Source organism: Lynx rufus, unplaced genomic scaffold (genome assembly GCF_022079265.1).
Source record: "Lynx rufus isolate CCGP_SWC_20201006 ecotype Redwood Valley unplaced genomic scaffold, mLynRuf1.p SCAF_2, whole genome shotgun sequence".
Classification (NCBI taxonomy): Eukaryota; Metazoa; Chordata; class Mammalia; order Carnivora; family Felidae; genus Lynx; species Lynx rufus.
In genome coordinates this window covers 140195963-140340141 of record NW_025814834.1, presented here as the reverse complement: position 1 = coordinate 140340141, position 144179 = coordinate 140195963, and the positions used below count along the sequence as shown (strand labels likewise).

At 35.2% G+C, this 144179-nt stretch overlaps 1 protein-coding gene across 1 annotated transcript; it reads left to right on the top strand.

Moving 5' to 3' along the window:
- Window positions 1-30848: 30848 nt before the first annotated feature.
- PTBP2 (polypyrimidine tract binding protein 2) lies at window positions 30849-113546 on the top strand. The gene is made up of 14 exons (XM_047082845.1): window positions 30849-30923; window positions 32622-32652; window positions 59277-59352; window positions 74839-75011; window positions 75870-76013; window positions 81616-81780; window positions 81873-81983; window positions 87743-87938; window positions 102644-102783; window positions 104253-104286; window positions 104704-104796; window positions 111481-111697; window positions 111798-111875; window positions 112051-113546. The coding sequence occupies exons 1-14, from the start codon at window positions 30916-30918 to the stop codon at window positions 112181-112183; spliced, it is 1599 nt and encodes a 532-aa protein (XP_046938801.1). The 5' UTR covers window positions 30849-30915; the 3' UTR covers window positions 112184-113546.
- Window positions 113547-144179: the final 30633 nt, after the last annotated feature.

Genomic DNA, 144179 nt, shown 5'->3' with positions numbered 1-144179 from the left:
GTAAAATATATTTGTCTGTTAATTTTGAATATTCCAAATGATATTGCTATTTTACAAAGCAATGTGAGCATTTTGTATCACATGCATCACGTGTCAAAATTGATGTCAGTTTCTGGTTACACTAAGCCTAGAAATCCCAATAGATAGCTCTTTTGTGTACCAGAACAATTTAATGCATAATCTAGATGTACAAAGGTAAGCTGGAAGCCTAGTCTGCAGTGGAGGTCAAGGCCTATATTAAATGGTTGGGTGAGGGGCGCCTGGGTGGCGCAGTCGGTTAAGCGTCCGACTTCAGCCAGGTCACGATCTCGCGGCCCGTGAGTTCGAGCCCCGCGTCGGGCTCTGGGCTGACAGCTCAGAGCCTGGAGCCTGTTTCTGATTCTGTGTCTCCCTCTCTCTCTGCCCCTCCCCCGTTCATGCTCTGTCTCTCTCTGTCCCAAAAATAAATAAAAAAACGTTGAAAAAAAAAATTAAAAAAAAAATAAATAAATAAATGGTTGGGTGAAAATACCTACTCCTGTTTTGGTCCTTTTAGTTACTGGTCCCAGCAGTTGCTGGAAAAGAGGAAATAAGAGCCTACTTGGTGGCATATACCAAGTTACTTATATTGATGTCATGGGGCATTACATATGGTGTAATACTTGACACATAGTAACCGTAATAAATATTTGTTGAATTTATAAGTAAATGACTAAACAGCCAAGTCACAAAAGCACATCTCCTGGTACCAATGACAGAATATTAGGCTTTCAGGACAATGTATCTGACCCAATATATCTGCAATTTTTCTCTTTAGGGGTCATAGTAATCTAAAAAATTAGCTTTATAACAGGTAGTTGAGGAGAAGCTGAGAAAAGATCTCATCAAAGATTACACTGAATATAAAAGCTAGAAATTAAGTTGAGCCACATATAATAAGCATCTTCTTGCTTTCTTTTCAAACCAAAAGGAATAATTCTAGAAAAAATATTTGTGTTTTCCTTATTTTAATTAGATCTATGTATCTAACAACCTTAAGTCAAGGCCTTTACATGTCTTATGTTGAAATAAATTGTATTGTGGTCAGTGTGGACCAGAATTTTCTTTCTCTTGCCAAACTTAACTGTTGGATATATTATTGGTAGTATTTTATTTTCGTTATTTTTAGCGTTTCACTTGGAGGAATCTAAAAATGCACATATCACTGAAAAGACAGTTTTTCTATTTCTGAAATAATTCCTCCTTAAAGAATGTTCCTGGCTTAAAGAAAATTCGGAAAAGGTTTTCTCTTTGAAAAAACTCATACGATTGAAGAGATTTCACCTTCAAAGAGTTTTACTCCAGAGGGAGCCCCCTTTGAGAATTTTAAGCATTGCATGGGAAATGTATTCTTTGAAGATTTTCATGTTAAAAAACAGTTGCATGACTTGGGTATCCTCTTTGAAGTTTTTTTTAAAAACAATATTGAAAGGATTTCCCCCTTTGAATGTTTTCATGTTACTAAGTACTGCTTTTCTGAAAAATGTTACTCTCTACTCAAGTGGTTTGCTTCTCTTTTCATTTTCCCCCATTATTACCATACATTTTATTATTTGATCTAATAGGAGAGATAGAAGATGCTACCTTACCAGGACTCCTCCTATATATGATAAAACTAGAATTGGATTTCCCAGTCTCACCCTGCATCAGATCAGAATCAGAAGTACTATAAAAGATTACTACCCCATATAAAGAACCAACGCAGAAATGTGACCTCATATAGGAGGTTTTATAAGAATTGGTGATGTCTGGATGAATTACTCAAGAACATTATAAATTAGTTATTGGTAATAGAGAACACATCAATGAATAATCTCTTCATAAAATCCCTAAATCATATACAGCTAAAGAAGAGACAAAGATCTTTTGGGGTAGATCAAATGAGGCATATTATCATGACCAATATCAGGTTTCCCTCATTTGACTAACTGCCAATGAGACTCTACTATGTCCTAGGTGCCAAAGAGGACACGGAATAAATAAGACATCAACGTCACTCTAAAGTTTACAGTCTTACAAGAAGGCATAAAATGCACAAAAATAACTATAACCTCAGGTCTTGTGTTAATAAGTGTATCAATACTAGAAAGCTCTTATCAGAGTTTAGAGAAAGGAAAGGCTATTTGTGATTAGAGGGATAACAGTCTTCATATAGGAAGGGACATTTCAGATAAGCATTAAAGCAATGTTTTCAATTGAAGAATAGTAACCCATAATTGGGTCAAGACTCAATCTGATGGGATAACACTAGCATTTTCTTTTAATGAAACAGAATGGGAGAGAACAGAATACAGAACAATAGAAAAGAAATTTTATACCACTCAAAGTAAGGGAAAATGTGCTTTCTTGAAAATTGTATTGCATTTTATTTTTAAGTACATGTATGTGCCTGTATTAGTTGTGACGTAAAATACATTTCTTACAGTGAGTCTCAGTAAGATAAAGGAAAACAAACAAAAACCACTTGAGAGCCACTCACTACGTTAAAAGATGGGAAAGATTTCAAGGAGGAAAATGAGCTAGGATACATTTTTGGCAGAAGTCAAAAGACATGTAAATGTACATATTAAAGTACAAAGTAGCTCAATATCTGGAAGATAGAATTCACAAGAAGAGTGAAATAAGGTGGGAAAAGTAATACGTGGTAAGGAAAGGAGTGACTTTTGGAGGAATTTGAACTCTAAGCCAAAGACCTCAGGTATTGTTCTAAAGTAGAGGGGAGCTACTGAAGACTTTCGGACAGGAAGTAACAGTATCAGAGTACATAGTAGGAAGATTAACCCATCAGTGATAGATTGCGGGAAGTAGAAATTATAAGTGGGAGAGATATTAGTGGTACATTGCAATAATGACCGAAGGAGAGTGGTGTTTGTTATTTCTTTTTTTTTTTTAATTTTTTTTTTTTCAACGTTTATTTATTTTTGCGACAGAGAGAGACAGAGCATGAACGGGGGAGGGGCAGAGAGAGAGGGAGACACAGAATCGGAAACAGGCTCCAGGCTCTGAGCCATCAGCCCAGAGCCCGACGCGGGGCTCGAACTCACGGACCGCGAGATCGTGACCTGGCTGAAGTCGGACGCTCAACCGACTGCGCCACCCAGGCGCCCCTGTTATTTCAAAAATAAGAAATATATATATAAATCTAAAAAAAGGGTAAAACATCATTACTATAGTCTCGAATAGAGATGTATTATTCTTATAAGGAAATAAGTTTTAAAAAAATCTTTCCCTTTAATTGTGTTCTTTCAAATAAGAAGAATAAAAAGTTACAATATGATGTGACACTGTACCAACACTACATATAAATTACCAGCAAACTACTACAAAACTGGCAATGAATTCATAGGCCTTTTCCTGTTTTCTTATTTTTAGCCTTAGGCTTTCCTTTTCCTAATCATTTAGAAATTATAACTCATAGACTTCTTTTTATTTTATTTTAATGTTTATTTTTCAGAGACAGCGAGCATAGGTGGGGGAGAGGCGGAGAGAGAGGGAGACAGAGGATCCAAAGTGGGCTCTGTGTTGACAGCAGAGAGCCAGATATGGGACTGAAATTCACAAACCTCGTGATCATGACCTGAGCTGAAGTAGGACACTTAACCAATTGAGCCACCCATGCTCCCCTCAGAGACTTCTTTTAAAGTTATATCACTGTTATATTTAGTAATTTGTACATAGAGGTAGAATTCATATTGTTAATATGTCTAAGAATTACCATAACTCGAGAACACCCCTCAAAGGCCAGAATCATATATTATGCTTCGTTAGATTTCAGCACAAAGCACAATGTCTGATGCATAGTAGATAATTTTGCTATATTTGATAAAGAAAACTACAGAAATCCCAGTGAAATTTGGATTTCAGATAAACAATGAACTTTTTTGGTATAAACATGCCACATTTCAAATAAGCAACAAGTAACTTTTTGAGTAGGCCCCAAACATTGTATTACATGGTACATATTTACATGTTCATTGTTTTTATGAAATCTAAATTTCATATTTTATCTGGCAACCCTAATAGATGTTCACTAATGTTAAAGGAATGACTGAATGCTTGTATGTGGTCTTTTTTATTGTGATACAATGTATGTAACATAAAATGTATCATTTTAACCACTTTTAAATGTAGGATTCAGTGGCATTTAGTACATTCCCATTGTTGTGCAAATATTACCACAATCCATCACCAGACTTGTTCACCATCCCAAACTGAACCTCTGTACCCATTAAACAATAACTCCCCATTACCCCATCCCTCAGTTTCTGGTAATCACTATTCCACTTTCTGTCTCTATGAATTTGTCTATTCTAGATCACTCACATAAGTGGAATTATGCAATATTTATCTTTGGTGTCTGGCTTATTTCACTTAGCATAATGTTTTCAAGGTTCACCTATGTTGTATTATGTATTAGAATTTCCTTCCTTTTTAAGGCTGAATATATGCGTTTTTATTAGAGCATCTTCTTAGGATGCTGGCATAAAGATCACCCTGTAATGCTCATACAGCCTTTCAAGCTTTGCCCCAATTCCAGCACTTTGAGAGCCAGAATTGTGATTCTTCCTAGTGCCTATTTCAAGTCAACAGCTTTCCATTCCCAGGAAGAACACAAAGTGGGGTCAGAGGTCAACACCACCTGTAACAGAATCATTCAACAAACTCATTCCCTTCTTCTGTCCCTTAGTGTTGCTGCCTTCAGCAATCATACCTTCTCCCTTTTCTGGACTCTGTAGCTTATCATCCCAATCCTTCCAGACCAGCCACCATTCTAGCTCAGCTGAATTTCCTGATTGTCTAGCCATAGATCCCTAACAACCTTCTTCCCAACTGCTACTCTGTACTGGGGGTGATAGCCCATTACAATATGTTCAGTAAACAGTTTTAGTGAATATTTGCTAGCATAAGTTGAGTTCTTTTTTATTATTTTGAAAAATTTACAATCACTGACACATTGTTGGCCATTTTAAATGATGTTTGGTGACTATACATTTAATTCCATGGTAAAACTTTTAAAAATCTTTGAATTTATGTTTATATAACAATATTTTGATACAGCTGAGATTTGCTTAATTTTCAGCTCCATTAAAGCAATTTTGTACCATTCTTCATATACATGAGATGGTTGCTAGGGAACTATTCAATGTAAATATCAAGTAATTCACGTTTGTGCTTCAAAGGGCAAAGAGCTAAATTTGAGAGATCAGAGGGAGATAATAGTGGGGTTTTTTTTTCCCACTTGAAAAAGTAGAGAGATATTGCAAAGTCTCTTTCTGTTCCTATGCAAGGTGAGTCAACCATGGCACCCCATGCCTTGCCTCTCATGACACTTACCACATCTTACAGTAAGGATGGCATTGTATTCCCTCTTGTTCCCTCCTCAATTCCCTAACACAAACTCAGGTCTACTGTAGGCTCTCAATAAACACTTCTTGTTTAAGTAAATAAAGGAATAAACTTGCTAGACAAATAGAGTAGCTTCTTTGGTTTTTCTCCACTTTACCAGGATTTTTCTTTCTTCTAGAAGCAACAATCAGTTATGCAGGCAATCTAGCACTGGGAAATGGATGTAACCCATCATCCTGACCCTCACACTGAGAGTGATTAGCTCAGGAACGGCATCGTGATCCAAACTTGACCAAATCACAATCAATTTTGGATTTTTGCTGTGACTCCTAGAAAAAGAGAAGCCCTCTTTCCCCTGAGTCACGAGGGGTCTCCCCATCAGTAAAGCCAACATAGAAAGAGCAGACCTGACCAAGAGAAAGACTGAGGCCTCCTGCCAAACCTTGAGTACCTGAATCCAATTCTGCCTGACCTTTTCTATCTCTGTACTTTTCACCTTCAGCAGTCAATGTATTCCCTTTCACTGTTTAAGAGTTTGAGTTTTCCGTCACTTGTGAACAAGAGTCTTGCCTGAAGTAGCAAGTTTTAAGGTAGATGGCCCATGGGGTGCCTGGGTGGCTCAGTCGGTTGAGCGGCTGACTTCGGCTTGGATCATGACCCGAACCGAACTCGCGGTCCGTGAGTTCGAGCCCCGCGTCCAGCTCTGCGCTGATGGCTCAGAGCCTGGAGGCTGCTTCCGATTCTGTCTCCCTCTCTCTCTGCCCCTCCCCCGTTCATGCTCTGTCTCTCTCTGTCTCAAAAATAAATAAACGTTAAAAAAAAAAATAAGGTAGATGGCCCACTTGAAAAACCATAATAGTTACGAGCAAGATTTCTCATTGTGGAGGTAATTTAAATAGCTCTCAAATTTAACTGTTGTTGTTGTTGTTGTTAACTGTATAGTAGACATTGTTGTTGTCCTTTTCCAAATCTATAACTCCACACTGAATTAGCCAGGCATTTTGAGTAGAATCAACCTTACTTCCTACTATGGTACTCTTAAGCACTTGAAATCCTTGTCTCACAGTGATAGTTTAAGGATAGGTGTGCGGCCTTAGTTGATCCAACCAGAGTGAAAACCAGAACTTAACACTCAATGGTTTTAGAAAGAAAAATCGCCCTTCTGAATGGATGTGGTGGGCAGCTATATGACCTGGAGTTGCTGCAGCAATTTTGCTACCATGAGGAAAGACAGCCTGAAGAGAGTCAACACATAGAGAAAGACAAAGCTGTGAAAATTAGGAAAAAGTAAAGTCTAATCTTTAATCAATATAGTCTACCTCTGGACTTTTTAGTTCATGAATGAGTATGTTCTATTTATTGTTGAAGCCAATTGAATTTAGTGTTCCAGGGTTTGGTGTTTAGTATTCTTGGGTTTGGGAATATTATGTTAAAATATCTTAATTAAACCACAATCAGTCAACAGATAAAATAAGAAAACTCACTGCAGAGTGCCTTATTTTGCTAAAATACCTCTTTTGAGGAGCCAAAAGCACCATATTTGAAAGTACCTACCAAAGATCATGGCGAGTAGGAATACAAGAAATATTGACTTAATTGCTGAGTGTTATTTTTAATACTAGCTATCATTTTAGTTATACCAGGCAATCCTAAGGATTTGACATGCACTTTTTCATTTAATTCTCACATCAAATTACAATAACCATAATGATTGGTTCAGGGTTGGACATATGACCCAAGCTATCCAGAGTGAATCTCAAAACTTTTATAGGAGATACAGAAGAGGCTTGTTTTTTCCATTGGATATGAAGTTGCAAGAATACAGGCCAGAATCATCTTCACATAATTGATGAAGGTCCTCTGTGAGAATGGGACCAACACAGAAGAAACAAAGCTAAGAGTTAAAGAAAAAGCAGATCTTAACGTAATCATTTAAAGTTCTGTGCTCAAAGTTTTCACCTATTCTGTATCATTTATCTGCTTCTGTGTGTGAAACAAACAAATAAGTTCAGTGGCTTAAAACAATAAGCATTTATATTTGCTCACAAGTCTATGCATCAACTGAGTAGCTATGTTGACCTGGTCAGGCCAGTTCATTTTGACTAGGCTTACTTATATGTATGTGGTCATCTAGGGACTGACTGGTCTATGAGAGCTTCATTTACATTCATGGTGGTGAATTGTCTGTAGGCTGGGGCTAAAGAGAACTATAATTGATCTTTCATTGTCTGACAGGAGAGTCCATGCTTGCTCACATGGCTATAACAGTGTTTTAGGGAGGGATCAGAGAGTGTATAAGGACTGTTTACTCTTTTATGAGGACCATCACTTCTGCCAAATGCTATTGGCAGGTCACAGGGAAGCCCAGATTCAAGTGGGAGGGAATAGATTCTGTGTCTTGATGGAAGTCCCATTGGAAAGAGTGTGGATGCAGGGAGGCATGAAGAATTGGTTTTTAAATAAATCTACCACATGGGCCTAAATTAAGTTCTACTCTTAGATGTCGCAGTTATGTGAAGCAATAAATTCACTTTTTTAAATGGTTTTTTTATGTTTATTCATTTTTGAGAGACAGAGAGACAGACAGAGTGTAAGCATGGGATGGGGCAGAGAGAGAGGGAGACACAAAATCTGAAGCAGGCTCCAGGTTCTGAGCCAGACAGGGGGCTTGAACCCACGAATCATGAGATCATGACCTGAGCCAAAGTCGGACGCTCAACCGACTGAGCCACCCAACAATAAATTCACTTTTTAATCAACCTTATTTAAATCTAGTTTTCTATCTCTCATATCTCTCAGTGTTTTAACTGATACAATGATTGCCTCCCCTTTGTAGTTGTATTTTGGGCTCCTCTAGAGTGAGAGTCACATACACATTTAGGTCCCTCAAAGTTACTCTTATTAGGTGCCTGAAAATTTTACTGTTTTAAGCTACTGTAGTAGAGGAAGCATCATACCAGGACTGTCCAATAGTAGCCACTAGTTATATGTGACTATTGAGCACTGAAATGTGTCTAATATATATAACAATCTTTTAATAGTATTCATTTTTTTTAGTATTCAATTTTTTTTAATTGATATTGAAATAGCCACAGGTGGCTAATGATTAGCCTTGTAGCACACATCTTGACTGATAATCTCACCTATGCCCCAGGCTGGCTGAATGACTACGAGTCAGTCATAGAAGCCTTCTAGTGTTAGATCCCTTACCTATTTGATGAAGTGATTAGACAAAGTGTTTTCTAAGCAAACTCTTAACTTTAACACGCTATGATTTTAAGTAATTCAGTAATTTCTGCTGGAAGGATGAAAAATTCTGAGAAAAGTTTGGTATTTTGTGAGGATATACAAATGGTATGAAAGATTTTTTTTCTTCTTTAAAGTAGCATTTATAGCTCTTTTTCTTGTATCAAAAGTCATATGTGAGCACTAAGGAAAACTGACAATAAAGGAAAGAGGAAAATCAAAGTCGACTGTAACTGGGATGAACATATAATTTATTGTCCAAACAGGCACTTTTGAGAGTGGAAAGGGCACTAATGACAATCACAATGGGACAAGTAGAATCAGGAACTGTCCCAGACCAACTAGGCTATATGGCCACTGTGTACATAACCCACAATGTGCCTTAATAGAAACTAACAGCATAACATGCGGCTAACACAATGTGTCCAGGTGTATATGCTTTCTGTTACCTGTCATACTACAGGGATAGATTTTATAGTATATAAAGAAAGAAATGGGTGATATAGCTAACAGTCAATTCTTCAAAAAATAATTGTTTCCTCTGGCTAGAGCTTCAAAAGGTATTGAGCAATGATGAATTAAAGATCAGGATACCAGGAGAGTACCTCTATAAAATATTGCAGACTAAAAACAAACCCATGTCTTTTAACAGCCACTCAAACACAGGGTAGAATTTGCCTCTTCTATTACTAGAATTAGCAGTCTTTTGTGAAGATACTATTTCTTTAGTTCTAGGAAAATAGAAAAAAGATCTCTCATTTATGTGAATGATAATTTGCTTACAAAATAAGATAGTTTTAACTATGACAATAATAATGGTGGTTTATACTTTCTCATTACAACATTGGAAATAATTTTACTTTGAAAATAAAATAGACCTTGAAAAGATCAACTACTATCAATTTTATGTAGCATTTCAACCAATAATAACTACTTTATTTTCTTTTCTTTCTGAACCTAGCTGTATCTTTATATTTAAAGTGCATTTCTGGTGGACAGTATATAGTTGGTTCTGTTTTTATCCAGAAACTGATAATATCTGTTGTTTAATTGAACTATTTAGGCCATTAATATTTAATGTTAGTATTGATAAAATTGGATTTAAATCTATCACCTTAGTTTTGTTTCTTCTTTATCCTAGCTGCTTCATTATTTCCTTTTTCTTCTCTTGCCTTCTTCTGATTTTTTTTGTTTTTTTTTTAATTTTTTATTTAAATTCCAGTTAGCTAACATACAGTGTAATACTACTTTCAGGTGTATAATGAAGTTATTCATCAATTCAGTACTACACCCAGTGCTTATCATAACAAGTGCACTCCTTAATCCCCGTCACCTATTTCACCCATCTTCACACACCTCCTCTCTGGTAACTATCAGTTTGTTCTCTATAGTTAAGAGTTTGTGTCTTGGGTTGCCTCCCTCTCTCTCTCTTTCCCCTTTGCTTTTTCTCTTGTTTCTTAAATTCCACATATGAGTGAAATCATATGGTATTTGTCTTTCTTTCACTGACTTATTTCACATAGCATAATACTCTCTAGCTTTATCCACATTGTCGCAAATGGCAAGATTTCATTCTTTTTATGGCTAGGTGATATTCCATTGCATATATATAGACCACATCTTCTTTATCTATTCATCCACCCATGGACATTTGGGCTGTTTCTGTAATTTGGCTACTATAGATAATGCTGCTATAAACATTGGGGTGCATTTATCCCTTTAAATTAGCATTTGCTTATTCTTTGGGTAAATACCTAGTAGTGAAATTGTTGAATTCTAAGGGTAGTTCTATTTTGCCTTTTTGAGGAACCTCCATACTGGTTTTCAGAGTGGCTGCACGAGTTTACATTCCCACCAACACTGCAAGAGGGTTTCCTTTACTCCACATCTTCTCCAGCCCCTGTTGTTTCTTGTATTGTTGAATTTAGCCATTCTGACAGGTGTGAGGTGATATCTCATTGTAGTTTTGATTTGTATCTCCCTGATGAAGAGTGATGTTGAGTATCTTTTCATGTATCTGTTAGCCATCTATATGTCTTCTTTAAAAAAATGTCTATTTGTGTCTTCTGCCCATTTTTTCATTGGATTGCTCGGGGTTTTGGTGTTGAGTTTTATAAGTTCTTTGTATATTTTGGATATTAACCATTTATCATGTATGTCATTTGTAAATATCTTCTCCCATAACACAGGTTACCTTTCAGTTTTCTTGCCTTCTTTTGGATTATTTTTATGATACCATTTTATCTTTTCTATGGACTTTTTGGCTATAATTCTTTGTTATATCTTTAGAGTGGTGGCTGTAGGTTTTACAATATGCATCTTTGATCACAATCTCCCTTTAAAAATTATACCATTTCTCACATAATGTAAAATGCTTACATTGTTGTTCCATTCTTCCCCTTCCACCCCACAAGTTATTGTTATCATACATTTACTTCTACATATGATATTTTTTATCATTGCAACACTGGAAAACAATCTTACTTTGAAAATAAAAGACATGAAAAGACAAATTTTATCATTTTTATATAACATTTCAACCAATATTAATGACTTTCTTTTCTTTTAACTCACCATGAGATGTTATTAATTTCTGCTTTAAGCAGTCAATTGTCTTTTGAAGAAATTTTATAATATAAAAATTTAAATATACCCACATACTTACTTTTTCTAGCACTTTTCATTCCTTTATTAAGATTTAATTGCCATCTAGATTTAATTTTCCTTTTATCTGAGAATCATTTTTTCTTGTTGTATAGATCTGCTGATATTCTCAGCTCTGTTTGTCTAAAAAAATTATTTCCTTTTCTTTAATTTTTGGAAGATATTTTCCCTGGATATTGAATTCTTAGTTTGACAATTTTTAGCCAGATTCTAGTTTGGCAATTTTTTCAAAACTTTAAAGATGTCATCACATTTCTGAATTGCAATTTTTTTCTGATGAGAAATCTGCAATTATTCTTTATTTTCTCTGGATACTTTTAAGATTTTGTCCTTATCGTTAATTTTTAGCAACTTGCGTATGATGTGGCTTTATGTGGGTTTTTGTGTGTTTATTCTGCTGTGTTTGTTGAGTTTCAGATTTGTGGTTTTATGGTTTCTATTAAATTTGGAACAAATTTTAGTCATTAATATTCCAGTCTTTCCCTCTAAATACAAACTTCAATTACACATGTTTTAGACTATTTAATATTGTACCACAGGTCACTGAAACTCTACAGTTTTTTTTTTGTCTTTTCTTCCTTTTTGTGTATCAACTGGGAGAGTTTCTATTGATTTCTATGTCTTCGAGTTCACTGATCTTTCCTTCTTCAGTGTCTAAAAACTCCATTAAGCCCAACAAATCAGGTTTTTTTTTCATCTCAAATATTGTCTTTTTCAGTGCTAAAATTTTCATGTGATTTTTCTTTATTTTAGAGAGAGGGAGCATAAGCAGGGGAGAGGGGTAGAGGGAGAGAAAAAGAAAATCTCAGTCTCCATGCTCAGCACAGAGCCCAATATGGGGCTCAATCCCACAACCCTGGGATCATGACCTGAGCTAAAATCAAGAGTTAGTTGCTCAGTCAACTGAGCCACCCAGGTGTCTCTCAGTGTAACTGTGTAACTCTTCCTTTTTTTTTTTTTTTTTTTTGGTAACTTGGGCTGGGATGATCTTTTTTTTTTTTTGAGAGAGAGAGAGTATGTGCATGTGTACACAAGCACAGGAAGTGCAGACAGAGAGATGGAGAGACAGAATCCCAAGCAGGCTCCATGCTGTCAATGCAGAGCCCAACTCAGAGCTGAAACTCATGAACCATGAGATCATGGCCTAAGCCAAAATCAAGAGTCAGACACTTAACCAACTGAGCCACCCACGTGCCCCAAGAGTATTCTTAACACTAGTGCTAGTGAGCCCTACTGTTAAGGTATGACGTTTCTGGGGTTCCTATTGAATGTCCAAGGAGTTCAACAAGGGCTCTCTACTATAGCTTATTACAACTCAACTCTCTCCCAGTCCTGTGAATCTCCTGGCCCTGTATGAGTAATGGGAATTGCTCAGCTTATAGATCCTCAATCATTTTTGACCAGCCTTATGGAGTTTAACCCTATGCATGTGTAGCTCAGTGTTCACTGGTAGACTCAAGGATAACTCTTGAAGTGTTTTGGAGCTCTTTCTCTGTTCTTCTTTCTTTCCAGTTCTCATCAGTTCAAACTGCAGGTGTTTTGCCTCTCTTAAATCTCGTATCTGTCACCTCAGCTTATTGAGAGTGTCATTTTCTGTTTTGCTTACCTTTCTCCTTACCATATTCCAGAAAGTGCCTTCAGGCACAAAGCTGGAGTGATCATAAGGTTTGCCTCATTTATTTTTTTTCTCAGTCATGCACTGCCTGTTGCCCAATATATGAAAACAGTTGTTTCTTTATATATTTTTTCAAGTTTTCTGTTTGTTGTTGTTGTTGTTGTTGTTTTTAATGGTAGGAGGGCAAGTCAGGTTCCAGTTACTCTTTAATGGCCAAGGATGCTCATGAGCCTAGCTCAGATTATTAACCGTGGTTGACCTGTCTTGACTCTTTGTTAGGGAAGTTTCTGTTTGCCCCTCCAGGTACTGCTGCTATATTAGTTGAGAACCCTGATATCACTGTACAGAAGTATGTTCAGTCTGATGTACTCCTGAAAGCTGGAGATAGAACGCTGAAAACTTAGAAAAAGAAAACATAGCATGGCCTACTTCCTGAGGCTATTATTTCTGCTGTAGCTCAAGGATCATGTCCCCAGTATAGCTGAGCCAGATGTCCAGACTGGTGAACCTTGTTGCTACCAGGGATTTACTCAGGATCTTGGCCATTATTTGTTAACCCAGAAGGTCTTAATTTCATTAACATTCTCTAAACTGTTTATGAACATTTGCATACAGTATGTATGAAATATTTCACAATACAGATTAACAGTTTTGCTAAGAGTAAGGATAAAATGTTGGAATTATGAAGTTCACATTTTGTATTTTAAATATTGTGAGGTAAACATATTCTGGTGGGCACAGTGTTACCATAAAATAAAAAGCAAGCACACAAACAAAGAAATAAAAACTTATATGCCTGGGAATGCAAGCTGGTGCAGCTACTCTGGAACACAGTATAGAGGTTCCTCAAAAAACTAAAAATAGAACTACCCTACAACCCAGCAATTGCACTACTAGGTATTTATCCAAGGGATACAGGTGTGCTGTCTTGAAGGGACACATGCACCCCAATGTTTATAGCAGCATTATCAAAAATAGCTAAAGCATGGAAAGAGCCCAAATGTCCATCGATGGATGAATGGATAAAGAAGATGTGGTATATATATACACACACACAATGGAGTACTACTCAGCAATCAAAAAGAATGAAATCTTGCCATTTGTAGCTATGTGGATGGAACTGGAGGGTATTATGCTAAGTGAAATTAGTCAAAGACAAATATCATATGACTTCATATGAAGAGTTTAAGAGACAAAACAGATGAACATAAGGGAAGGGAAAGAAAAATAATATAAAAACAGGGAGGAGGACAAAACAGAAGAGACTCCTAAATATGGAGAACAAACAGAGGGTTACTGGAGGGATTGTGGGAAGGGAGATGGGCTAAATGGGTAAAGGGCATTAAGGAATCTACCCCTGAAATCATTGTTGCACCATATGCTAACTAACTTGGATGCAAATTTTTAAAAAATTAATTAAAAAAAAGAATGAAAGTAAAAAAAAAAAAGATGCCTACCCCTAAACAAAGTTTAATGATAGAGGTGAGGGAGTAATTGATGGATCAAGGGCCCAGATGGTATAGCATCAAGGAACTGGAAGAGACACCCTTCATGCTCAAAACTAGAGGAAAGGAATACATGTGAATGGTTTATATAAATTATTTTGTAGGTGAGAGATCTGAAAATTCGGAGAATTTCTGCATAATGGCCTAAGTTTTGTCAATGAAAGTGGGCTGAAAGTGAGTGGAGAATTGGATGAGATTTGTACAGATTTGGAGTAGTAGTTGAGGGAAAGGAAGCTCAAGGGATTAGTAGGAGAAGCCAAGGATCCGGCTGCAGTTTGAAATTATGATTTTAAGGCGGCAACATCTGTAAGACTGGGAGATTTTTTGCCTAGTGGTGTCCAACCGCTCAGGTGTAGGAAAGAGAAGATGATAGTTTGAAGTTCTAATTCAGTTTTTGTTGCACTGAGTTGAGAGGGTAGGGTTTCAGAGTTTTTCTGAGTAGCAATTCAAAGCTTTCTTTAGATAATCAAAATCCACCTTTTAAAACTTCTCTCTCATCTCCTATAAGGGGGAGAGGTAAAATCAGTCCCCCAAGGGTTCTCTTGGGAAGAACAAAGTATAGTATTATTTGGAAGAATTATTTCTTGGAGTTGTGAGTGAGACCCCCAAATGTATATTGAGGCAATAAATGATGCTCACTAAAATGATATGCATGAGAGAGGGAGGAAATTTTGGTTTGCTTCAACAGAGAAGGAAAGAGTACAAAAACAAGAAGAAAGAAGGAAGGAAGAGAGAGGGGCTACTGATGTCTAACCCCAATACAATATAACAACTCCTCACGGTCATCGCTAAATATTCAGGGACATTCTCACAAAGACATAGTGGAAACTAATTTATCATGTCAACTACACAAGGGACTGAATTTCACATACAGGTTAATGCAAGATGTACAAATGCAGGAAATACAGACATAGGATCTGGAAGCAGAGTAGATCATGAGAATTTCAGTTTCTAGGACTGGACATTAGCGATCCCTGACAAGTTCACCTTCAGAGGCAGGAAAGCCCCATGATAGCTTCTAAAGGGCAGGATTCAGACTGATCCCTCTGTATCTCCTGACTGCCTATCATATGCCTTATACATACAAAGCATTCAATAGATAACTCTATTCTGAGTCATCCTCCTTAAGGATGAATGCTACCTTTTACAAGAAGAACAGAAGGAAAAGAGTGACTGGATCTCTGACCTTTCACTGCCTTCAAATAAACAACACAAAGCACAGCTCAGCACTGTCATTTTCAAATAACAAGGGCACGGCATTTTCAAACATTAGAGTACTGTGATAGCACATGTAAATTTTCCAAGAGAGACTGTATAACCAGAAACATGTGTGCATTCCAGAACTATTATACCCTTGTAACAACCCTGTGCCAAAACTGATAGGCATCTCTTCTGAAAGGTGAATGCTGGCTCTCAGTTCTCCTCTGGTCCAGAACCTTATCTGGAAAAAAATTTGTCAGGTTGGTCACTTTTGGAGATAATGCTGGATTAACCAATCATATTAAATTTGTGTTTAAGATGACAGCAAAGCTGGGGCACCACATTTTTTTTTTCAATGAAATGCTTCCAAGTATAGGAAAATGTGTTGGGCAAGGTTTAGTTTGTGTTTTGTTTTTTATTTTTTAATTTTAGATTATACTGAGAGCTGATGAGATGTGAATAGGAAAGTTTTCCTCAACCTTGTTAGGATCCCTGGCTGAGTCTGACAATTAAACTGATAAAGACAGATTAACAGAAGAAAAGCATACACATTTTATTGATATTTTACATGTACACGGGGGCCTTCACAGGAGAATGAAGACCTAAAGAAAAGACCAGAGTAGGAAGGTATTCCTTTTTGAAGAATGAAGCAATGAATTCGTGAAGAATTGGTAAGATATAGGGGTTTGGGTTCGGGTAGCAAGTGGTGAAGAAGTAACTACAAGATAAGCATAAGTTTAACAAGGTTTGTACAGATTTCTTGACCTCAAATTCCCCATCTCTGGTTATAAGAATGTCACCCTTCTTCCTTGTACAGGAAGAATATCTTTTACATGGGAGTTTCACGAGTTGTTTCAGGAAAGAAGGGTAAGGACGATGGTGGCAAGTCATCTTCCTTCTTCTGCCCTTTTCTCAAAATCCTCAGTTTAAGACATTCAAATGCCGAATTCTCATATTTTGGGATACCATGTCCTGAACCCCGTAAGATGGAAACCATACTTTTCTTAGTTTTGTTAATAATTATGTCTTCAAAAATTACACCGTAGCACTGCCTGGGTGGCTCAGTTGGTTGAGCGCCGCCTCTTAATTTCAGCTCAGGTCATGATCTCAGTTCATGGGATTGAGCCCCTTGTCGGGCTCTGTGCCGGCAGCATGGGTCCTGCTTGGGATTCTCTTCACTGCCCCCACCCCTCTGCCTTTTCCCTCACTCATGCTCTCTCTCTCAAATAAACACTTTTTTTAAAATTACACTGGAGGTGGATATTTTCAGCAGACATAATGGTGTTGCATCCTAAACAAAGAGGTACCAAACAAGTTGGAATAGTAACTAAAGAAAAAGAAATTATCCAAGTTCATTTGACAGAGATAAAGGGCAGAAAACATGTCACAATTTTGCAGTACTCATTCAGCTATCAAGTCTTAAGCAACTCAAGCTTACAGCTAACAATATGTTGACTAATAAAAATCCTTGGGGGACTGATTTAACGAATAGATAAGAATTATTCAAAGATTAATTATAATTAGCATATCAACTGTATGCAAATTAACTACTTCTGAAAGTACTTGAGGGTATTGAAGGTGCTCAGAAACAGTTGATAATCTACATTATTTTAAACATTCTGCTAACACTAATACAATTAAATTGTACTGCTCATAAGCAAGGAATTATTTTTGACAAAGATGAACTCTATTCCAATTTAACTCAATCTCAGAAGTTCTAAATCACACAAAATCGGAATATTGTGAGGAGTATTTTGAAAGGTTTTATTGTAGTTTTTAAGTTCTCTTTTTTTCCTTTTTTTTTTTTTGTTTTGTCTTTTTAGTGATATTGGGAAGGAGTTCCAGAAGATGTGGCCATACTTGACATGAGTACAAGAAAGTCCAAAGATATATTGTATAAACTATTAAAACCTATCTTAAAATATACCCTAATTGGTCACAAAGCATTCCATAGCACATATAACATCTGAATGACCAGATTGGTAGCTTCTTTTTAACTACATCCTTGTGCCCAATGGGATACAGGGAAAGATTAAAAAAAGAAAGAAAGAAAGAAGAAGAGAAAGAAAAGAAAAAGAGAAAGAAAACCACTTCCCCTGCCTACCATAAGTTCTCCAACTGGAACCCAGTAAATCAGACAGACAAAAGACAGATTAACAAGAGAAAAACAAACAGAAGTTTACTAACATGTATATTTCACATGTATCTGAGAGAAACTCAAAGGGGTGGCTAGACCTTGGGTTTATATAGCATTATAACAATGCAATAATAATTTTTTTAGAGCAGCTGCAAGACAAAGGGAAAATACCTCGAGATTCTAGGGCTCAAATCATGGGAAGACAACTATCTGGGAAACTAATGGTAGATAAAGGCTGGTTAGTAAAGTTTGTTATGTAGATTCCTCAGGTGCTGTCTCCAGGCTGATAAGGGGCTAAAGTTGTTCTTTATGTGTTCTTCCTGGGGGAGGGGGAGGAAGGGCATCTTTGTAAATTTCTGTCTTGCTTTTAGATAAATAGGAGAGCTTTTTTTCATATTTGCTTTTTTTCGATTGCCTTCAGCTCAAAATCATCCTTATGCCAAAGTGGCATGTTTTGGGTGGCAAAGTCTTCTACCCTTCAAAGGACAAGATTTTGTTTATTCCTCCCCAAACTTAACAAAACTCTCTGCATTTGAAAATGTGAGAACAAGATAACTTTTTATGAGATATAAATAAACTTTTTCTAATTAATATCAAAAGCAAGTCCATTAGCCCATTAACCAAGGTAAAATCAAGGCAATATTATCATATTATCAGGAATACTATAGGTGGGAAAATATCTTATTGGCCTATTAAAGAAGCTTCATATCAAAGATAGTTTCCAGGCTATACTAAGTGTCCTGAAAGATTAATTTTAACATAAATATCTTGAAGCTTAAGTATCCTTTATGTATTTCAATGTTAAAGAGAAACTATAAATTCTTTGTATTTGCTTTTTTCCCTTTTGAGATATCAAATGTGGCAAATAGATAACAATTTTAAGAAAGTCTTATGACTTCAAAAAGTTAAAATTTCAATGTGTACCCTAAATCTCTACCCAAGTATCTTATAAAGACCTCATGTCCTCCTCTGCTTAAAACCTTCCAACAACTCCGTGCTGCATTTCCCTTAAGGTTCAAACTCATCAGCATGTCTTACACAGACATTTGAGGATCAGGTTTCCTCTTCACTCTCCATTTCTTACACCCAAATCTTCAACACTATTATCATCTCTCTGTGTACCGGTTCTGAGCACTTTATTCTCTCTTCTGACTCCCTGATTTGCAAATGCTGTTTCTATATCAGTGATGCCTTTCCAGCCTCATCTATTGGCAACCTAACAGTTAAAGCTTCAACCACCCAGAAATCCTGATCGTGTATCTTCAACCCTCTCCAGCATACATTAAAAAGGAAAAATTGTGGTGGAGACCTCCTTTGTGCTTTACCTAGTTGTGCTGGTACTGCACTGAATTTTGGGGGTTTTTTGCACCGAATTTTAATGACTGATTTCCTCATATCTTCTCTCTACCAGAAGTCTAATTACTTGAGGCTGAAACAGTTGGATTTTTTTGTTTGCTTGTTTGTTTTCAGTAGCTTGCACAGAGATTGAAACATGGTAGTTTTTTAATAAACACACATTAGATAACTTAATTTTCAAAAATTTTGAACAGCCACAGTGAATGTATTTCTGCATCTTTATGGGTCTGGATTACCAAGCCTACAGGCTCATTCTGCTATCTTTATCTTCTTTTAAGTCTCTGCTTAAATGTCATCTTATCAGAATGGCCTTTCCTAATCTCCCTATTGAAACATATCACTCAATTCTCATCTATTACCCCTGTTCTACCCTGCCTTGCTAGTTTTCTACATAGCAGTTACCATTTTCTGAAATACACATATATATATAATTTTTTTTTCTGTCTCTCCCCCTGGAATGTAAGTTCCTTGAGAGCAGAGTCTTTGTTTTGTTCTCTACTGTATCTCTAGTCCCCAAAATCGTGTCTGAAACATAGAGAGTATAAATTTCATTCATTTAATAAATATTTATTGAGTGCCAGGTACTCTTCTAAGTGCTTAGGATACATTGGTGAACAAAGTAAGTTTTTTCCCTTGTGAGTTGCCAGCGGGAGGAAGTTGTGGGGGAAGAAAAAAAAATAAAAAATCAACATAATAAATGAGGAAAATATTTCCTAGCTTGGAAGGTGTTACGAGAAAATGAATGTAGAGTAAAAAGGATCAGGTGTGTGAAGGGGACAGTTTACTCTATTAAATAGGGTGGTCAAATAAATGTTTATGAATAAATAAATGTTTATTGAATAATACATATTTGTTCAATGAATGAATGAATATCTTATATTTCATATAGTAAGCATATTATATATATGTTTAAACTAGGATTAGTTAAGTAACTTTAGCTCACTAACAACAACATGAATGAAAACCTTTGGAATAGAAAATTACTTTGTTTGAATGGGATATTTTACCTAATGTAAGAAAAAAAGTTAAATGATTCATCCTACTCAGTTTAGGCAGCTAGAGGAGGAGCAAACTCTCCTAAATTATCAGTCCATCGCTCTTTCCATTACATCAGACTGGTTCAAATCCAAACTTTCATTTCTGAGTTGACCTACTAGCCTTACAGAAACACAGCACATCTTGTGTATGTAGGTAAAGTCAACTTGTTTTTCTGTATGTCAGTCTTCCATGCTATGAAACAGGATAAGGAAGAACAGATTTGCCATCTGGTATGCAGGCATATCACTAGAAATATAGTGTTCCTAAATGAACTTTCTTCTAACTTCCCACTCTTGCTCATTTGTCTTATATATCTATGTAATTACTTATTCATATATTCAAACATTTTTATTGAGTGCCAATTCTGGTCCAGGGACTGTGCTAAGCACTTAGGATGTAGAGACGATTGCCACTTGATTTAACAAAGTCTATCCATTAATTCATTCCATAATTGTTGACTATGTACTTTGTGTCAGGCATTGTTCTAGGTGTTGGGAGGGCAGCAAAGAACAAAAAATGCAAATTCACTGCTCTCTTGTCAGTTGCATTTTGGGAGATGAGACAAATAATAATCAACTAAACATATAGATACACAATATGTTAGGCTGTTAATTCCTAAGAAGAGAAAATGAGGAAGGAAATGGAGTGATGGGATACAGCCCCCTGTTTATTTATTTATTTATTTAGAGTTGGTATTTTAAATAGAACTCTCCAAGAAGGCCTACCTGAGCAAGACTTGAATGAAGTCTTCTGAGCAAGACTTGAATGAAATAAAGGAGAAAACCCTGTAAAGATGTAAAGAAGAGGGGCACTTGGGTGGCTCAGGTCATGATCTCACGGTTTGTGAGTTTAAGCCCTGCGTTGGGCTCTGTGCTGACAGCTCAGAGCCTGGAGCCTGCTTTAGATTCTGTCTGTCTGTCTCTGTCTCTCTCTGTCTCTCTCTCTCTGCCCCTCCCCAACTTACACTCTCTGTCTCAAAAGTAAATAAACACTAAGTTAAAAAATGTGAAGAAGAGCATTCAAGACAGAAGGCACTGCCTGAGGCTGTCTTTGGCAGTGGGTTCTAGATACAAGGCAGCCTATCTCACTGGTGTGCTAGAGCCAGCTTGAACATGCCCTCAAGAGCTAACTATGCTCACTTTTTCCATGTTTAGTCACATTTGTAGCTTGAAATCGACCTTGTGGAAGTATTTATGTCATGAAAATCAACAAACATAACAAATCAGAGTTTTTCTCCCAAAGAGACTCTGTTCCCATGCACTGAGGGAGGGGAGACTGGTAGAGGTGAAACCATTTACTTAGGGGCCAAATCTGACTTCTGTGAGATCAGTTCTCTTGGTGGAGACCTAGCCAAAAGGTTCTGGTTGTTTCTTATTTATCCCTTCCTGGACCCCAATACTTGAGGTGGGGGAGTAACCTTAGTAGTCACTGCTCCCAGTTATTGGTAAATGGCATCAATGAAAAAGCCCTTCCTCCCTACTCTTGCACTTATGTGTCACTCCCAGTTTTTTAAAATGTTTAGATAACACCTGTTTTATCATGTTCACAGTACCACCAACAGCTAAACCTGAAAGAATAAAAAAGCTAAGTAAAGGACAAGAACAGAAAATACTACCAAGTGAGTAGGGCATAATAATAGCAATAATAACGTTAAGGTACTCAAATAGAAATATACAGTGCATTTGTTAAATCCCAAAATACTCAACATAATAGAACTGTTTTCACAGTTTTTAAAGCTTTATGTCAAGTATTAACATGATAGAAATGATAGTTAGGCAACTGATACATTAAAAGAAATGTCATACAACTTGTTTTTTTCAATTAATTGACAGTGTATGCAGTTTCAATTAATAAGTAATATGTATATGTATATATGTAATATGTAATAAGAGAGAATCTTATTTTTACCCATTTTATATAAATGATAGAAGATTTAGTTTATAAATGGGGATCCTGTACAGAGATACAGTAGTTAAAAACAAAGTGTTTACTGATTATAACCCTTTGGTTGCAAGTAATAGAAACAACTTGAATGGCTTACAGAAAAGAAAGAGAAAGAAAGTGAAAAGAGTTAGTTAGACTCATGGGTGAGAACATCATTACACCTTAGGAAGAACTGGACCTAGAAACTGGAAAGCCTGATAGGCAATATAGCCTTTGTTAGTGTTGTTCTCTCTTTGTATCAGTTTCAATCTTTTATTCCTTCATGCAGACCAGTTATCTCCACTCCTAACTCACACGGTAGAATATAGTTGTCCAGTACTTCTGAGTTAGGGTGTTGCCTTTCTAATCACTTAAGAACACTGACTGAGAGTTTTTCCTCCTGTATCTAAGTTTCTAGGTGGAAGAATTTGATTGACATACTTTGCTAGGCTGCCCATTCTTGGCCTAATTAGCTATGGCCATAGGAACTGGGCTCTCGCATTACAAATATGGCTGCTGAAAGCCCATCATGTGAAGAGAGTCAAGGAATTGAGAGAGAGAGAGAGTTCATAGAGAAAGAACATGTATTTTGGGGCTAAGCAAATATTCTATAAGTGCCCCCATCAAAACACTTCATACCAAATTCAATAGTAGAAAGGGACTCAAAAAATCACCTAGTTCAATCCACTGCCCTGTGCAGTGATCTCTTACATCCTCTCTCTGATGGATACATTCAGCCTCTGCTTGAGCATATAACAGAGAGCTGACTAAAGCATGAGGCCGCTCATTCCACTGTGAGGCAGTTTTATTGTTAGAAGGCTCATTCTTGCACTGAGCTGAAATTTGCCTCTCTATAACTTTAATCCCTTCTACTTTGTGGAACAATAAATAATATGCTTAAGTCCTCTTTTTACATGACAGCCCTTCACTTATTTGAGGACGACTAACATGTTCTTCACTGGTTTTCCCCAGGGTCAACATCTCCAACTCCTTCAAACATTCTTTTTCTGATATGGATCCCCCATCCTTTGCTATTTTAATAGCTAGTTTGCTTTTGATTGTCTAAAAAAGACGTTCCTACTCTAAATGTATAAAGCAATAAAGGAATCACCCTGGCTCACATCACTGGCAAGTCTACTAGAGTCAGTCTTCAGAAACTAGGTGATCCAGCAGATCCCTTCCTCATTCATTCTTCAGCAAATGCTTGAGAAGCATCTACTCTGTGCCAGACATTTGTATTAGGTGCTTGAAATACATCAAGGCCAAAACAAACTGCCATTCTAGAGCTTATATTCCAATGAGAAGGGGAGAGATGGTAAGCAATACATATAAAAAAATAAACTACATGGTACATTAGAATGTGGTAAGTGCCTTTAATAAAAAGTAGAGCAAGGAAAAGGGGACTGAGATGATTGGAGCAGGGTGGCAGGTGGCTGTATTTAGTAGTGTGATCAGGGTGCATCTCCCTGAGATTTGAATAAAGGCTTAAAGAAGAGAGAATTGGGGGAGGCATGGGAAGTAGGCAAAAGCATTTGCAGGAAGAGCAGAGAAACAGTTTAAATGAAGGCCCTAAGGAAAGACAGTGCTTGGCATGTTCCAGGAACAGCAAAAAAGGCTAGCACATGGCAAAGAACGAGCGAAGGGGAAAGTCATCAGGATTGAAGACAGAGGACAGGGGACCAGATCATCTGGGATTATAAGTTTTTATAAGGATCATGCCTTTTACTCAGAATGAAATCATGTTCCATTTCAGGGGTCTGAGCACAAGAGTGACACGACCTTACCTACATTTAAAAAGAGTCTTCCTATCTCCTACTCAAAATAGATTGTTGGGAGGTAAAAGTTTCTTTCTGTCTTTCTGTAGGTTTTACATTTAGGTAAGTTCATTTTGTGATTATAGTGTGGTTGTTTGCAATGATCAGAGCTGCATACCTCCGCATTTGTGTCCATCAAGAGGGAGATGATGATTATTACCCTCATCAAATGATAGCAAATTTCATGCTGATAGACCCACTCCTGAACCAATCCCTGGGCTCAAAGGAATGCCATATTCTGATTGGCCTTACCTAAGAATTACCCGAAACTATCACTATGGAAGGCCAATGATTACCTTGATTGGCTTCTCCATGAAGCTGGAAATAAAGGCTCAACTACTCCACAGTAGAGAATAGAACGAACATTGAGCTGCCAACAATAATGCCCTCCAGAAATATACCGGTCTAATGATTACTGTTTTCTTAGCACTTATTCTAAGTAAACATAATCTATGGGCAAAATTTGAGTAGAATACTTTCATTCCATTAACAAATCCTAAGATCGTAATTGTTTTTGCTCGATGCTTTATGATTTCTTTAGAGGTTCTGTCATCAAACCATATATCCCCTAATGTGTAGAGTGTTTTGCAGCTGTTTATTTTTTTTTAAGGTTTATTTATTTATTTTGAGAGAGACAGAGAGAGAATGCAAGCAGGGGAGGGGCAGAGAGAGAGGGAGAGAGAGAATCCCAAGCAGGCTCTGCGTTGTAAGTGCAGAGCCGCATGTGGGGCTTGAACTCATGAACCGTGAGATCAGGACCTGAGCCGAAACTGAGAGTCGGGCACTTAACTAACTGAGCCACCCAGGCACCCCTTTAGCTGTTTCTTTTAACCTAAATATGAGACCTTACATTCCTTTCAATATCATCTTGAATGTGGGTTCTATCTTCCTGACACAGGTTATCTGTCATTTGCAAATTTGGTAAACATACTTCATTGTGAATATTAAATAAGGACAAAATCATATTCTTCTTTCTTTTCTTAAAAAGCCACTTTGTTTCTCTAATAGAAAGTGGGTGTAGGGGGTCCGGGGATCATGGACGGAGGTGACAATGCTCCAAGAGAGACATCTATTGTAAAATAATTAAGAGATTTAACCAAATCTGAACTATTTTCAGCTCTCATTTCTCGGTTTTTCATTTCCAGTGTTAAGGAGCAAATGTATTCAAACTACTTAGAAAACTTTAGAAATATTAAAAGATTTTGAAAAGGCCGATGGTTTCCATCTGTTATTTGGTTTCTTTCTTTGTGAAGTTATCAAAGAAGAATTTAGTCAGGAAGAGCTACTCATTCCAGGAATGAGCTGAAAACCTGCATTTTTATTTGCAAATCACTTGTCAGTTATCATTTATGTGGCTATTTACATAAAGCTACATGAATCATAATGCGGATTTTATAATATATTTATAACATTTCAGAGTTTACAATATTTTAAAGCAAAATGATGTTGTTTCCTTTGTATATAGCATGTTTTTTCACCTTTACTTTTCTGTGTATTTTTCTTTACTTTTCTCATTCTCTTCCCTACTTTAGTTCTTTATGCATGATCATTCTAAAAACTGCTGATCCACTCAAACTATTGTGTTCTCTTCCAAGAATAATCTCTATTATATGCACAGTATAGGAAGGACAGCCAGCTATGCTGAGCTTTTTTCAGTGAGCATGTAGATAAGCAGTCACTTTTGCTGAATACAAAAGAGGCAATGTTTGTGCAAAGACAGTCCTTTGCTCACTGCCATCTAATCCTTTCGTTTTTTAATGTAAAATGTATTTTTATCAAAGTAACACATGCACAAAGCTTAACAAGTAAATAGTTCTGGAAGATTTATCACAAAATAAACAAAACCAAAACTATACTCTTCTGTCTCACCCTTTCCTTATCCCCAAGTACCATGCCCCAGAAACAACCACTTTGAACTCTTTTCCCTGATTTTTCTGGTATTTACCTCTATGCTTCTGAACAATATACTCACTTGCTATTTTCTCACCTATCAATTCTAGACATTATCTGTTGACTTTCTACTTTGGAGTATGACAATTCATATTCCCACCACACACACACACACACACACACGCACACACATCCATACTTCTATCCTCTCATGATAGTGTTTCATAATATTAATTTTGTTAATATTCAGTGCTCGCATTGTGTGAAGACATAACTATTTTTTACAACTGATCCATAGAGTGCACTGTGACTTATTTCCTTACAACTTTTTATTTATCTGAGTTAATTTCTTACCCTATGCTTGCCAACAGCATTACAAAACTGCTCAATATAGTCAGACATTTTTGGTCTATATAAGTTCTTTGTTTTGTCTTAGAGACATCTTTCCTGGGGCCCTCTGGTCTCCTATCATATTGGAACCCAAGAACTGCTATATAGCTGTGTAGCTGTTGGCCTGAGTGTTCTTTGATCAATATCTAATTTATTTCTCCTTTCTTACACGTTGGATGTCTGGCTTCCAGGATACCATATTTTCTTTACTGATATATTCCCTCATTGGGAAATACATCTTCCAGAAGATATCAAAGAAGAAATGCATAGGGAACAAACTTTTTGACATATAAATTTAGTGTATTTAGAAGCATGTTTATTCTATTTTCACACAGATTGATAGTTTTGAAAGGAATCCTTTTTCTCAGTAGTCAGGAAGCTTTGTGCTATGTTTCCTAGGGAAGGAGATGATGGGCATTGACAGGTGAAAAAGAGTACCTGAGTACAGTTTTATCTCTAATTTCTCTTATTGTAAGTGGGGCTGAGCATTTATTTTTGTTTTTATTTTTCTGTAATATTTGTTCAGATTCTATTTGTATGCTTTACTTATTTTTTCTATTTGGCTGTTGACTTTTTTATTTGTAGTAACTCCTTATATATTAAGGAAATCAGCCCTCTTTCTTTTTTTTTATTTAAAAAAATTTTTTTTTTCAATGTTTATTTATTTTTGGGACAGAGAGAGACAGAGCATGAACGGGGGAGGGGCAGAGAGAGAGGGAGACACAGAATCGGAAACAGGCTCCAGGCTCTGAGCCATCAGCCCAGAGCCTGACACGGGGCTCGAACTCACGGACCGCGAGATCGTGACCTGGCTGAAGTCTGACGCTTAACCGACTGCCACCCAGGCGCCCCATCCCTCTTTCTTACAATAGGAATTGCTAATATTTCCCCACAAGGGCTCACTAACCTGAAAGACAATTTGATAGTATTTTTTAAAATTTAAAAATGCATTCTACCCAGGAATTTAGTTTGTAGTATAAAATGACTTAGAAACACAAATATTGATTGCAGAATTATTTGTAAATACTAAAATTGGAGGCAACCTAAATGTTCATCAATGAGATCCAGTGAAATACATCATGATTTACTCATTTGGTGGAATATTATGCAGCCATATACAAAGAAAGAGAAAGTTCTAAATGTACCAATAAGGAAAGATTTCTATGACATATTTTTAAAGTTGAAACATAAGTTGCAGAAGTGGGTACTGTAGTTATTGCTTTGAAATAAAAACAGATACTATGTATCTAATCAATTTATGCATTAGAACATTATGCAATAAACTGGTAAGATGGGTTGCTTCTGTAACACAGCAGCTGGGGAGAAGAAATAGGTGCTTTTTCTTTTTGTAACAGCTTTATTGATATATAATTTATATGATATGAAATTCACCAATATTCAGTATATAATTCAATAAATTTTAGTATATTTGGTATATGTACAACTATCACTACAATCTAGTTTCAGAACATTTCCATCAGCCTAAAAAGAAACCTATGTTAATTTACAATTATTACCCATTTTGTCTGTAGGTATTTACCCTTTCTGGGCATTTTGTATATGCTTTTATACCTTTGGAATTTACTTTATCTATTTTGAATTTATATCACCTATTCAAAGATACATATCAAAAAAATAAATGATCTAACTGATCACATTATTATTCTCTCTTCTCATAAGAAAAAACTGCTTTATGAAAACGTTAAAGGAAGCCTTTGGTACTATATGCAGATGAGAGGAGACAGGAATAAAATCAGAACATTATGAACAAGATCCTATTTCCTACTTTTATTGCATCCATATTAGACCTCGTTTTGTCTTAGCATACACTGAAATTTAGATTTAATCATTGTTCACATAAGTGTAAATCTCTGTAAAAGGTCAAAACATTTACCACTCAGAAGGGAAAGAACAAATTGTTACACTGAAAAAAGATATGGGTATGAAAATAAGACTGTACAGGCACTCACTTTTTATTGCCTTTTTTTTTTAGGAATCCATAAACACTAATATAATCTTGTCATATATTACAAAGGTTGGCCATGTGCTAATGTTGAGATTAATAATCTGTCTCATGGTTAACTCATAAAAATCATGTAAATTTAGATTTGGATGAGGTTTCAAAACTTATCTATGACATTTTCCCAGATTTATTCCACTAGATACCAGCCAATCTAATTACTTCAATGACATCTTTAACCTTTGTGAAAATCTCTATATCGATTTATTTATATGAATACTGTTGATTGTTAACAATCCAAGAGCTAAATTTGTTACCGGTTTCTTGTCGAGTGAATAACAGTTAATAAGTAAAAGAACTATGATGATAGCAGTCTTTATTGAATATTTACCATAACCCATCACTGAACTAGAGAGATACTTTACATACATTAAGGCATTTAGACCTCACAACCATCTAGGATGAAGTCCCTATTTTAAATCCCTTTTTCATTTTCAGTAATAAATCCCATATTTTCAGTAACAGAAACTTTTTCCTGGAGGAGTTAGTGAACATTCCTAATGTCACACAGCTGCTAAATGAAAGAGCTCAAATCTGAAACTAGTTTTTAATCAACATGTTTTTGTGATATACATTGTTACATTAGCCTCTTTTTGACTCCATGTTATATTTTTGTCCATTTGTCTTACTCCTTCTTATTTGACTTTGATATTTTGTCTAGTATTTTGTATGTCTTGACTTGTAAAGAACTTTAAATCTTTTCTAGAAAGTGGAGGGTTTAAATAAACAATCATATTGACTATTATTTGTTCATACTCTTGTACTTTATTAGGAGAAAAAATAGAGAAAAACGTGGTTTTGTGAATATTATAATATCTTTTGCCATTTAAGGACAAGCTTCCCCTCATGGAGACAGTTTGTCTTTGACCATGCATCAATATTGATTGAGTCAATATGGAGAATATAGAAAATTGTGCTAGAGTTCCTGTCCTTTGGGAGCTTACATATTTAATTGTTGAGGGAAAATACATGTACAACACCACAAATATATGAAAAGTGATAGGACTGATAATGGGTCCTTTATATATTGTAAGTCAATGGTGAAGGCAAAGACATTGTTGGAAATAGATTTTTTTTAAATATTTATTTATTTTTGAAGGGGAGAGAGAGAGAGAGAGAGAGAGAGACAGAACACGAGCGGGGGAAGAGCAGAGAGAGAGGGAGACACAGAATTCAAAGCAGGGTCTAGGCTCTGGGCTGTCAGCACAGACCCCAATGCGGGGCTCAAACCCACAAACCGTGAGATCATGACCCCAACGGAATCATGACCCCAACTTCACCGACTGAGCCACCCAGGCGCCCCCGAAATAGATTTTTTTAAAGGATTGCCAATCCCTGAGGTAAATAACATTTGTATACTTTTAAGAGTTCTATAGCAAAATATTTGGACAAGATGCTCTTTAAGGTCTGTCCACCTTAAAAATAGTATTATTTTATGAATTGTATAGAACGTACCGGTTAGTGCAGTGAAATACCAATCAATAAAGGAGTAACAGGGTTGCATGTAGGAGGTATAGACCCAGAGTGGGTACTGAGAGTAACTGGAGAAATACAGAGAATACTTGTCCTGTGTGTGTGTGTGTGTGTGTGTGTGTGTGTGTGTTGTAGTTCGGGGTGACGGATGGAGAAGACGGTAAGTTGCTGGCCAGAGTCACCCCACTAAGCACATTTCCCCAAAATGGATGCTTGTTCAAATTTTGTCAAGCCCCTGAAAAACATGTTAAAGGAAAGGTCCAATATACTATTAGAATTAAAATGAAGACTGTGAGATACACAGAAAAGGGAGTCAATTTGTGTGACCCATTTCAATGTTCCTTCCATCCCTAACCAATGAAGACTGAGGCACCACTCTCATCCCCACTTTCCCTTTCGAGCTCCCAAATGGTAGATCCTAACTATCGCTGCATTTTACATACCTACTCTTTATTACAAGGCTCCACCTGTGTTCTTTTCCATCCTAGGTACTGTGACTGTTTCCTGTAAGTGCTCATTATCATTAGCTGAGGTGAGAATTACATTCTCTCCCAGTTGGCAGGGAACTACAAGGGTCTGGAAGCAAAAATCTAGGTTCAGTCTGATTTGTACAAAGCAATGGTTTCATTTAGTGGGGTAAAGGTTTTGTGTGCGTTTGTGTGTGTGTGTGTGTGTGTGTGTGTGTGTTTGTTTGTTTGAGAGGATGGAGAGGGTCTGCAAATAAAAGATGGCGTAGGAGGACAGCTATAAAATGGTTTTTCCTTTGCCCAAGTAGGTCGAGGGTGGCCAAGTTGGGACCTGGTTTGGAGTTAAAAGTGGAGGCTGCTTGGTGGCAGTCGTGCAGTTCTGGGACCACCCCCGTGAGATCCAGGGCAATGGGTGTGAAGGGTTGAGAGGTGTTCCATCCACGCTGCCCAAGAAAGACATCAGGGACTTCTCAGAGGCGCGTGCAAAAAGAAGCTAGGCCGCCCTGCTCCACCGCAGCAGGCCTGGGCCCACAGGGCGGAGGGCGGAGGGCCCCAGGCGCGCGGCCGCGCGGAGGAAGAGGCGGCGGCGACGGCGCCCACTCCCCCTCGTCCCCGCGCCCCGCCGCTCGCCTCCCGCAGCCGGGCGCCGGCGCGCTCGGCTCTTTCCGCCGCCGCCGCTGCCGCGCGCTGCCCCGTGCGCTCCGACACCTTCGGCAATTTCCGTCGGGCCCTGGCCGCCATTTTCTAGCCGCTTGTGTGTCTCGCTGGCTGCGTGGCTCGGTTCTTGTGAGCGAAGCTTTGTCCGGTTCGGCAATGGACGGGTATGTAATGGGGCCGGGAAGGAAGTGTGTGAGAGGGGATTTGGACCCTCCTTCGGCCCGGTTCGGGGTCGGCCAGAAACCCTCCGGCGGCCCCTCCCAGGGCTGGGCTGCCGTTACCCAACCCCCGCCCCATCGCACACACCCCTCCCTTCGCTTCCCCCGGCGGGCTCTGGTCGAGAAAATGAGAAGAAAGCGGGCTCGTAGACTGGAGAGGCATTGGGGCGATGGCGGGGGCGACGACCCCGGAGAGGGAGCGGGCACGGACTTGGCGGCGGGGGATGGGGTGGGAACCCCAGAACGTCTGGCCCGTCCCTGCCCCCTCTAGGAGCCATTTCGATCCGTAACCTGGGACCCGAACCCTGGGTAGCCGCGCCTGTGGGAGCGAATGTTGTGGCCAAAGAGAGAGGCCTGTGTGGGGGTTGTTAGGGGATGGGAGAAAGGCGTCTGTGTGCACCCCAGCCGTCCTCCACCTGCCGGGCCTCGCCCGGCGGGCCCAGGCTGGGGGAGATGCCGGTGGCGGGAGCTCGGGGGAAAGCTAAGTGGGAGCCGCTGGGGAAGGGGGGGGGCGGGGAGGGCGTGCGGCGGCGGGAGGAAGGGGGAAGGCAGATGTCATACTCCTTTGTTTTCACTTGAGTCTGGTAGTGGGGGCGGGAGACCGAAAAAAATGCCTTTTTGTGGGGGCCTAAACGTTCAAGGCTTGGCAAAAGGGCCCAGAAATTAAATCATCTGAAAAACCCAAGTGTTTGTGGTCGGCATCAGTCACATGGGCAAAGGCCAACAGCCATGGCAGAAACAAGAGCAGATAGTCAACACAGGGCCATTTTTTTTAGCCACTTTGACCGGTTTCGGGAAAAACAAAAAGCCAGAACCGTGCTGCATCCTTGAGAGCCCTAGTGCAGATAGAATGCTGAGTGAGGTGAGGGCAAGGGCTTTGGGAAACGACCGGGACCGGGGTCTCCCTGGTACTTAATGCTCTACATCTGAAAAGACTCTTAATGATTTAATTGTTGAAAAGGAGGCACCCTTGAGGGCGAAAAGAGAGCTGTATTGGGCCCATTTGGGGGTATAAAAACGAATCATTTAAAAAGTACATCTATTAGAATCAGCGGCAGTATATGAAGAGTCCTGTAAGATATGAGTTTATTTTAATTAAGTGTTTGGAGTTTGGTGTTTTTAAAAGATATTAAGGGAAGACCATATCAAAGTGAACAAAGTCACCAAACTTAAGTTGTCCGAGAGGTTATCTAGAGATAATTTTCCACATGAAATCTAGATCTAAAGAAGTTTGCTATTTCCCCAGGTTAACATGAAAATTGACGGCAAAAGTTGGCACTGGAATTCATGTTTTCTGATTCTGTCAGGATAACTAAAGAATTGTTTTAAGTTTTAAACTATTAATCTAAGTATACTAGCTTTGTGGAAATGGCATTATAGTTTCTTGGGGTTTTGTTCTTTTTGGTATTTAATAGGTTATTAAAAAATACCAGGAGTTTAGTGATTTCATCTTAAGTTTGAAAGCAATTTTTAGAAAACTGAGTTTAAAATAGTACAAAGAATTGTCACTGACCATCTGTGTATCTGTTTTCCATTTGCATGGTTAGTGGAAGATTTATGAATGGTTAACTACCCTAAAGTTTTAGAGACCAACAGTGATCATTAAAAGAATAAGAGGTTGAAACTATTTTTTTTTCTTTACAGAATTGTCACTGAGGTTGCAGTTGGCGTCAAGGTAGGAAACAATTGTTTGCAACTAATGAAAACAGAATGGCTGAATCTACTATTAACCATCAATGGAAATTTTTAAGTTAGCTTTTGAAAGTTAGAGTTAACAAAACCCAAGTGTAAAGTGTTTCATTTAATTTTAAAAGTTGGGTTATATAATTTACAATCTAAATAGACAAAACTAAGTTTTTCTAGAAAGTCTGTGAGAACATTCTAAACTAGGTATGAATGGTGTTCAGGGAATGAAAAATGCTTTCAGACATGACTTGTGAATATAAAAATGATATCCCAATTTTCTGAGGGGAAGTTATGGTTTTAAGTGGGCAGAGAAGTGATTTGACATAAATCATATAATTTTATTAATCTAAGTGTTTTTTAACTTTTGATTATGAAGACTAAAATGTGTCAGTAGTGAGCCACATTAGAAATCAGTTATCTTGATCTTTAAAACAAGCGAAACTTGTTTCAGTAATTAGCTTCAAATTAGAGTCAGAAGTTAAGAGCTGGTTTGTCTTTCTATTAAAGGAAAATAGCTGTTATGGTACAGATCATTTGGAATCTTTCCCTCACTTTTTGGCCAGGAAAACTACTCCTTTAGACCTTAGTTCTAATACTTAGGCCTCTGATTTCCTTGAATCGTTGCACATTTTAACAGCATAATATGTTAAAATTTTTGTTTGCAAACCTGTCTGCTGTGTTTGGGCATGGTCCTTGTCTTCTGTCTTTTTAATTTTTCAAGCCTGGCACAACATACTCCAAACCTGATATACAAATACTTGTTGGATGCAGTAACATTTCCCCCTTTCAAATGTGAGTAGTCTTGAGAGGCTGTGTCCTTAGTATAGTGATGGTGACCGTTCACAGTATTTTTTGTGATAGTCTTTAGAATACTTTAGGGAATATTTTGTATTTCCTTGCTTATTTTCTGTCCTCTGCCCTGTAGTACACTGGATACTTTTCCATGCTTTAAATTTTTTTTTTAATGTTTTATTTATTTTTGAGAGAGAGAGGGAGGGAGACAGAGCACCATTGGAGTGTGGGGCAGAGAGAGACAGACAGACAGACAGACAGACAGACAGACAGAATCTAAAGCAGGCTCCAGGCTCTGAGCTGTCAGCACAGAGCCTAACACGGGACTTGAACCTATGAACTATGAGATCATGACCTGAGCCTGAGGTTATGACCTGAGTAAAAGTTGGATGCTTAACCAACTAAGCCATCCAGGCTCCCCACTTATCATGCTTTAATATTTAGGCTTATTTGTTGAGTTTCTACTATGTACATTGGGGGAGAAAGAGCTTTTTCTGGGGAAGGCATTTTTATTTGGCAGTGTTATTTTGTAAGTTGAGGTAGTTGCAGGATTTGAAATCGGGAATAGCTCAAGAGTGCAAGATGTAAAATGTATAGTTAGGTATCCTGTGGAATTTTGTAAAAGAATGAATGACTCAAGTCTGAGTTGTTCACTGTTAGTGGGTGAGGAGAGAAGGAATTCAGACAGGAGCCACCATGAGTAGGCCCAGAGATAGGAGGAGACTCAGGATTGGATGTCCAGGTATGGTTTATTGGTTCTACCAGTTTCTGTATTAGTGGTTTGAGGAGAAAAAAATGGAAAATGATGTAAAAATAATTGCCAACCATTTTTTTTTATCCTTTGTTTAATATAAATTTTGAATAACTGAAGTTTTGTTTTATGAACTTTTCTGAGACAGTGGTTAAGAATTTTTGCTTTGGAGTCATGCATATGTACAAGTAGTTAAGTTCTCATTGTATATATATTTCTATGTGCCCTTAAAAAAATTCAAAGTGGAAGGTATGTCTCCCCAAATCCCAGTCCTGTTTCTCAGGTGTAGGTAATTATGTTAAATTTTTCTTGGTGCTTTTTTTCCCTCTGAGGTGTTACCATTGTGTATATTATCAAACATTAGCATCCTTGCTTACTTACACAGATGGATTCATAACACATGTACTGGCCCACATCTTGCCTTTTAAAAACATAACTTTATTGAGATTCAATTTGATATAAAATAAACTGGACATATTTTAAGTATACAGCATCTATGAGACCATTATCACAATCAAGATAATGAACATATCATTTTGCCCTTTTGTAACCCTTCCTTCTGCCTTTCTTTCTCCAACCACTGATCTGCTTTCTGTCACTATAGGTTGTTGGCATTTTATAGAATTTTAAATGAATCCGTATGTACTCCCCTTTTATTTGGTCTTATTTCACTGTGATTATTTTGAAATTTACCCGTGTTGTCTGTCAATAGTCCATTCCTTTTTATTGCTTAGTAGTACTACATTTTATGGATATACAGCAATTTATCATTCAACTCTTGATGGACATTTGGTTTTTTTCTAGTTTTTGACTATTGTAAATAAAGCTGTGAACATTCCTGTAAAAGTCTTTGTGTGAACTTTTCGTTTGTCTTGGGGAAATACCTTTGATGGGAATGGTTAGATCATATGATACACATATGTTCTTAACTTTTTAAGAAACTGCAGATTATTTTCCAAAGTGGTTGTGTAATTTTACATTGTCACCAATAGGGTATGAGATTTCCAGTCCTTCTGCATCCTTTCCAATGCTTGTCTTTCTGATTCTAGACATTCTAGAGGGGGTGAAGTGGTAATCTTGTGGTTTTAATTTGCATTTCACTAATGTCTGTTATGTTAAATATCTTTTCATGTGTTTTCTTTTGCCAGCTGCATATCATCTTTGGTGAAGTATCTCTTGAGATTGCCTGCCTACTTTTTAAATTGGGTTACTATTGAGTTTTAAGAAGCCTTCATTCTGGTTATAAGTCCTTTATCAGATATATGGTTCATAGATTTTTTTTTTTTTTTTTGCCATTTGTAATTTCATTCTCTCAGTAGTGTCTTTTAAAGAACAGCAATTTTTAATTCTGATGACCTTTACCATTTTTGTCTTCTTATGGCTTGTGCTTTTCATGTCTTGTCTAAGCCATCTTTGCCTAACCCAAGGTCACAAAGATTTTTTTCCTTTGATTTGTAATAGAAGTTTCATAGTTTTGGGTTTTGCATTTGAGTTTTTTTTTTTTTTTCTTTCTTTTCTTTTTTTAATATGGTGCATTTCTTTTTTGGGGGGTATGGAGTTAAACTTTTTCCAGCACTGTTGAAAAGGCTGTCTTTTGTTCATTGAATTGCTTTGCACCTTTCTCAAAAATCAGCTATCTGTATGAGTGGTTCTATTTCTGTACTGTATCCTTTTCCATTGACCCATTTTTGTCCATGTAGATGCCAAAAACATACTGTCTTAATTACTGTGACTTTATGTTAAGGCTTGACATCAAGCAATCATGGTTTTCTTTCTTTTTTTTTTTTAAGTTGTTTTGGCTCTTCTATGTCCTTCATGTTTTTATAGGAGTCAGTTTCTACAGAAAAGCTTGCTGGGATTTTATTGGAAGTAACTTGAATGTAAAAAGCAATTTGAGGTAAATTGACATCATGACAATGTTGAAGTTTCCCACTCATGAACACAATTTATCCATTTACTTAGATCTTCTTTAATTTCTTTTAGCAGTGTTTAGGTTTTTTTAAATTTATTTTGAGAGAGAGTGAGAGTGCACATGTGTGCAGGAATGAGGGAGGGGCAGAGGGAAGGGGAGAGAGAGAATCCCAAGCAGGCTCTGTACTGACAGTGAGGAGCCCGATGCAGGGCTCGAACCCACAAACCGTGAGATCATGATCTGAGCCGAAATCAGGCACTGGATGCTTAACCCACTGAGCCACCCAGGCGCCCCAGCAGTGTTTAGTTTTCATTGTACAGTTTTTGTACATTTTTGTCAGATTTATTCCTATTTCAGTGTTTTTTGGTGCTGTTATAAATGGTATTTTTAAAATCTCAGTTTCTAGTTAGTAGTGGAGAAAAATACAAATATTTTGTGTATTGTTCTTGTATTATTCACTCTTGCCAAACTCACTTGTTAAGATATAATAGCTTTTTTTGTAGACGCTATCAGGTTTTCTACATAGACCGTCTTACTTTTTCCTTTCCTATCTGGATGCCGTTTTTTTCCTGTGATATCTTAGTATAGTGCTGAATAGAAGTGATGATATTAGGGTGAACACCTAAATGCTATTCTTTCTTGAATGTTTGGGCAGTTCACCAGTGAAGTTGTGTGGGCCTGATGTTGTTTTCTTTGTGGAGGTTTTAAATGACACATTTAGTTTATTTAATAGATCCAGGACTACTCAGGTTATCTATTTCTTCTTAAGTGAACTTTGGTGATTTGTGCCTTCCGTGTGAATTAGTCCATTTCATCCAAGTTACTGAGTGTATTTGCGTAGAGTTGTTTATGATAATTACCTTTTTATACTGTTGATGTCTGTAGGATCTGTAGTGCTGTCACTTTTTTCATTCCTGATATTGATCATTTGTGTCTTTTCTCTTTTTTTCATTGTCAGTCTAGCTAGAGATTATTGATTTTATTAATAGTCTCCAAAAATCAGCTTTTGGTTTCATTGAGTTTTCTATTTCCTATTTTATTGATAACTACTGTTTTAATTTTCTTCTGCTTTGCATTTAGTTCTTTTTCAACTAAATGTTATGTTGAAGCTGGTATTGTTGACGTGATACTTTTCTAACATAGAGGTTTAGTGCTATATATTTTCCTTTTTTTTATTTAATTAAAAATTTTTTAATGTTTTTATTTATTTTGGAGAGACAGAGCGTGAGCAGGGGAGGGGCAGAGAGAGGGAGACACAGAATCTGAAGCAGGCTCCAGGTTTTGAGCTGTTAGCACAGCTGGGCTTGAACTTGTGAACTGAAAGATCATGACCTGAGCCAAAGTCGTACACTTCACTGACTAAGCCACCAAGGTGCCCCTATATATTACCCTCCTAAGTACAGCTTTCGTGGCCTCTCTCAGATTTTTTTTTTTTAAGTTTATTCATTGAGAGAGAGAGAGAGAGAGAGAGAGAGAGAGAGAGAACCCCAAGCAGGCTCTGCACTGTCAGTGCGGAGCCAGATGCGGAGCTGGAACTTGGGAACCGTGAAATCATGACCTGAGCTGAAATTAAGAGATGCATACTTAACTGACTGAGCTACCCTAGCTGAGTTACCTAAGCACCCCTGCATCTCTATAATTTTGACATGCATACTTTTTATTCAGTTCAAAATGCATTGTAATACATTTTTCTGCCCCATGTGTTATGAGAAGTATGTTATTTATTTAATTGCCAAATATTATGAGTGTTCCATAGATGTTTGTTACTTTTCTCGTTTAATTTTTTTTTTAGTTTGTTTTTGAGAGAGCTAGAGCCCTCGCGTACTCTTGCACACGTGCACACGCACGTGGGAGAGGGGCAGAGAGAGAGGGAGACACACTCTGAAACAGGCTCCAAGCTCCAAGCTGTCAGCACAGACCCTGATACGGGGCTCAAATCCATGAACTGTGAGATAATGACCTGGGCTGAAGTTGGGTGCTTAACCAACAGATGCCCCAATGTGTCTGTTATTTTAATTCAATTCCATTGTGGCTAGAGAACATATTGTAAGACTTCAATCTTTGTAAATTTGTTGAGACTTGTTTTATGATCCAAATATCATATATCTTAAGTTTTACGTGCACTTGATATAGATGTGTATTCTGCTCTTGGGTAGTGTTTTATAAATGTCATTTGTTTATTGATAATGTTGTTGAAGTGATCTCTGTCCTTCTTGATTTTCTGTGTATTGTGCTATCACATTGAGAGAAGGATATTGAAATTTCCTCTTTTACCTGTGCGTGTCTAAGTTTCTCCTTGCAGTTCCAGTTTTATTTATTTATTTATTTATTTTATTTATTTATTTATTTATTTATGTTTTTTAAGTTTATGATTAGTACATGAATGTTTAGGATTACTATGTCTTCTTTGTGCATTGACTCCTTTTTTATTATGTAGTGACCATTTTATCCTTGGTAATACTTTTTACTTTAAAATCTACTTTTATGATATAGCCATTCTGGCTTTCTTTTGAATAGGGTTCACATGGTATATCTTTTTCCATTCTTTTACTTTCAACCTATTTGTGTCCTTAGATTTAAAATGTGTTTTTTGTAGATAGCATAAAGTTGGAATTCCATTTTTACATCCAACTTACACTCTCTTGTTTTGACTAATAAGATTAGTTTTAAAACTACTACTTTGCTGTTTTTCTGTTTGTGCTTTGTGTTCTTTGTTCCCTTTTTCTGCTATCTTTTGGATGGATACTGTTTTAATTCCATTATATCTCTTGTTAACTGATTAGCTTATAACTCTGGTTATATTGGTGGCTGGTTTTAGGAGTTGTATCATACATCTCTAACTTACAGTCTTCCTTCAAGACTTATTTCTTCTCTCTTGGCCTCTGTACTATTGGTATCATATATTTTACTTTTGTATATGTTACAAGTCATATATTATTTGTTGAAACAGCCAATTATCTTTTAAATACTACTTAAACAATAAGAAAAATATTTTCTATATTACAACACAGTTGTGTGCATGCATTGAATATTCGGGGGGATTTTCCACAGATTCCCAGAGCTGCCTCTGTGCAACTCTCTTTGGTACTTTGCTGCAGAAACCCTACTTGCTTTGGTCTCCTTGGACTCATGTCCTCTTAGGGAGTTTTTGAAGTTTGGCCATTTTCTCCACCTGGGCTGTGCCATGGCCTGGTCTTTCAAGATAGTAAGCTGGGGCAATCATGGACTGACCTTACTTGTTTTCTGAATTTCAGGGATCATTGTCCATCATTGTCTGGTTCTTGAAAACCATTGTTACACATGTCCTGTGTAATTTTTTTTTTTTTTTTTTTTTTTAAAGTTTCAGTGGGAAACTCGTGCATATTACACCATCTTGCCTGGAAGTACAAGTCCACCTACTTTTTCCTTTTTTCAAAAAAAAATTACATAATGTGGTCTGTAGTTCTAGATCTGCCTCATTCTTTGTTATATGGCTACACCACAATGTCTTTTCTCTGTTGATGACATAGTTTGATTCTAGTTTGCAGTTAAAGAGTATGTGGAAATATTTACAATGGAAGTAAAAATCCTGTGTCAAATGAAATTTACAGTTTAAAAGTTTATGAAAACCAGAATGCCAAAAGGATTCTTTCCACAACTATGTATGGGAATGCCTGTTTCTCCACACCCTTATTAATTCTGGGTTTTGAACAATTTAGAGTATCACCTAATTTTAGGCTAAAAAATTGTTTTACAATTTATATTTTGAAATGGGTGAGATTTTGAGAATTTGACTTTATATATCTTGTCCTGTGCCTTTTTGTATACCTGACCTATTTTATTTTTTTTTTTTTTTAATTTTTTTTTTTTTTCAACGTTTATTTATTTTTGGGACAGAGAGAGACAGAGCATGAACGGGGGAGGGGCAGAGAGAGAGGGAGACACAGAACCAGAAACAGGCTCCAGGCTCCGAGCCATCAGCCCAGAGCCCGACGCGGGGCTCGAACTCACGGACCGCGAGATCGTGACCTGGCTGAAGTCGGACGCTTAACCGACTGCGCCACCCAGGCGCCCCTATACCTGACCTATTTTAATGATCATCTTTGTTACACTTCTGTGTAAAATTGATTTCCTGTACACATTGTAGGTACATTTTCTTACAGATTATTACTTTGAATTTCTTCATGTAGTGTTGGACATATAGATTTATTTGTATTATTAAGGAGTATAGTTTTTTTTTTATTTGATCTTAAATGTTTTTAGCTTCAGGTCCTTTACTTTTTAGATGAGATTATAATAGTTTTGAAGATTAAATGTGATTATGCATAAAAAGTATTTTTCACAAACCAGGTCCTCAGTTAATATTAACTGATTTGCACTACATATAGAATATCTGAATTTTATAACTTTAGGATTTGTTGAAATTTCATTTTTCATTACCCATATAAATTTGATGTAGCTACTCAGTTGATTTTAGACTTCTTTTTGGTTAGCTTAGTGAGAGTATAAAAAGAAATTTGTGAGTTTTTTTTAAAGATTTTTTAAAAAATTTATTTATTTATTCTGGGTGGGGGCAGAAAGAGAGGGAGAGAGAATTCTTAGCAGGCTCCACACTCAGCACAGAGTCTGACAAGGGGCTTAATCACATGATCAGGAGATCACGATCTGAGCTGAAATCACAAGTTGGGTGCTTAACCAACTGAGCCATCCAGGTGCCTCAGAAATTTGTGAATTTTTAATGAAGAGATTTGTTGCATTTCTGTAAAATGGTTTTTTTGTTCTTTGTAATTTGTAATTAACTTCATGGTTTCATTTCTATACTCTTAACCAATTTGACACTGAAATCGCAGTATAATCGGCCTTTTACTGAGGAAAACAGAAATGAATGAAGTGATTGCACAGTAATTCAAGATTATACTCCTTGTGGTAAAATGTTAACTTTTTGGATGGATATTTTAAACAGTGAAATTGGTGCTACCTCTCATACTAAATTAACTACTAAATGAAGCCTTTAAAACTGGACAACAGAGGACATATTTGTTAAAATAAATTATTAGCATTTTCCACGTTGGATCTCACTGGTATTTAGAAAGCACTGTTTGTAAATTGCTGAACTTAACTGTTTGAGATGTGAATTCACCAACATGGGCTTTTTAGATAATTGCAATGAAATAATGCTAGATGTTACTTTTTGTAACGATTGAATATAACTGGTTGTTTATAGTAAGTATGTTATTAAAAACTTCTGTTTGGGCTTTTAGAGTGTGATTTTTCTTAAAATGCTACATATGCATGCTTAGGTGTTTATATTTGAATTGCAAGTTACAGACATTTATAGTGTGTCTACAAAATGCCAACACTGTTAACTGGCAATTCAGAAACACTGAGAATATGTGCTCTTTGAGGGTAGAGGTAGGGACGTTATTTGTTTTATTGCTCTTCCATCATCAGTAGTATGTGTTAAGTAGTACATACACACTAAATATTTAATAACTCCTAATGGGTCTGGCTTCAGTATGCTTATCATCTCAAGCCACTTATCAGTGAAAAGATAAACATCAATTTTATTTCATAACATTCTTCCTTTTTGCTGGAGATCCAAAAGAGCTGTGTCTTCTAGGACCTCATCTGGTTAAAGAGATAACACAAGGTTTAAGCAAGTGCCTATGGCTGTTATAAAAGAGATTAGTCTGGTTTGGTAGGATCAGAGTAGACCTCACGAAAGTAGTGAGTTGTGACCTGTACATTAAAAATATTTGGGGAGAGGAGGTGAGTAGTGTATATTGAGGGAATGACATGGCCAGAGTTGTGTTGATGGGCTGGCACAAATTGAGAACCACTGAATAGCTTTTGTGTCAGTAGATTTGTATATGAATTTGAGAGAAAGATGGCACACAGGTTGTAGAAGGTCTCAAGTGCAGGTTATGAAATCTGTACTTCATCTGGTAGGCACTATTCTGTAAATACTGGTAAGTTCCCATACATAAAAAGTAGCTCATTATTATCCTCTTGTTAGAATTTGGAGAATTAACTCCAAGAAGACTGGCTTTGGTATTACGTGGGGTGCTATAAATTAGAATCATGAGTCTCTATAAATTTAAAATTTAAACTCTTATGTGGTCTCTTTGTGTTGCTAAAGTGTAATATTTAGTTTTGGACATACTGCATTAGGGGCGTAAGGTGGTTAAGTAATATTTTTACTTCAGAAGTGGTAAAAGTATCACAGAAACTTATCATGAAAGATGTGTTTTTGAGCAATGATTTTTTTATACCTATTGTGAAATTTGAACATAGAAAAAGACCTGATAGTTATGAACCACTATTTGTCACATAGTCCCAATAATCATCAATAAACCATTGCTAGAATTTGTGATATTCACTGTACTTTTCTCCTATGTTATTTAAAAAAAATTTTTTTTATGTTTATTCATTTTTGAAAGACAGAGAGAAAGAGCACAAGCAGGGGTGGGGCGGAGAGAAAGGGGGACACAGAAACTGAAACAGGCTCCAGGCTCTGAGCTGTCAGCACAGAGCCCGACGTGGGGCTCGAAGTCACGAACTGCGAGATCATGACCTGAGCCGAAGTCGGATGCTTAACTGACTGAGCCTCCCAGGCGCCCCTCTCCTATGTTATTTTGAGATGAGTAGCAGATACAGTATTTTACTTGTAATGTTTTGGTGTGTCTCATAAAGATAAGAATTTTTTTTTTTTGATATAACCAGAATACTGTTAAGGACAGAAAAAAAAAACATTCCTTAATGTTATCAAGTGCCAAATTAATGTTACAATTTTTAATTTTTGGGGTGCCTGGGTGGCTCAGTCAGTTGAGCATCCGACTTTAGCTTAGGTCATGATCTCATGGTCTGTGAGTTCGAGTCATGTGTCCGGTTCTGTGCTGACAGCTCAGAGCCTGAGGTCTGCTTCTGATTCTGTGGATCCCCCTCTCTCTGCCCTTCCACCTCTTGTGCTCTGTGTCTCTCTCTCAAAAACTGAATAAAAACATAAAAAGAAAATTGAATAAAAAAACATTTTAATTGTCTCATAAAGGTCAAAGTATTTGTTACAGGGTTTTTTGTTGGTTTTTTTTTTTTTTTTTTTTTTTTGGTGAGAAGGAGAGATCAGGATGAAACAAGATGAGCAAATTCAATAGGTTGATAAGCCTTTTTTTAGTTTTTTTTTTTAATCTGCATGTTATCCTTTCGTGAAGTTTGTTTTTTTTTTAACATTGCATTTTATTAAACATTTTTTTTCATGTTTTATTTTATTTTTGAGAGAGAGAGAGACAGAGAGGGAGCAGGGGAGGGACAAAGAATCTGAATCAGGCTTCAGGCTCTGAGCTATCAGCACAGAGCCCTGCACAGAGCCTGATGCGGGGCTGGAAATCACAGGCAGTAAGATCATGACCTGAGATGAAGTCGGATGCTTAACCAGCTAAGCCACCCAGGCGTCTCATTGCATTTTATTTTTGAAGAAAACTTGTTGATTCCACAGAATTGCCCCCCGAGTCTGCATCTACTAATTGTGTTCTGATGTTATAATTTAAAATGTTCATGTATCTGTCAATTGGTGTTGGATCTATAGACTGTCATATTCTTTTTGTTTGTCTTTGGTAATATTTTATAAGTGGTGGTATGTTTTTACATTAGAAGACATTTGATTTTTGTGTGTGTCTGTAATGTTATTCCCAATAATATTTCTTATAATAACTTCTTTCACCTTTTTTGTGTTCATCATTGTCTGCTCAGCATAGTTCAGTAGACATCTGTTATCAGTATTCTTAAAGGATATGTAAAATAAATGTATCTTAAAGTTCACTTAAAATTTATATGATGGAAAGACAGTATTAAAGTTCAACTTAAATTGTAGTTATTGATGGTAGACAAGAATTTTTTAGTGGAGGTCTTGTCAAGAGCATGTGATTTAGAATTTGCTAGCAGGCTAGAATATGGCCTCTCTATAACATTGAAGGTAATTTCTGAGCTTTAGTTTAACAAATTTTTAAATGGTCTTAATAGGACTTACCTCAAAAGTTATTTTGGAGATTAAATGAAATAACATGTAAGATTTAGCACAGAATGGCACATAAGTGCTCAAATGAGGATCATGGTTGTTACTGTAGCTCTTTACTCTGTACACCTGATTTGGGAGGAACACCACAGTGGACTCCCAGATATGAACTTTTTTAACTGGCTGTTAGAGACAAAATTTTTTCTTTAAAAATTAAAATTAAAATTTTTAAAAAGTTTATTTATTTTTGAGAGAGAGTGTATGCACACATGTGCCAGGTAGGGGAGGGGCAGAGAGAGAGGGAGACGAGGATCTGAAGCCAGCTCCCCGCTGACAGCAGAGTCTCTGATGCAGGGCTCAAACTCATGAGCCACAAGATCATTATCTGAGCTGAAGTCAAATGCTTAACTGACTGAACCACACTGGTGCCCCCAAATTAAATTTTTTATTGAAGTATAGTTGACATACATAGTATTAGTTTCAGGTGTACATAATTTTTTTCAATAGCTTACTAATTTTTTTTTAGTAATCTCTGTAATCTCAAGTAATCTTTAGTAATCTCAAGACCCCGAAATCAAAGGAGTCACATGCTTTTCCAAGCTGAGCCAGCCAGGTATCCCCTCAAGTGTACATAAGTTGTTTTTTTTTGTTTTTTTTTGTTTTTTTTTTTTAACATTTATTTATCTTTGAGAGAGAGAGAGAGCATGAACAGGGGAGGGTCAGAGGAAGAGGGAGACACAGAATCTGAAACAGGCTCCAGGCTCTGAGCTGTCAGCACAGAGCCCGACGCGGGGCTCGAACCCACAGACCGCGAGATCATGACCTGAGCCGAAGTCGGATGCTTAACCGACTGAGCCACCCAGGCGCCCCTGTACATAAGTTTTTAAGAGAGCTTTGAGTCCAGGTTAAAAATAGCTGGGCAGATAACCCTACAGAGAGAATTAGTAAATTAAAACAAAAATTACTCAGAATTTAACACAGAGCAACAAAAAAGCAGAGGTTAAAAGAGGAAAGGAAGAGAAATTCTAATAACAAATTATCTAGACTACCAGAAAGTGAAAGTTAAAGATTGCAGGGAAGTGGAATATGAAAGTTTAAAAACTAATTTACCAAAATTGATGAGCTTCATGAATTCTTAGATTTAGGAAGCACAAGAAAACCTAGCCACATCACAGTGAAAGAGCAAGCCATTAGACACACGGAAGAGCTTTAAAGCAGCCATAGAAAAACCAGATTTCCCAAGAAGGAGTAACAACTGTAAAGATACAATATGCTTCTTCAGCAACATGGGGGTCCAGAAGATGGTGAAATAGTATCTTCAAGGTGTTGAATGAAAATAACTACCTACCTGTTATTTTGTAGTCCGCTAAATTATCACTTAAAAGAGAAGAACAAAATAGTTATTTCAGAAACCCCTTTTCCCTTCACCCTCCCCCAAAAAAGGCAATTGAGGAAATTCATCAACAGACTCAGTGAAGAATTTCTAGAGTTTATGCTGTAGGAAGAAAGCTGATGACTCCAGAAAGGAGGTTTGGGGTAGGAAAAGTAAGGTTAACCAAGAAGTTGGTAGGCCTGTGGGTAAATATAATTATTGACAGTATGAGAAAGTGATAGCAGTGATTGTTTGATTTGGGGTTTAAAAAGTTGAACTAAAAATATTATAACAACATGTAAGAGAGTAGTTGAGTAACTGATGTTTAAGTTCTGATGCTTCTAATATTGTTTTGAGCTATGGTGTCCATTATAGTAGCCACTAGTCATATGTAGTCATTGAGCACTTGACATATGGCTAGTCTAAATTGATCTCCAGTTGTAAAATGTACATAAACTTCCAAGACTTAGTATGATAAAAAAAGTAATTTTATATTTATTAAATGTTAGTATTATTTTGTGTTCAATAAAATTGTGTTCTTATTTTGTCTTTTAAAAATACGGTTATTAGAACATTTAAAAGATCGTCTTACATTATAAGATCATCCTATATGCTCATCTTACATTTCTTTTGGACTGTACCAGTCTGGAGGGTGGAAATTTTAAGACTAAAGTGAATCAGATAAATTTGTATTTTAAAATTGTAAGGGTCAACACAGTAAACATAGGGACAGAATATATAACTTCTAAAATAATTGGAGAATGGGGGTGACTAAAATTGAAGACATCTAATCCAAAAGAATTCAGGGGGGGAAAAAGTAAAAAAGGTCACAAAGTGAACTCATTTTAATGGTGTTAGGAAAGGTTCGTTGGAGGGTTCCTTTCAGCCTTTAAATGTAGAATTTTGAAGGTATGGAGTTGGACTTAATTTAACCCTAATTATCTCCCAAAGTCTCCATTTTCAAATACCATCACATTGGGAATTACAATTTGAATGTATGAATTTTGGTGGTCATTAACATTCAGTTCGTTTCATCCTATATTTCCCTCCACTTCCACCCCAGGTAACCGCTATCTTGAATTTGGTGTTTGCCATTCCTGTGAATGTCTGTACTTTCCCTGTGTGTGTTATTTATGTTTTGTGTCATAAGCAATATATGGTTTTGTTCTACATGTTTAAACTATGTATATGTGCCACATGCTGCTTGTATTCTCTAACTTGTTCTTTTTGTTCAATGTTATTATTTTTTAATTTTTTAACGTTTGTTTACTTTTGAGAGAGCACAAACAGGGGAGGGGCGGAGAGAGAGGGAGAAACAGAATCTGAAGCAGGCTCCAGGCTCTGAGCTGTCAGCCCAGAACCTGATGCAGGGCTCGAACTCTGACTGTGAGATAGGTCATGACCTGAGCCAAAGTCAGATGCTTAACCAACTGAGCCACCCAGGTCCCCATTTTTGTTTTTTTTAACCCAGGTTTACATGTGGCTCTAATTCATTTTCATTGCCATATGGTATATGATTATGTGAATGTACCTTACCCTACTGACAAATATCGAGGTTGTTTCTAATTTTTTCCTGTTATAAATTACTGCTGTGAGTATTCTTGTGCATGCATTAATAAATGCCACTATTCAGGTTTCTCTGGAAGTGGAATTGCTGGATTATATTATGTGTCTGTTTGCAAGTTGATATTGATACGTTGCATTCCTAAATGGTTGTGCTAATTTATACTTTACTAGCAGTGTATGAGAATTCTTGTTTCTGTACGTCTTCTCTGATAATTGGCGTTGTTGGAATTTTTAATTGTCAGAATGAGGAACACGTGAATAGATCTCTTGTTTTAGTTTGAATTTCCTGAAAATGGATACATTTTCTTATTTATAGGCCATTCTTGTTAAATACCTGTTCATGGATATAGTCTGTCCATTTTCTTTTTAATGTAGTTTTTATCCTTTTTTAAATTGTTTCCTAGGAGTTTTATACATTATGGGTCCTAAAGCCATGTTACTTACATACATTAACTCCTGTCTGTGGCTTGTGTTTTTTTTTTTTTTTATTGAATAGAATTTGGAAATTTTAATGTCACATTTATGTTTTAGTTCTAAGAAATTTTTCTTTAACTCAAGATCTTATATATAGTGATTTTTATCATGAAAGTTTTGAAATTTTGGTTTTCACATTTAGGGCCTCAGTCTACCTGGAATTTAACTTTAGTATATGATAAAGGTTTAATGATTTTTCCCCCCTTATGAATAACCCATTTAGTACCAACTTAATTGAATAGTTCATGTTTTTTCCCCACTGATCTGCAGTGTCAGCTGTCAGATTTCCATAGATGGATGGAACTGTTTCTGGGCTATCTGTTCTGTTTCATTGTCTGTCCTGTACCAGTACCACAGTGTCTTAATTTAGTGTAACGTCACAGTAAGTCTTGGAACCTTGTAGAGTGAATTTCACAACTTTGTTCTTCAAAATTGTCTTGGCACTTTCTTTACCATGTGTATTTTAAGATCAGTCGGCTGAGTTCCATGAAGACTTTTTGGTTTTGATTAAATTGCACTAAGTTTGGGGAGCTTGACTGGTTCAGTCGGTTAAGCATCTGACTCTTGATTCGGCTCAGGTCATGATCTCATGGTTCGTGAGATGGAGCCCTGTGCAAGGCTCTGCACTGACTGCACAGCGTGCTTGGGATTCTCTTTCTGCCCCTCCCCTGCTCCCATGCATGCTCTCCCTCTGTCTCTCAAACATTTAAAGAAGTTTATAGGATAATTGTAATATTATATTTACATTATCAATAAAATAAGATGGCAGTGCTTGAGCTCAAAGGTAGGAAACTATAACATTTGAAAAATTTACCTCTTTCTTCCCCATAATATTTTCTGCAATTATAGAGGTTATGCTTAATGCGCTAGCCAAAAAGGAAAGTAAATTAAATCACCAGTGATTTTACCAAAGTTAATCAGCACTGTATGTACTTCCCATCATTTCCTCTATATATTACAAAGATTTTAAGCAGCTTATATATAAAGGGTGAGGAAAGAGGGACACGTCTTTGATAAATAGTTCAATTTCTTCCAAAGTTACTAGTTTATTTACTGCTTTCTTAGAAAATTATATTTTACTGGGTTTCAGATATCTCAGAATTCTATAGCATTTTTAAATTCCTTTTTATTGCTAATTTTGATCATTTGTATTCTGTTTATTTCTCTTATCAGAGACCTTATTTTACTGGTCTGTAAAAAGAATCAGCTTTTCTTACTTTTTTTTTGTTTCTGTAATTGATTAATCTGTGCTTTTATCCTTATTTTTCTGCCTCACATGAAATTTATTTTATTGTCTTTTAGTCTACTTGAGATCCTGAACTCATTGACTTTCTTGTTTAAAAGTGGATTCAGGGAACGCTCAGTCTGTTGAGCGTACGATTTTGGCTCAGGTCATGATCTCACGGTTCATGAGTTCAAGCCCTATGTCAGGCTCTGTGTTGACAGCTCAGAACCTGGAACCTGCTTCAGATTCTGTGTCTCCTCTCTTTGCCCCTTCTCTGTGTGCGTGCTCTCTCTGTCTCTAAACTAAATAAACATTAAAAAATTTTTTTTCTCAGACTGTCTTATAGTACTGTACTCACCCTTGTGATGAAATAATGGCTATGCGAGGAGATGAAGTGAGGTAAATGACATAGGTGCATTGTGATGTAGGATTAGGATGCTCTTGACCTTCTGACAATACCTCAGAAGAAGGATCATCTACTTCCAGGCTATGGTTGGCCATGAGTAACTGAAATTATAGGTAAGAGGGGACAACTGTATATGACTTGAAAATATTTTCTCCCATTCTGTAGGTCCTCAGGTTGCCTTTGGTGTCAAATCCAAAATATCATTGCCTAGACTCTTGTTAAGGAGCTTAGCCCCTATGTTTTCTTTGAGTTTTATGCTTTCAGATCTTATATTCAAGTATTTAATTCATTTTGAGTTAGTTTTTGTGTATAGTTTGAGATAGTAGTCTAGTTTCATTCTTTTTATATGTGGCTGTTCAGTTTTCCCAGCACCATTTATTGAAGAGACCGTTTCCCCATTGTATATTTTTGGCTCCTTTGTCATAAATTAATTGACCATATATGTGTGTGTGTGTGTGTGTGTGTGTGTGTGTGTGTGTGTGTGTGTGTATGTATGGTTGCATTTCTTTTCTATTGATCTATGTATCTAGTTTTTAGGCCAGTACCATCGTGTTTTGATTACTAGTTTGAAATCAGGGAGTGTGATGCCTTCAGCTTTGTTCTTCTTTATCAAGATTGCTTTAACTCTTCAGGGTCCTTTGTGGTTCTGTACAAATAGTAGGATTGTGTGTTCTATTTCTGTGAAAAATGCTGTTGGAATTTTGATAGGGATTGCATTGAATTTGTAGATTGCTTTGGGTAGTATGAACATTTTAATGATACTGATTTTTTTCCAAACCAGGAGCACAGAATGTCTTTCCATTTATTTGTGTCAATTTTTTTTCCCTTTTTAAATTTTTTTAAAACTTCATTATTAAACTTTCAAGATACATAAAAAGTAGTGTGAATGGTAATGGTACAGTAATACACAAATCCTTCCTGTTGGAGAATATTAAAGTAAATCTCAGAGATCATTTCATGTCCTCACTAAATACTTTATCGTGTGTCTCTAACATAATAATCTCCTAAGGATGATATTGATACCATTATTATACCTTAATAAAATTTAAAATAATTTCTTAATATCTAATTTCCAACAGTAAGAATTTTCCATTTGCCTCAGAAATGTCTTGGCGCCTGGGTGGCTCAGTCAGTTAAGTGTCTGACTTTGGCTCAGGTCATGATCGCACAGTTTGTGGGTTTGAGCCCCGTGTCAGGCTCTGCGCAGACAGCTCAGAACCTAGAACCTACTTCAGATTCTGTGTCTCCCTCTCTCTCTCTGCCCCTTTCCTGCTTGTGCTGTCTCTCTGAATAAATAAACATTTAAAAAAAAATGTCTTTTTTTCCTCTTTCAAATCAGGATCCAAGGAAAGTCAGTATGCTGGTTTGGTTAACGTCTTTTAAGTCTCTATAAATATAACTATGAATCGGTTTACCTTCCATTCCCTTTATTGCTTTTTCTTCTATTGCTTATTAGAGAAACTGGGTCATCTATTCTGTACGGTTTTCCACTTTGTTGATTTTGGTGATTATACTTCCATGTCATTGTTTTACATGTTCCTCATGTCCTATTTCCTGAGGTGAGGCTTGATCAGATTCAGGTTTAATTTTTAGCAGGAGTATTTTGTAGATGCACTGTGTGTTTTTCCTGTTGTATCACACCAGGAGGAACATACCTCATTATCTTTTTGTGACGTTAACATTTATCAGGAGGTTCGGGTTTGGTTAGCATGATGTATCCAGTATAGTGCTCCCATTATCCTTTCATACCTTCTTGATTTTATTAGTTAATAATTGCAGTTTCGTTGGGTATTGCAAAAATGGTGATCCACTCCTCCCCCCACCCCCGCCTATTTTCGATTTTTCTGTTAACTTTTTACGTCAGTATTTTGTCATACTGGAATTCCCTTTATATAAGAAAACAGGCTTCTACATTTATTTCCCAGTCTTATTGCAATGATCATTCTTAAAATTTTTTTTTTTCAACGTTTATTTATTTTTGGGACAGAGAGAGACAGAGCATGAACGGGGGAGGGGCAGAGAGAGAGGGAGACACAGAATCGGAAACAGGCTCCAGGCTCTGAGCCGTCAGCCCAGAGCCTGACGCGGGGCTCGAACTCACGGACCGCGAGATCGTGACCTGGCTGAAGTCAGACGCTTAACCGACTGCGCCACCCAGGCGCCCCCAATGATCATTCTTTAAGAAGTCTTTAATTTTTCATTTTGAGCTATTGAGAGCTTATAACACCAATAGCTATGATACTTACTTGCTTGAAGTATCATTTCTTGTTCTAGATCTTAGCCATTTCTTTAAAAAAAAATCGTGGTTTCTTTGGGTGAGTAGTGGTCCTTAAGAGACCACAGTAACGTGGGTGCAAAGGTGCTAATTGCTGTTAGGCGGTCATTACTTCAAAGCCCTTTTAGTGAACAGAGCTAGCAAATAATTTGGAGACATAATATTGTGAGCTCATTTGTTATTTCCAATTTAACTTTACAGTTTTTACTTTTCTGATATTATATTTCTACCTCTTGTATAAATTGAATAATTTTGCTTGCTAACATTAAAATTGTAATATATGTACATATATATACACTAGTTAAAAAGGAACATCAGTATTAGACTGACATTATAATTACTGAATACAGTTTAAACTTTCTTTGCAGTTATTTTTGTCCTTATAGTATAAAAACAGAATATCAAAGTTTATTGAAAGAATTCTGTGTGTGGTTCTACTACCAAGCTGATAGGTTTCATGTTTTCATTTGGTTTTGATTTTTAGGGATTTTTTCCCCCTAACATTTTTGGCTAAATTTTCCCAAATCAAAAGTAAAATAAACTACATTTATAGAAGTCTGGTTAATACTTCCTGTCCACTCTCCTTTGCTTTGTCTATCCCATTATAGGTGTCATTTTCATCAATTTTTGGCTTATCCTTCTTTTGTGTAATGTAAACAAATGTGAATTGTTTCCTACATTCTCCTTCCCATCACCCTAGAGAGAGTGACAGTGTATACAGGTTATAACAGCTACAACTTCCTTTTTAACGATAAGTTTATCCTGGAGATCACTCCATGGCTGTACAGGGAAACTTTTGTCTTTTTTTTTTTTTTTTTTTGTACTGCTGTATAGAAAATATATGAGTGCCTCTATTCCCGATAGCTTGTTGAATAGAGTATATTGTTTAGTGATTGGGGTTTTGCCAGTCTGATAGATGAGGTGGCACCTAAATGTAGTATTAATTTGAATTTGTTTTTTTCTATGATCAGGGTTAAACAGCTTTTCATATTAATCTTTTGCCCAATTATTTAAATGGGGTAACTAGTCTTTCTAAAATTTTATAATCATCTGCATTTGAAGTTTATATTCTCATTTAGATCCAAGTTATATAGGAATTGTTTCAAAATTTCATCTGATTAAAACATTGAATTTTCAGAGTGCTGCCTGGGTAGCTCAGCTGGTTAAGTGTCTGACTCTTTGATTTCAGCTGAGGTCATGATCTCAGGGTCGGGAGATCGAGCCTCTTTCTGCCCCTTACCCACTGTATCTCTATTTAAAAAAAAAAAAAAAAAAAGGTAAAATAAAACAATTGAATTTTGTTCAATTTTTTTCCCCTCAAAATATCTTATTCTGTTTGAGCAAATATGGTTTGCACAATTTCTTCTTCATGGAATTTATTGAGTTACTCATTACATAGATTATGATCTGCTTTTGAGACTTTCACAGGTATTTAAATACAAGGATGAATTGCACATAACTGAAACATATCAGTTGGAGAATGTAAAAAACCGTAGTATACTAATATACTAGAATGCTACGAAGCTGTTGATAAAATGAACTAGATTAGTAGTGTTGATCTTTTTTTTAAAAAATCTCTAAGCTGTTTTATTAAATGAAAGGAGAATGGTGTTAAGCAGCAGGTATGGTGTGATTCTGTTTTGTATGAATATTAAAAATTTTGGAAAGGAATTGTATTGAATTTAAAGACAAATTTTGGACTGTGGAGAACTTTACGTTTGCATCATTTTGGACTTGAAGTTTCTAAATTAATATTTGGAATTAATTAATATGGAATGTTTTCAGTGCTGTTGTATATGCTTATGTGTTCCTTTTAATATCCCTCTACCCTGCTATGAGTAGTGACTGCCCAGAATTATTTTATCTTTTTCGTATTTTGTCATGTAAATGACAAAAATGTATTGTTTTATATTTTTAGTTTTGTGAAAATGGTATGCCTATTTTCTGTTTCTCTCACCTGTGTTTTACTTTAACAGTGTTTTTAATTATTAGCCATGCTTTTGTATATAGTTATGTAATAACTCTTTGCAATGTAGTATTCATCTGTTAAAATACCCTGATCTATCTCTTTTCTTGTTGGAATTCCTCTGGGTCATTTACTGTTTTTGACTTTAAGAATAATGCTGCTCTGAACATATTTGTACTACTTGGTTCATGTGTGCAAAAGTTTTTGAGGGTACATATCTAAGGACAAGTATTGCTAGGATGTACAGTGTGTTAAACTTCATAAGGTAGTACAGATTATTTGTCGGTGTTTTGCTCCAGTTAATGTTAACAGTAGTATACAAGAGTTCTTACTGTTTCAGATTCTCATCAGCACTTGGTCAAGTGTTAAATTCCTTGGTTTTTGCCATCTTGGTATGTAATAATTTCTTTGGTCTTTCTTTATATTTCCCTAATTATTAATGAGGCGTTACATCTTTATTTTCTCCCGACATATTTATGGTCATTAGTGTTTCTTTTGTGAAATTTTATGAAATATCTATTTATGTCTTTGCCTAATAAAAATTTGAACTTAACCAACTTTATAGTTTTTTATGTATTGCTATTGATTCTCTGTTATTTATGTTACTCATATCATTTCCTAGTTTGTAGATTTCCTTTTCACTTAATACTGTGTTTTGATGAATAAAAACTGCTAATTTTAATGTATAGAGTTTTAATATGGCCATGAGTTCCCATTGCCATCATAATTAAAATTATTTATGTGTTCTTTTTCCACCATTTGAATCTTTCACTTGTTCTTATTGATATCTTTGCTGTTGATTGTTGGAAATCTTTAAAGCCATCTCTAGTAATAGTTTTTATGTTTTCATCTGTTGTTGGGATACAGTTTCTTTTAGAGAAATTTTGTGGCCACTCTGTAGGAGTATTTTCTCAACACGGTTCATTTTCTTGTGTTATAACTTAAAAAGTCCTTACATGACCTGAGGGTCATAAAGATATCTTCATACGTTACAGAAATTTTTAAATTAACGCCTCTTACATTTGTCTGTAACCCATCAGAAAATTACTATTTTTTGTGTATTGTGTTAGATAGGGATCCAATTTCAATTTTTGTGACCTTATAGAGATAGCCAGTTAAATAAAAATGGCAGTGCCATTTCTTCACATTACAGGTAAATATGTGTTAGGGTGAAGGCTAAGTTACTGTAATAAAATGCAGAACATAGTGGCAGAAATAGGCAAGTTTATTTCTCATAAGCCAAAGTCCTGCTGGCTTAAAATGGTATCAGTTTGTTCCATAAAGGTTATTCACTAGGCCAGCTTCATCTTGTGGCTTCATTATTTCCTAAGCTTTTGTTCTTGTCTGCATGGTTTGGTGATGTATAATTGTGCTGTCTTGTTTCATTTTTTTCCTTTGATCATTCTCAACCTGAGGTTTGTCAAGGACACCAGGAATAGTCATGTGAGTGAGTTCCTTCCTTTCTGAAAATCTAGTTTTTCTCAGGAACTTGATGTTGGCATCCTTGCCCCATGACTTTCTGTCGTGGTTCCTTCTTCTCCAGAAAAGAAAGTCTTCGGGCAGTTCTTAGTCCTGAAACCTGGCAGAGCCCAGGACTCTTGTCAGTCTCAGCCTGCAGTTACTGCTTGCCTTCCTGGTAGTTTCAGCAGCTCTTCCACCTGGGAGTGATGGATGGTACTTGGATTGTACTATTATGATGAACATAATATCTAATAATAAAATTTAAAAAATTTCAAATACTGGAATGATTGTAAAATGTCATTTAAATGTGCTTTTATACTTATCCTATATGTTTACGCTTATTTTTTCTTTGACGTATAAGTTGTATCTTTCCATGTTAGCATTTTTCTGATTGTTTTTGTGGGATACTAATTTCTCATGAAATGGTCATTATACAGGAAAAAGTTTCTGTGGTCAGATTTTAAAAAGCACGTCAATGCGTATCTTAACACTTCATTTCTTTTTTTAACGGAATCTAAAATCAATTGACATCCATCTTAGATGAATTAATTATAAAAATATGTATTTTTAGTAGAGATTGTTATTCCGAATTTAAGTTCTAATTTAGTTTGTTTCCATAGCCAGTATTGTGGAACAACCATCAATCACGATTCTGTTGAGTCATTTGATTTTATATCTTTTCCAAGTTAAGCATCAGTGTCAAGATATAGCAAATAAAATTGTCCTATCAGTTAATGTGGAAACATTAACGTTATTAGTACTATAGAATCACTTATTTTGGGCATAGTAGTGGTAAGCTTTATATTCAGTGGAAAAGCCGACATAACTTTTAAAAAAAATTTTTTTTAATGTTTATTTTTGACAGAGCGTGAGCGAGCATGAGTGGGGGAGGGGCAGAGAGAGAGGGAGACACAGAATCTGAAGCAGGCTCCAGGCTCTGAGCTGTCAGCTTGGAGCCCAATGCGGAGCCTGAACTCACAGACTGTGAGATCATGACCTGGGCCCAAGTCGGACGCTCAACCGACTGAGCCACCCAGGCACCCCATAACTTTTTTTAAAAATAATGTTTATAAACATATTTTCAGTAATTTTGGTAAAAATATCAAGAATTGCAAATAATTTTATATTCTACTGACTCTGTTATGAAGGCTGTTAAACCTACTGTATTTTAGCAGCATGTGTGAAATCATTTGAGGGAGAAACAAGACCACAAATAGAATGTTAAAAAAAAAATTAATTCATTAATGAACATACATTGTAGGAAGGAGAGTGTTCTGCACACCACACATCAGAATTACAGGCTTTTATACTTCAGAAGACCCTTAAGATTCCTCACCCCTTATCTCCAGAGTTACTTATGAACCCCCACTGGTATGGAAGGATTATGACTCCCGCAAACATCTAAAAAGTAAACTAATAATATATATATACATGAAAACAGGTCAAGTATACTTTTGAAAAGTATGGGAGTCTGTGTTTTCTGAGAACTTGGGCAACTGTTAATAATAATCAGCATTCATTCATTAGTCAACAGTTATATATGGACCCTGTGCTTGGTTGACACTTTGGAATATTATAGTGAACACTGCTGCGGTGGGCTAGGCACACTGTCTGGTAACCACTGTTTGTGTGTTACAGCATTTAATCCCAAGGATTTTAATGTAAATACTTTCTCCATATTATAAATGAGGAAGTTAAAACTTAGGATAGTTATTTACTAGTTACATAGCTGGTAGGTGGAAACTAGACTACAGAGCCCCTTTTCTTAATGCAATATTGCATACTTGTCATAAAAACAATGAAAACTAGGTTAATCTATTACATCAGTAGACTGAAAAAAGAAAAATCACATTTGACAAATCTAATATCCACTTATGACAAAGGCTAGAAATAGATGAGAACTTCCTCAACTTGATGAAAAATATCTACAAAAAATAAAAAACTTACAGGTAACATCGTACTTAATGGTGAGAAACTCAACACTTTCTAAGATTAGGTACAAGGAAAGGACATTCCATCTCATCACTTCCTTTCAACATCCTATTGGAAGCTTTTGCTAATGTGGTAGGGCAAGAAAAGAGAAAAGGTACACAGATCAAGAAAGAAGAGATAAAATTGTTGTTCACAGGTGACATGGTATATGTAGAAAATCTGAAAGAACTGAAAAAAATCTAGAACTAAGAAGCAATAATTGCACTGTTGCAGGATTCAAGGTTCATATACAAACATTGGCTGCTTTCCTATATATCAGTGGTGAACAAGTGCAATTTGAGATTAAAAACACAGTATCACTGACAGAACCGCAGAAAGTGAAATACCTAGGTATAAATCTGACAAAATATATAGAAGATCTATGTGAGGAAAACGCAAAACTCTGAATAATGAACCAAAAACCAAAATAAATGGAGAGATATTCCATGTTTGTGGATAGTAAGACTCAGTATTGTCACGATACCGGTTCTTTCCAGCTTGACGTACAGATTTAGTGCAATCCTAGTCCAAATTACAGCAAGTTATTTTATGGATATCAACGAACAGATTCTAAAGTTTCTGTGGAGAGGCAGAAGACCCCAGAATAGTCAACACAATATTGAAGAACAGAATCGGAGGACTGATCCTGCCCAATTTCAGCACTTACTGTGAAGCTGCCGTAATTGAGACAGTGTGGTTTTGGTGAAAGAATAGACAAATAGGTCAGTGGAACAGAATAGAGATCCTAGTATAGAGCCCCCTGTAAACATAGCTTATCTTTGATGACAGAGCAAAGGCAAGACAGTGGAGCAAATAATGGCGTTTTAACAAATGCTGCTGGAATAATTGGACATCTACTTGCAAAAGAATGAATCCAGACACAGTTAACACTCTTCTGAAAAATTAACTCAAAGTATATCATAAACCTAAATGTAAAATGCAAAACTGTAAAATTCTTAGAAGATAATATAGGAGAAAACCTATATGATCTTGGGTATGATGATGCCTTTTTAGATATAACACCAACGACACAGTCCATGAAAATATAATTGATATGCTGGACCACATTAAAATTAAAAACTTCTCTTTAAAAGACAGTATCAAGAGAATTAGAAGCTAAGCCCCAGACTGGAGAAGGCATTTGCAAAAGATACATCTGATAAAGGACAAAACAGAGCAAGAACTCTTAGAACTTAACAGTGGGAAAACAATTAGAAAATGGACCAAAGATCGTAATAGTCACTTCACCAAAGACGACGTACAGATGGCAAATAAGCATATGAAAAGATATTCCACAAAATATGTCATTGAGGAAATGTAAACTAAAACAAGATACACACCTATCAGAATTGGCAAAATGTGGAGCACTGACAATCTTTAATGCTGACGAGGATGTGAAGCAACAGGAATTTTCATATGTTGTTAGTGGGAATGCAAAATGGTATAATCACTTTGAAAAACAGTTTGGCAGTTTTATAAAACTAAATGTACTCTTACCACACAATCCAGCAATTGTGCATCTTGGTATTTACCCAGAGGAGTTGAAAACTTAATGTACACACAAAACCCTGCACACAGATATTTATAGCAGCCTTATAGTCAAAACTTGGGAGCATGCAAAAGTGTTTGTGGTATGTCTAGACACTGGGATAATTTTCAGAAGTAAAAGAAAATGACCTATCAAGCCAAGAAAAGATAAGGGGGAGCCTTAAATCCATGTTACTAAATGAAAGAAGCCATTCTAAGAAGTCTACATACTGTATGATTCTAACTATATGACGTCCTGGAAAAGGCAGAACTCTAGAGACCGTAAAAACTTAAGTGGTCACCAGGGATGGGGTTGGGGAAGGATGAATAAAGCAGAGCACAGAGAATTTCTTAGGTCAATGAAAATCCTCTATATGATATTATAATGATAGAAATATATCCTAACACATTTGTTCAAACCTGCTGAATGTACAACATCAATACCCTCCGGTAAACTGCAGACTTTCAGTGATTATGATGTGTCCATGCGGGTTGATCCTTGGTAAAAACTGTACCACTGTGGTGGGAGTTGTTGATCATGAGGGAGGCTATGTATGTATGGGGGAAGGGAGTAAATAGAAGTCTCTGTTGGCTGCCTTCTCAATTTTCTTGCAAACCTAAAGCTGCTCTTAAAAATTAAAAGAAAAAAAAGAAAGCTTGGAAACATTTTTATTATTGGTAGTGAGCCAATACTTAGGTGAAAGGAAGAAAGGAAGCCCTGTTGGCTTTGTGGAAAAGAGAGAGATTGACAAGAAAGTTAATTTTCTATTTTAGTGGTTAAACTTTTAAAATATTTGAAAATACTGCCAATAGTGTATGTAACACCTGACATTTGTTTTTCAGCGAATACTTGGAAAATACAGATAAGTGATGGATTAATATTTTTAAATTTAAAGATAACTTATGTTAATGTGTTTGTTTTTTCTAGAGAGGATCTGACGAACTACTCTCAGGCAGTGTTCTCAGTAGTCCAAACTCTAATATGAGCAGCATGGTGGTTACAGGTAAGTGTTACTCTCTTAACAGTGTTTAATTTAATTATTTGCCATTTTATGGGTCAGAATATTAAAACTAATATTTAGTCTGCTTTACCAGAATAGCCTTTTATAATTTATGTTAAATGTTTTAAATGTTCCTTTTGGAGAAAAAAAATGTTTCTGTTGAAACACTACAGAGGAAGTTTTATTACAGTATATATGTGTCAAGTAAAATACCTAAAATTGGTGACTTTTGTGGACAAGTAGTAAGTGTTTTTGCCCTTTCTTTAATCACAAAAATATAACCTTTTCCTTTCATGTTAAAAGTCCCCTCATTCTTGCCCCTTTTATCCTTTTGTTTTTAGTTTTTGTGTTTGAGTGTCTTACAGAAAAATTTTTCATAATAGTTCCCCCCACCTCCCTAGGCATGTGTTCCAAGATTTGCAGTGGATGCCTGAAACTGTAGATGGTACAAAACCCTATATATACAGTGTTTTTTCCTGTACATACATATCTATAAAGCTTAATTTATAAATTAGGCACATTAAGAGATTAACGAAAACTAAAAATAGGACAGTGATAACAATAAACTGTAATAAAAGCTATGTGAATGTGCATAGTCTCTCCCTCTGTCTCTCAAAATATTGTATTGTACTCACCCTTTGTCTTCCTGTGATGGTGTGAGATTATAAAATGGCTGTGTGATGAGATGAAGCAAGGTGAATGATGTATAGGCATTGTGATACAGTGTTAGGGTACTGTTGGCCTTTTGACAGTATTTTAGAAGGAGGATCATCTGCTTCTGGATCATGGTTGACTACTGGTACCTGAAACCATAGAAAGTGAAACAGCAGATAAAGGGAATTACTATATTTGAAGTATTCTCTATCCCACAAGCTCTAAAGCCCAACTAAATAAAAGTCAAAAGATTGAGCTAGATAGTTTTCTTTTCTGTGTGCTTTCAACCTTTTTTTCTTTGCTATAACAATATTTTAATTCTTTGAATTGGGTTTTTTAATGTTTTCTCCATATTATCTTCATAGGGTATTTTTCTTAAATTGTATATATGTCTGAAATAAAGTTGGTTGTAAGGTCTGTCTAAACAAATATAAACTAATTTTTAGACTCTTGTTTTATGGATCAAAATTTGATATGGGGATAATGATGATAATGACGATGAATTAATTATTCTGCCTATACCCCTGCATTTTACACTGTTTACCTAAAACCGAAGTTCCTTTTTTCTGAACCCTTTCCTGAATTACTTGCTTGAGGAATTAATTGTTTTGGGTAGTAAAAGGATTGTAAAAAACTAGAAGCATTTTGATTTATTTCAGGTAGCCATTGCTTATGTATAGGTGCGCCTTGGCACACACATACATATGCCTGGCAGTTCAGTTAAGTAAAAACTATAATGAAGTACTTAACATAGTCATAATGATGTGATAATGAATTTGCCCACACATCATTATTATTGACTTTTCCGTGATTACAAAACAAAATCACTAGGCCATGATTTTGATAGTCAAAATACTGTGTACAAATAATTGAACAACTAGGTTCAAATGTCTAACGCCGCTTTGCCACTTTGATTTTTTTAAAACAATTCATATAGTGATGAATAGTTGAAATGTTTTAAAAATTAGTATGTAGGGCTATGATAGAATAACTGATAGCACCCTTTCCTTCTCCTTCCATGTGCCCTCCAAAAAAAAATAATAACTACAAAACTGTATAAAATATATTGTCTTGAATTGATGAGCAGACAGTACCAGATAAAGATCCCTGAGAGAAGGGAAATCCATGAGGGGAGTCGCATGATCGCTTTGGCTTTCTGCCTTGGGCTACCCTATTGTAGCACAGGAAAGGAGAATCTAAGCAGAGCATGGAGGTCTCACTGAGCTGGAAAGACAGACTGGAATTCAAAGCTGCTCAGACATCTGGGATTTGCGAAGGGTCCTGAAAAAGGAAGCTCTCCAGGGGTTTGGGCATTTTGCAGGGGTCAGAATTCAGTATGGTGATTCACTTGATTCAGAATTTTGAATAATAGCTGGGCTGCCTGTATACAGGTTGAGAACTCTGCATGATCTGTCAGAATGGACCTGTTCTGGGGTTGAGAGCTAAAGTGGTGATTCCCAAGGTTCTGTAGTGCTCTGAGATCTTGGGAGTTCTGGGAAGTCAGAATGCAGACATCTTGGAGAGAACCTCAGGCATTCAATTTAGACTACAGAAAGCCCAGTCCTTAAGAGAATGGATCACCCATTACACTAAGCACCAACCTTAAAACGAAGAGTGAAGAAGCTAGATAGTTTGGCCTGACAAGACAATAAGGATCACCAGTAATTTAATTGCTTGCCTGAACAAAACCACACCCCCTAAGGAAGACATGAGTCAGTCTTTTTTTGTGAACTATCATTCATAATATCCCCCGTACCATCAAAAATTACAAATTATGGAAAGAAGCATGAAAACATTCCATCTAATAGAGAAACATTCAACAGGAGCGGACACCAAAATGACCTAGATAGTGGAATTAACACACAAGGATTATAGATATTTTTAAAGCTATAAAGGAAAATATTAGTGAGTGAACACACAGAGACTGTGTGTTGATGTTTATATGACAACAGCACTAAGTGAAGATAAATAGAATTTTACAGTTATAAGGTTTTTATTTACATGAAGTGATAGAATATTAACTCTAACTTAAAGTAGATTCTATTAAGGTTGCATACTGAAATAATTAAAAAAACATACAAGGAAGTACAGTTAAAAGTGAATAGAGAAAAGGTTGGGAGGACTGATTCCCTGTTTTCAAGTTACAACAAAGCTGAGTAATCAAAACAGTATCATAGTGGCATAAAGAAAGATAAATAGATGAATAGAACAGAATAGAATCCAGAAATAAACCTACATAATTATGGACAACTGGTTTTTGACTAAGGTATCTGTATGCAAAAACCAAAAACAAAACACCAAAACACACTTGGATGTGTACCCCATACCATATTGAAGAATTAACTCTGAGTGGACCTAGAAGAAACATAGTAAAAAAATTTTGTGACCTTGGATTAGGCAGACGTTTCTTTGATAGGACCCCAAAAGTACTATAAAAGAACAAGTGGGATTTTATCAGCTTTTAGACTCTAAGTTCTTTTGCAGATACTGATAGTAGAATGAAAACACAAACCATAGAGTAGCAGAATATCTTTACAGAGCATATGGAACTTTGATCCAGAATATATATAAATTCAGACTGTATAAATGCTAAAACTTAAGGCAACAAACAACCTAGTGTAATAAATTGGCAAAAATACTTGATAGTTCAGCAAAAACATATGGCAAATAAGTACATGAAAAAGATGCTCTATGTCATTAATCATTAGATGCAAATTGAAGTGAGATAACATTACGCACCTGTTATAATGGCTAATATTTAAGAGATTGACCATACTAAGTGTTGGAAAGGATGTGGATGAACTGTGACTCTCATGTTGGTGAGAATGTAAACTTGAAGAACTACTTGGACAAAATAATCTTGCAGATTCTTAAAAAGTTAAACTACCAAATGACGTTTGTCAGCTGTTTATCTCTTAGGCATTTATGCATGAAAAATGAAGGCATATGTTCATTTAAAAAAAACCCAAAAAACTAAAAAACTCAGTTGAATGTTCATAATAGCTTGTTTGTAATAAGCAAAGCCATAAACAATCCACATGTCCATCAACAGATGAATGGATACATAGATTGCAATTTTGGCCTCGTATTCCTTTGGATACAATGAAATACTACTCAGACATGTAGAATAAGCTATTTTTCTTTTATGAAAGCTGTCTGCCCAATGTGGGGCTTGAATTCATGACCCCAACATCAAGAGTCTTAGCTGTACTGAGCCGCCACTCCTGGAATAAGATATTGATGCATGTAATAGCAGGGATGAATACCCAAATAATGCTACTGTGTAAAAGAAATGGGCGGGGGAGGGGGAGTACATTCTGTATGAATTCATTTATATAAAACCCAAGGAGATACAAACTGAAGCAGATTGGATTTGGGGGTGGGGAGGAGCCAGGCGGATGGGTTGCAAAGGGTACAAGGAAATTTAGGGGTGAATGATATATATGCTCTCTTAGGGTGAAGATTTCATGGATGTTTGCATATGTCAGAACTTGTCAGATTGTATACTTTAAATGTATGCAGCTTATTGCATGTGAATAATACCTCAGAAAGGCTGTTTAAAAGGAAAAAGCCCATGGAGGAATTAAAATGGAATATTATCAAATATTCTGTTAGTGCAGTGCAAGAGAAGAACACCACGAAAACACCAGGCAATAAGAAAATAAACAGATGTTAAACATAAATGTGTAAATGTAAATTAGCAAAAAAAACCAAAAAAAAACAAAAAAAAACAAAAAACCCTTTAATCTGCTGTAGTAACCACTAGCTGTATGAGGCCATGAACTGTGCTGTTCCTAATGGAGATGTATGCCTTTGTGTTTCAAAAACATAGTATCAAAAGTAATAATGTAAAATATTTCATTTTTTAAAATATTGACTATATGTTGATATGGTAATATTTCAGATATATTGATCTAAAATCTATTCTTAAAATTAATTTCACTCCTCATTTTTTGACGTGGTTAATAGAATATTTAAAATTACATGACTTGCAGAATATTTCCTTTGGACATTAGTGGTCTAAGAAGTCCAATTAAAAGGCAAAGATTGTCAGACTGGATTAAAAAGCAAGGTCTGACTGCAGTATCTTCTAGAGTCAGGTTGAAGTACACAGATAGGCTGAAAGTAAAGAGGATTGAAAATAATAGTCTGTGCAAACAACAAGCACAAGAAAGTTCATCTGATTATATTAGCCTCAGAGTAAAATTCAAGACAGGAGTATTACCAGATATAAAAATATCATATTTTGTAGTGCTTAAAGGGTTAATATATTGAAAAACACTTTATACCAGTAATAACAGAGCTTCAAAGTTTATGAAAAAATACATGTATGTGTAAAACTAAAGAGAGAAACCAGTCTATAATCATTGTTGGATATTTTAACATTTCTTACAGTAATTGATAAGACAGATCTTTAAAATAAATAGAGGATTTGAACAGTGCTGAACATTCAGCTGGGCTTAACTCACATTCACAAAACTATACCCTAACTGCAGAAAAACTTCTCAAGTGTATATAGCACCATGATCGACTATATATTAGGACATAAAATAATAGATTTCAAATGACTGAAAGCTTATATAGTATCTGATCATAGTAGAATTTAAGTAAGAATAACCAAATATTTGAAAATTGAATTACACAATTCTGAATAATACATGAAGATATAAAGGGCATCTGACTGAATGAAAGTGAAAATATATTAAAATTTGTTGGCTCATTTGAGAAAGTACATGGGGAAAATATGTCTATGTATATACCCATATTAGAAAATACCTACTTCAGAAAAAGCTTTAGAGGTGCCTGAGTGGCTCAGTCAGTTAAGCATCAAACTCTTGATTTCGGCTCAGGTCAGGATCTCATGGTTTGGGAGTTCAAGCCTTGTGTCAGGTTCTACGTTGACAGTGTGGATGGAGCTTGCTTGAGATTCTCTCTCTCCCTGTCTGTCTGCCCCTCCGCTGCTTGTACATATGTATGCTCTCCTTGTCTCTCTCAAATAAGCATTTTTTTAAAAAGTTTAATCTGTCAAGAAAAGAAAGCTATATTACCAATATCAGGAATGAAAGTAGAGGTACCACTACAGATCCTACAGAAACTAACAGGAAAATAAGGCAGTACTACAAAGAGTTGTAATGCCAATAAATTCAGCAACCTAGATGATATAGACAAGATCCTTCACAAACCTAACTTAGCAAAACACTGACATAAACTGTTACTCCATAATATATAGATTAGCTCTATGTCTATTATAAAAATTAGATTAGTAATCTTCTCACAAAGATTACTCCAGGCATAGGTGATTTCACTCATAGGTGAGTTTACTCAGATATGGGTGGTTTCACTGTTGTATTTTATGAAACTTCAAAGTAGGAAATAATAGCCATCTTCAGTATACTGCTTTTAGAAAAAGAGAAGCAGAGAATACTCCAAATTCACTTTGTGATGCTGCTATGACTGATACCAAAACCTAACAAAGAGGATATAAGAAATCAAGATTTCAAACCAATATTTTTCATTAACATAAATGCAGATATTCTTAACAAAATGTTAGATTATCATATCTAGCAGTTTGTAAACGATAATTCATGATTATTAATTGAGGCGGACCCAAGGATTGTAAGGTTTAACATTTCAAAGTGAACTCAGTGTAATTTATCACAATAATAGAATGAAGGGGAAAAAATGTCAATAGGAGAATAGGACAGATACAATAGGACAGATACAGCATTCATTCATGATAAAACTCAGAAAACTGGTAAGGGAACTTCCATAGATTGAGTGAGGGACATCCAGTAAGAGCCTAAAACAAATTCCATTCTTTAATGGTGAAATATTGAATGTTTTCTCTTTAAAAGCAGGAATGAAGTAATGTCTGTTTTCACATTTTCTCCTGCTTTTTGTTTACATAGGGCAAATAAAATAGCATAAAGATTAGAAAGGAAGAAGTAAAACTATCTTCTGCTCAATAAACATAATTTTTAAAATAAAAAACCCAAAGGAATCTAAAAAATGGTGCCTAGAACTGATCAGTGAATTTAGAATGGTTATATGATGCCAGTTCAGTATACAAAAATTGTTTCCTGATATTATTAGCAAATTACTGGAAAATGAAATGAAAAAAATCCATTTACAAAAATACCAGAAACACAAATATCAAGGAATACATTTAACAAATAAGGTGGGAGACAAGTATACCAGTAACTATATAAGATGCTACAAAGAGATATTAAAGACCTGAATGAGGAAGAAACCATGTTCATGAATTAGAAGGCTCAATATGTTAAAATGTCATTTTCCCCCAAATTGGATGGAATTGAATCTATAAGTCAGTCAAGCTCAACAGGCTTTTACATTGAAATTGACAAGTTGATTCTTTTTTTTTTTTTTTTAATTTTTTTTTTCAACGTTTATTTATTTTTGGGACAGAGAGAGACAGAGCATGAACGGGGGAGGGGCAGAGAGAGAGGGAGACACAGAGTCGGAAACAGGCTCCAGGCTCTGAGCCATCAGCCCAGAGCCCGTTGCGGGGCTCGAACTCACGGACCGCGAGATCGTGACCTGGCTGAAGTCGGACGCTTAACCGACTGCGCCACCCAGGCGCCCCAACAAGTTGATTCTAAAATTTATGTGGGAATAAAAAGACCTAGATTAAAACCATTTTCCAAAAGAAAAAAAAAAGTGACACTATCTGATTTCAAGATTCACTGTAAATTTGTGGTAATCAAACAGTTTAATATTAGCAGGATTAGTATTTATAGAATAGTGTGCAGAAAGAAGCTCCTATATTTATGATCAACTGATTATTTACAAAGGTGCCTTGGTCATTCATTTGGGGAAATGGTGCCAGAAAACAGAAACACGTATGAAAAAAAGAAACAAACTACCTGATACTGTACAGAAAAGTTAGATGGATGTATATCTAAACCTAAAAAACTAAATACATAAAGCATTTTGAAAAAATACAGAGTATATATCTAACCTTCAGGTAAATGAAGATTTTTTTTAGAGAACACACAAAAACCACTAGCCATAAAAGAATAGTTTATAAACTAGACATTTCATCTAAATGAAAAACTCATCAAAAGTCACTGTTAAGACAATGAACAGGCAAGGCACAGGTTGGGAAAAGATCCTAATATTCACATATTTGTGCATATATCTGACAAAGGACTTGTATCCAAAATAGCTTAAGAATTCTTTCACATCTGTAAGCACAAACAGCCTAATTTTTTTTGAAATAGACCAAAGAAGGTATATGAATGGTTGATAAATGCACGAAAATAATATATTTGTCATCAGGAAAACACAAGTTATAACTGCTGTGAGGTATGTCACACCCACTGGAATTTAAGTTAAAATTAAACGGATTGGCAATGTAAATGTTGATGAGGAAGGATGTGGAGCAACTGGAACAACTTGCCATTGCTGGTGAAAGTGTAAAATAGTTTGGAAAACAATTTTGGCAGTATTTTATAAAGTTAAACATGAACACAGCTTATGACCTCATACTTTCTGGTCTAGGTTTTTACCCAGTGTAAACATGTTCACTGTAAGACTTGTACAAATGTGTATAAAAAACTTGATTTATGATGGTCCCAAACTTGAAATTACCCAAATGTCTGTAAATAGGAAAATGTCAGTGAATTGTAGTGTAATCAAACAGTAGATTTCTACTTACTCATAACAAAAGAATGATTATTAACACAAAAACATGAGTGAATATTAGTAGACCTTCTATGAACCAAAAGAAGCTAGACACAAGAGTACTCACTGTGTGATTCCATTTTTATAAAGAACAGATAATCAAGTTTTAGTATAGTAGCCAGAATAAGGGTTGCCTGTGGGTGTTCGGATGAACAGGAAGTACAAGGGAATTAATTCTCTGTGGTGTTGGACATGTTCTATATGGATTTACAGAGTTTTCAAACAAGTCCAAAATTCGTTTGAAACTGTAGAATACTTCTGGGAACCATGAGCTAGTCCTAGTTTTATCTTGCTGGAATGTGAAATATGAGAAGGGGAGTGACTAAAGTTGAGTTATGATAGGTAGAGGTTTGCATATAAGATTTGATTTGTTATGTTAGGGAGCTTGGACTTTACCAGATTTACATTTTAGAAAAGATTTTTCTTCCATGTGTGTTTCGTGGGGTATGGAGTGAGGGTTACTACTGTACACAGGGTAGACAAACACTGTACTGTCATCTCCAGAGATATTAAGGTGTTCTGAATTTTAGGTTCTTAGAATATGGAAGAAATAATGTATCAAGAAATTAGAACTTCTGAGTTATTTGGAAGTAGACTGGTTTGGGAGCAGTATTCGTTTGGGCTTAGATAATCACTAGATTGATGGATGATAGTCCCATTAACAAAGGGAAGATCATGGAAAAGGAGATTGGGTTTTGGTGGAAAGAAACAATAATTTGTTACTATCTTTTTAAAAGTATCTTTAGGAAAGACAATGTACTTCAGTGATTAAAGAATGATTGAGTCTTGTGTTCTGATGGAATAAAATTCCTTAAAGCCTTGTTTTAACATAAGAAATTTACATGCTTTCAATTTATTTTACCTTCATTCACATTGGAAACCCTGAGTTTTAAGATGTTTTTTCCTTAACAAAAAAGATGAGAGTCTGTATATGATCTCACAGACCCCAATTTGAATATGATTGCTTATAGGAGCAAACAGCATTAAAGAAGACCTTTAAAAACTTGTGACTCTACTTGCCTGGAAAAATATGCCATTGTCAGGGCACCTGGGTGACTCAGTTAAGCAACTGACTTCAGTTCAGGTCATGATTTCACGGTTCGTGGGTTCTTGCCCCGCATTGGGTTCTATGCTGACAGCTCTGAGCCTAGAGCCTGCTTGGGATTCTGTGTCTCCCTCTCTTTCTGCCCCTCCCCACTCATGCTGTCCCTCCCTCCCTCACTCTCTCAAAAATAAATAAAACATTAAAAAAATTTATTAAAAAAAAATGCCATTGTCATCCAAGTGTCTCAAAAAGGTACTTTTACAGACAGTATTACAAGGAAACTTTTATGATTATCAGATACAGAAGAGGATTTCATTCTTCTATTCCAGCTTTATCCAAAATGTTTCCTCAAAATCACTTTACTATAGAATTCTGTTTCTAAAAATGTCTGTTCAGTGGCCTTTCCCTCATCTGTCCAGACATTCTTTCTATATACATGCCAGTTTTTTGTGTCAGAAAAAAAAAAAATTAGAAGTGAGAAAAGTTAAAGTCATTAGAATTTTAGTCTCAGGTAAATAAGAAGTCCGTGCATTAAGAATATTTTGTAATAGAGGCACCTGGGTGGCTCAGTCAGTTAAGCGGCCGACTTCAGCTCAGGTCATGATCTCACGGTGCATGAGTTTGAGCCCCGCGTCGGGCTCTGTGCTGACAGCTCAGAACCTGGAGCCTGTTTCAGATTCTGTGTCTCCCTCTCTCTCTCTGACCCTCCCCCGTTCATGCTCTGTCTCTCTCTCTCTCAAAAATAAATAAATGTTAAAAAAATTTTTTAAAAAAAGAATATTTTGTAATATATTCCTTCAGAAATAAAAGTGAAACATTAAAAAAATTAAAAAAACCTAGCTCTGACTAGTATTGGATTTGGCTTTTATTGAAAGGAATAACTAGGGGCGCCTGGGTGGCGCAGTCGGTTAAGCGTCCGACTTCAGCCAGGTCACGATCTCGCGGTCCGTGAGTTCGAGCCCCGCGTCAGGCTCTGGGCTGATGGCTCAGAGCCTGGAGCCTGTTTCCGATTCTGTGTCTCCCTCTCTCTCTGCCTCTCCCCCGTTCATGCTCTGTCTCTCTCTGTCCCAAAAATAAATAAACGTTGAAAAAAAAAATTAAAAAAAAAAAAAAAAGAAAGGAATAACTAGTTTTTCATTGGAGAGGAGGTTTGACAATTGTAAAATATGGTCTCTTTAATTTTTTGAGTCATTTCTTCATAGCTCTGGATATGGACTGTCCCTTTAAAGTATACATATTTCTGTCAGTAATCCTGATTGTTATTCTATAATAGTAGGATTTAAATATTGTTAAAAGTGTGATATTTTGCTTTACGTGAAAAAACTGAAATCATCCCATAGATTCTGGTATATGTTACTCAGAATTCTTTGAGATTTTAATTTTTATGTGAAGACATTTTTATATAATGCCATTTCATTTTGCTATAATGCTTTGAAGTATTCCAGCACATGAGTCTTCTAGTTTAGCCTTCTATTTTTTCCTAGCTCATGCGTAAAGTACTTCTGGCAAGTAGGCTGTGCAGTGCAGCTTCTTGAAAATGCAGAGTTATAGCCAGTTTTTACATTAAATCTAAGATTTTTTGTGTGGTGGCTGTTGGACCTGACTAAAAAGCTAGCAGAATAACAGAAGTGTCTTTCTGTATATACCTGCATTTCTGGTTAATTCTTCTTTGGGTTTTCTGTTTTCCCAGATAGGAATGTAAAGAATATGAGCATTCATTTTTCGTAAGTCAGGTTTATTTTTATTTTTTATTTTTCTAAAGCCAACAGCTTTTATAACATGCTTTGCCCTGAAGCCTTAACTAAAACTGATTGGAATTGAAACTGCTTTTCCTCTCAAGTTTCACATTTGATAAGGATGCTACCAATGCTTTTTTATACATGGTTGGGTCTGAAAGACTTCAGAGAATGAGAATGTACTTATCTTTTGTTAAATAGTTTCTACTGTATAAATAAGTGGAAGTATAAAGTTTTGTAATGTTGCACTTCAGGCTGATGCAGTTGAAAGTATAGAATTAGAAAATTGGTGAATGAGTGGGACTAAGGTAATAGATTTACAAATTAAATGAGCAGGTGGTTTTTGAGACCCAGGTTTTACATGAGCAAGTAAAGATAGGACTTTGGGGCCAGTACAGCTTGAGGAATTCCCACCATTACTGGGAATGCGTGCTTAACAGAAAGTTCAAATAACTATACAGTGAGTCAGGGAAGTAAGAAAACTAGATGTGAATTGTTAGGGGTGCTGTGAGAACAGAGATATGGTAAGTATGAGAGGGCTTACAGTATTTTGGCCATGGATGGATTTAACAAATTACCCAGAATCTTGGTGAGACTGTTACGTGAAAACTGTGATAAACACCAGTAAAAAGCAAAGGTCAGTCAAGGGAAAAAAGAGACTGATTAAAGGTGAATGAACATGGTCACTTTAGAATTGTGGTAGAAAACCACTTTTGAATTTGGCAGAGGAAGTATTCAAATAGAAAGTTTTTGCATATTTTTACATATTATTTTGTTTCAAATTTGAGAAGAACATCTTAAGCAAAAGGCTTTAAGAAGGCTGAATAATATATGGAAAATAATATTAAAGGTTTCTGCAATTTATATACAACCTGTATGCATAAATAAAAGTATTACTATATTGTTGTTGCCTAAGTTCTTAGAAATCATTTTAATTGTTACTGGTTTTACATACACAAACCAGAAGTTTCTGGATTTACTTGAGGAGTGGAAGGGAAAAGATCATGGAAAGAGGTTCAAATTATTCTTTGCCTTTGAAGAATCCTAGATCTGTAACCCAGAGAGACCCAATCTTCCTTACTTCTCTGATAGGGTAATAAATGGCCTATGTGTTTTATAAGCTAAGGGCTATATATTTTCTTGTGCCCTTTTTCTTTTCTAGGGCTGGAGTGTTTTTATAGATGAAAGTATGCTTTAGTCATATGATTAAAGAAGTCCTTATTTCCCAATTTCATGTTCTCATAGTCTCATTATCTAAAATGAAAACTTTAATAATATTTCACACCAAAATATGAATATTTAGTACTAAAGTATGAATATTTAGTAGCTACCCCTTGTAAACTATTAACTAACTGAGGGAATATCAGAGTGTGACAAAAGTGTAAGTTTTGATGTTACATGGTCTTTGGAAGAAAAGGACAGATCCTCTCTTGGCAATAGTGTATAATGCAATATTTGTCTTTGGGATCCTTGTATAGTGTGGTGGGTTAAGACCACAGGCCGTGGAGTCCTATTTCCTGAGTTTCAGTCTTTTTCTATTACTTCTTGTCTTTTACTACTTAATGTCTGACCTTGGTCGACTTAACTAGCTCTTATCCATAAATGGGATTGTACTATAGAGTTGTACAGTGTTTGGCATGTAGTTAATTTGCAGGGAATGTTAAATATTGATGTAGAAGAAAAGTAGCTTCAAAAAATAAGGTTATTTATTTTCTTTGACTTTTCAAAATGATTCCACCTTTCCATTTTATTTAACTGGTTTACTAACGTTCACAATTCACACTGCCCAGGAATTACCCAACACAAATCCAGAACAATAAACTATCCTATTTTCTTTATAATGGGAAAATGCAAGCTGTTAACCTTTTGAGGATCATATTCTAAAAATAATTTAAAAAGGGAAGCCTTTATGTATGCAGTAATAGATAGTATCTTTATTGTGATGTACTTTTTTTTTGCTTTTTTTTCCCCAGAAAGAAAAGGACAGACTAAATTAGGAAAAACTGAAATTTACTGATACCATAACCTATAACTCCTGGGGCTCTAGATTGGATTATGAAGTATTCATTCTTGTTATTCCAACAAATGAACAAATGAGAACACAAACTATCAGGATTCTGTACTCCGTTTGCTTTGCCAAGAAATGGCTGTAGTCTTACATAAGAGTATATGTTTGTATGCCAATTATAAGTCTTAAAGTATACATGTATCCTTAAATTCCTGCTTTACTTACATTTTCGGCTAACGGACCCAGTCATGATTTTGTTCAATAAAATGCCACAAAAGAGAAAATTCAGCCTCTTTCTTCTTTCTAATATATTCAGATGGTTGTGCATGTACAAACCGTCCTTAGTTACGAAGTATAGAGGGCTTCCTTTAGTTTTTCTTATTTCTGGAGTGATTAGGAGCTAGCCAGCAAGATTTTCATGGTAATATATCCAGAGGCCAGAGCCTACTACTCTTCTGTACAAAGCCATCCAAAGGGGATTTCTAAAGGCATTGGCTGGCCATTCCTGTATATAAACTTCAGTAAAGCTCTTAGCATAAAATATGACTTAAATTTAACTTAATAAGTTAATTATCGAGTGAGTTCACATATTATTTCCTAGAGATATTCTTTAATCCTCCAATAAAGTCACTATCACACCACCTTCTTCTAGTTCTCTGCTAAGTCCATTTTAATCAACAACATTTTGCTTTGCTTTATTCATAGTAGTTAATCACTATAAGAGATATTTTGTTCATGTAAGTTAGTCCACCTCTCCTACTAGACTGTAAGAGAGCATTGGGGATCTTACTGATCATTTTGTTCACTGCTGTATCTCCCAGAGCCTCAAACAGTGCTAAACATGTTCTTGACACTCAGTAACTGGTTTTTTTTGATACTCAGTAACTCTTAAAGAATCAGTGTGTAAGTGAATTTTAAAGCCACTTAGAGATCAAGTTGATCTTAGAATTTTATAGATATTGTTGAATATATATACATACACAACACACACATATAATGTTTATGGGTAGTGTTGATTTGGGGAGTACCATGAAGTACCTAAAATTATACACAAGTGGAGTATACATATTTCTCAGTGGATTGAGGATCCTTCATTTTAGTTAGTTTCAGAAATATCCCTTAGTCTTTAGACAATTAGGAACTACTCTTGTGGAATATTGGATAGATTGCAAGTCCTTCAGTTTTACATAAAATATCACCAATTTCGTGTCTTTAGTAGGACTTTTATTTTTGGTGAGGCTTTGGAATAAAGGCAGGTAACTAATTTGTTGGATAAAAATATATCCGTTTATTTTAAAGGTCAGAATAACAGTAAGTTAATGAAGTCCATGAGTGTTTTATATAGATGTTGATAGTGACAAAATACTTAGGTGGATTAAGTGATAATATTAGTAAATTAGGAGAGACTCATTGTAGTTAAGCTGTCATGTGGATTGACTGCATGATTATTTTTACAGCATTGCCTTCTTTGATTCCACTTTTTGAGTACAATATTTTCCAAATTAAACCATTAATAATTTCTTATCACCCTAATTTTTGCTAAGTCAATATTTCACACTTTTTGTATTTCTGTTAGTCTGTAATAAGATGATTAAATTGTAAGATAATTGTGTTCTTTAGCCATTGGAAAATTTCTTTCTGAAATTGCATTTTAATTTTTGCTTGTCATTTATTACTCTTTACGTGTGTGTGTGTGTGTGTGTGTGTGTGTATACATACACACACTCTGTTCAGAAACATTTACCCAGTAGTTACCTTAATTGGTAACATAATTTTATTTGATAATAATTGGTGGATGTGATTTTTGTCTCTCCCTTTGAAAGCCCAGTTTTTTAATTTTTAGAAATTATTCAGGTATACTCAGCTATGTTTTTTAATTAAAAAAAAATTTTTTTTTAAATGTTTATTTTTGAGAGACAGAGACACAGCAGGGGAGGGGTAGAGAGAGAGAGAGAGGGAGAACAGAATCCAAAGCAGGCTCCAAGGCTCTGAGCTCTGAGCACAGAGCCCGACATGGGGCTCAAACCCACGAACCGTGAGATCATGACCTGAACTGAAGTCGGATGCTCAACGGACAGAGCCACCCAGGCGCTCCTTTAAAAATTTTTTTTTAATGTTTATGTTTATTTTTGAGACAGAGAGAGACAGATCGTGAGCGGGGGAAGGGCGGAGAAAGAGGGAGACACAGAAAGCGAAGCAGGCTCCAGGCTCTGAGCTGTAAGCACAGAGCCCAATGTGACCCAGGGCTCAATTAAGTTCTTTTTTAAACGTTGTTTTGTGGGGTTTCTTTTTTTTACACAAATGGGGAAAATTAATAAACTATTTTTTTAAATGTCTTTCAGCCAATGGTAATGATAGTAAAAAATTTAAAGGAGAAGATAAAATGGATGGTGCTCCTTCTCGTGTACTTCATATTCGAAAGTTACCTGGTGAAGTGACAGAAACTGAAGTTATTGCTTTAGGCTTACCTTTTGGTAAAGTGACCAACATCCTTATGCTGAAAGGAAAAAATCAGGTATGCTTCTTTCAAGATTTACAAAACTGTTAAGCCCCAAGCTATCCCGTGTGTGTGAATTAGCTCTCTCCTAATAAAAGGGTAGAATATAGTAGGTCCTAACTTTTGTAAAAGAGCATGACAGAAGTTCTTGACTTTTCCTGGTAATGGTGTTTGGGAAATTAATACTAGGGAGCCAAAATGAATGAGTTTTAAATTTCGCCTTTTGAATTCACTTTTGGACTCTAATTGAACAGTTGTTATAATGAGATTGTGGAAAATACAAATGAAATATTTCTTTTATTGTGGCTTTGATATCAGAACACAGTGTGGATACTAGTAGCATCTTCTTTAAGTTTATCTCATGGAAGTGTTTATCTGATAGCATTAGAAGAAAATAGTCATTAATCCTAGATAACTCTTCATTTAATAAATGTATCTGTTGCAGAGGTGCCCTGGCATATTAAAATTTTGCTTTAAAATTTCTAATGATATCATTTAGAAGAACTTATGAAATTTAACATGCTCTTAAATATAATGAATGTCACTAATCTGATATTTAATTCTTAATTTTTTTCTTTCTCTCTTGAGTTATACTGCTTTAAAAATGACTGAGATTTCTTATGTCTCTAAGAGTGGTAAAATTCTGATGTTAGAAAATGTTTAGATTTTATTTTCTTTAGCTTTTGTTGGGGGACTATATTTGTGGTATATGGAAAATAAGGATAAGTAAGGATAACTTATTGAACATCTAAATGTAACTGGGAAGGTTATAGTCTTGTACTGATTTTTCTCTTTAACTGAATATATTACAGAGATACTTAACGTTTATTTGAATATAATTCATGGTATTAAAATATTTGCTATTTAAATTTTCAGGCATTTTTGGAACTAGCAACAGAGGAAGCCGCTATTACTATGGTTAATTACTATTCTGCTGTGACACCTCATCTCCGTAACCAACCAATTTATATCCAGTACTCCAATCACAAAGAACTAAAAACAGATAATACATTAAACCAAGTGAGTATGTGTAGGTACACAAATAAAATGGCCTAGGACATATTAAGAGTCTGAAACATATTAACAGAAAGTAAAAATTTTTAACCATTCAGAAGCTATGGGCATTTTCTTGTTATTTTAAAGACATTTTCTTGCAGTATGTCCCTAAGTATTAAATATGTTAATTTACAAAATGTATGTGAAGTCTATTATGTGCATGTTTTAAATTGGTACTTGATGAAGTAAATAATATTTTTTCAAAGCTTTAAGGTTCTAGTCAAAATGTTCATTTTCATGTTGCAAGTTCAAATTTTTGTATAGAAACTGTACATGAGATTGGGCTTACTATTAGCGTAAACTGTATAGGTCTTTGCTTAGAGTTTTAAGGTATGTTTAATACCTTTAGTTATTAATAACTAAAATTAGAAATAAAAATGTTAGAAATAAAAATATTTCTATAAGAAACTTAAGACCTATAGGTCTTATGGAAATATTTTTATTGAAGATGTGTGAATGGTTTTCTGGTGGGAGTGGGGGTGTTTGGGAATGTAAGAATTGAGAATATATGAATATATTGAATTTTTTTAAGTGTGATGTAGCAGATACCAATTATTTAAAATTAATATGTATATATTTTTTAAATAGTATAGGAATGATTTTAGACCTAAAAACATAGCATTTAAGGAATGGTCTTTTAGCTCTTTTAATACAGTTTTTAGCTAATTATATGTTTTATGTTTCAGTAAAATATAAACTATCTGGCTGTTTGTCTTACTGAAAATGTAATGGAAAATAATTCCTCATATATTTTAACCTTCATAAAAACTGACCTTTCCAGATGATTTTGATAGTTGATAAATAAATATTTAAAATTTTTTGTCTAAAGACAAGGCTGATTTTTCAGCTGGGTTTTGTTTTAATTTGGTAATAATTTTCATTCCTTTTGAACCAGAAATTGTACTTCTAGGAATTTATCATGAGGAAATATGCCAAAGGAAGATATTCTATATTTATTTTACTCAGAATTTAAAATGGCATTCAGTATTTCAATTTTATTTATATATTAGTATTTTTAGTAAAGTAATTTGTGAATGCATTCTCATTTTAAAAGATTCCATTGCAGGGAACATGAAAAAAGATAAGGCATCTATAGACAAATGCATGTAAGGGAAGGGGATTTATAATTTTAAATAGAATACTTAGTGAAAACCCCATGAACAGGTGACATTTCAGTAACAAACTTCAAAGTGATTTGGAAATAAATACACTTATTCTGGCCTGGACTATTCCAGACATAGGGAACAATCAATGCAACAGTTGCTTGTGTTGGGAAAACAAAACAAAACAATTGTTTTTGCAGCCGTATTTTTAATTTTCAGAAGTCCTTTAATCCTTTTTGATAATCCTTTTTAGGTTACAATTGGTCAGTGTTTTGTGATTTCACAATTCTTTAAGGATACTACTAATTAATAGTATTTTTAAAAATACCTCACTCTATCTAAATTATCTCATTCTTTCAGTGTTAGCTGTTGTGTTTATCTTCTGTCCATCTGTCTGTCTTCCTCCCCCCAGTTGTGTTTATATATTTTAGAATGGACAATTAGGTTTTATTGGACTGGTATGCTTTCCTCTGGAGTAAAATAAGGAGTTTGGACACTGAGCTGGGATCCCATAAATACCAAAGAGGTCCTTACTCTGGGCCTGTAAAACTCTCTTTAGAATTTCTTTTAAGGGAGGATTTTTTTTTTCTTTTTTAATGATAAGGGAGAGAGATGATGAGGAAATGGGAGAAAGGAATTTGTTCATTGCGCAGACTTTCCATTAACCCTTTGATTTTCGTCCTAGGACTCTGCCAGTTTCTAATCTGACATAATGTGGCGGTTAACAGTGCAAACCCTGTTTGTTCTGTGTTCACTAAGCTTTCTTTGTTCCCATTTGTTTCCATTTATTTTCTGCATTCCAGGAATTTTGCTAAAAGTATTCTATGCTAATGAGGACATTCTCTCTATTCAGTGTTTGGGTTTATTCCATGTTGTATTAATTTATAGGCATTTTTATTTTTAATTTTAATTCCAGTGTAGGTAACACAGTGTTAATTAGTTTTAGGTGTACAATATAGTGATTCAGCAATTCTGTATGTTACTCAGTGCTTATCATGATAAGGGTACTCTTTAATCCCCATCACCTCATTTATATGCATTTTTCTGGGCTTTCATAAATCGAAGAGAGTCCAATAAATATGAGTCAACCTTGAATTCTTCCATGATCCTTCCTCAAAGTACCAAGTCTTACCAGTTCACTCTTGTTAATATCTGCCTAGTTTTCATCATCTTTCTTGCTACTTTAGTAGCTCAGACACAGTTACCTTTTGGCTGTACTGTGATAACAGCTCTCTTATTGATCTGCTTTTTTGCTTTCCCCTCTTGAATTGTTTCTCCCTCCCTACTTCCTCTCCCCTTCCCCTACACTTCCCCCTCTCCCCTTCCTATTAGTCTCTTTCCCCCCACCCCGTCTCTCTCTCTAAATATATATATTTATATCTTTTTTTCAATAGTTGGTTTATTTATTTTGAGAGTGGGGGAGAGTGTGTGCAAGTAGGGGAGGGACAGGGGGGGGGAGAGAGAGAGAGAGAGAGAGAGAGAATATGAATGAATGAATGAATATATATCCCAACCAGGCTCCACACTGGCAGTGCAGAGCTCCATGTGGTGCTCGAAGTCATGAACTGTGAGATCATGACCTGAGACGAAGAGTCAGGTATTTAACCAGCTGAGCTGCCCAGGTGCCCCTAAGTATGTGTATACCTTTGTAAAACAGACAAATCTGATTTCAGTTACTCTCCTGCAGCCATATCCTTTTCATGCTCAGGATAAAGCCCTTCAGAAGAGATGGTTACTATTTCTGTCTTACGGCTGTATGTTTCCCTGTGCTTCTACCCAAAAGTAATTGTAAATCCTCCAACCTGGCATGCTTTCTCTTATTTCCAGTCTTTTGAGGCCACTATGTTTCTGTGATGTCACTCTTGCCTGGAATATTAAGGCCTGCCTACCCTTGTGCCACTTTTCCAACCCACACTTCACGTGGCCGGTTGGTAGACATCTTCAGGTCTCCCTTTAGTTTCCTCTAGAAAGCCATCTTTTGATCCACAGTGTGGGTGAGGTTTGCATTAAGAAACTTTGACACCGGCGCCTGGGTGGCTCAGTCAGTTAAGCATCCAACTCTTGGTTTTGGCTTAGGATCTGATTTCACAGTTCAGGAGTTTGAGCCCCATGTTGGGCTTTGCACTGCCAGTGGAGAGCCTGCTTGAGATTCTCGCCCTCTCTCTCTGCCCCTTCCCTGCTAGCATGTGAATGTGTACGCTCTTTCTCTCTTTCTCTCTCTCTCAATAAATAAATAAAAAAAAAAAAAAGAAACTTTGACATAAAACCACATTGAGCTACTACCATGTACTGTGTCAGATTGTCTATGATTAAGATGGGTAATGCCAGATGTTGGTAACAAGGTTGGGAAGCTGGAACTTTCATATATACATGCTAAGAATGTAAATTAGTAGACTTATGTTTAAAAACTTGAAATATGTAGTAAAGCTGAGCATATACATAATCTTTGTCTTAGTAAATCTATCCTAGTTACATACCTGAGAAAATATGTAATATGTGCATCAGAAGATATGTATGAGAAAGTTCATGGAACACTAATACATAATAGTCCCAAACTAGAAATCATCTACATGTTCAGCAGCAGTAGAATATGTTGTGGCATATTCATTTGTTGGAATTTCTTAGAATACAAAAAGAATGATTAAGCTACTTATACTTGCAAAACATGGATGTATATCATAAAAATAATGTTTAGTGAAAGAAGCCAGACCAAAGTAGAACACATATGATGCCATTTTATATAACTGGGAGAAAGCATGAATGTGGCCTCTAGGGTTTTGACAATGCTCTATTTTTATCTAGTCATTTTACAGATATGTCCAATTTGTGATGTTTTATTGAGCTGTATACTCTTAGGATCTGTGTCCTTTTATATGTATATGTAATAGTTCACTAAGTTCAGTTAAAATCTTTGTTGGCAAGCCAACTCTGTTTCATCAGTTAAAAAAAATATGGAAACTTATTTGTTAATGATAGTAGAAAACCTAATTGTTAAGCTAAAAAGAGAAGATGGAGAAAAGTGAATAGTACTGGGGGGAAAGGTATGTAATAGACATATCGCACACACACACCTAGGTGATATATGGAAGGGTACCCATGATAATATCTGTATGGAATGGGTATGAGAAAGGATACAGGGTGACAGGGTTGCAGAGGAAACTTTTAACCTTTTGTTCCATTTGGATAGTATATCATGTGATTCCTATTTTAAAAAGACATTCCATTATTTGAAGTAGGAGATGTTAGTATTTTCCTAAGTTGTGATATTTCCATGCTTGCAATAACATAAATATATGTAAGGACATGCTTCACTAGTGAAGGAAGTAATATTGCAGTACACTACTTAAAATACTTCAAGTCACCTCAGCCAATATATAGATCTGTAGGTCATATTATTGTTTAATTAGCATTTAAATAATGAGGTTTGACCAGATGGGCATGTGGTCTCTGAATTCCAAACTGCGTGATCTCCCGGTTATGGGACATGTCAATGAAATGACTTTTTTTTTTTGTTTCCAGCTTTGTTGAGATAAAAATTGATATATTGTGTAAGTTTAAGGTATATATTGTGTTGATTTGACACACGGATTGCAAAATTATTTCTACCATAGTATATGTGCTTTCAAAGTTACCAGTTTTGTGTATTCTCCTATCTTTTGTGTTCGCCTTCCTTTTCATTTATCATGCTCAGTTTATATTCCTATTCATCTGCCAGTACAGTTTTCAAACTGTAAAACAATGTAGTACTAGTTGTTGTTGTTACTTAACAATTATTTGCCTTTATATAGGTTTTCTGACCCCAGATAGGTAGAAATACTATTTCTTTACTGGTGAATCTATCATAGTAGTAATACTCTAGTATGTATATTTTTTCACATTTTAAAATCTCAGAAATTAAGATGTGTCTTAAGTGTCATTGATTTGTCTGGTTTAATTAGTAGTATTTTAGAAGTTATGCTACTATGAAAAAGACTTAATATATGTCCTGAATATTCCTCCTTTAAGATTGTATTAGAAATAATAAACTTTACAGGAGTTCTTTTGGATAATCTGGTAATCCCCTTGCTGAGGTTTACTGAGTACCTTTTTATGGAGTGAATAATGTTAAGTTGAAGTTTTATTCTCTAAAAGTTTCTGTTTAAAACATTTTCTGATGTTATGAATCTGCCAAACTATATTTTGTTCTTTTGAAAATAAATTACGTTGCCTTTCTTCGTTTGTTCAATTATCTAGGTCCCAAACCTTAGATAATTGTTTTGAAGTAAATACCAGTAGGATACTTGAATTATAAACCCATAATACCTGGCTCATGGTAGGAGCTCCAAAGTATTTATTGAATGATTGTTAAATTTTGTTTAATCTGTGTGTGTTGTAGAAAAAAATGAACTAATAGTGTAACATGTAGCAAAGTTTAAATGAAAATACGGAGTGTGTTTCTAAAGTGCTTATCTTTTAATTTTCAGCGTGCTCAAGCAGTTCTTCAAGCTGTGACAGCTGTCCAGACAGCAAATACGCCTCTTAGTGGCACCACAGTTAGTGAGAGTGCAGTGACTCCAGCCCAGAGTCCAGTGCTTAGAATAATTATTGACAACATGTACTACCCTGTAACACTTGATGTTCTTCACCAAGTAAGTTTAACTTAATTTTCGTGTTTACCTATAATTTGGAGAAATAAAGATAACAGTAGATAAATAATATTTTGATTTTAATTTTTTAACAGATATTTTCAAAGTTTGGTGCTGTATTAAAGATCATCACATTTACAAAAAATAACCAGTTTCAGGCTCTTCTCCAGTATGGTGATCCAGTAAATGCTCAACAAGCAAAACTAGTAAGTCTGGAGCTTGCTTTTTTTTTTTTTTTTTTTATAGATAGTGATCTTTTTCAATGGTGGGTACACATAAACACATATATTGCTGATGTTACTAATACGGACATAACTTGGCAATACCATGTAGCATTGTAGATGGCACAAATTGGTGTCATTTAGATACAATTAGAAAAGCTTAGTATTTGTGATAGAAATGTTTATTTCTAAGGATAGTTCTATCTATAGTTATCTATAATATTGACTTCTATTATTGTCCATTTTTGACTTAGGTCCAAAGTTTTATGCTCCTGAGGATATGGCAGGATATATTGTGCATGAACACCAGTAAAGATTTTGAGTGTTTTCCAGTGGGAGTTTCAGAGTAATTAATTTAGCTATCAAGACACTTGGGCTGAAATAATCATCACACATGTGGTTCAGATATTATGATAAGCTCTCAGTGTATTTAAGACTACAGTATATTTAATACTCTCTTTAAAGCCTTTTTTTTTAAGACTGCTTTTTTGAATAGATTCCTGATCTGCTTTTTATTCACATCATTTACGTTTTTTTTGTTGTTATATATGGAGGATAAGAAACTACTAAAAGAAGTAAAATATCTTCCCATATCATGACCACTATTGAAAACTGCATGTCATATCTTTGCTACCAACTGCCTTAATCTTCTATTTGTGTATCGTATTTAAATCTACCTTTGCTCTAGCTCTTTAAAGTCTTGTGCCGTGTTATCTCATTGTGATTATTATTCTGTTGTTAAACGATTAAATATTCATTATTAAACCATTACATCAGCTGTCTTCTCTTCCTTTACCTTCTGTCTTACCTCTTTTTTTTCCCTTTTACTCATCCTTTCAAATAATTATGGTCTGTAATACTTCAGTGCTTCCTCTAGATCAAGATAGATTGTATTGAACCCAGACCATTTTTGATTGTTTCATTGTGTTTCCAACTTCAGCATGTCATTTGGGGAGCAAAAATAGCTTCAGATATTTTTGCTATACCGTTTATATTGGCATAATTGAAATGTTTACCAAGTGCTGTTATCTCGTTTTTTTCCTAATATGTAGTCAACAGAACAGGAATTATTCTTGTGTTACAAGGGGATGCTAATATTTAAAGAGGTAAATTACTTACAATGTTCACTATATGTAAGGTAGACATATTTTCAATCAGATTTTCTCCATTATGTTGCTACTCACTTGTTCTTAAGTTACATGATCTAATCTTATTATATTTTCCTTTTCAGGCATACATTAACACTTGGGATTCTTTTTTCCAAACATATTGATTTGTCTTTACATGTCCCTGACCTCTAACTTTGGAGATATTTTATATTTAAAGAGTAACCAAAATCCATGTGGTATGAGGTTTGATCAGTAGCAGATGGTCTAGAAGCCAGGATGTTTATGGCACTTTTCACAGCTTCCAAATATTTAAATATAGTGCATGTTTTTCTTAATGTGGAATATTTTTTGTCATCCCTTCTGATGGAGAGGGGAGAGTATTTGGTAGAAGGCAATGGAATGGAATTTAATTTGAAATTACACTGCATTTGGGGTATAATCCAATGGGGAAAGTAGTTTATGTGTTTTGTCTGAGGTAATCTATAGTAATGAGAACAAAAGATTCTACTTTAATTATGTTATCAGATATTTGAGGTTTAACCAGTCGTCTGTGTAGGATAATAAGCATCAAGTATTTGTGAGGGTTACACTCAATCATGTCTTCTCTACAAAGATCTACAGTTGTAATTCCGAGGGAGTTATTAGGTAATTATTTAATATTCATTATTTAACTATTCTGGTATCTGAACTGAACATTGTTTCACTTATTAGAGAAGGAAAAAAGAGGTCGTTTCCCGAACTTGCTTGCGCCATTATCTTGTAATCCAGATTCCTTGTTAAAACATATACTTTTGATGACTCTAGTAATCTTTCTTCATGCCTGTATCCAGACTGTTGGGTGTACCTAGAGAATATCCTGTAATCTAGCAGTTGATACCAGTTGAAGTTTATCAGCATTAATTACAAATAGGCCCTCTATTCTGCTTGACAAATGTCACCACATTTCTCCAGCATGCTGTCCCATTTTTCACAAAGACTGTATCAGAAAATTAGTCTACCAACTCTCTTCACTCCTCCTTATGAGCTTGCCTACTATTTCTCAGAAAAAATAGAAAGTATCAGATGGAAACTCCCATCAGCTTTTCTCACAAAATCCACTTATACCACACCTATCCTTCTCTTCTAATAAAAGGCATAGATAACTTTAGGACAAGTAAACACCAGATCCTGTCTTCTTCTCCCCTTCAAGAGACTTTGCACTATCGTTCATCCCCTCTTTCTCTTACATTTTTCTCTGTGTTGGCTACTTGTCACCAGTGTCACAAGCATCATTAAATTTCTCTCATTTGAGTGAATGTACCCTGAACTCCACATATGTATCACCCTTTCTTCTCCCTTTTCATTTATAGCCAGACCTACTAAATAAGCTCTCTTTGTTTGCTGTGTATACTTTTTCCCTTTTTATTTCCTCACCTACTGTAATTTGGTTTTAGCCCCGATTTACTCAAATTATTCTTCCCAGTGTCCCCAGGATCACTACAGTAGGTAAATCTCACCAGCCTTATTCAGTCCTTACCCTCTAGGTACCTTTGATACAGCGTGAGCCATTCTCTTTCTTAAAATCTTCTCTTCTCCTGGTCTCAACACTTCTTGCCTAGCTATGTTCCACCTCTCTGTCTCATCATATCCTTTCCTTTCTTTCTGCCTGGGGGACTTCACCTGTTCCCATAGCTCAATTATACCTTCATGACTCTGACTTGCCCACGTGGCTCTTTCTAGCTCAGATCTCTTCTGAGAGACCCAGACTAGGAACTTAGTGGACCATTAAGCCCCTTCAGACTTAGTGTGATCAGTTCAGCTCCTGTCCCCTACCCACTCAGCCTTTCTTCCCGCCCCCCCCCCCCAAAAAAAAACTAAACCCTTCCTCACCTGTGTCAGTAAAAAGCTCAGGGTATCGAATTCCATGTCAGTAACAAGCCAGAAAACATGTCTTTTATTCCTCTCCCTTTCATCCTACCATCAAATCTTATTCTCATCCTAAATTTCTGTTGAATCTATCCTTTTGTCTCCCAGCTCTCTTGCACACCACCCTCGTCTAAACCAGGTGTTATTCAAAGTGCTGGTCTCTGATGGTACCAGGAGCGTTTGCCAAAATACAAGTCAGCATACTTCTAGTAGTGTGTTTAGTGCGCTGTTAATACAGATTCTGACACACTCCTTTTCATGCAGAGTGATTTGGACAGCTAGTCCAAGAATCCCAGAAGGCCTCTGACTCACCTCACCACTTTGAGTTCTTTCCCTACACTTATTTTTCTCCCGAGCACTGAGGATGATTCAACATAAAGTCCTATTACTTCCATTCTCAGTGCCCTTCAGTGACTGGCTTTTGTCCTTAGTATAAACTTCTCAGCCCTTAACATGGCTTACACAACTTTAAAGCAATCCTCAGTGTTTGTCTTTCCAATCTCATCTCTCCTCTTTTAACTAAATTGGAATTTTTTTAAAGTTTTTCCTTTTATTTATTTTAGAGAGAGTGCGTAGGTGGGGGAGTGGGACAGAGAAGGAGGAGGAGGAGACAGAGAATCCTAAGCAGGCTCCATGCTCAGCACAGAGCTCAACACGGGACTCATTTCCACAACCCTGGGATCATGACCCAAGCTGAAATGAAGAGTTGGACACTCAAGTAACTGAGCCACCCAGGCACCCCAACTATATTGGACTTTGTAAAATAGCTTGCATATGCTGTATTTTCTCTGATTTCTCAGGCTTAGAACCTGATGTTTCATTTGCTTCTACTGCTTTCTCTTTGTCTTTTTATGTCCACCTCTACCTGTCTTCCTCTTTCAGGTTTAGAAGTCTCTGAGAAGTCTTCCGTAAACTTCCAGCTACATCACATCCCTTCCTTTATTCTCACTACCACACATCAAATTTGTAATTACTTGTGAGATGTCTATATTTTGTTTTCCTATAAGTTATATAAGAGTGGGTGGCTCTTCTGCTTTGTTCCTAGAACATATATTCCTAGAACATAGCACGGTGTATAGCACATTGTAGGTATTAGAACTTTCATACTGTGTCACAACTCTCCTAGCACTTGCAGGGAACATCACCTGCTGTGCTACAGATCTCTTCCTGTTTTGCAGTCATCCTTGTATATCTCAGTATACTACAAAATGAATTGGTTCTAAACTTTGTAGTTCAGTTGCCACATTTTTAAAAAAGTTTTTTTTAATGTTTATTTATTTTTGAGGAAGACAGAGTGTGAGCAGGGGAGGGGCAGGGAGAGAGCGAGAGACACAGAATTTGAAGCAGGCTCCAAGCTCTGAGCTGTCAGCACAGAGCCCAACATGGGGCTTGAACTCATGAACTATGAGATCATGACCTGAGCCGAAGTCAGGCACTCAATGGACTGAGTCACCCAGGCGCCCCTCAGTTGCTACATTTTTATGCTTATTAAGACAATGAAAGCTATATAAAAAACAGATTAACAGTGGAGCATTAGTGAGTGTTGGAAAAATTCAACAATCTCTTGAATTTGTCCCAAGGTTCATATATATTTCAGTCCAGTCTTCAAAAGTCTGCAAAAAAAAAAAAAAGAAAAAAAAATGCTGGTCTACTACTAAAGTACTATAGTTCTAGATGTATACATATAATGGATCTTGGTCTATGTAAACATCAGGCTTAATCTATTGATCTATTATCAGAAGAACTTGTTTCATTTTCATGGTGATTTAGCTAAACATTCTTCATTTCTGAACTATTGTTTTATACAGTAAATGTTTATTCTTCTAATGAAAAATTAATATATTCCCTTGTTCTTTAGTTTCTTCTAGGCTTACATCCAGCTGGAGTAGCAATTGTGATTTTATAGGAGCAGGAAAAAAAAACCATAATAATCATAACAGCAGCATGGTCTTTTATAACTCACATTATACTTACACATATGTGATCTTTTGTTTAATCCTCAAAGTAACCTGTGAGGATCATGGCAGCCATTATCATCTTTGTTTTCCAGATTAAGAAAGATCCTGATACTCAGAGAGGTTAAGTAACTTGCTCAGTATGACGTAATTGAATGTAGACTTTCAGCTCTAGAGCCTGTACTCTTCTATTCCAGAGCTTTCCTGGGATGATGTTGGATTTTCTAATTCAAGTTATTTTGATTCAGGTTGAACACCTCAAGTTATGGAAATAATAGTTTTTGCCCCGTTTTATGGGACTTGCTATTATGCCGTATAGTGATACTTACTTGGCTTGAGGCACTTCATAAAATGCGTCATCAAACAAAAGTTACCTTACAAAATTCTAACAATTCTTCTAAGTACTGCCATCCAGCAAAAAATGTGTATAATAAAATTAAAGTATTATGCAGACTATTATGGTATGACTTTGACAGGAATGTCATCCTTGTTTATTTTTTTAAATTATTTGCAGATATTTTGAATTAAAAGCATTAGCAAATGTGTTCAACTGGTTGTATTTTAGATTTAAGTAGCACTTTCTATTTAAAGAAGATAGTATTTGTGGAAACAAATAATGTACAGCTGGGATAACGAAGAATGATGCATGATACTTGGTCCCTTTCCTGGTGGCTTTTATGTGCAGGTCTTCAATATTGGGTTTTATTGTCGAAATCCTATTTCTTGCTAATTTTCATTCCTTAAGACTGCTGATATACTTTATTCACTTTTACAGGCCCTAGATGGTCAGAATATTTATAATGCTTGCTGTACACTAAGGATTGATTTTTCCAAACTTGTGAATTTGAATGTAAAATACAACAATGATAAAAGTAGGGATTATACTCGACCTGATCTTCCATCTGGGGATGGACAACCTGCATTGGACCCAGCTATTGCTGCAGCATTTGCCAAGGAGACCTCTCTCTTAGGTATGATTTTTATTGTCTATACCACTTTTCTCCCATTTTGCCAAATGGGAAAGTGCCTATTAAAACTACAGTAAGTATAATCCTCCATTTTGGAATTTAAGAAATTGTGTTAGGTTATTATTTTTTTTTTTTATGATGTATATGAATGCTGTTGGGAGAAAAACTTAAAGTGTTAATTACAGTTCTATCAGCTATATTCCTTTCATCATCCTCAGTTTCTCTGTCAAAATAAAAGAAGAGCTATAATAAAGAAATACTGTTGAGTTATTTACACGTTAAACTTGATTACACACTGTCTTGGTCTATGTCTAGAGTCTTTGTGCATATTCTTTAGTCTTTAGCAATTCTGATTGCTTTAATTTAGCACTGCACAGAAACGGTGAAAAGTGAACAGGTGAAACATGTAATGGGATTAGTCATATGGGTTTTTTCAATGATATTATAATCTGTCTCTTAAAAAACAATTTAAACGAAGAATTCGCTATGAAAATTTATTCTGGTATTCACATTTTGTCTCAATCATTTATATTTCACCTTGTTCTACAATGGATTTGAGTCACCTCCCCTAAAAAAAAAACCACAAAAATTTGCAACAACTAGTTGATGGAGTAAAGATGAAGATAATAGGGAATGAAGAATAAGGGAAAATGTTACTTTGTAAGTAAAATGAGTGATTTATAACTTAGGATGAAATTTTAGTTTTATTTGCTGTGTTTCAGAAATTCTTAACATTTGATATTTGTAAGATTTTCTTTAAATCAGAGTGTGTCCGTATGGAACCCAAGATTGAGGAGTTAAAAACTAGCTCTTACAGTTTGTGTACCTCAGTCAGAAAAAGCATATTATAATGAAGTAATTCTTATAAATAGATTTATATTTATTGTGGATATGTAACAATGGTGTTTTCCATTGAAAGTGCAGTATAAGTGATACATCTGTGAACAGAGACACCCTAATGCACAAGAGAAGCAGTTGACTTTTGAAATTAATTCTGGTGAATTCAGACCAAACTGACCCTTTATTCTAATGTTCTAACACATCTAGCACAAGCCCTAACTGTCTATCATGACTTTAACAGAGTCTTAAGGTTGGTAATATTTTTTTCTGACAGAATCTCTATCACAGTGTGGGCCTACTTTAAGCCTTTACTCCCTTAACTTGGCTTCTTAAGTTGATTATTTCGTAATGTACCATTTTAAAGGTAAAGGCAAGAGTGAGACAATGAGTGATACATGATCTTTGATTATAATCCTTACTGTAGATTCTTCAATTCTTTACTGATAGAAATGATATGATTTTTACAGAAGAGAAAACATCAACATTTATCGAATAGCTTCTAGGTCCTAGGCATTCTACTAGGCACACTGTACAGTCACATTATTTAATCCTTAAAATAACCAAAGCAGATGACATCTCTTTTTTGAGAAGTTTAAAAATTCACATGGAACTCGTTGAACAATTTAAGGGTAAAATACCAAGAAATTCCAGCTAGTGACAAGCATAGGACCATAACAATCAGTTCCTTGGACTCTTAAGGAGTTTGTGTGTGTGCTCATTTGGGTATAGTTAGATGTGCCTCTGTGTGTTTGGATTCTGGATGGAATACAGGTTAGAAGTCATGAAGATTGTTCTAGGGAGTTCATCACTGTTTTCCTTGTAACCTCATAGCCCTGATGAAATTTTTTTTTAAGTAATAGTAAAACATTTTTCTCATAAAAAATATGAAGCACTGGCATAATTAACTTGTGTCTTCCTCTGTACTTTCATTATCCATTTTTCAGGTATTGTGTATTTTTGCACTAAAAGCATATGAGTAAAATTCACTCCTTAATAAATAAATGTGGCTAGTGTCTTCTCCTTCGCTCTGTTTTGACTATTTTAATATATCTTTGTTTCTGCACTCTTGCTTGATAAGGAAAAAGGAAATGTTTTGTAGTGGAAATATGTGAATTCACCTTTTACTAAATGATTTCATCGTTTATCTATTTCAGTGGTTTTGCATTTTGTTATAACTGGGTTTTGTTTAAGTATCCCCAGATATTTTTTGAATGTTAGGGGAGTTACAAGATTCAAAAATCAGATAATGAAATGGACTCTGATAGTTTTGATCATTTACAAGAGGTAACCACTGTTAATATTTTTGCTCTTATTTTCTATGTAAATATGTATTTTTGTACAAAATTAAAATCACACTGCAGTTTTGTGATATGTTCTAATTGTTATTTTGTAAGAATTTTTTTGAAAACTAATTTTAATATTTTTGAAAGTACCTTTGTTGGACATTGAATCTTCTATACTTTTTATTAGTATATATGGCATGTGACAGATACCCTGTACATAACTTTTTGTCTTTCAAATTATTCCCTTAAACTAGATGCCTAGAGCTAGAATTACTAAATCAAAAAAAGTGTTAAAGACTCCTGATTCTTACTGCAAATTTCTTTCTAGAAAGGTGATATTAAACTAATATGAATGGCACATGAGGCTGGTTATTCCACTTTTTTCCCTACTAGCATTGAGTATTATTTTTTTGATTTACTGGATATTAATTTGATAAGAATGTGTCAGGTTATTTTAATTTTTTATTATGAGCTAGCTTGTAATTTTTAAATGCTTACTAGACAGAAGCCTCTGAATTGGTTTCTTTCTATTGGGATGTACATGTAAAATGTGTTTTAAGGTTATCCATATTTCATATAAGCTGAGTCTTCAACTTGATTCACACAGTATTTTACACTAGCCAGTTTATAGAAAAATTATTTTTAAATTTATCTCAATCCAAAGATATCTATTTATCGGACATGAAGTTAATTTTTTCCCCCACATTGGTGGATATTTTCATCTTTATAAGGAGCCACTTACTATTTTGCCTTTTATAGTAGCTTTCAGGCACCCTTTATAGCAACATCCAATATTACTTTAGTAAGGTCATGCCCTCTGGAATGGTAACTAAATCTTTTCTATGTTTATTTGCCTGCAATGATATTTAATGTCAGGTGACTTCAACATACAACAAACTGGTATTGATGGTATTGATCCATTTCCTGCTGAGACTTCCTCAAGCAGTACTTGTTCAAAATGAAATAATTGATAGATGACCCTTTATTTCGAAGATTCTGTAAGAACACAAGTACTAAATATTTTCTGCAAATATTTAGGGAATTCACTTTACCTCGTATAATTTTATATCTAAGGATTTGGCTGAATTCGGAATCAATATTCTACATTTTAATTGGTTTATTTTACATAATGGTTTATTAAGACTAGCATTTATACTTGGCTTTTCTTTTTCTTTTAGTGCTAGGGCTTACAGTGTCTCAGTGTCTCAGAAAATGTACTTCTTTCAAGAAGGGAGACCTAGTGCTTTGTAAATAATTAGAAATCTGACATCTAAATACAGAATCACAAATCCAGCAGACTATTAGTTATTCACGTATTCTACTTCAAAGAACAAGGTGATAAAAATCCTTGAGATTATAAATTGAGACGTCGTTACTATGATCATTTTATCATGTTTAAGAAGTGTATTTAATTTATTAAGGGGCGGATCACTTTTAGAAAAATTGCTAGAAGTAATTTTTCATGATCATGTTGTCTACATTTAAAAAATTAGGGAAGGTACTGTGTACAAAGTACTTTAGAGCTTTCCATGCGTTTTGAGTTGAATAAAGTAATTGTCATCCATTTCTTCATATGGCCTTAACAAAAGGCAATACAAAACTTTTTATAGGAAATCTGTTGATGTCAAAATAATTGATAATTGAGGACCGATCTAACAAACATTTGTTCATAAAGGTAAATCTGTAGTTCTGTAGGACAGTGTCTCTCAAATTTTTCTGCATGTCGAAATCACCAAGCCCTACCCTTACACTGAAAATAATGAGGAGTGTGTCCCAGTAGTTTGTAGTTTTTCAAGATCCCAAGATGGTTTTACTGTGTAGTGGAGTTGATAAATACAGAGAAGAGTTAGTAATTTTTAGATGCTAAATTTAGCTTTTTAGCAAAGTTAACAGAATTCTCAAAAAAAATTCTTTATAGCTATTGAACAGTATTTTAATACTTTGTTTATTCATGCCAAATAAATATATTTTGGCATTTTTCTGATAGAATGTTGTCTAGCTGTTAAATTGAGTTTTTTTTCCTGTTTGTGATGCATAAAATCAACAAGTAGACTTTAAAATATTCTTTTAAAATTATTTTTAAGTAATTTCTGAAAGCTTTTGTTATTTTCGAATGGGTTATTCATATGGTAGGTTTTAAAAACTTTTTACTATCAAAGATTTCAGTCATCATATACCAGTATAGTGAATCCTACATTCCCATCATCTTGATTCAATAGTTTCCACACTTTTTTTATCTGTTCATCATTTTTTCTATTGTATTTTGAAGCAAATCCTTGACATCATGTCATGTCATCTCAAACATTACCATAATATCTTTAAAATAATGACATTTTCTTACCAAACCATAATATGATTATCACACCCATCAAATTTGACAGTGACTTCTTAATGTCATTGAGTACTCAATCCATCTTCAAATTTCCCCGGTTTTCTCAAAAAATGTATTTTAAGAGTTGCTTTGTTCAGGGGCCATACATGACATCTGGTTATTTCTCTTAAGACCCTGGTAATCTGTAGTAGTACTCTCCCTTCATGCCCACCCTCAGATCCATTGACTTAATGAGGAAACCTAATTATTTTGAGAAAGTCCTACAGTCTGGATTGGTGTGGCTCTTTTTTGTAGTGTCATCTTAACTTGTTTCCATGTGAACCAGAAGTTAACTCCAAAAGCTTGATTAAATTTAGATTCTGTTATTTCTATTTCTCAAGAATATTCATAGGAATACTTCATAGGTGTTCTTGTTTCATGTTGTATGTCTATTGGAAGCATAAAATATCTGGTTATCCCACTTTTAGTCATGTTTTAAAATAGATTCTAGTTTAGGTGTTATGATCCTTCATTATATTGATCTAATGGTTTGAGAATCTACCAGTGATTGCTGCCTTAATTTATTCTATATGGGGGTTGCAAATGTTGCCTTCCTCCTCCCCATTCACCTATCCCTTTCCATTAATTAGTTGAAAATCTTTGTGGAATTCTCCTTCATCAACTAAGGCTGTTTACCTTATAATTGGTTTGTTCTAGACAGTTAAATTCTTGCATTTATTTACTAGTTTTAGGTGGAAGAAATTGATGCCCAGCTTTTGTTTTTTGTTAATTATTTAAACCAGTTTATGAATGGGTACAACCTAGATTCTTCCCAACTTCTGCTTTAAACTTCAGAAACTGTAGGTTGCTTCTGCTTTAAACTTCAGAAACTGTAGGTTCTGGTAGCCCCAGAGTGGTTTGAGATAATGGCCTTAGCCCAGAGGTGAGCAGTTTTATTTATGTAATAATAATTTTTTATTTTGGTTGTAGCCAGTGGCCCAAAAAAAGAAAAGGGTGGTGGTGGATAAGGACTAAACAGAGCTAATTAAAATTTAAATATGTTTCTCCCCAAAAATAATACATCACCCTAAAATAAAGAACTGGGAAGCATTAGTGTTTCCTTACTAAATACCAAAAGAATATAAATCACTTCTCCTGCAGCTACTTATGAGGGAAAAAAGACCCGCAGATATGAGTGTGAGTTGTTTTCTCAAAGGATTAACATCCCTTAGGTGTTCTTTTCCTTGTATCTGTGGGTATGTGCAGTCTGTCTGTTTATACATTTTTAATATGGTTCTATAAGATATGCAGTAAAAACAAACATCTTTTATGCAACATTGCAATATGCTGTTTCAGTAGGGTGATGAGGGGGAAAACTACAAATCCAGACAAATTGGAAATTAATTAGTATGTCGCAATGAGCAATAGACCAATACTCATCTATTTTCTTATAATATATTTAAGTGATGCCCATGTTTTCCCGTGTGTGGTTTTAAAATAAGATACTCATTATTGTCTTTTAGATATTACTTAATAAATTTAGGTTGTTACAGTATCCTCCAAAGTTGAATGCTATTTAGAAATTCTTGTGTTTTTTTTTTTTTTCTGAACCATTCAGTAGCCTCAGAGCTTAGTCTGATTTCATTTAATTATTATGATGTAGGCCATTAAGTAGACTTTTTTAAAAAGATCCTTGTGGAAAGGAGTCTTTAGGATACTTTATACCACTTTCTAAGAAGTGGGGTCTTTTTGGATGATGAGTATTGACAGAAGAGATCAGCTGTTTTTTTCCTAACACTGTTTGCTTTCCCTAGAAAAATATGGCTCCACTGTCAAAATGCCTAGATCTTTTGCGTAATTCCCATGATAGGAATAAATATTTAGAAAATTATTAGTTTAAAAGTAGTTACTTAGATTCCACCTATATTGCTGCAGTTCTTCATTTCATTTATTTTGTAGCAAAAATATTTGAAATACTATGGCTTAGAATGAAATTGTCTGATGCATATGGATACTAATCACTAGCCATTAATTGAATATGCGTTATGTGCCAGGCATTGTTCCTAACCCTTGTGAGTTAGTCCTCACATTGTCCGTAAATGAAGTTAACCCTTAACTGTCCGCCTGCTTTATCGATTTAGAAACTGGAATACAAAAAGATGAGCAGTTTGCTCAGATTCTTATAATTAGTGGGTGGCTGAGGTATTCAGGGATGCTGGCAGTCTGGCTCCAGAGTTCATACTCCTAACAGACAATTGAATAAAATATGCAGTAGATTAGTTGGGCCTCTTAGTCTGACTAAACTCCCCCCATGGAGTTAAAATAGAATAATGTCATACATATAGTAAATATGTAAGTCCTATAGTTTTAATTTCCTTTTTGTCCCTCCTATACTAAGGTGTTTTGTGTTGCCAAGACATTGGCTTTTTGTTGCCCAGCCCATTAGGTGTTGAACCTGGTTATTATATGATTGCAAAAACAAAAGTATTGTTCATATATCCGTTCAAAAGTGGATCCAAAATATAGCAAACTGAATTTCTATTTTTATGTTTTTACAAAATACACATTAAAACTTAAATACCAAAATCTTAATTTTAGCAAAGCCTGTCTATAATATTCCTTATAAGACTGAATTATAGCAAAGAAGATTCTGGTCATAATCAAGCCAAATAACTCATTTACTGCAGACACATTTGCAAGTCATCACCCAACAAAGACTAAGATAATTACAAGTACACACACATTCTAGAAATATTTCCCAGAAATATGAAACTACATAAATCTTTAAAGTGTATCGGTGAATATCATGACATCAAAATTTTTTTAAAAACCATATAATTAGAAAAGCAGTATTTTATCATATTAGACGTAAATCATAAATCACATGAGAATATCTGTTCTAATTCACTGTCCCATATCTTTGGCTTTCTCATTTCATTTCTGTCTTAACATCTAAGAAGTAAGAAACTACGGTTGAACATGCCTATCTCCCTATGTGTGCATTCTTAGAAAATGATCCTGAGTCTTTGGATTATTGAACTATCCTCTATTTTCTCAGGGCTGAATTTTTGAAATATTAATTTCTCAGTCTTTAAGATGTTTCTTTTAGAAAAGAAGTAATGAGAGCTGAGATAGAATTAAGTCCCAGAATTGATTGTAGTGTATTGGCTCAAGATTATAGTGAAAATGCTGGATCCTAAAAAATAAAGAGGTACTTGTTTAGATCACTGTGAGAACTACAAGGGATTATTGTCAAGCTCACACAGAAATGGGGGGGCAGGGAACAATGTAGGGGCAGAGCTAGAGCCAGAACTGAAGTTGTCATTTGTGTAGTCTATATTCTTTCCTGTCACCATTGTGTTTTTATGAAAAAAAGGAAAAGGAAACAGATGAAGGAAGGGAGGACTTCTGAAATTGGTTGGAAAACCTGAGGGGATTCTGATCTCAATTTTAGACTTTCTGAACTTAAGTCTAGTGGATTTGTAGAGAACTCTTGAAAATAGATGAGGAAGTCGGCTGATGTTAAATAACAAAATGTTTGTGAATCAGTTTTGGGGTATGTTCTGTGTTCTGTGTTCACTCTAATACTTAACCACATGAAAGTTTAGCCAGAGTACAAGATTGGATTTATCCAAGTCTGGCATTGAAGAATATCAAAGAAATTTAGGCTACATTGTGAAGTCAAGTCCAGGAAGAATAGAAAGGGCTAAAATAAATAAAGGCCACAAGTGGATTCAGTGGTTGTATGGGGTAGAATTGAGAAAGATGGAAGAATGAAGTCGGGAAAGGAGATTTAAATGTTAGAAATGGATGGCAAAACAAAAAGAAAAAAAGATGTAGCAAGAGAAGTTGCTGAAATGGATTGATGTAAAAATTATCAAAGTAGAAGTTTTAAAGAAATTGTGAGACCAGAGTGTTTGACATATCACAGGATGATAATAGGGGCTGAGAGAGGAGGAGGAATAAAGCCAGGTGCTTAAAAAGTCTATATAATGAGTGAAAATGTCCCAGTAACCTGATGGTTGTTTTGATGAGAAATGATTTCATGCAGAAGCTGTCTTAATTGATGGTGGTGGGACAGCAGTCTGAAAGAAACACTGGGTGGTGGGGTAGAATGATGAATAATACATCCTTTCTCTTTCCTTTGGGGCAGGGTTTAGGGAGGTAAAAATGACTTTTTGAAAGGGTTATAAGAGAAGTTCCATGAGGACAAAGCAAGCCTTTAATTAAAAAGTTTCTCTAAGGAACACGTTGAAAAAGAAAAATTTGATTGTTAATGATAGAAAAGAATGGATTCCAGCAGGCACAATAAGGAATTGAAGGGTAGGTTTGTAGAAGAGGAGGCATGGATTGAGGATAGAATAGCGTTTCTCATTTTTGTCAAAAGCAAAATTTTTAGTTTCAAATCAGGAAATAAAATGTTCTAAAACCTCCCTCCCCACCGAAAACCCAATATTTTATGAATTAGAAGGCCCTTCCAATATACTGTGTTCAGTAGTATGTGAGACTTAAAACTACCAGATGTCCTAAATAGGGTAAAGAAGTAAGACCAAGAGAAATAATTTAATGGACTTTGGATATAAGTTTTAGAATGGGAAATGAAGGGATAAAACAAATTGTGCATCCTTAAAAATCATGGGTAAAATAATCCTAAGGACAAGTCAAGAGAAGCCTAAGGGGATGAGACATGACTAAATGTATTAGAGGATCTTGGAACAAAAAAGAATATTAGATGCACACCAAGGAAATCTGACAAAGTATGGACTTCAGTTGATGATAATATATCAGTATTAGTTGATTAATTGCAATAATTATACTAACGTAAAATGTTAATGGGAAAAGGAAGTGTGCAGGTTATATAGGAACTCTGTAGAAGCTTCAGTTTTTCTGTAAATCTAAAACTGTTCTAAAATAAAAACCTTACTAAAAACCATAGATAAATTTGTAAATGATTTAAAGGAAGTTAACAAAAAGGTTAGTTTTTTGGGGCAGCTGGGTGGTTCAGTCAGTAAGCATCCGACTTCAGCTCAGGTAATGATCTCACAGTTCGTGAGTTCAAGCCCCACATCAGGCTCTGTGCTTACAGCTCAGAGCCTGGAGCCTGCTTCAGATTCTGTGTCTCCCTCTCTCTCTGCCCCTACCGCACTCACACACTGTCTCTCTCATACATACATACATACATACATACATACATACTAAATATAAAAAATAAAAAAATAAATTAGGTTTTTTAATTCTTCTGGGCAAGATTAAGGATGTCTGTGTGACCTTAAGATAAATAAGTAATATCACTTCATCCCACTGGACTTTGAACCTGTATCATATACATGGCTGTGTGTTCATCCATTTCAGTGGTGGAAGGGTTAGTAATGTGTCAGAACTAACATGAGAAATCTATAAAATTGCTGAGTCAACTCAAAATATCTGGGTGACCCACCTGATGAAGATCACTTTATATGAAAAGGATTCCTGTTACACCTTTGTGTGGCAGTTTATGAAGCTCTTTGACATTATTTTATCCTTATAACAATCCTAGAAGTAGAACAGGCATTTTTATGTCTCATCATAAACATGTGTCAATATTTTTTTCCAGCACACCTGCTGCCATAGCTAAAGATGTACATTATTAAAATTAAAAGTATTTCTACAACTAGAAATAATTTGCTGGAGCCAATGTATATAACATGTTTTATGTAATTTTTATGAAGGGGAGATTGTAAATTTGTTGATTTACAACTAGGAGTTAACATTAATATAAATATACAGAATTATTTTTCAGAATTTATTATAGTGTAAATAGTGCATCATGAAATATTTTGTAGGTTTTTATTTATTTTATTTTTATTTTTATTTTTTTTAACGTTTTATTTTTTTTATTTATTTTTGAGACCGAGAGAGACAGCATGAACGGGGGAGGGTCAGAGAGAGGGAGACACAGAATCTGAAACAGACTCCAGGCTCTGAGCTGTCAGCACAGAGCCCAATGTGGGGGTCGAACTCACCGCGAGATCATGACCTGAGCCGAAGTCAGCCGCTCAACCGACTGAGCCACCCAGGCGCCCCAATGTAGGTTGTTTTTAATGTAGAAGACATTTAGGTTAAACCGAAAAATTTTTTTTCCTGACTGATAGTAATTTTTCAGAGAAGAGTGTACTGAGAAATTAATTGTAGAATCTGTCGTTAGAGACTTTAAAAGTCCAGTAAAAACTCAAGACTAATTCCAGTGATTTTAGAACTATGTAAAGATGGCTTAAGTAAGCTTTTCTATCAGCCTGGGGGAGGATATAGTGGAAGAGAACTACTTGCTAGTGGCATTAAAGACAGACTGCCCTCATCTCTTAAAGTACTCTTAGGCCATACCCTGGGCTACCTAAAATGAAGAAAGATGATTTGGCAGAATAACATTATCACCTGCCATAGCACAGTGGCCCAGATTGGTGATAAATAGAAAAGTGGGGAGACATATCATTTGGATAGTAGTAACAGCAGTGAAGATCTCAACAGCTTACATTCCACTTTTTGTTTCCCGTTACCTCCGTACTAGAAGGAGGTAGTTGCATCTCCTTTGAGCCCATTTTCTCACTAGAAAATTAGCAGTCTTATTTTTACCAAAGTGCAATGTTGTTTGTTAAAAGATGGCATTCCCTGGCATTTAAAAAGTCTCTCAGATCTGTCACACTAAAAAAAGACTAGACTTTTTTTTTCAATTTCCATTTTAAATTAATTTCCGTTCTCTTTTAATTCTCAGTGATCATTTTTCCATGATAAGTCTTCATGTTTTAAATAATGTGCCACCAAGTTACTCCATTATAACATCCAGATTTCAATAAGAAATGTATTTCAAAAACCATTATGTCTTGAATGAAGTTTCTTTGAACAAATTTTCTATCACCTTTGAGTATATTGGTGAAGTTTTCATTAGATCATTGAATTGTATATTGACATTGTAGAGGTATATTTCAGAAGAAGCTTTTTTGAAAAAATGAAATATTAAGCTTAGACTGTCATGTTTAGATTTATATATTGAATTTAGGTAGATTGATATTTTATATTTCATGAATTAATAATATTGCTTGAAATGTCAACAAGGGAAGACGAGTAATAGATGACTTCAAACTTAATCCTGGAAGTGTCAGTACTGTGTAATCTATTGCATGTCTCATTGTGTGTGTGTGTGTGTGTGTGTGTGTGTGTGTGTGTGTGTCCGTGTCCACCATATGTTACAGCATTTTCTTTTTTGGAATTCTTTTTTTTTTTTTTTTTCCAATTCCTTATTTATTGATAACCACAGATGTACAAAGCATCATACCAAGAATACATGGCAGTGGTTCACAAAATGTTTAGAGATCTCTGGAGGCCTCTTAGGGTTTCTAACAAAGTCCAAACTATATATCCATAACACTACTAAAATGTTGTCTTTTGACTTATTCTCACTAGCATACATTGCTTTAAAGGATAATAGAATATGTGATCATGTATACTTGTTCTTTTTAAAACAGTTCTTGGCTTTAATTTCTGATATGTTAAATACAACTCATTTATTTTTTTTTATTTTTTATTTTTTTAAATTTTTTTTTTCAACGTTTATTTATTTTTGGGACAGAGAGAGACAGAGCATGAACGGGGGAGGGGCAGAGAGAGAGGGAGACACAGAATCGGAAACAGGCTCCAGGCTCTGAGCCATCAGCCCAGAGCCCGATGCGGGGCTCGAACTCACGGACTGCGAGATCTTGACCTGGCTGAAGTCGGACGCTTAACCGACTGCGCCACTCAGGCGCCCCTAAATACAACTCATTTAAAAGCTGTTTGTATTCTTCAGTAAATTTTACGAGTATAAAGGGGTCCTGAGACTAAAAGAACATTTTCATTGTGGGATACAAAGTTCAAGACTATTCTAGTAGATAAGTAGGAGTATTTTAATGAACAAGATGGCAGTGAAGAGTAGAGATGTACAGGGAAGATGCTAGGGATTAGGTCATTTTTATATTAATGTTGGTAACTAATTCTTCAGTTAAATTTTTCTGGCTTAGTGGGCCCTGAAAATTGTTTCTTGTCTGGTAGAATTGAAAAACCAGAAATTTAGCTGATTTAATTTTTTGTGAAAGGAGCTGCTCTCAGATGTCTTTGATGGATTAAAAAAAAAAAAAAAAAAAAAGTCTTCTTTCCTAAAAGGGAATTTGAGGGTTGATATTGACCTCTTCTGCATACCATGTATTTTCGATAGAATTTGTTTTGGGCCATGGACTGGATCCCATTAAGACCAAGAATCTTAACAGAATTTTAAGTTACTTTTTCCCCTGAAAAGTAGCCAATTAAAGTCAGGGAAATGAGGAAATAATTTGACAGTGTAATGCCTGCATCTGGAGTTTCTGCCAGTGTGAAATAATTGTGTTGTCAACTTTAGTTGAATGGTATGTACATTCAGCCACAGCTATCTGAAAATACTTAAGGAATACTATATTTAAAGAAAGGATGAGGGGTCACTTTCTAACAGTATTCAAAAACAAAATTACTGTCAGTGCATATCTAAGAATTGGGAATGTATCCTCATACTTGCCTTTGGCAGCAAATTAAGATATCTGTTGAATGTTAAATGGAAACAACCTATGAAGTGTAATCAGAGGGCTATAGTATTTGACATGGGGAAGTTTGTAACACTTTAGAACAATTGGTTAAAAAGATTCACACTGATGGATCCAAAAAGGCATCAAAGAACATGAGAAGTTTCTATTTTAAAAGTAAAATGGGTGAATGGATGGAACAAGATTGGCCATAAGTTGGTAATTGGTAAACCAGTGTGATGGGTATGTGGGATTTGTTATTGTAGACTCTCTCTTTTTCCTATGTGTTGGATATTTTCCATCACAAAAAGTAGAATCTAAAAAATAAGATGGAGAAATAAAAAAGGGGGAAATCTCAAAAAATGGGCAAAAAGCACTAAAATAAGCTTATCCACAGAAAGATTGAGAAAAATATCTTTCCACTGTTGGAGTGCTTAGAAGAGATACAAAGAAATTGGAGGGAAAAATTAGAAGTCAGAAACTGAAGAGATTAAGAATTGTGAATCTTAACCTTTTAGACTGTCAGTGAAAGGCCATCATAGTTTCTATAACATAAAAAGACTTAAAAAAAAAAAAACTTGGCTAAAATATTGAGAGATATGAAACCAAAGGCAACAGCACATCCTTATGACATAGACAAGAAGGCTGATGGAAAGAGAAAAGGAGAAATAAAACATGAACTTTTGGGACAACAGTACAGAGGGCCATTTTGATCCAGGTATGTCACAGATTAACTTCATGTAGGTTGGATGTTTCCTTTTTCATGGGAAGAATAAAAGTAACATACAATTTACTTCATTAGTGAACTAATATGTATTGAGGAATCAGCTGGTATGTAAGAATTTCAGGGATGAAAGGATTTAGAGTTCATTCTTTTAATTGGAACGTGGATAAAAGATGCTGAGACAAAAGAGAATTCTCTCTAGAGTGAAGACTGACATATCTTAAAGATGATAGAAAAACAGTAAGACTGGAAAAAAGAACAATAGAAATGAGAAGGAAATGTTAAAACTGGTAGGCAAAATGTGGGAAAATACTGAAGGAGAAAGCCTGTGTGGATACGGTGATGTTTTCTCATTCCTTCTACTGGGGAAATGTGTTTGAGAAATTTGTTGTGTTCATTATGACTGCTTGAGTATGGAATTAAGGCAAACAAACTTCTGTAAGATTTTCTTTAAGTCATTTGAATGAAATAATGATGTTCAGGGTGATAGGTCTCCAAGAACTGAAGGACTTAACTGTTTGTTTCATAAGCTGTAGCTGTCCGGTTTCAAGTATGAGTTTATGAAGATGATAGCACTTGTAGAAAAAAGTGTGAGTTACTGTTTTGTTGAAGATGATATTTATTTTAGATGTGGCTTCTTGCTATAAACCGTGGAAGTGAATTTTCCAAATCTCTGATTTAGAAATATTACATCCTTTATGCTTTGTTTGCTTTTTCATAGGAGATGGAATATGGTATATTTAATTTTTTAACATACAGGTATGTACCTTAGCCCTAATATTTAATGATTTCATTGAAACCAGTTAATTTTCTCTGATGCATTATCAGTAAACCATTTTTCTAAATGTTATAAAAATTAACTTTCAGGAACCATTTGGAATGGTCAGCCGTAAGCCATGCAGCCATCGTGCTTAAATTGGTTTTTGTAAACGACTTGTGTGTGTTTCGTAAAATATGCTTTATTTTAAAATTAGGGCTTCCTGTTGCAGCTGTTCCAGGAGCTCTGAGTCCTTTGGCTATTCCAAATGCTGCTGCAGCAGCTGCTGCAGCTGCTGCTGGCCGAGTGGGTATGCCTGGAGTCTCAGCTGGTGGCAATACAGTCCTGTTGGTTAGCAATTTAAATGAAGAGGTTAGTAAAATAATTTTGTAATGTTTATTCTTTAACTCCATTTCATTTGTGAAAGTTTCTCATGTTTATTTCATTTTGCACTTGCCTTTCTTTTTATGTACATTCATTAGTCAAAGTATTTTCTGTACGTTTCTATTTCTGAATAAAATCTATGTATTTGTTTAGGTAATATTTCCCTAGGCAGTCATATCTCTTTATATATATATATATATTTATTATTATTATATTATTATTATTTTAACCTAACTACCTATTTTTCCTAAGAAAAATATGGTGAAGTACTGTAGTATGGCTTTTTCTTTCTGTTGTTCTCAAAGGCAAATGTGATCTAATTTGCAGATTTAACTGTAAAACAATTTTGTTCTTTGCCTTTTCTAATTATTTGCTTGTTCATTTCATGCTTATGTGTCATTGCATTTTTTTAAATCTTATTTTATGTGAACTACTCTAATACATTTTTCTTTGAAGGTTCTTCCAAAGATCTTGACGAGGCACTCTTCCAGTCTTTCTTAGTAATTTTTTCTTTGCAGTTATTAGTCATTGTCTTCTAAAAATATTTTCCAACTTTATTCCCCCTCCCCCTTGTTAAATAAAATTTATTGCTGAGTTATTTTCTTTAGTTGTACATTTTATGTCTGGTATATTTTATTTTGATTGCTATGAAAGCTGGTATGAAATGTGGGAAGCTCAGTGTATCAGTTTACAATGTCTAATTTGAATATTTGTTTCATTTTTAATTGGCCTCTGTTAATACGAACATTAAGCTTATTTTATCATTTGATACTATTGTCATTCACAGTTCTGCATGCTAAAATGTTTGAATCAGAGTGCCTTTGTTTTTCTTTTAAGAATTTTGCCTGCATTTCATAACCAGCCATGCTTATGCAGTTAAAGTTCAAAGTTTAAAATTCCTGTGCATGCTTTCCTTCCCTATGTTGAGATGAAATGCTGTAATTTACTCTTTGATATAGATGTACTTTACCCATATTTGTCTTGGATGACTACATTTTACTCAGTTTTTCTTGTACAGTACATAAACCAACCATTTTCTGACCAAATTCCTGCATTTCCTATGTACTGACCTATATTTTATTTTTTTTTTGTTCCCCAATTCCTTATTTTTTTCTTCTGCATTGCTGTTTCCCTTCCCCATTTCATCCTTTTCCTTGTGTGTTCACCTTCCCTTTCCTTGTCTTTTCCCAAATGCCCATTCCCTTCCCTGTCTTATCCTTTATTTTCCTTGTCCTTGTCTTCATTCCCTGTCTCCATTCCCTATGTTCATGCTTCTGTGCTTGAACAAATGTTCCTCGGACCAACTTGCCCCAATTAACCGCCTTGAACCATGATCCATGACCACCTCACCATTCTGCGGGAACCACCCTTCGTTATGGATGATCTGTTCATCTCCGCTCTTCCTCGACTCTTCTCTCTTCTTGTCTTACGCTGCTTGCTCTTCTCTCCTTCTAAAGATGGTTACGCCCCAAAGTCTGTTTACCCTCTTCGGTATGTTATTGTTAGCACTATACTTTTATTATTGATTTGATTTTTGTTTCACCTTAATTCTTATTTGTAGCTAGCACTTTGGCTTAAAGTTGAATAGTAAATCTTTTGCTATTTTTCTTTGCTATTTAAAACTCTCCATAGACACAAAATTTGTTTTAATGCATGCTGATTTATTTTGCATGGTCTTTAATTTAATATCATTCACATAGCTTTGAGGGTTTATCAAAAATTATTCTTTTCAAAATTCACTGTTCAAAATCTTGATCTTCTTTATTCATTTGTGAGAATGATGAGTTTGAATGAGTGATCATGTTGATGTCTGAATGTTTCATTAATATGTCAGAAAGATAATCTTCAGCTGACTTGCATGTAACATTAATTCCATTTTTGGATTACCTCTCTGTGGCTCCAAAAAAGGTGTTTATGGAGATGTGCAGCGTGTGAAGATTTTGTACAATAAGAAAGACAGTGCTCTGATACAGATGGCTGATGGAAACCAATCACAGCTTGGTAAGGTTAAACAGTTATCCATACGTCTATAAATCTGAATCTGTTAATAAAATCAAACCCCTTTATGGCAGTAAGAACCTTTATTTACTCATTCATTCATTCATTTATTTATTATTTTGGATAGCCAAGGCTCAAAATGGCACGTTAATTTTCGTATTTTAATGCATGATGAATATGTTTGTGGTTTTCTGCTGTTCTCTTACCATTCCTCAAGTACAATCCAGTGGAAAAAGGTTTAGGCTCCAGAATTGCAATAATAATTTCACATAAGAATTATGACATTTGTATTAAAGATCCCTAGTGTTTTTCATTCCTACTTACTCCGTGTGATAGAAGTTAACTACTATGCTAAATATAGTCCATGGAGTCCTGATTAATGTGGTGTTATCTTAATTCTCCTAGATTTTTGTAAACTTAATAGAAAGAGTCACATGGAAAACGTATTTTAGGGGTACTGGGTTTTTACAAAATGAAAACCTTGTGCCACATACAATACACCATTGTTAATCCCTTTTGGAATCTTAAAATGTACTGTAGTCAAATTACACTTACATTCTTAACTTAGGTAAGTATTTTAATTAATACATCATTTGCCTTCATACACAAAGTCAGATCACAAATCTGGAATACAACTACACATTCAGTGTGATAAGACTGTAAATATCAGTATGATCTTTAGCTTGTAATTCTGTTCATTGACATTCGGTGCCTCAGGTTGGTTGTTTTCACGTTGTTAATTTAGAAATTTGTCACTTATGACGTAATGACTAGTGTATTTTTGCTCTTATGCCCAGTGAACGTTATAAACTTGAACATGACATATGGACCTTTTGGCATTTGGTATCAGATAGAAGTAAATTTGAATTTTATTATTTCTTACCAGCTTTCATGGTAGCTCAGACAACGTATAAAACTAGACCTCTGGCTCTCTGCTTTTTCAAATGGAGATACCCGTCTTTAATGAAAGATCTGTAAAAAAGTGCTAATCATGTTCTGGGTGTCCTCATAAATCTTTTTTTCTCCCTCTGCTGTGTATACTTCTGTACTCTGGTAAGGGTAGTCATGGGCATTGCTTTTATGTACATTGTAAGTAGCATTTAAAAAAATATTTCTCAAATGTTTCATTTTTTTCTCATCACTGTGTGAGCTGTGGATGACATTACCCTCATGTAAAGGATTTACAGTTATCATGGTTAAGAAGTACCTCAGGTAGAATTTAATCAAATTCTTCTGGATATTATATATATATATATATATATATATATATATATATATATATAAAATGACTATTTTAAATAAGTGGCATTTTAGTTTTTACTATACTTACATCAATTTGTGCTGCTAAAACAATACCACAGAGTGGCTTAAACAACAGAAATTTTTTTTCTCAGGTGCCAGTAGATTGAGTTTCTGATAAGGGCTTTCTTCCTGGCTTGCAAATGGCCACCTTCTCTGCATCTCCTCACATAACCTTTCCTCTGAGCTCTCTGGGTTTCTCTTCCTCTTCTTCTAAGGACACTGGTCTTACTGGATGAGGGCCTCATCCTTGTGACCTTATTTAACCTTCACTATCTCCTTAGAGCTTCAATATATGAATTTTGGGAGAATACAGCTCAGTGCGTAACAGTACTTACACTTTACTAGAGCCTTGACTGTCTAATAGCATGATTTGTAGTTTTTAAACCATATGTAATAGCAAATAATTTATTTTTTCTCATTGCTTTTAGGGTAGATTTTGAAGTATATGACCAGAAAAATATGTATTCACACCATTAATGCCTTTAAAATACACACCCACATACTCAAATCCCACAGAAAACTAAGGTGTGCTATTGAAAAAAATTAGTGAGAATTTAAAAAATTTAGTATGCTTTGTTTTGGGGCCCTGTTCTCCCTTTGGTTTTCATAGGACTCTATTTGGAAACACTCATTGTTTTATGGTATAGGCACATATATTTTTTTTTTAATTTTTTTTTTAACATTTATTTATTTTTGAGACAGAGAGACAGAGCATGAGCAGGGGAGGGTCAGAGAGAGAGGGAGACACAGAATCTGAAACAGGTTCCAGACTCTGAGCTGTCAGCCCAGAGCCCGATGCGGGGCTCGAACTCAGGGACTGCAAGATCATGACCTGAGCCGAAGTCGGGCACCCAACTGACTGAGCCACCCAGGCGCCCCTAGGCAGATATTTTTATGTTTAGGAAGTAGTATGGGGGAAATAAAGAACATTAAGAGATAGTAGTGTTTAAATGTGAACGAGATTGCTGCAAATCTCAGAGGCCATGCTAAATCATTTTAGACCAGAGTTTTAAAATTTGCAAACTTTAAGGTGTTTCTTTAATAATCTTTCTACCATGGCTTATTTAATTTAGCGTTTTCTTAAATTGTTGTTTTAAGAGTAACGTGTTATCCTAAATGAACTTTAACAGAATTTTAACAAAATACCAAAGAGTATTTTTATATAACTGCCATCTCAAAAGTAAACTTATTTAGTTCTTTATAACAGACCTTTAGCCACTATATTACATCTGTCAAAGTGTGCTGTAAAGTGCGTGGAAATCCTGTAACTCTAGTGTTAATGATATTTGAGCAATTTTTAAGTGTATGTCTATATTGGCTTTCACAGAGGAACTGTCTTGCATAGTGAAGAACTCTAAGTCACACTTAGAGGTATTGCTGAGATTTCAAGAGATTCCCCCCATCCAGTGGAGGGAAATAGCAAATGGTATGGAGTATAATGGGGGAAAATATAAATTTTAAAATTATGATAGAATCTAAGTCCCTATACATCAATAATAACAACAACAGCAAATGTAAAGTAGTAAATGCATCAGTCAAAAGACAGGTCATCAGATCTGATTTTTAAAAAGTCTTTACAAGAAGCATATAAAGCACAAGAATGTGGAAAGATTGAAAGTAAAGGGATATAGAAAAGATAGATTAATTTAGATCACCAGGAAAACAAAACAGTTTTATGTGGGTGTGCCCCTAATGAAATATCCTCAAAATATGTAAATCATAAATGAATAGAACTGGAGGAAGAATTGTCAACACACCTTTCTGAATTATTTCAGGCATACAAAATGATGATCAACAAGGATACAAATGGTACAACACAAATGACACATGTATAGAATTATACATGTAACACATTCTTTTTAAGTACATAGGGAACATTTACTAAAGCAGCCCTCCATAAGGCAAAGAGGAAGTATCATGTAGACCATATTCATTGTTGCACAGTCAAGTTAGAGCTAATAACAAAAAGATACACTTATATTTCCCAGTATTTCAGGGATCAAAGAAGTTACTTTAATAAGAATTTAGAGGGGCGCCTGGGTGGCGCAGTCGGTTAAGCGTCCGACTTCAGCCAGGTCACGATCTCGCGGTCTTGGGAGTTCGAGCCCCGCGTCGGGCTCTGGGCTGATGGCTCGGAGCCTGGAGCCCGTTTCCGATTCTGTGTCTTCCTCTCTCTCTGCCCCTCCCCCGTTCATGCTCTGTCTCTCTCTGTCCCAAAAATAAATAAACGTTGAATAAGAATTTAGAATACTTAAAACTAAAATAATGAAACTACTATACTAAAATTAGGTATGTGTAGTATAGTGAAAGCAGTGTTGTGACAGGAGGTTAACTTTAAGAATGATGGTGTAAACCCAAGGAAAGAAGAAGATAAAGACCAGACTAGAAATCACTGGTATAGAAGACAGTTGAGAGAAAGAAAGAAAAGCTAGAAGCTGGGTTTTTGAATAGATTAATAAAATAGACAAGTAGATGTTAAGATTCATTTTTTGGAATAACGAGAGAGGCAACACACCTAAGTTTTTTGAATTATAAAGGGTATAATTGTTGACATAGCTCCATTTCCACATATAAACTTGTCCTGTGGCTATATATAACTTTTTTTTTTTTTTCCAACGTTTATTTATTTTTGGGACAGAGAGAGACAGAGCATGAACGGGGGAGGGGCAGAGAGAGAGGGAGACACAGAATCGGAAACAGTATATATATATATATAACTTTTTTTTAACCATCTTAACTTCTGATTGTTCATTAATATCTTCTTCAGAGATTAAGAGAAAAGTAGAAAATTATACTCAACCCAAAGTGCCATTTCCACTGTGCGACATTGGCTTTTTTGTCTTTTATCGTTCATTGATTGTTTTGTCCATTTGTGCCATATTTCTTGTAACAGGCTTCAAGATATCAGAGTCCCAATATTTAAGCTTGATTCATCTTAAATTAGTAATTCAAGTACTCTTCTGCTTTTTGCTTAATCATTATGTATGCCTTAGTATTTGACAAGGTTTTCTTTTCTTTTCTTTTCTTTTTTTTTTTTTTTGAATACTTAAAAACCCTGATATTCTACCCCTCAACTTCGGCCCTCATCCACTTCATATTCTTTTGTCAGGTCAACTGACTCGACATATTTCTCATTATCTGACTACTTCTAGAGATAGCTTTTTGGTTATTTTGCTTTATTTTAATCCCATTAGTCTATTATCCATCTCCTCTTGATGCAGGTGCTATTCCTAGGACTTTTTATTGTTTTCTTATATCTGCTCTTCAGTATCTCAAAGCTCATGATTTTTCGTCTTTTCATGATTTTTCGAAGATGAACAAAGATAGCTTTCTTATAACAACCTTAGTCTACTTCTTTATACCACTTCATTCCCAGATTCATTCCTTATAACCCATGCCTTCTATGATGTAGTAGCACTTTTTCATAAGCAAAGTACTGTTCACTTAAAACAATAGAATTCTAGAACTTTGAAAATATTTTATAAATCAAATAAGTTTTATAAAAGGAGTTTGTGTACCATCTCTGAATAATGCAGTTTATTTTGTAAGTGAAAATTTAGAAGTATATGTGAAATGCAGTAAAACAAGTGAGAAAGAATTCAGGCCTGAGATTTTTTTTTTTTCTGTTGGCCTCAGTTGCAAATCTAAAGAAAATTACAAATACATAACACTACAGTAAAATAATTGGGAAGAGTTAAACTTGTTTTTACAAATTAGGGAAGCTGTAAGTGAAATAAGAATTTACTTTTGAATCTTTTCTGAATGGTACCTTAACACTTCTACAGCATTTTCCTTTTCAGAACTGTTTTATATTTAACTGGTTTAACTGGTTTATATTCTATGTGAGTAAGTAGGAAAAGATGCTTGGATTTAATAAATTGGGCATATCTCTGGTGTCAGACTGTGTACGTACTGTTGTGAGTAGGATTTTGTCCTCATTTCCCTTTTCTTCCACCTTGCCTTTATCTCTTTGCTGTTAATACACAAACTTGGAATAGTCAAATCAGACCTTCAGTTTAAAGTATATGACTTATAAAATGGTCGTAAGTTGTTGTGGCTAGTGAGTAAAACATAAAACATGTAACTTATCTGTAACCTCAGACCAGTTCGCTTAGTTTAAAAATAACCCAACTGCTACCGCAGAAAGTAGGCATGTAATAATGTTCTGTGTTAGGCACTGTGCTGTGTGCTGGGATAGAGACCGGGGTTCCTACCTTCATGTCCTTTGCAGTCGTAAGGAGGAGTAGTTAGATAATTAAAATAAATTGTGATGAATTTAAGAAGAAGAAAAGAGTGCTGCATGGGGAGTATGAACCTTTCCAGAGAAGAACAGTGAGAAAGACTAGGAGGGATAATGACCAGATGAAAAATTACTGTAGCTAGAACAGCATGCACACAGGGCTAAAAGGTAAGAAAAATTGGCACTTCAAGGAAGATAGGGTTTTGTAAAGTTCAAAGAGTACAGTACTAAAATACTGTAAGTTCCATGAGGGGTGAGATGGTTCTTGTCTTACCACTTGATTCTCAGCACTAACAAAGTAATTGGTTTTGTATATCATCAGTAAATATGTTCAGAGACGCTGGGGAGATCAGGATATAGTCCAAATTCATTTCTTCAACATGGCTTTATACCTTTCCTAGTCTGACCCTAAGGATTTTAAGCAGGTAATAACATGAGATTTGCAATTTATAGAGGTCATCCAGCTGCTCTGTGTAATAGGATGCATTTGAAGAAAGTAGGGAAAAATCCCAACAGGAAGACAAATTGGGAGACAGAGTTAGCAGATCAAAAAATTGTGACCGTGAAAAGTAGAGAATTGAGAGATAATTAGGAAGAAAAGATTATTGTGGGACTTGGCAGTTAGGTTATGGGGCAGGAGAGAGAAGTTGTTACAGATGAGTACTAAGTTTCTTTCTGTGGCATCTAAGTATATGATTTATCAGGATTGACAAGGAAGAGAAGATTCATAATGAGGATTTGCATTCTGTGAAAGAGGCTGGCTTTTTTGCCAAAATGGTCTAGGGCAAATAAATTTAAATCATCTTGTCAACAGTGACTGTTGAAAACTCAAGATTTATTTAAAAATCATGGGGCGCCTAGGTGGCTCAGTAGGTTAAGTGTCCAAGTCTTGGTTTTGATTCAGGTTGTGATCTCACGGTTCGTGAGTCCCAGCCCCTCACTGTCAGCATGGAGCCAGCCTCTCTTTGCCCCTCACCCTTTCATGTTCTCTCTCAACATAAATAAGCTTAACCAAAAAAAAAAAAAAAAAAGATTTATTTAAAAATCATGGAATTCAGTTATTTCAGCTATTCCAAAAGAATTCTTTTTGTTTTGAACTTTGTTAATATTGTTTTTTAATAGGCATTTTTTTTTTCTTTTTATAGCCATGAACCATCTTAATGGACAGAAAATGTATGGCAAAATTATTCGTGTTACTCTGTCTAAACATCAGACTGTACAACTACCTCGAGAGGGACTTGATGATCAAGGGCTAACAAAGGATTTTGGTAATTCCCCATTGCATCGTTTTAAGAAACCTGGATCCAAAAATTTTCAGAACATTTTTCCTCCTTCTGCAACCCTACACCTATCCAATATCCCGTAAGTATTACAGCTGGAGATTTTTAAATGGGTATACATTTTAGAAATAAAATTCGAAAATTATTATTAATCTTTACTTTTTTCCATCCAATTTTCCTAGTCCTTCAGTAGCAGAAGAGGATCTACGAACACTGTTTGCTAACACTGGGGGCACTGTGAAAGCATTTAAGTTTTTTCAGTAAGCAAGCTTTCTTATCTTTAAATTAGTGACTTGATAGAAGTTAAAAATTTTCTTCAAGTAGTTTTTATTCTTTTTGTTTATGGAAATTTTTGATTCTGTAGTGGGCAAAAATTCAAGTATTTAAGCCCTTCCTAATTTTTATGAAGTATCTAATTTTATAATTTTGTTTCAGAAGAGATCACAAAATGGCTCTTCTTCAGATGGCAACAGTGGAAGAAGCTATCCAGGCCTTGATTGATCTTCATAATTATAACCTTGGTGAAAACCATCATCTGAGAGTGTCTTTCTCCAAGTCAACAATTTAAAAAGGGGGAGGTGAAGATGGAGGGTGTATCACATTGTTTGGTGTCATCACCTATTGACTGTTCAGAAAAGTGGGGACCAGAGTTTGATTTTTTTTTTTTGTTTCCTTTTTTTTTTTCATGCTGTTATCATTCCTTGGTTATAAAATGAAATGGCATACATAAAGGCAGAGTGTTAACTGCTATATTTCATCTGTTCTATAGGGAAGCCATTATTTTTGTCTGTTTAAATTTTTAGTTTAATTATACTTTCGTTTTTCAACTTAGTTGACATACGTGCCTTAAAAAGGAAAACTAGTGTTGCTATTGTGCATTTACTAGGAAAAAGGAATTGGTTGTCTAGGGCACATTGTTATATGGGAATTACCATATGTTTAGGCAGGGGTGTGTAAAAAGGTTAAGTTTTTGTTTCTCCTGCTTGGAACTTATTTTGAATTATTGGCTTGTCACATTTCTTTCTATTTACTCAAATAAGATACATGATACTGAGAGAATTAAAGCAGCATTTTTTAGTTTTTACTACCTTAGGCTTTATTGCTTTAAAAAAACATTGGCCTTTTGTATCTCACAATTCTGGTCTAGATTCAGTTATGAATGTAGGCATTAGTTAAAATTAACAAGATGCAGAGTATTAATTTCTTAAGACAACAAAGTGATTTCTGTAAGTTTGAGCCCTATGTGGAAAGCATTGTGGAATCTTAACCTTTTTGTACACACTCTTGTGGGACGTATCATATAAATGTCAGCACTAAGTAATGTCTTGTTTGTGGCTGAATATTTTTCGTAGATGTTTTTGAAGTTGACATGACTTACGTGCATTTAAATATATATTGCCATCCTTAGTTTGTAATTAAGATTTGGAATATGGTTGTGGATTTCTGAGCATGTGCAGACTGGTCTAGCTAGTTCAGGAACTGGTGCATGTATTTTTCAAAGATAAAGAAAGTGTACTGCGAAAATTTGCAGGAAGATTAATTTTGTGGCAGTTTTCTAAAACTGACAACCAGGTGGGACCAAAGTTTATGTGCCTTTAGTCTTAATTTACCTTGCATTGTAATATTCAGTTTTAATAAATCTTCAAAATATTTTGTATTTAGGAATAGATCTGACTTTAATAAAAACATGGCTCAGAATCTACAGGTCAAATTAATTTGAACAGTTCTTGTCAATCTGAATTGTTGATTCTGTTTAAATGACCAATACTTTTTGAAATTGATGTACTTAGTTTCAAGATTCATAGATTCTGTTATCTATGTAGACAGAATGGTCATGTATATTTTCTATTAGTTGAGTTTTTACATCTTTAGAAATGTAAAATTCAGTATAGTTTGAAAGCGGCACAATTAAAAATTAATTTTCTAACAAAGTTGGGAGGTTTGATGGTTGTTTAATTTCCTTTTGTGTGTACTCTGCTTACCTCTGTAGCATGCTCAATAAACACTTCTGTAGCTCTGTATTCACCTTTTCTGTCTTTCTCTGCTGCCTTTTCTCTCTCCTCTTCTTTGTTTTCACTCCACTGTGCTTCTGAATTCATGTTTATTCTCTGCCAGGGTGGGAAAGGAGTAATAATATTACAATTCTATGGCTTTATACCATAAATAAATCTAGATGCTGTGAAAATATACCAGCTGTTTTTTTTTTTTTTTAATTTAAAAGATAGTAACTGCTTTTCAGGAGGACACATATTAAACATTTCCCACCCTGTTATAATCTGCTTTAAAGACATAACTTTTATTATTGTATCTTGTTAATTCTCTCTATCTCTTTTGTTGTTGTTGTTTTTTTTCCAGTAGATTTATGCACTACTAGACCTTTTGGATTTGCCATGCTCTCTCGCTGCAGTTTCATCTCTCATCTTTTGTGTCTGCTAAAGATTTCCTACTAATTTTAGATTACCTTGTGAGATTTTAACAAAAGGTACTAGATATTGTTGGGAAAAACAGTAACATATAGTCTACTTTTGCCCGGTTATTTAAAAACTTCAGGGTAATTTGTGATGTTACAATTTTCACTTTTTAAAGGAGTCCAGTTAGGGTGCTATTTGTATTACCCAGCATATTTTTGGCCACTTTTAAAAAGTAGGTATGTTGGTGTCAGGTAACTTTGGAGTTATACATGTTGCATAGATTTGTTTTGTTATCAAGTAACTGAGAATTAATGCAAAACTCCTACTTTAGGAGAATAAACAACAATTGGAGTAGGAGGTAACTTTAAATGTGCTATATTAATACAACAATTCACTCCTCTCCAAGAAATAAGAATACAGTAAATAAAAATAATTGTTACATGTGAGTCAGCAACATTGAGGTTATTTAGAAGCTAGATGATCTCCTTCGTGTCTTTTCTTCCTAAAGTAGGATTGTGTTACCAAAGCACTCTGAGCAACAGATGTGCCTAAAGTGTATAAAAAACCCAACACCATGGTTAATGAATCGTAATTGAACAAAGTTTCTCTGAACTTTTTCTCAGAAATATTGGGTGGTGGTCGAAACAGCTGATATTAAGTACTTGCCACGTTTCAAGTAGTTTTCTGTGGTTTGAGAAGAGAAGTTTGAGTTGGAAGAAGAAAGAGAAGTCCTGAAATGCACGTAGGAACTGGGTTGCTCCAGTTGCCGAGCTGGGGGAGTTCACAATACCTCTGATCAGGCATGACTAGCAACCAAGGTTCTTCCCACCCAGGGAGTGGCAGATTCTTCAGTCTCTTAAGAGTACACTGTGATCCATGCTTCCTTCCAAAGCACCAAGTCCGTGAAGTGGTAATTTTGACATTCTAGAATATTTAAAATTTGGTACATTAAATTAACCCCAGTCATCGTCATCACTAGTAGTACCACTATATGCTGCAGTCTTTTACAGCGAACTGGCTAACAGGGAAGTGTTCTTAAGACTTAGCTGCTTGTTAATATAGAGGCCTTACCTTGAAGATTTAGGAAGAGAATTTTTTTCTGTAACTGAGCTAGAAAAACTTGGTTTTGACATTAATATTTATTTGGAAATGGGTTTCAAAGGAATGGATTCATATGTATATCTAATGTTATATTTAACGATAGAAATGGAATTTAGCATTTGAAAGTCGCTAAGAATAGTTTGACTTAACCAGGAAGGGTAACAAATCATTCTATTAGTTACGTTAGGAATATATTAACTGATGCTTTTTTGAGGCAGTTTAAGATTTAAGGTTAGCCTAATCAAATTATAATAAACTGAATTTGTTCCTGTAGTTCTATTTGGATCACCATATAGTTTCTAGAGGGACAAGTTACTTTCTAAGCCTCAGTAGCCTTTATAAAGTGGAGACTGTAATTCTGCTCTGCCCACCTCACCAGGGTTATTGTGAAGTTCAAACAAAAGCAGAAATACTGTGTAATTGGTAAACTGCTTATATAGGAGAAAATGTAACACCACCAGAGTTTTAGGACTGCCAGATTTGCCAGTAGTAAACTTTATCCACAATAAATCTTACCCTACTGCCTTTTTTTTTGCCACAGGGAAGTATTTTTAATGATCTAAAATTATTTTTTAAGTGTCAGCCTGGTAAAACAAAAGGATGGAGAATGGAAATATATAATGCATCCCAAAGCCAAATGAAAGGAGACTGGATTTATTATTATTAGCCTTGTATTTTGTTTGAACTATTTAATATCCCAGTAATATTATTATTACTATAATAATATCTATGTAATTGAACATAGATATGTAGGGGTACCTGGGTGGCTCATTTGGTTAAGCGTCTAACTCGATTTCAGCTCAGGTCATGATCTCACAGTTTGAGTTCGAGCACTGCATTGGGTGCTGCACTGACAGCGTGGAATCTTTGGGATTCTCTTCTCTCTCTCATTCCCTATTCACATCCCCTCTCTCTCTCTTGCAAAAATAAATGAATGTTAAAAAAAACAGATATGTATTTATAATTATAGGCTCCGCTTAAAACATTTTTTTTTATGTGTACAACTTTAAACGTTGCTGTGAAATGTGGAGGTAATTGTAACACGTAAAGGCTATGAAAGGAAGAAAGGATATTCTCATGAGTAGCATAGGACTTTAAAGTTTCCTCACTGATTTAATATTTTAATTAGAACATAAATCTGAAAACATGTTTGTTCATTCAGGAAAAGAGGGTATAGTATTGAGTGTTTTGGTTTGGATTTTTTAAAGCTTATTTATTTTGAGGGAGGGAGAGAACAGGATGGGCAGAGAGGAAGAGAAAATCCCAAGCAGGCTCTGTGCTTTCAGTGCAAAGCCCAACTCTGGGGTCTTGATCTCACGAATCCTGAGAGATTTAGTGAAATTGAGTATACATTGTATACTATTGTAGTTAAATGTTTCTAGAAAATCTTGATTTTAAGCCACAGTATTGGAATCTGTGTATCAGTTAATTAGAAAAAATTTTTCTTAAATGTTTATTTTTGATAGAGCACACACACACAAGTGGGGGAGGGGCAGAGAGAGGGAGACACAGAAACCAAAGGCTCCAGGCTCTTGAGCTGTCAGCACAGAGCCCGAGGCAGGGCTCAAACCGATGAACCGCGAGATCATGACCTGAGCTGAAGTTGGCCGTTTGAGCCACCCAGGCACCCCATCAAAAAAAATCTTAATTTTACAGTTCTTTATTCTCCTAAATATACACCTTTTCAGGTTTTTTTTTTTTCATTTTAGGTTTTGCAAATAAAAGCATAAATGTTGAAGTGTCAGATTATTCACATTAAGAACAAACAAGTGTTCAAATCTGCAGAAGAATACAGACAAAATGTATTGAACACCTATGCACTTAGCACTTGATTCTTTTGACATTTTCCATACTTTATGTATAATTTTAATATTTGAGGTAAAACATTACAGATTGAACTACCTCTTCTTGATCTAGTCCCTACCCAACATAATTCAATTACACAAGGTAATTCAATCATTACCTTGAATTTAGTGGTGTTTTTTTAATTCAGTGGTTGCTTTTCAAAGGGAATTTATTGTGTATTCTATAGCCTAAATTTATTTTTCTATCTAAATACTGCAAATACTCCCATTATTCATGATGTTGGGATGATATTTTGTTGTCCAACACATAAACTATAATTTTTTAAGATTCAGATACTCCCCTTATAAAATCTCATGACATTTAACCAGTTTTGAAGGCTTTTAAATCACTTCTTTTTCAATAAATGTTGAGTAAGCTGTTAGAGTTTCAACTTTCTCTTAATGTAAAGATGTAAAAAGTAAACAACTATTGTTAGTATCTTAAAGGCTGAAATTAGGTGTAAGAGTCTTAAACACAAATGCATCCTTTCTAGCTTCCCATTATAGCTACCCTTGCAGCTTCCTGCCTCCCTCCTGTTTCAATGGAAAGAGTACTTGGCATCTTTGTTTTCATTCCCTTAATTGGCATTAGTGTTGTTATATAAGATTTTTTAGTCCAGGAATTTTAACTCTTTATTGTGAAACATTTCAAATGTACAGACAAAAGAAGACTAGCCCCCATCATTGAGCTTCATTTGCCAACTTAGCCTTTCTTGTTCCTCCACAGCTTCTCACCTTCCATACTAATACAAATCCCATATCTATGTCATCATGAGACTCTCTGGTATATTTTCCTTGTAGTGTTTGATTCCTGGTCATAGTTGCTAGTCTATAATACCTGGGCTAGCCTCACTAGTCAGCATTACAGTTTCTTCAGATCCTAGAACCTTGCCATTCAAAATGCAGTCCCCAGACCAGCAACAATTAGTATCACCTGGGAGCTTATTAGAAACTGTCTCTGGCCCTGTCCCTGACCCGCTGAATACATTTTGACAAGATTGGCAGGTGAGATCCATTTGGACATTAAAGTTTGAGAAGCACTCTAGAATATACTTTTTCAGTCATAAAAATCAGCTTAAAATATGTGGGTTTTTTTCTGATGTGAAAATTGTTGAACATTTTTAGTATTTTAAGTTGCTGAAAGATACATATTGTTAGTAACACTAAGGAATAATTGTAAAACTGAAAAGGACTGTGTGCGCGTATATAGTACACATGTAGTGTACATATATCTATATGTAGAGATACAAATGTATATAGTTTCTAACCTTGTTTTAAATACAAACTTATAGAGAGGTCAAATGAATCGTTTAGCAACATATTTATATTGACTTACCTGTACTTAGAATACAGGTCCTTGGGTTCCCAGTCCAGTCCTCCAGTGTGTCCTAACAATTAAAAGACATAGAGGCCTGCTAGTTAAAACTATAATGTACAAGTTAATAGCTAATAAAAGCTAATAGTAGAAATCAATATAATTTTTTAAATTTAGTACTAAACATCAAATTTAGCTGGACAGGGAAAGAAACTCCATGTGAATTGATTTTAAATGATTAGAAAGTAACACTTTTAAGTGTTGACCCTATTAAAATAATGGTAAAATAAAATGATGCCCTTGGGTCATTTCAGTAAATAGCTTTTCTACTCAGTGAATGCTTCTTCAATCCATTTCCCGACTCCCAATTGGATAGCAGTTTCATAGTTGAAATACCTAACACTCATTGAGTGATATTGCTGGTACTCTCCATAGTTAGAGCTGTGGTACAAATAGAGATTTAGCTTTGTCATAGCATGCCCTCGGGGACTATTACCCTTAGTATAGTTTTTAGTGTTCTTTTGGCTAGCTGTTTTCTCCAGTGTCCTGTCTTGCTAAATATTTCCTGCTTACCACCCCTATTGCTGTCTCTAAACCTTGTTGCTGCTTTAGCTGTCATTTACACTGTTCATTTCTCTGATTTTTCATCCCTCCTCTCTTCTTTGTGATTAAGCTTCTTGCTCCTGTGACTTTCATTTTTATAACCATAACCAACCAATTAACATTACTCCTTTTTCTGATTAATGAACGACAAATGATAGTGCATTGTATATAATATTTAGATGTTTTCCTATTTTTGTCTGGTTCAGCTTAAACTCCTTTTGCTCCTAAAACTAATTTTATTTTGCTTTTTTAGTTTTTGGGATCGTAACAATTCCAGATGATTCAAATCACTAGGAAGTCTTCCAGAAACATGAAGGAAGCATCGGGGTGTTTATCACTGTTCAGTTCTGGTGGAGGGGAATTTGTCAATTGTTGTTAAAAGAGTTCTTTTAAGGAGACTTGTAAAATTCTAAAAGGTGATTCCAGTTCATTTAGTCATGATACCTAGAAAGTAAAACATGTATGTTCAAAGGCATAATTACTTATATTTTTTAAAGATGTAAGTGAAAGAGCTCCAGGGGAGATAATAACATTACTGTAGTTCTCTCATAAGTTTGGAATTTTATAATGTGAGGTATTTATATTTTATTATTCTGGGAAAGGTGTAGGCATCGATGTTCAGTTAAACTGTATTCAAGCTATCTTCTGCTACCCGGTAGCAGTGAGACCTTTAAAAGCCTTAACTGTCCCATCTGTAAAGTGGGGATAATATCTACCTCAGATGTTCACTGTGGGGATGTATGTGGAATACAGTTCCATCCTATTGATAGTTTTTCTTTTCCATTGCTTGGGAAAGACTTTTTGCATTCCATTTATGGAAGTTTTTTCCCTAAATATTACATTGGACTTCTTATTCAAAAGACATTTATTGGACACTTGCTATGTGCATTACAGGGAATTCAAAAATAAATAGAACCACAATACAGTCAGTTCTATAACAACTTTCCAGGGAATAATTTAAGCATTACGTGAATTTCACATTTACATGTGTGCAATTTCATCATGGGAAACATTGATGAAAGCAAAAAGCTGCACCCAGCTAAACCATCTGTGTAGAAATTTACACAAAATGTGTTTATGTACACTCCTCAGATATCTATCTATTGGATACCTCAGTTCTCCACATGTATTAGGTACCACACTTAACCCATATCTGGGGTCAACTTTTTGTCCAATTTGAGGTAACCAACACTGTACAATAATAACTCACGAGGTCCAAACTGCTTGCCATCCCCACTTGAACAAAAGCAATGTAAAGTCTTTTTCAAAATAAAGTCCTATTTATAACTATATACTTTTTAATCACTTACCATATGTAAAACTGCCATTTTTCTGGCAAAGTTTCTGATGAAGTTTTTGAGTATTGTTCTCCAAACCCATTTTTTCCCATAGCCCTGTAGTTTTTATTTTGTGATTTTGCATGATGTGGAAGTTTCTGGAAATGTTTATGCTATGTTATAGTAGAACTATCTACTTTCAAGGAGCTTCTAGTCTAATTCACATTATGACAAGACAGTATATGGCAAAATATTAGACAATAGACATTGGAAAACAGGACTTGATGTTGGGCGTCACCATTTACTGATCATGGTAGCTTGAGCAAGGCCAGTTAGTTATCTGAGCCCATTTTCTCATCTATATTCTTTCTGTTTCAGGGGGTTATTTTTAGTTCCAACCAAGATAATTTATGCAAGCACTTTATAAAATACCAATTCCTGTAGAAATAGAGCTTTGGGAATGTCTTATGGTACAAAGATTACCAAAAGGGCCAATTTTAAGGTGTTGTGATTATAAAAAATTTTCTGAGCTAATGGAGATATTTTTTAACCTCAAAGCCCATGCTCTTTACTTTACACTACAGTGAGTAATAACACAATGTATGTAAGTTTCTGTGGTTATTACCACTTGTGTGTTTTTAAATAACTGAATTTATTTATCTTTAACTACAGGAGAGCACCTGAAAAGAGAGATTCCAGTTTTAAAGATTGTCAGTATGAAACATCCAGTATTGTGCTTTCAAATGAAATACTAGCCCCCAAAACTATGATTTCTACCAACTAGAAATATAAGTCAATTTTAGAAGGATTTTCTACTTTATCTGCTAACATCTTTTTGCCTCTTGAGAATTCATTTATTTGTTTCAACAAATACTACATGCTAACCATGTGCCATCTTAGATGCTGTGAAACAGCACATAAAACACAGTTCCTTCATATCATGGGGCTTTCAATCTGGTGTGAGATAAGTAAATAAGCACTTACATAGTTTAATGAGTTTTATGGAGAAACTACTGGGTGCTATCATATATATATCGTACTCAACTTTTATCAGGTAAGGATTCTTGGAGGTAATTATACTTAAGAGCTGGGTTGGAGGGAGGAATGAGGAAGGGAAGGGTTGAAGACAAAATAGTGTGTTTAAAAGAAAGACACCTGAATCAAGGTTATGGCACCCTAGAGAAATTATAAATTTAACATGACTAGTTTGTAGATTATGAAACAGAAGAAGTAGAGAAACGCGTTATGATAGTAAGAGGCCAGATTATGGGCCATGGTAAATAAAGCATTTGGGATCTAAGACCAGTGATTTTTAAACACAATTATTGGTAAAATGGATTTGAGAGAGGAGAGAGGGTTGATGTGACAAAACTGGTAAATTTACCCTGCTTATTAAAAAATACTTCTTTTAAATATGAAGGTTTTTTTTCCTGATTCTAAAAAAGTCACACAAAAACTGAGTTTATTTAAACCGTTCCATCTAAGAATCTCAAACAAAATGATACTGAATTAAAGAATACAAAGTTAAGGCTTCCAAAAGTATTTTTTGTTGAATACCATAAATTAAAAAGACGCTTACTCTAATGCATTATCCTGACAGTTTAAACCCTATGCCCGTGCTTTTCTATATAATAAGGATTAGACAAAGCCATGGGATGCTGCAAGTTTTTGGATTGTCTTTTTAAATGGTAATTAAAAATATTTTCCCATTAAACATGGACATATCATGTTCTGTCATTAGAAGAATGCAAATATAAAGCTTATAAATTACAACATAAGATTTAAAATGAAATTTCAAAGCAACCATGGTATTTTAGCCACCATGCTTTAAGGACCATTTTAGGTTGTGCATCACGATAATCCAGGAATATCGGTTCACTCTCCTTTGCTGTTTAGACTGCTATTTGGTTTGAAGAACTCTGAGAATCCCTACTCTTAAGTAATATAGAAGTTTTAAATCTGAAATGCCAATTTTGTTGAGTCAAAAGAATTGGTGTAGACAAATACCCCTTAATAAAAGTGTTTTAATCAAAAAGGAATTGAAGTCTCACAGAAAATTTAAATATTATTTCCTAATAGAAGTATGTTAACCATACTTTATCTTTTAACTAGTTCAAGTAAAATTATACTTGCATTATATTCTTGAGTTTACAACCATACTCAAAGCCAGTTTAATGATTGAAAATTCAACATACTTTTCTTTACCACCTGTGCCTCTGAATTTGCTATCTACTCTGGCTTACCATTTTGTATACAAAAGCTGTATGTAATTGAGTTTAATGAAAATTATTTGAAATCAAGAAAACAAGATGTCTATGGGAATATTGAGCTTCATGATAAAGAGAATTGCCAGAAATACTTGTGTTAGCATTTGCTTGCTTTTATTTTTTTTAACATTTATTCACCCTTGAGGGAGAGCAAAATGCAGTATCTAAGGCAGGCCCCAGGCTCTGAGCTGTCAGCACAGAGCCTGATGCGGGACTCGAACACACAACTGCAAGATGATGACTTGAGCCAAAGTTGGAGGCTTAACCGACTGAGCCACCCAAGTGCCCCAGCATTTGCTTTCTTTCTGATCACTGAGTTACCATACTTAACCTGGAACTCTGTAGAGAGGTTCCTTACTACTATATGCTCTCTCCCTCAAGTATCTTTTTCTCTTTGTTTTTATTATTTATTTTATTATTTATTTATTGTATTATTTATTTTATTCCTAATTGGGATGGTGTATAGAGTTGATATCCAGGCCAAATTCCAGTTTAGAAACTCCAAAAGACTGTCAAACTTTTGATATATATTTTAAATGACTTCATACTGAACAGATGTAATTTAGTTGTAAATAGTTTAATAGTGTTTCACCTAAGGAGAAGTTAGACCATCTTGGTCTAACATGTGGCCTAGTAAATGCATAATAACTGGCAAAATTAATCCAAATTTTGTTTTCATTTGCCATCTCACTTTTTATTAAATTCTAAATCTGAACACGATATACACAAGTACTATATGCTAGCACAAGAATTTTTTGTTTTTTCAAGAGTTAGAATCTTGTCTTCTGATGGGTTTGGAGAGCTGAAGTACATGGTTCCTTATAAATTCATTGAGCAAGCAAATGACAGGAAATCCAGCTTATAAAGATACAGAAGCAGCAGTCATACAACGTGTAACAGAACTTCTGAAAGAATACAAACATGGTTAGGTGTGTCTTTTTCCAGTTTTATATCTATGCACAACAATCAACACTTCACTGCATGGAGCTCTGAAATCAGTGTGAGCCTTTTCTTGCCCTTTCTTCCTTTGGGGGAAGGGAGAAAATGTTATGTATTCTTTAAGAACCTGTGACAAAGACATGGTCAGAGCCAACCATGGACCTAATCTAACTGCTAGATTCACAGCACCAAAAGAAGACAAATTTCTTTAATTTGTCTATACAACCATAACTAAAAAGCAAATTATCTGTATGATAGCTCTTCAAAGAAAGATGAAGAAAAGATCTTTATTGAATCTATCCATCTTGGTTATTTATCTGTATAACTCTTACCCCTGACACAATTACATTAACATTTTTTATGTCCTTTGGATGTAAATCTTTTTATCATAGGGTCTAACTGAATTTTTGCACTAGATAGCCTGAAACTTTCTCTCAGCTGTCCTCCATCTTTTTCCCACAGGTCAAGCATGAGAACATCTGTTTTCCCTTTTCAGATAATGGGGGATTTTAGGAAATAGTATACATTTAGGAAATGTTGGAGCAGTGGTGACAGAAAACACAATTCTAACGTCCAGTAGGTCTAGATTTGTGGTGCTGTAGTAAATCATCGGCAGAATTCAAAAAAGATTTTCTAGTAACATTTACATATGAAATGATCTTTATACATTTGTACATTTGATTCCTATGGTAGCAGTGTGAAGTAAATAATTTCCACATTAGAGAAAGTGAGGATCAGATGTTACTACCAAAATCACGTAGTAAATGGCAAAGCCTGAGCCCCTGTTTTAAATGCTAATCCACCATCATCTCGGCCTACAGACCTTGATGATAACTATCATATGCCTTCATAAATATGAATCGTTTCAACCCATATACTTTTAAGCCTGTCTTGTCACTGTGCTACCTCAGGCTCTAGAGTTCAGAGGCAGGTGATGGGGCAAATAAACCCAAAACTAGGCTCACTTTTCAGTGAGAGTGTGTTAAGAGTCCAGGTGATGGGATTCTTTGCTACTAAGTTTTGAAGCTGGCTATTTCAGTTTTTACTGACATCAGTGTACTGAGGCCTCAAGTCTTCTGTGAGTTTCTCAAGACCCTTGCCTCCATTTCCACCAGGGACCTTAGATTGATTTCAGTGTCTGTTGACATTGATCAGACCTTTGTTTTCTAGGGCCTCAGCCTATACCAGTTATAAAACAGGCCTGTGACTATCTTCGTCTAACCTCCCACAACTTCCTCAGGCTTCAGAACACTAATAATAGCTAATAAGAATTGCTCTGTGTAAGCTCTACATAATGTATATAATTTTCAAAGTCCTATAGAGTTTATATACAAGTGGTAAAGCTAGAAATCTAACTTAGGAAGTCTCTGTCTAGCACCTGGACTCAACCTATTGTACCTATGCTTTTTGAAACACTTGAGTCTGCTAGGGCCATCCTTTGAACACTGCCCACAGTGAAAGTCCTCATGTCATTTATCGTTTGCAATACACTCATCCTCATAGTTTTCTGCGCTTGCTCTTTTCAGTGTGAACCCTCACTTCACTCCTCAATCCATGGTCAACAAGCCTTAGAGAGTTCATATAATGCTTTTTCCACTTCCTTAATTAAAACCTGATTCTTCTCATTTTACATGTATTCCACAGGGCCAGAAGGTAGGGCATGCTCTTTTCTCTCAACCTCCACTTCTCTCCATGTTCTACTTTCAAGTAAACATGACTACTCTAATGAAACTTTTGCATCTCACTGTGCCTTCTGCCTGTTTCCATCTCTACAGTGTAGCAGCCCCCTGTTAACTCCTTCACATTCATTGAAGACTTGGCACCTGGCTTTTTTTCTTACCTCCCAAGTGCTGACTTGTCCTGATTGATTTCCTATCCATGTTTATAACGTATGGAATATATTTTCCTTAGAGTTTCTTGCTCCCCTAAACTCTAGTGACTCAGACCACATTTCAGTCATCCCTTCCCATGACGTGTCTGATCTTTAAATCTTCAAAACTACTTTACCTCTGAAAATTTGAACTTCAACAAATATCTTGGGATTGTTGTCTTTTTAAAAATCTGCTGTATCTCCAGTACCTGAAATAGTATTTGGCACATAGTAAATGCTTAATAAATATCTATTAGATCCATAAATTGCAACTTTTAATTTCTTAGTCCCTGTATATGTGATTTTTGAAAACAGCCTGTGTGCCTTGATTCTTCCCAGTTCTACCTCATCTGAAACCAAGAACTGTCATCTGAACTGCTCTCACTAAAATCTTCATTTTCCTTATACTTGTCTACTTATGCCATACCTGCCCAAATCCCAGTTCATATCCATATCAAAATCTAAATTGTTTGCTCAATTCACCAAGTATAGTTGAACAAAATCATACACCTTTAAATAATAGCTCAACTTATCTGAGTCCTTTGCAACATCTTTTAATCATTTTATGGATCAAGGTCAATTCTCTTTTTCTGCATATTTCCAACTTTGCCTCCAGCAAATACTGAGAGATCATTTAACATAACTTCACTTTTGGTACACATTTGTCCTGTCATGATATTCTAACTTTCTTTGTTCCTAGCCTGGACTTGTGTTTATTTTTTAAAGTAATCTCTATGCCCAATGTGGGGCTCAGACTGATGACCCTGAAATCAAGAGTCACATGCTCTACTGACTGAGCCAGCCAGCCTCCCTGACTTGTATTTATTCTTAAAACTGAATTGTACTACTGAAATCCTTACCTGATTTCTCAGCCCATACTTGTATTTTGTCTCTCCTAACCAACTGTTTATCTCTATCACTGCACATGCCAGATTTGTTCTATTTAAGCAAAAATTACAAAAATGACCCACACTCTAATGAAGAAGAAACAACCATATTGCCATGGTTATAATAGAGATGTATATATAATTGTGCTGTGAGAACACATGGGAAAGATAAGTTAATGTCACAAGGGATGTGACATTAGACTAGAGAATTAAAAGGTAAGTAAGCATTTGCCAGGAGAAATGAATAAAGAAGGAATCAATAAAGAAATGAATAAAGAAGGCACAGAGTAATGCAAAGACATGCTATTTTCCACATATGTGAATAGTGCAGTATTGATGAAACAGTATGAGAGGTGGGGAGTAGTGAGAGATAAGTCTAGGAAAGTTGGTAAGTTTCTGCTTTCATGCTGAAGATTTTAATCTTCCCTATAGATAGAAATTGTGAATATTTAAATAGGGGCTCTGTGGCCTCAGGGAGCCCTGTCTTGTACCCAATTAAGCTTCAGCTGTCCTGCCAGGTTGCTTTCTTCACAGAAAGCCTTAGGAGCACCCCAGCCCATGTCCCCTTAACCTTCAGTTGTCCTTCTAGGGCCCCCTCTGTATGAAGAGCCACAGGATCTCTCCCTCATCTTGTACCCAATTCAGCTTCAGCTGTCCTGCCAGTGTGTCCCCTGCATAGAGAGTGCCACAACCCATGCCTGCTTCAGCTGCAGCCATTCCACCAGGAAAACTCCAGCACAGAGTGCCCTAGGACACCCAACCCATGTCAGCCAAATCTCCCCAAAGTCACCAGGCACATATAGTCTAGTCAAGGGACGACCATACGCAGGATCATTCCTTCAAGCTTAGGAGACATAGCTGTTCCACATAATTCATAGAAACAAACACAAAGTCAAGCAAAATGGGTAGATAGAGAACTATGCTCTATGAAAGAATAAGATATGCAAATGAAAGAATAAGAACTCAGGAAAAAAAAAGAACCAGACAAAACTAAGATAAGCAATCTACCTGATAAATAGTTCAAAGTAATGGTCATATAGATGCTCACCAGACTGGAGAGAAAAGTGGATGAACTTCAACAAAGAGAAAAAACTATCAGAGTTGAAGAATACAATAACCAAAATTAAAAATACACTAGAAAGTATCTATAGTATGTTAGGAAATGCAGAACCTTGGATCAACGATATGGAAAACAAGATAATGGGAAGCACCCAATCTGAACAGCAAAAAGAAGAATTTTTTTTAAATGAGAATAAAATAAGGGATCTCTTGGACAACATCAATCAAGCAAACATTCACATTATAGAGATCCCAGAAGGAGAAAAGAGAAAGGGGCAGAAAACTTGAAGAAATAATAACTGAAAACTCTAATCTGGGGAAGGAAACACATATCCAGGCTCAGAAAACACAGAAAGCTCCAAACAAGATGAACTCAAGAAGGTCCACATACCACATAACCATTAAAATGTCAAAGATTAAACAGAGTTTTTAAAGGAGCAAGAGAGAAGCAACTAGTTACATACAAGGGAATCTCATAAAAAATAATCTGATTTTTCAGTAGAAACTGCAGCCCAGAAGAGAGTTCTGTGGTATTTTCAAAGTGCTGTAGGAAAAACTAAAAGCAAGAATATTCTACCTGGTAAGGTTATCATTCAGAATTAAAGATGAGTTGAAGAGTTTCCCAGACAAAAAAAGTTAAAGGAGTTTATTATCACTAAACCATTATTGCAAGAAATATTAAAGGAACTTCCTAAAATAGAAAAGAAAAGGCCATAATTAGAAATAAGAAAATTAGGAAAGGAAAAAGTGTCATAAGTAAAAGCAAACACACAGGAAAGGTAGTATAGCACTTATAAAGCTAGTATGAAGGTTAAAAGAAAAAGCAGTAAAAGCAATTATATCTAAAAAGTTACTTAAGGGGACTCAAAAAATACAAATATGTAAAATATGACAACATATATATAAAATGTGGAGGGGAAAATAAAAATCAAGTTCTTTTAGAATGTGTTTGAAACTCAATGACTGTCAATACAGACGGCTATATATTTAGGATGTTATATATGAACCTCATGGTAAGCAAAATCCAAAAATGCATAATAGATACACAAACAATAAAGAGAAGGGAATACAAATATAACACTAAAAAAGGCCATCGAATAATAAGAGAATAGCAAAAGAAAGGAATAGAGATGAACAACAAAAACAAGCAGAAAACAATGACAGATGTGGCAATAAAAACATACCTATCAATAATTACTTTAAATATCAATGGTCTAATCACAAAATAGAGGATGACAGATTGGATTAAAAAAAAACAAGACCCATTTATATGCTACCTATAAGAGACTGACTTGTGACCTAAAGACACATATAGACTGAAATTGAAGGAAGAGAAAAAGATATTCCACGTAAATAGGAAGAAAGAAAAAAGCCAGAGTTGCAATACTTGTATCAGACAAAATAGACTTAAAAAAAATGTATAGTTAACATATAGTGCCATACGAGTTTCAGGAGTAGGATTCATTGATTCTTCACTTACAACACCCAGTACTCATCACAAGTGCCCTCCTTAATATCCCTCACCCCTCTAGCCTATCTCCCAAACACCTCTCTCCATCAACACTCAGTTTGTTCTCTATCACTAGTGTCTTTTGTGGTTTGTTTCCCTTTCTTCTCTCTTTTCCCCCTCTTCCAATATGTTCATCTGTTTGGTTTCTTAAAATCCACATGAATGAAATCATATGGTATTTTTCTTTCTCTAATTGACTTATTTCATTTAGTATAGTACATTCTCCATCCACGTCCTTGCAAATGACACAATTTCATTCTTTTTGATGGCTGAATAATATTCCATTACACACACACACCACTTCTTCTTTACCCATTCCTCAGTCAGTGGACATTTGGGCTCTTTCCATAGTTTGATTATTGTTGATAATGCTGCTCTAGACATTGGGGTGCACATGCCCCTTCTAATCAGTATTTTGTATCTTTTGGGTAAATATCTAGTAGTGCAGTTGCTGGATCATAGGGCAGTTCTATTTTTAACTTTTTGAGGAACCTCCCTACTGTTTTCCAGAGTGGCTGCACCAGTTTGCATTCCCACCAAAAGTGCAAGAAGTGTCCTTTCTCCACATCCTCACCAACATCTGTTGTTTCTTGTGTTGTTAATTTTAGCCATTCTGACAGGTTTAAGGTGGTATCTCATCATGGTTTGATTTGTATTTTCCTGATGATGAGTGATGTTGAGCATCTTTTCATGTGTCTGTTAGCCACTGTAGGTCTTCTTTGCAAAAATGTCTATTCATGACTTCTCATTTCTTATCTGAATTATTTGGTTTTGGAGTGTTGAGTTTGATAAGTTCTTTATAGATTTTGGATGTTAACCCTTTATCAAATATGTCATTTGTAAATATATTTTCCCATTCTGTATGCTGCCTTTTAGTTATGTTTATTGTTTCCTTTGCTGTGCAGAAGCTTTTTATCTTGATGAAGTCCCAATAGTTTATTGTCGCTTTTGTTTCCCTTGCCTCAGGCGACATGTCTAGTAAGAATTTGCTACAGCCAAGGTCAGAGAGGTTGCTGCCCATGTTCTCCTCTCGGATTTTGATGGTTTCCTGTCTCACCTTTAGGTCTTTCATCCATTTTTGAATTTATTTTTGTGTATGGTGTAAGAAAGTGGTCCAGGTTCATTCTTCTGCATGTCATTGTCCAATTTCCCCTTCTGCATGTCATTGTCCAATTTCCCCAACACCATTTGTTGAAGAAACTCTTTTTGCCATTAGATATTCCTTCCTGCATTGTCGAAGATTAGTTGACCATATACTTGTGGGTCCGTTTCTGGGTTTTCTATTCTGTTCCATGATCTATGTGTCTGTTTTTGTGCCAGTACCATACTGTCTTGATGACTACAGCTCTTTAATACAGCTTGAAATTCAGAATTGTGATGCCTCCATTTTTTTTTTCTTTTTCAGGATTGCTTTGCCTATTTGGGGTTTTTTTGTGGTTAAATAAAAATTTTAGAATTGTTTATTCTAGCTTTGTGAAAAAATGCTGGTATTATTTTCACAGGGATTGCGTTGAATGTATAGATTACTTTGGTTAGTGTAGACATTTTAGCAATGTTTCTTCTTCCAATCTATGAATGCTTTTCCATTTCTTTGTGTTCTCTTCAATTTCTTTCATAAGTGTTCTATAGTTTTCAGAGTACAGATCTTTTGCCTCTTTGGTTAGATTTATTGCTAGGTATCTGTTTTCGGTGCAATAATAAGTGTAATCGATTCCTTGATTTCTTTTTCTGCTGCTTCATTATTGGTGTATAGAAATGCAACAGGTTTATGCACATTAATTCTATATCATGCAACTTTTCTGAACTCACATATTCATTCTAGCAACTTTTTGGTGTAGTCTTCGAGTTTTGTACATAGAGTATCATGTCATCTGCAAATAGGAAATTTGACTTGTTCCTTGACAATTTATGCCTTTTATTCCTTTTGGTTGTCTGATTGCTGTGGCTAGGACTTCCAGTACCATATTAAATAGCCGTGGTGAGAGTAGACATCCTTGTCTTGCTTCTGATCATATGGGAAAGGCTCTCAGTTTTTCCCAATTGTGGATGATACTTGCTGTGAGTCTTATTATATGGCCTTTGTGATTTTGAGGTATGTTCCATCTATCCCTACCTTGTTGAGGGTTTTTTATCAAGCATGGATGCTTGCCAGATGCTTCTTCTGCACCTATTAAGAGTATCATATAGTCCTTATCCTTTCTTTTGTTAATGTGGTGTATCACGTTGATTGATTTGCAAATATTAATCCAGTCCTGCTGCCCAGGAATAAATCCCGCCTGATCATGGTGAATAATTCTTTAATGTAGTGTTGATTTTGATTTGTTTGTATCTTGTTGAGAATTTTTACATCTATGTTGATCAGAGATATTGGCGTATAATTTTGATTTTTAGTGGGGTCTTGTCTGGTTTTTGAATCAAGGTAATGATGTTTTCATAGAATGAGTTTGGAGATTTTCCTTCCATTTCTTTCTTTTTTTTTTTTTTCAACAATTTGAGAAGAATAGGTATTAACTCTTCTTTATTTGTCTGGTAGAATTCCTCTGGAAAGCCATCTGGCTCAGTACTCTTGTTTCTAGGGAGACTTTTGATTACTAATTTTTTTTTTTTTTTTTTTTTTTTTTTTTTTTTTTTTTTTTTAGTGATCATGGATCTGTGCCAATTTTCTATTTATTCCTGTTTCAGTTTTGGTAGTGTGTGAGTTTCTAGGAATTTGTCCATTTCTTCCAGATTGTCCAATTTGTTGGCATAGAATTTTTTATACTATTCTCTTATAATTGTATTTCTGTGGTGTTGGTTGTGATCTCTCCTTTTTCCTACATGATTTTATCTATTTTGGTCCTCTCCCTTTTCTTTTTGAGAAGTCTGACTAGGGGTTTATCAATTTTGTTTATTATTTCAAAGAACCAGCTCTTAGTTTCATTAATCTGTTCTACTCGTTTTGGTTTTTGTTTTCCTATCATTTATTTCTGCTCTAGTCTTTATTATTTCCCTTTTGCTAGCTTTAGGCTTTTTTTTACTGCTCCTTTTCTAGCTCCTTTAGGTGTAAGATTAGGTTGTGTATTTGGGACCTTTCCTGCTTCAGATAGGCCTGAGATGCAATATACTTGCCTCTTAGGACTGCCTTTGCTGCATTCCAAAGAGTTTAGACTGTCCTGTTTTTATTTTCATTTGCTTCCATGTATTTTTTTAATGTCTTCTTTAATTTCCTGGCTTAACCTCCATGTAGTTGAGGGTTTCCAAATTTTTTCTTGTTGTTGACTTCAAGTTTCATAGCATTACGATCCAAAAATATGCACAGTATGATCTCGATCTTTTTGTACCTGTTGAGGGCTGATTTATGACCCAGTATGCGATCTATTCTGGAGAATGTTCCATGTGCACTTAAGAAGAATGTATATCCTGCTGGTTAGGATAATATGTTCTGCATATATCTGTTAAGTCCATCTGGTCCATTGTGTCATTCAAAGCCATTTTTTCCTTGGTGATTTTTTTGCTTATTTGATCTTTCCATTGTTGTAAGTGGTATATTAAAGTCTCTGACTGTTATGGTATTCTTATCAATGAGTTTCTTTATGTTTGTTATTAACTGATGTATATATTAGTTTCTTTCAAGTTGGGGGCATAAGTATTTACAATTGTTAGATATTATTAATGACTAGACCACTTAATTATAATATAATGTTCTGCATCTCTTGTTACAGTCTTTGGTGTAAAATCTAGTTTGTCTGAAATAAGTGTGGCTACTCCAGCTTTCTTTTGATATCCATTAGCATGATAGATAGTTCTCCATCCCTCACTGTCAGTCTGCAGGTGTCTTATGTCTAAAATGAATCTCTCGTAGGCAGCATATCCATGGATCTTGCTTTTTCAGCATTCTGATTCCCTATGTCTTTTGATTGGAGCATTTAGTCTGTTTACATTCAGAGTGATTACTGAAAGATATGAATTTAGTGACTTTGTGTTTTTTGTAAAGTTGGTGTTTCTGGTGATGTTCTCTGGTCCTTTGTAGTCTTTGCTGCTTTGGCCTTCTTTTTTTCCCTCCGTTAAAGAGTACCCCTTACATTTTTACAGGGCTGACTTAGTGGTCACGAACTCCTTTAGTTTTTATTTCTCTGGGAAACCCTTTATCTCTCCTTCTACTCTGAATGACAGCCTTGCTGGATAAAGAATTCTTGGCTGCATATTTTTCCCATTCAGCACATTGATTATTTCCTGCCACTCCCTTCTGGCCTACCAAGTTTCAGTGGACAGGTCTGCTGCTAACCTTATGTGTCTACCCTTGTAGGCTAAGGACTTTTGTCCCTAGGCACTTTCAGAATTCTCTCTTTATCTTTGTGTTTTGCAAGTTTCATTATGATATGTTGTAGTGTTGACCTATTTTTGTTCATTTTGAGGGGAGTTCTCTGTCCCTCTTAGACTTGAATGTCTGTTTCTTTCCCCAGATTAGCGAAGTTGTCAGCTTTAATTTGTTCAAATAAACCTTCTGCCCCTTTTTCCCACTCTTCTTCTCTGGGACTCCTATGATATGGACATTGTTTCACTTTATGGAAGGCTGAGTTCTCTAAGTCTACTTTCATTATCTAATAGTTTCCTTTCCCTCCTTTTTTCAGCTTCATTATTTTCCATAATTTTATTTTCTATATCACCTATTCTCTCCTCTGCTTTTTCAGTCCTTGTTGTGATGTATCCAGTCAGTTTTGCATTTCAGTTATGGGATATTTTATTTCAGCCTGACTAGGGTTTAGGTCTTTGATCTCCTCAACAAGGGGTTCTCTGGTTTCTTATATACTTTTTTTAAGCCCAGATAGTAGTTCGAAACTGTTGCTCTAAATTTTTATTCAGGTATATTGCTTATATCTGTTTTGAACAAGTTTCTGGCTATGATTTCTTCTTGACTTTTCTTTTGAGGAGAATCCCTGCATGCTGTGTGCACTCTGCTGTTGTGTTTTGGCTGCTCTTTCTCACCGATCAGTACTCTGCAGATTTTCTCCTTGCTTGCAGTGGGAAATATTTGAGCCTTTAACTAGGTTAGCTTTTATTTGTTTTTAAAGTATGCCTGGAAATAAAGGAAAAAGAAAGACTGATCAAAAGAGAGTGAGAGAGAGAGAGAGAGAGAGAGAGGAAAGGGAAAGGAACAACAACAAAAACCCAAACAATCAAGGAACTATAAGCCTTATTCCAAAGAAAAAAAAGGAAGAAAAAGGAAAAAAAAAAGAAAAAGAAAAAAGAAACCTGGTCTTAGAAAAAAAAGTGAAAATGAAATGTAAAAACTAACAAAAAACTATAATCCTATTCCAAAGTAAAAGAAGAAGGAGGAAGAGGAGGAGGAGGAGGAGTGGATGGAGAAGGAGGAGAAAGGAATGAGGAAGGAGGAAGAAGAAAGAAGAATAAAAGTAAGCCCAGTCCTATTCACACCAGAACTGCATATGACACTTTGAAGCATTCTAGGATCAGTATGCTTGGTGCATGCAGTGTGCTGCCATTTCTGGTCTTCTGGAGGAGACACCCATTGTACTGGCTCAGTCAGTCCTGCCCCAGAAAATATGCAGTTGCCAGGCACAGTGTGTGGGTTTGGTGTAAGCAGGTCCCACCTCCACTGGGAGCCTCTGTGTTGCTTTCTGAAGTCCCACCATGTTAGTATTGAGGAAGAAAATGGGATCTCACACCCCTTGCTGTTCTGGAAGCCCTCACAGAAAAGTAGGGTTGCCAGTCCACCCTGTACCACAGTTCCCCTAAGTTTTATCTTCAGCACTCTGGTAGGATTCAAACCTTGAAATCTTAGTGGACCTGGCAGACCTGCCCCCTCCCAATATTAGAGACTTTTCTGTGCTGTTTCTTATGTCCTTTGTCCCAGAAAAACAGTCCTACACTTGAAAGGTTCATGGAATCTATAGTGAGGCACTGAAAAAGGGAGCAACCAGGTTTCTGCCCTCTGTATCTCTGTCCCCTGCCAATGAAAGGCCTTTTGCTGGTGCCTGCAGGGTCTTTTGTCCTTGGAGAGGCATTATACTCTCTTCCAAATGTATTCCAGAAGGGGAATGTTCTCTCCCAGTGTTACTCAGGAGATTCATACAATACACTATGTACTTCAGGGCCAGTGCCCTCCTTCTCCCCAAGAGTGGGAGCCATAGCTCAGCTCTGGAGAAAGTGGTACACTTCCAAAACCTCAGAGTTTGAGCTCCACATGCTGTTTGCCAAAAACCTGTGACACTCAATACCTCTCACTCCCTAGTCCATGGTATAAACCTAGAAAATCAATTATAAGAGAAAAAAACTGGAAAAATACAAACACATGGTCCAGAGAGGTTTTCTTCTTGTGCAAGCCTGATGCCACAGTCTCTAGACTCCTCTTACTCTCCCTTTCATATCTCCATGGAAAAGCTTCCTTCCCTCTGCTTCACCACTATTTTTCTCTCCCCCAATTCATTTCCACACCTTGCACCTGCCACTCTGTCTCCCTCCAGCTGTGGATATCCTTCTCTAGTCCTCAGATCAATTTCCTGGGTGTTCCAAGTGATCTGACATTAATACAACTATATTTGAGGGATGAGGAAAGCCCAGGATCCCCTTACTTCTCTGCCATCTTAACTCCTCCCCAGACAAAAGAGACCTTAAAACATGGCTATGAAGCACCTAGGTGGCCCAGTCGGTTGAGCATCCATCTCTTTTTTTTTTTTTTAGTTTTTTTTTTTCAACGTTTTATTTTATTTTTGGGACAGAGAGAGACAGAGCATGAACGGGGGAGGGGCAGAGAGAGAGGGAGACACAGAATCGGAAACAGGCTCCAGGCTCTGAGCCATCAGCCCAGAGCCTGACGCGGGGCTCGAACTCACAGACCGCGAGATCGTGACCTGGCTGAAGTCGGACGCTTAACCGACTGCGCCACCCAGACGCCCCGAGCATCCAACTCTTGATTTCAACTCAGGTCATGATCCCTAGGTTGTGGGATCTAGCCCTCCATCAGGCTCTGTGTTAAGCATTGGATTCTTTTTCTCTGTCCCTCTCCCCTGCCCATGCATGCATTCTCTAAAACAATAAAAATAAACAAATAAATAAGAATTGTAATAAGAGACAAAGAATGGCATTACAAGATGATAAAGGGATCACTTCAATAAGATGGAACAATTGTACATATATATGTACCCAAAATTGAAGCACCTAAATGCACAAAGCAAATATTAACAGACATAAAGGGACAAATGGAAAATAACACAATGATAGTACTTTAACACCCCACTTACATGAATGGATAAATCACCCAGGCAAAAACAATCAATAAGGAAACAGTGTCTTTGGATGATGCACTGGACAAATGGACATAAGATATATATACAGAACATTCCATCCAAAAACAACAGAATACACATTTTCAAGTGCACACAGAACATTCTCCAGGATAGATCACATGTTAGGCCACAGTGTCAGTCTCAATAAATTTGAGAAGATAGAAACCATATCAAGTATCTTTCTTACCACAATGGTATAAACCTAGAAAATCAATTATAAGAGAAAAAAACTGGAAAAATACAAACACATGGAGCTACACAACATGCTACAAAACAATCATTGGGCCAACCAATAAATAAAAGAAAAAAAAATACATGGAAGCAAATGAAAATGAAAACACAGTTGTCCAAAATATTGGGGCATAGCAAAATCAGTTCTAAGAAGGAAATTTATAGCATTATAGGCCTACATGAAGAAAAAAGAAAAATATTGATTAAATAATATAATCTTACACCTAAAGGAACTAAAAAAAGAAAAACAAAGAAAACCCAAAGTTAATAGGAGAATGAAATTGCGAATATCAGATCAGAAAAATGACACAGAGAATAAAAAAGTAGAAAAGATTAATGAAACCAAGGTCTCATTCTCTGAAAACAAAACAAAATGAAACAAAAAACAAAATTGGTAAAACTTTAGCCAGACGTATCAAGAAAAAAAAAAAAAGAGAGAGAGAGAGAGAGAAACTAAATAGATTAAATTAGAAAGGAAAGAGGAGAAGTAAAAACCAACACCACAGAAATACAAAAGATTATGACACTACCATGAAAAATTATATGCCAACTAATTGGAAAACCTAGAAGAAATGGATAAATTCCTAGAAAAATATAATTTTCCAAAATTGAATCAGGAATAAATAGAAAATCTGAGCAGAACAATTACTAGTAACAAAATTGAATCAGTAATAAAAATAATTCCCAAAAAACAAAATTCCAGGACCAGATGGATTCACAGGTGAATTCTAACAAACATTTGAAGAAGAGTTAATACCTATTGTCACCAAACTATTAAAAATGTATATAGAAGAGGAAGGAAAATTTCCATATATATTCTACAAGGACAGAATTACTCTGCTACCAAACCCAGACAATGATACCACAAAAAAAGAAAATCGTAGGCCAATATACCTGATAAACAAGATACAGGGATCATCAACAAAATATTACTAAACCGCATTCAACAATACATTGAAAGGATCATTTACCATAATACCACAATCCAGTGGAATTTGTTCTGAGGATGCAAGGATGCAAATTTAATCAACATAATACATTAACCCATATGAAGGATAAAAATTATATGATCATCTCAATAGATGCAGCAAAAGCATTTCACAAAATTCAACATCCATTTGTAATAAAAACTCTCAACAAATATTTTTAGAGGGAATGCACCTCAACATAATGAAGTCCATATATGATGAACACCCAACTTACATCATTTTCAAAGGTAAAAAACTAAGAGCTGTTCTTCTAAGGTCAGGAAATACACAAGGATGTCAATTCTCACCACTTTTATTCAACATAGTACTTGAAGTCCTAGCCATAGTAGTCAGACAAGTAAAACAAATAAACATAATGAACTTTACAAGAAAGAAATAAAACTGTCACTATATGTAAATGACATGATATATACATAGAAAATCCTAAAGACTCTACCCAACAACTGATGGAAGTAATAAATAAATTCAGTACAGCTGCCAGATGCAAAATTAATATTCAGAAATCTGTTGTGTTTCTATACACTAATAACAAGGTAGCAGAAAGAAAAATTCAGAAAACAACTGCATTTACAATTGTACTGAGAATAAAGTATCTAGGAATAAACTTAACCAAGAAGGTGAAAGACCTGTACTCTGAAAACTATAAAACACTGATGAAAGAAATTGAAGACAGCACTAACAAATGGAAAGATACACCATGCTCTTGGGTTGGAAGTATTCATATTGTTAAAAGTAACACATCACCCAAAGCAATATACAGATTCAATGCAATCCCTTTCACAATTCCAATAAGATTTTTTGCAAAACCAGAAAAAATAACCCTAAATTTTGTATGGAACCACCAAAGACCTCAAACAGCCAATGCAATCTTGAAAAGAACAAAGTGGGAAGTATTATAATCTCCGAATTCAAGATACACTACAAAGCTATAGTAATCAAAACAGTATTGTATTGACACAAAGACATGTAGATGAACTGAACAGAATAATGAGCCCAGAAATAATCTGATGCTTATATTTCAATTACTCTACAACAAATGAGGCAAGAATATACAATAGGGAACATACAGTCTCAACAAATGGTGTGGGAAAAACTGGAGAGCTACATGCAAAAGAATGAATCTGGGACCACTTTAAGTGGATTAAAGACTAAATGTGAAATCTGAAGCCATAAAACTCCTCAGGGAAAACATAGGCAGTAATCTCTTTGACAGCAGTCTTAGCAACATTTTTTCTAAGTATGTCTCTTTAGGCAAGGGAAATAAAAACAAAAATAAACTATTGACACTAAACCAAAATAAAAAGCTTTTGCTCAGCAAAGGAAACCATCAACAAAATGAAAAGGCAACCTGATGAATACAGAAGATATTTGCAAATCATATATCTGATAAGGGATTAATATTGAAAATGTATAAAGAATTTATACAACTCTACACAAAAAAACCCAAATAATCCAATTAAAAAATAGGTAGAGGATCTGAAGAGACATTTTTCTATAGAAGACATACAGTTGGCCGACACATGAAAAGATGCTCGACATCACTAATCCTCAGGGAAACGCAAATCAAAACCACAATGAGTCATAGCCAAATTATGGAAAGAACCCAAATGTCCATTGACTGATGAATAAAGAAGATGTGAGATACATATATATATATATATATACACATATATATATAACTAATACAATTATGTAATATAGTATCACATTATATACCTATATCTATATCTATATATCTATATCTATATCTATATATATAATGGAATATTACTCAGCCATCAAAAAGGATGAAATCTTGCCATTTGCAATGATGTGGATAGAGCTAGAGTGTATTATGCTAAGCAAAATAGGTGAGTCAGAGAAATACAAATACCATATGATTTTACTTACATGTGAAATTTAAGAAAAAAAACAGATGAACCATAGGGGAAAGGGAAAAAAGGAGAGAAGAGAGGGAAAGAGAGAGAGAGAGAGAGAAAGGCAAACCATAAGAGATTCTTGACTATAGAGAACAAACTGAGGGTTGCTGGAGGGGAGTGGGGTGGTGATGGGCTAAACTGGTGATGGATATTAAGGTGCACACTTGTGATGAGCATTGGGTGTTATATGTAAGTGATGAATCACTAAATTCTACTCCTGAAGCTAATGTTACAATATATATTAACTAGAATTTAAATAAAAACTTAAATAAAAAAATAAACCACAATGACATATCATCTTACACCTGTCAGAATGGATAGTATCAAAAAGACAAGAAATAACAAGTGTTGGTGAAGATGTGGAGAGATAGGAACTATTGTGAATTATTATTGCGAATGTAAACTGGTGCAACCACTGTGGAAAACAGTAGGAAGTTCCCCCCCCAAATAAACATAGAAATATATAAAAAATAAACATGGAAATACATAATTCAGCAATTCTACTACTGAGTTTTTACTCAAGGAAATGCAAACACTATTTTGAAAATGTGTATGTGCCCCTGTGTTTACTGAAGCAGTATTTATAATAACCAAGGTATGGAAGCAACATAAGTATCTATGGATAGATGAGTGAACAAGGAAGATGTGATATATATATATATATATATATATATATATATATATGGAGTAATTGAGATCAGTTGGGAAAATTCTTAGAACATTGTAAGCCAAAGATTATGCTGTGACCCCTGACAGTGTAAGTAGAGAGAATTTGAAGATATTTTCAGAGATGGGCTAGTAAACCAATTAAATGAAAGGATGTGAAGGAAAAGGAAGAGTTGACAACCAGTGTGTTGTGCTATTATTTGTATTAAGAAAAAAGTAGGAAACGAATTAGCTCTTGTGTTATGGTTTTATTGGTTGAAAGAACTGTTGAAATGCCCACTTAGGTTGTAAAAGCGTATAAGAAGCACGGGAGTATAGATACTATTCTGGAAGTCTTTGGGCCATACCCTATATATAACAGTTTAAGCAATAGGAGTGGATAAGATCATGTACAGAGAGTTGGAAGAGATTTTTATTTTTATTTGTTCTATTGGTCCTCTTGTCCAAGCAAATCATGTGCCCACTGGGGGTTGGGATTAAGTCAAATTTCACATGCTTCTGAGAGCCCAGCAGAAGAAAATAGTATGAGTATTCACTTAAGAAGTTTTCCCCCTTTTTGATCTTTTATCTTGGAAGAACTTATCTTGCTTTGCTTATGTACTCTCTGTTCAATTCAGCACAGAGAGTAATTTGGAAAGTAATTTCTGGCAAGGTGTATAATATAATGAAATTCCACCACAGGGAAAAATTTGAATGCTCTGTAGAACTTACTATACAATGCTAGACACAGTTATACCTTAGAGGCTTTTCAAGAACATAGAAAAATTACTAGTTTTTTTGGAAAGCAATATTAATGATGTATTGTTACTTCTATTGTTCTTCTTTGAGACTTAAATATATCCTAATCAAAAAGGCTAAAAAATACAAATAGGCTTATGTACTATATGGTTTGCACCAACTGTATGAAAAAGGGCTTAGACTACCAGTGTTTACTCTGTAGTGATGTAAATTACTTACAGATATTCTATCATAAAGAAATTACACAATTCTACATCTATACCTACATGCTGTGTAGATAGGTTGAATCTATATTTGCTGATACTTAACATTTTATTCCTGTAGATTTGGTATTTTTCCCTTTATATTTTCCTCTTATCTGGTTTGGTGGGGTTGTTTTTTTCCTTCTTTTATTTTTCTCCCACACCCTCCTTGTTCCATTAGAATCTTAGAGTTAAATAAACAATTTTCTAAGATGTCCTTGTCAGGAGATATTATGGAAATTATTTGAATATCATTGCTAAGCCAGGTGAGCCATTTAAAAATGTAAATAATTTTCAATACCATGAATCTAGCTGATGAAGAGCAACCTTAATGCTGATTGATTTATTAGAATCTTTTCCTGATTAGTAATTGCTTCAAAATCTCTTTTCTATGTTTCAGTTTATCATTTTTGTGCCAGTTCTTAATATATACCTGTATAACTATCAGGTTTGTAATAAGCATTTCACCATTAGTTACTGCATACTTTTCAAACCAATAAAGAGGGCCAGTAACTCTGCATTTCTTACCATTATTGACTACTCACAGTGCGTAATTGATATTAATAGTGATTTGATTTATAAAATATTTGAAAACTTTGCAGTTGTCCTACTCAGCATTCTGTTTTTCTGAGGATAGTATATTTTAAGATATATATTATGGCATCAAAACAACATTCAGATTATAGACTTTCAGGTTTTCATGCAATCTTTAAAATTACTTTAAAGGAAAAGATATAATCATGACCTTGAGGCATTTTCAACATGAGCTTTGTTTGAAATTCACAAACATGATTATAATTTCAAGACGCACTGTCTTAAAGTTGTCTTATTGCTATAATGAAGCTGCTGGAAATTTCATTTATTCTCAAGTTAAATCTCAGGAAACCTATTTTATCAGAGGAAATCATTCAGTGCTAAAATCCTGCTCTGACTTTGGGGTTCAAATTTATTCACATTACTCTTGGGGAATGCCTATCAGTCAATCACAGAAGTTTTATTGCCTATACATTTATTTTTAATATAAATTTCAATTAACATTCTCTGAGGCTAAGTACTCTGTGTATTGCTACTTTTATCATATGTTTATCTTCATTTATTTAACTATAGATACATCAGGAAGTTTACCACATCCTGCATATCACACATTTTGGTTGTGCTGTGGTAGTAAAAAGATTTGAATATAATACACATTAACTAAAAAATCTGTGGTTATGGATGATTTTCAGCCATTTAATGGAGGTAAGAGATAATATTATATTCAGTATAAAAATGTTTTCCAGTGTGGAATTAACTTCATTATCATAACAACCATGATTTACTGATGCCAAGTCTAATACTTGATATATCCATGAAAATGTTAGGACAAATATTTACTAAAATAAGAACAAACACATATCTCTTTTAAAACTGTTCACTGGTAGCTCAAAATCTTATATACTGTTTTGTTTAAAAAAAGAAATTCTTTTGTATACACAAAATCTCTTCATTTCTGTTAATTTCTCAAACTGAAACAACTTTTCAAAAAAAAGCATGATTATATAAACAATTTACATGCTGCTATTTATTACTATTAAAGTGCTTTTCTTAAATGGAGGAATATGACCTGTTTCAAAAATATGCACCAAAATACTGAAAATAAAACAGGATTTCTCTGTGCATTTATCTAACTAGTGTGTGTGTGTGTTTTTTAAGTTATTTACTTATTTGTTTTGAGAGAGAAAGAGTGTGCATGAGTGGCGAGGGCCACAGGGAGAGAGGGGGCGAGAGAGAGAGAGAGAGAGAGAGAGAGAGAGAGAGAATCCCAAGCAGGCTCCATGCTGTCAGCACACAGTCCAATGAGGGGCTCAATCTCACAAACTGTGAGATCATGACCTGAGTTGAAATCAAGAGTTGGACGCTTAACCTACTGAGACACCCAGGCACCCCTAAATGTTTTTGTTCCTAGAAGCCTGTGCAAGTTCTTTTGTCAAATTCTAAACCTTTTCTTATGAAGTATAGGTTAGTTCCATTACATTTATATTTGATGTAGCAAAATTTTGTGAGGCCTAAAAAGACTACTTGTTTGAAATAACAGAGTTTAAAATGAACATATAATTTCTAAAATCAATGGGGAAGAAAGGACAAACTGGAAGGATTTTACTTAGTGTAAAAACGAAGGGCATTTTTCTCCCATAGATAATTGTATTAAACTAAACTCTTTTTTTTAACTCATTAAATAAGATATAATTAAAAATGATTAATTGAACCTAAAAGTAAATAAATACTTCCTAACTAAATGCTTATTTATTGAGACGTTTAATTCTATACTGAAGTCTATTTATATAAACTGAAGACTTTGTGGCTTTTAATTTACTACATTTATTTATTTCAATTATATTTTTTTGGGTCGGCTTTAGCTCAAGCGGTTACTTCGCATGTGGTTACTCAATTATATTTTTTTTCCATCTACAAAATGTTCTATCAGGAAAAATTCTTAGATTTAAAACTGGAACTTGATATATGTGTATATATCATATATTATATGTGTGTATATATGTGTATATACATGTGTATAATACATATTATATTAATATATTATACATATTAAATATACACACACATTTAAAAATCCTGGAGAGTGAGCTAGTATTGCCACTGATTTAAGTCTGACTTTGAATAGATCATTTAACCATTTAGGAGATCTATTTTCTTATGAATACAATTACTATAATTAACTCATGCAGTTGCCAAGAAGCTAAAACATCACTCTATCTTGGAAAAATAAGAAATGCTCAGTTTTAAAAACTTTGTGAAAACAAATAATGCTTTTAATTATTTGGAGATTTGATCTCTGGGAAGAAAAAAGTGCTAAAAAGATTCAGTAAATAGAAGAAAGCAATTACAATATCATGGGAAAAATACTGATCTAGATTGGAAGAATTGAGTCCCTAAAATGGGCTCTACACTTAACTAGCTTAATGACTCTGAGAATTTATGCTTTTATCTCTAAAATCATGATTGGCCTAAGGAAAAAAAAAAAAAAACCCAAAAAACAAGAATCACCTCTACAGGACTTTAAGATCTAACATCTATAACTTAATATCATCAGAGGCCTAGAATACATTAAATACAAAATGATGATAGAGAGCTCCTTGAAACATTACTACACAGTTGTTTCAGAGACATGGGATTCTTTAAAGAGTATATTAGACAGAATCCAAATGGCAAGTCTCTCCAAAACTTACTGTAAATATCCGTTGTTTAATAGTATGTTTTCCTACACTGTTAATGAAGTCTTATAATCATATTTCTCTATTCACACAGCTGGGCTGAGGATTTAAAGATGAAGACAGGCTTACAACTATCAGATTGCGGCCTTCACAATTTTTAGCTTTCTGGACTCACTTTGGTCCTTAATGCTCCCTATCAGT

Bases quoted from the DNA above. Each gene is read 5' to 3' on its own strand.
- PTBP2 (XM_047082845.1), top strand. The intron at 32,653-59,276 runs GTAGGAAACAAT...TGTTTTTTCTAG, and splicing joins AGGTTGCAGTTGGCGTCAAG to AGAGGATCTGACGAACTACT. The intron at 104,287-104,703 runs GTATGTTATTGT...GCTCCAAAAAAG, and splicing joins AAGTCTGTTTACCCTCTTCG to GTGTTTATGGAGATGTGCAG.